The 118,102-nt window shown below is 37.9% G+C and overlaps 2 protein-coding genes and 1 long non-coding RNA gene across 3 annotated transcripts; 1 reads left to right on the forward strand and 2 right to left on the reverse strand.

Moving 5' to 3' along the window:
- Positions 1 to 4,002: 4,002 nt before the first annotated feature.
- Positions 4,003 to 42,092, reverse strand: CLCA1 (chloride channel accessory 1). Its single transcript, XM_061186373.1, has 14 exons — positions 41,931 to 42,092; positions 37,442 to 37,582; positions 37,124 to 37,271; positions 34,312 to 34,417; positions 30,126 to 30,303; positions 18,336 to 18,554; positions 17,548 to 17,775; positions 14,110 to 14,284; positions 12,180 to 12,286; positions 9,797 to 10,012; positions 8,976 to 9,237; positions 7,723 to 7,893; positions 5,229 to 5,468; positions 4,003 to 4,391 (listed from the first exon to the last, which is right to left on the reverse strand). Exons 1-14 carry the CDS (start codon positions 42,090 to 42,092, stop codon positions 4,003 to 4,005), a joined length of 2,742 nt encoding a protein of 913 aa, XP_061042356.1.
- LOC133088430 (uncharacterized) lies at positions 7,689 to 18,519 on the forward strand. Its single transcript, XR_009700518.1, has 3 exons — positions 7,689 to 7,740; positions 8,147 to 8,197; positions 18,255 to 18,519. It is a non-coding gene; the product is annotated as an uncharacterized LOC133088430 (long non-coding RNA).
- A 14,864-nt stretch (positions 42,093 to 56,956) lies between the features above and the next one.
- CLCA2 (chloride channel accessory 2) lies at positions 56,957 to 93,620 on the reverse strand. The gene is given in 14 exon segments (XM_061186374.1): positions 56,957 to 57,399; positions 65,349 to 65,582; positions 68,907 to 69,077; positions 72,173 to 72,443; positions 74,690 to 74,914; positions 76,905 to 77,011; positions 77,851 to 78,028; positions 79,126 to 79,356; positions 82,754 to 82,981; positions 85,458 to 85,617; positions 86,627 to 86,735; positions 89,406 to 89,556; positions 92,421 to 92,558; positions 93,435 to 93,620. Coding segments are annotated over 14 exon segments (2,832 nt in total).
- Positions 93,621 to 118,102: the final 24,482 nt, after the last annotated feature.

The following is a 118,102-nucleotide window of genomic DNA, read 5'->3' on the forward strand; positions in this document are numbered from 1 at the left end:
CCTCATTATTTAGTTCTTACCTGGATTGTCATCTTTGTTTCTGTGACATTTTATTATAAGCCTCCTTGAACACTGTTTTGTTGATTAATCTTCTCTTTCTTTGTTTTAATGAATCATTCTAACAAACACGCTTTGGAAAGCATATTATTTGGAAATATTTCGGCATTTCTTCAAAAGTCTAAAATGTAGAATTGTTTCGGGGCAGGTGGAATCCATTGAAGTCATATGTCAGGTAGTTTTTTTTAGGCATAATTTTTAAAAACATAGTGCTTATATTCTCCCTCTCTCTCTCATTGTTTTGCTGGTATTGATATCAACAGACTATCAATGAGTGAATGAAAAGAATTAGATCCCTAGAATCACCCCAGAGTTCATCTGGCAGCAGATTTTGCCCAACATGTAATATGTAGTAGTATTTGGAGAAACAGAGATTTGATTAAGGTCATTTTGTTTCTTTTCTTTTGCTTGGTTTTCCCTCTTTATTTTGTACTTATTGCCAGACATCATGAAAGTGGAAGCATCACGTCCTCTGGCAGACACTACATGTGGATTAGCTACAAAACCATGGATTCTTAAAATAGATGCTTCCCCTAAAATAGTGCCTACATACTGTGTATGTTAATTGTCTACTTGCTTGTTTACATGCTGACCAGCTATAAAATTCTTGAGAGCAAAAACCGTACCTGGCTTGCTTACCCATTTTATACTTGTCATCTAACGGAGTGCTTAGGATACAATGTAGGTACTTTAAAATATATGTTGAATGGATAAATGACAGTCTCAAGCACACAGACAATATGCTTAGTGCAAAACTAGGGATTTTCAGAGAAGGTGTGATGAGAAGATAATTCAATGAGGGAGTTGAAGGGGTTGTCAAGGGAGAACTTGAAGTGACACACCAAGACATTTAGGGGCCGAATAGAGAAGGAGATAATGGACTAGGTAAAAAGAGGCAATCAAATGATGAGAGGTCATCATAAAATTATAAAGCCAGTTCCATGGGGTAGTAAGTAAACAACTCAGAGGGTGTGTGACTAGAATAAGATATGAGATTTTAAGATTTCATAGGTAGAGTTGTTCTAGGTCATTACTATGTCTAGATTGTGTCCTTGGAAGTATTAGGTCAAACCATATGGAATTGCCAATATTCTCCCATTTTTTATTTATGATCTAGTCCAGTAGTTTGCTAGCATTTAATGGAGATGGGATGAAGATCAAGGAATTTTGAAGCTAATATATTGATTGACTCATTCATATAGATTCTGATAGCAGGCAGAGTGATTTTAGGAGGTAAGGGGGAAAGAGTGTTGTAACTCAAGGGCCTGTCTTGGGTGAGATTGGTAGATTACAGTGAAGACAAAGGATGAAGGATGCCATAGATCAATGATGAAGGATGGAGGCTTAAAAAATGATACAATAGGAGTAATGGCCTAGTTTGGAAGTTGCAAAGGGGAGCTTGGAGAATACTTCTCTCAATCAACCCCTGGTACTTGGGTATTGGGAGAAAGAGCAACCTCTTATAGAGAAAAGGGAGTCCTCCAATAAGAGTTCAGGCTCAGTTAAGTAAAGGAGGCAGAGAAGACATTCACAGGGGAAGCAGGATAAAGCTGTGGTTCCAGATGAGAAAGTCTAGGAAGGACACAGGCCTTTATTTGAAAATCCTAAGAGACCAATGCCTAGAATATATTCATCACATTTACCCACCTACTTAATTCACCGATCAGAAACTAAAAAAAAAAAAAAAAAAAACTAAGGTCATTGTAGGATAATGATGGCATAAAGCAAGATTTTGGTTTATTTTTATCACATATGACAATCCAGATCCATTTTGCAACAAGCTGCTTTATAATCCAGAACACATAAGAATGTTTTCCTCACTGTTCTTTATTTTGTCTTACCTACATGCTGACATTTACCTCTTTTCCTTGAAGTATCATCATACATTCCTATGCAGTTCCCCACTGTATCCCAAGGTGCATCCCATTAAATTCACCCAAATGGGAAATTACAGTCTCAATGAGTGACTTCTTAAAAATTTTCCAGGCTAAACTGATGGCAACCATATTCTATGGGGCTGAATTGGGGGCCTCAGACTCATTTTTCCACATGGGGCAGGTGAATGGCCCTCTAGTCAAGCATATGTCCTAGTTTCATTTCGTAACTTTAAGAGAAAGACTACAAGCTGATCCTCTGTCCATTTGGTTGACAAAGCACCTGGATGTGTCCTCAATAAACAATACTGAATTTTAGGACATCACTGTCTTCCTTGCCTCAGAACTCTCTGCTGTTCTATTATAACAAACATACATAAGAAAAACTAGTCTTTCTTAGACTAAAGGACATACAATCCATTCATTTCAAATTTTGTCTTTGGAGCAAACTCAAGAGCTATTTGCTAGTTTTATATTGTTTGGGCCCCTGTATAATAGTCTTTCCTGAACAATGCCAGAGTGTATTGTAACAGCACAGTGAAGTGTGATTACAGTGAAAGATGTGAACAGTGCTATATAAACTTGTTGTGATTATTATATGGGTGTTCCTGAGGCTACTGTCCTTAACAACACAGTACCCTAATTTATTGAGGATCTGTAGATGAAACTTCACATGGGTCTCAACTAGAAAAAGCCATGCTCCTCCTGACCCTATGGTTTGTTTTTCACTTTAGACTCTGTAAATCTTTGATGTGTGACCTGCCGATAGCAATTGAACAGGACATTATATTTGGCCTTGGATATGCTGAAGCTTCCTCTAGTTTTTATTATATATTTACTTCACTTCATTTCTTTATTTTCTTAGTTTTTAAACATGTTTGTTGTATGTATCTCTAAGATGCCTCAAATCTTATTTTGAAATCTTTGAATCTTCCTTTAAGGAAAATCTATAAATAAAGAAATAAATTTGGAGTCTATGTAGAAACAGTCTTCTAGATATTTTGTATTCAATCAGAGAGTCACCCACACTTTAAACTAATTGTGCTAATGAACTGAGAACTTGAAACAACTTTCACAAGAATACTTGCCGTTGGAGGCACTGGAATGTGTGATTAGTCCTTGATGGGAACTGCCGTACTGCTAAGTCTATTTGTCCTTTTTCCTTTTTCTTCTGCTTCCCCTTTCATCTGTCATGACCATAGCCTCTTCCACCTTTATTTAGTCCTTCATGTAGTCCTCAAAACCTCCCTCCTCCTGATACTTCTCAAGCATAGCACTGATTTATCCTCAAATGTTCTTTATTGCCTATAAGAAAAAGGCCAAATCTTGCTCATCTTTTTGTACTCAGGGTCTAGCGTAAGCCTGGAATATAGTAGTCATCTAATGAACATTTACTTAATGAACCGAATTGCATTACATAAGGTAATGCATATAAGGCATTAGTAGAGCACTTGGCACAAAGTACAAAATAAATGTTTATTTCTCAATCACTTTCCTTTACACCTGGCCTGAACCTACTTTCCTACTTCATGTCCCACCACTGTGGCTTTAGGCATCATCAACTCTTGTAATTGCATGCATATTACATACATTTCTATGCCTATGGAGCCCTTATCATGCTGTTATTTCTTTCTACAATGCAATCTCTTTCTTAAATGCATCATCCTTGCCCAAATCTAGTGCAAAGAAAACATAATTCTGGTGATGTTGGTCCAAATCTCCTCTATAACAAGCCATGCCTTTTATATTTAAATAGTTTGACCTGGTTGGGCCTTTCTGGCATCTTTCACATAGAATTACATGTTCTTTTATAACTGGCAAATCTCCTTAAATCAAATCAAAACATACTTCCATTTATTGATGCAAGCACCCCTACTTTCTACTACTCAAAATCATTAATAAATGAGCAATAATTAAACTTTTGGATTTGAATAAGTAGTTTTTATACATATGTATCTGGTTGTTTAGCATTTTATTTCATTAAATTGCCTCATACAGGAAGTCTAAAATACATTTTATAAATTTTTATAATCAAAAAAAAGATGGATGATTTGTTTATTTCAGGGAAAACTCAGCCCAAGGCTACTGATAGCTGTAATTCCCCTAGCCACTTCCACATAATTTTTAAAATGTGAATGCCAGGAATGGTGCTGTTGATATTAATATCAGGACAAGGAAGAGAAGGACTAGGTGTCTCTGGAGGATTCTCTGGGGGAATAAACAAAGATACTTGTGCAATGTTAGAGATTTCTGACTTCAGGTTGACCTTATCAACAGCCTGTACAGCAATGAAGAGATCTGTGCCATTTGTAAAAGTGATGTTTTCTGGTTTAAACACAAAGACTTCCTCTGAGTTGGCCTCCTTTGGGATGAGGTCAGTGGTGTTCACTTGAAGTGAATCATTGAACTTGTCTCTGAGATCAAGAATATTTGTGCTTATTCCAATGATGTACTTGTGAGCTTAAAAAAGAAAGAGAGAAAAAGGATGTGACTTGTAATTCTCAAGTCTTAAAGAAGTTTTTAAAAATCTGTTAGAAACAATATCACCATCCCATAAAATACCAATAAATAAATGTAATTGACGGTCCATATTTATAAGCATTAGTATCTTCTTTTACATTCTTATTTTTATATCCCGACAGAGTGATAAATATAAAATTGGATCAGGCTTGACTTAAAGCCTAGGTCAGTATTTCTGGCCATAGCACCTGACTGAGAGAGGAGGTTAATTACTGCTTATTATTTTATTATTTGTGCTTCTCAAACTTGACCATACATACACATCATCCAGGGATCTTAAAATGCAGATCCTGTTTCAGTAGGTCTGGGGTGGGGCCTAAGTTTCCACATTTCTAACAAGCATTCATGTGATGCCCATGCTGCAGTCCACAGACCATACTTTGAGAGGAAAAATCTGGTAGAACCTGCGATTTCTTCCAAAGGACAACTCTGCTCCATAGATACCTATGATCTTTTCCCAATTCTCTCCAGGAGTCATTACTAAAAATGAGGTTTATTAAAGCAGCAAGCAAGATTGGCAAGATTGCCAAGCAAACGGCTTGGCAAGATTTCAGAAAAAAACTGCGGGTTGCCTGTTCCTGGTTGAAACGTCTTACACCCCTTTGGGCCAGTTTTTCAGATTCTAAACTTCTCATGTTTAAAAATCTTAAGCTTTCATTTCAGAGGATGTTCAAGATCCCTCCACATGCATCACAACACGCCTGCCTGCCTCACGCCCTCTGCCCCTCTGCTTGGCTGCTAAACTCTTTTACAGGGCCCACACCACATTCAGCTTACCTCTTCCGTTATCATAATCATCCCCAGGAGCCGTCCAAGTCAGATTAATGAGACTGTCCCCTTGGATTTTTGCCTTCAGGTCAGTGATTTTACAAGGCGGAAAGAGATCAGGTATGGGAGCCTTTGGAACATTGGAGGCCACAAATGAACCTCCCGAGGACGTTCTGCTGAAACACTCTTGCTTGCCTTGAAGATCATCCTTATTAATTTCAGGTCTTGGTGGATTCCATTTTACTTGACCTGCATTAAAAAATTCCTCAGTGCAAGGTAAACAACACCATGAAATGGCTATACTTCCCTCTGTTTTTTATTGTATCACCCTCTTTCTACTCTTTCCTTCTTTCCTCCCACACACAAAACTTACTTTAACCATTTGTTGTAAAGCTCCCAAATCAGGGGAAAAAAGCAAAGAGAGAATCACAGTTCTTTATCTCACATATATTTATTTCCTGGATATTTAGTGGAATAGCTTTCATAATTTACTTTTTGTAAATATACTTGTCCTGGAATTGTTTCTTTTCCCACCTTTTTGCTATCCTACTCTTAACCTGCCACAGGGTCAGTTTAAATACTACCTCTGCTTTAAACCTTCTCAGACTTCCTCAAGCAATCTCTTCCACCTAGGTAATACTGGGGGTTTCATTGTCTTTCCTATTTATTTCTTAATCAATTATCTGGGCCTTCAAGAATTGCCTTGATTAATAATTCTGTGCATTTTTCTCTTTTTTCTCCATGTTTGTGTTTTGTCTTTCTTATTAGATTGTAGTTTCTCACAAAATGTTTTATGTTAGGGGTTCTAAAATTGTGTGCTTTTGAAAGACTTGATTTTCTCAATGAATGCATGGAAATCTAGTTCATGTAGCAATCCCAATTTGCTTCACATTCTTGTTGAAAGGTTGTATAAAAGTCATCCTGAAATTCTAAAAATACCCTGGCCTGCTCAATCAGTGGGGTTCTCAGACTCTCTTTTCAATAAAAATATGCTGGAATACCTTAACATGGCATTACTCTGGTTTTACTTTCTCATAAACTCTTCTTCTTTAGCCCTTATAATCTTTTATCTATAAAGACAGATTGATCTTTATACCCATTAATCTGGTCTTGGGCAAAGATGAAATGAATACTTTAGCAGGTTTAAGATTAATTCAATTCACAGTAGAGACTGTCTCTCTTGGTATCGAGGCTCATCAAGGAATAGGGGGAAGAGCATAGCTTCCCAGTGCCAAGTCAGGTGCTATCACTGTTAGTAATGTGGACCAATAACCTCTCTAGCCTCTGTTTCTCCATCTGTAAAATGGGATAATTAGGAGAATGAGCTATATTAATGTAAGTATAACACTGAGCATAATGCTAGATATAGCAACTATACCAGTCTTCTCCTGACTTCTCTCCCTAACTCAACAAAAAGGGCAAATGAGAATAAAATAAGCTGAAATATGTAAAAGAGCTTTGGAAGCAATGGTGTCTTTTAAAGCATTTTTTCCTATTATCACTTTTGCATGAGGACACACCACATGTCTCAGAATCCTCCCTTTACTGATCACACACTCAAGTAAAGAGGACAGTGTGAAGCTTCTTAGAAGAGCTTTTCTTACTACACACCAGCACTAGGACAAGACCTGTCCAGGACAGAATGGAGATTGATGGAAAACAAGTCCTGGAACCTATCAGACCTGATTCCAGCTCTAGTCCAGGACAAGTGTTCATAACTAAGATTGGTGTGGGACTGTCTGTTCCTTGGAGCGTAATTTTTCCACTTGCTTACATGTGGGCTCAGTATGCTATCTGTTATTAGGTTCGTCTACTATTCTCCCTAGTCTGAGCAGGAGAAGAGAGGAGGAAAAGGAGACAGTGGGCTTATGGTGATACTGATGCAGATAACAAGCCCCAAATTGTTATTTTTTGATTCTGTGGAAATGCCTATATCAGTAGAAAGAGCTTTATTATGAAATGTGTTAAGATTTATTTAAAATAATAACAAACATTTATTGAACACTTCTTATTTACCAGCAATAGCTTATTAGATGTATTTTCTTGTTTATTCCTCATAACCATCCCATGAGGTAGTTACCATTATTACCTATTTTACAAGTGAGGCAAATGAAGCACAAGAGATTACCTAAAATACTTTATTTGGTAGAAGCCTGGAATTTGAACCAGGGTGGTCAAAATCTACATTCAGTCTAGTGGTTTTCGACTGGGGGCTATGTTATTAACTAGAGGACAGTGAATGATGTCTGGAGACATTTTTAATTGTCATGACTGTGGGGGCCGCTTCTGATATCTAGTGAATAGAGGCCAGAAATGCTGCTAAACATCCTACAATGCACAGGACTGCCCTTCACAACAAAGAATTATGTGGCCAAAATGTCAATAGTTACCAAGGTTGAGAAACCCCGATTTAATTTTGTACCATTCTCTCCACAGGTTTAGTGGTTTTCACTTGATTCCAAGACTTTTACTCAAGCCAAGGGTGTTATTATAGATGACTTACCATTCTCGATCCAGCCAGGTATGTACATGGCTCCAGTCTGCTGGGGTATCCCCTTCTGAGTGTCTGTATTGACACCTCCCAGAGCCCACACTTTTACACTGTATCTACCATTTGTATCGTAAGCTGTAAAATACCTTGAATAGACACCATCATCCTTAGTAGCATCGGCACCTTGACAGGGAAATTAAGGAATTAATGAATATCCTAAAGGTAACTGGGCACTTGTACATTTCCAACTCATACGTGGATTAAATTTTTTTAAAGCAAAGATAATCCAGTGTTATCTCCAAGAGAGTTTAGGATTTGACTACGTTAAGGATGAGGTATACTTCTTTTCCGTGTGTGTGTGTGTGTGTGTGTGTGTGTGTAATTTCATATGTGTACATCTTGTCTTCCTGAATTGTTGTCTTTTTTTTGAACTCAGGATCAATCATGTGCCTCTGTTACATCCAACATAGCACAAGGTAACTACTCAGTAAGTATCTGTTGAACTGAATTCAATTACTATATGTTACTGGTGAGAAAAAAAAAGTTATATGATTTTTTTTTTAATCTATGGCTTTTCACCAGGGTAGATTTAGGTGGGAAATTCATTTACAGAATTTGTTTTAATAAGGTTACTTGTTTCACAGTAGTCAAGTTCCTTCTAAAAATAAATGTAGAATTTTCTTTTTCTCTCCCTGTTTGACTTCTTAAATATAAAAATAATAGGTAGAATTTTCCCTTTGGGTGCAGGATAATATAGAATCTACATAGATATGGGGGTCACATATAACTATACTTTAATCCAACTCTGCTGCTTTTTAAATGTGAAAGCCTGTTTCTTCATCTGTAATGTAGGGATAATATCTCCAAAGTGTGTGGTGAAGATAAAAAATGAAGATCTATCTATCTATCTATCTATCTATCTATCTATCTATCTATCTATCCATCTGTCTAATCTTCACGCAAACTCCTAACACAAAAAATCTATTAATTTTCCTTCTTCGCCTTTTGGGGGGTGTGGAATACCCACTGACAACTCCCTAGAGTCTGAGACTTCGGGGCTTTACAAAAGCTAAAGGTAGTCCCTTCCTCATGTTTTCCAACAATTTGAAATATAGGAATTGTGGGGTGGCAGAAAGCTCCCCCAACCAGAATCCCAGTGCTGGACTTCCTGCTTCTAACTGTCCTCACCACAACATGCCCTCCTGCTGTTCCCTGGTTGCTTCTTGGAAAAGAAAGATACGTTCTTCAATTTCTTGGGTGGTTACCTGCTCCGTTGTCCAGTAATTCCAAAGTAACTGTTTTTCCATTCACTGATTCTATCAGGGCTGTGACCTTCGCCCTGAGAATTGGCAAGGCTCCTTGGTGAATCTTTGCATAAACTACCATAGGGCTAGGGAATTTGCCTGTGTCTTTGTTCATTTTAGAGGTCACTGTAACTGGAGGCAAGGTACCACTTGATGCACGGGAGGTGACAGTCAAAGTCAGGGTTTGTGACCTTGCTTGTAGGCTGTATTTCCAAATGCCGACCTAGCCAAAAAAAAAAATGGAGACATTTCCACTTAATAACTTTAAGTGACACAGACCTGACTTCAATGCCACCTATAGGAAGAGCCCATCTAATACAAGTACATTACAAGTATATCTAAGAAGATTTTTGATACTCTCTCAGCCAAGGGAAACTTTGGTATGTTTGGACTAACTACATGGTTCTATTGCCAAGAAAATCCTAGCTGGGAAAAATGAGGTCTGAAAATTGTGTCCTTATTATAGCCTTGGTTTCTCAAGAGCAGGATCAAATCGATAGATTCCTGAGGTAGAGGAAATAGTTTTCATGATGCCAAAGCTCTAGCTGCTGTGTAATTTGAAGGTTCTCCTTTTAGTACCTGGAGAAAATATCACCAACTTCCTTTTTCTTGACTTGCTGTCATACTGAGTGATTTCCACTGGATGGAGATTTTTCCTTGTTCTCTCTTTCATTCAATACTGACTCTTTTTAGCAACCACCCTCATTTAAAAAGCTACAATTATTCTGTAAAAATTTTATATTCTTATCAAATTGTGAGAAGGAAAAAAGATGAGTCCATACCTTGGCAGTGCCTGGGATTTGGAGGTAGGCCATTTTGATGTGTGTGTCCACTAAAAAGCCATCTTGTTTCTTTCCGCTGGGATCCCAGAGAAGGATTTGGGGAGTGTCAGTTGTCCAGGTGATGAGAAACAAAGTGTCTTTCCCCACAGTACTGTCCACAATCACCGTGCCATTCAACCACTGACTGTTCTGGAGGGTTAATCCCCTGCTCTCAAGCTGTTAAGAAAAACAACTCTTTACTTTCTGGAGAATACAGCTCCCATCACATAGTCTGTTCCATTCTGTCTCCAACTCTCAGTTATCCCATTAAAAAGCCTTCAGTGATGCCTGAGTCCTTGGTTTGATATTTATGACCTATTATGATCCAATTCTAAATTACTTTTCCAGCCTTAGCTTCCATAATGTTGACTCCTACACCCAGATCAGACCACTTCCCCATGTGATGCTCATGAATCCCTGACTCTCTGACTATCATACTCACTGCTTTTCCTGGAAGTCTGTACATTCATGTCCATTTGTCTAAGCCTTACCTACCCTTCAAAATTCAATTCAAAAGTCACTTTCTCCATGAAGCTTTCTCTGATGTCCATCTCACTTACTGTGGAGAATAATCTCTCCCTCCTTTGATCTCCCATAGAATCTTATTTCTATCAATCCTTTGATGTCCTCACATTGTGTTTTGCTTTATACCTACTGGTGTACACAGCTCATCTCACTACTAGACTATAAACCCTTAAGGAGACTAACTAGGACTTATTTTCACCCACATATGGATTGTTTGAATTGCAAATAACTAATTCGTGGGTGAATTATTACTGCAGTCCTTGTGAAGATAAATGAAATAAATCAATGGCCAAGGCTGATTCGTTGTCTGAAGTAGAATGAAGGAGCTGTGGAGCAGGGGTTGAGGTAGGGTAGGGCTAACCAGACTTTGTCAAAATGTGATTTTTGAGGATTATCTCCTAGATAATTATTTATGGTCCTTAAATTGATATCCATTAGAAGATAGGGTGGCCTGGTCATGGAGCCAGACTTTCTAGTTTTGTATGTAGATTATGATCTGGGATGTGAAGAGAGCTAGGGACCCTTAGATATGATTTTTATGGCAGGTGGGTAAATGAGTCCTGCTCATGTCTCTATCTTTCTCCCTTTTAGGTTTCTTAAATATAAAAATAATGGGCAGAAACTGCCTGGCTGTAAACTTGCCCTTTCATCACTTTAATTACTTTTCTAAGACACATTCCTCCCACGTCCAAACCGGGCTCTTGGGTTTAATATTCTAAATCTGAACTAGGATAACCCAAATGAGTATAATTGCTATCTTCTTTGACTGAATAAATGCTACATCAATAGACTAGAAAGGCTATTGTTTTGAAATCTGTCATTATTTGGCTTTTTAAATTTTTTTTATTGGAGTATAGTTGATTTACAATGCTGTGTTAGTTTCAGGTGTACAGCAAAGTGAATCAGTTATACATATACATATATCCACTCTTTTTTAGATTCTTTTCCCATATAGGCCATTAAAGAGTACTGAGTAGAGTTCCCTGTGCTATATATTAGGTCATTATTTGGCTTTGACACTACATTATCCCTTTACTTTTATTCACAGTAAAAGTTACAACTCACACAAGTGTGGTGCTGATTGTTCACTCTCCCTAGTTTAAAGATTCATGTGAATAACTTTTACAACTATTAGATAAGAGCATTTAAAAATATATTTGTCCTTTTTTAAATTGTCCCAAGACTTTTGAAAGAAAATTTGGTTTTCTTGAAATTTTAGAAGCAGAAGGGCCCGTCGAAGTTTTCTGGTTCGTCTCTGGCTGAGAAGCTGAAGCTCAGAGAAGTAAAGTTCTTTGCCTGTGATCACAGTTAATGGCAGACCCATGAACAGGATCCAGGTGTCTGGACTGACAACATGGGCTTTTCACAGTACAAATCACTTTCCATCAATTATATGAAAATCTTGGCAAATATCAGGGATTTGAGGTAATGGAAAAATAGACCAAGTAATCCCTGAACAGTTGTCCCAGAAAATTTATACTGAGATGATCTACTCTGAAGAAAATTCTGAGCCAATTATATTGCTATGGGTGCTTATTAACAGATGTTAAAAAAGAATTCCTGGACCCACTATATTTTATGTTGATGGTTTCTAAGAGGAAGTCACTTAGTATTGTTTCCAAACAAGAAACAGTAATTGCCTTGTTTAAATGAATAGTGTTGCATTTTAGGAATAATGTCTAATATCAGGCTGAAACGTCTATTTTAATTTTAATTCATTACTAGAAGAATGTAGAACTTAAAACTTTTAACCATTAAACTCCCCATCTTGGCTATGGTTATTTATAAACATGAAAAACCAAGGAGGAAGAACTCTGACCTGGATGGAACGCTGGGAGACAGCTCCATTTCCTGATGAAAGGGCCCCAAAAGCATCCATGAGGCCATTGTTCTGAACCTGATCTGAAGCGTATGTCCGTAAACCTCCTAAAATGCAATTACATTATCAGAAGTTATTTTCTAGAAAGCAAGTATTTGCAACATTTTAGATATTGTTAAGATAACAAAATACATATTATATTGTGTTATTAAAGTACTAATAGATTAACATTAAACAGGTGTCCAGATTAACTCAGAAGCTGATACTAACTTTTTAATCCTATTAAATAATAGCTTCAGCAACATAGTCATTTGGCCACTTCAGCTCTCTGCAAAGCAGTCAAGAATCTCCGACAGACCAAAACTAGTAACATAAATCTCGTGTTTTAAAGGTCATGCACTTTCATATGTCATTAAGCCTTACTGCAAGTGTATATTGATTTATTCCTATTTAAGACATAATCTTAGCAAGCTTGACTTTCAAGTTTTCTCCTAAATCAGAAAGAGGAGTGTGTATGTTACAACAGTAAGAAATAACAACTGACAGGGGACAGTTATAGAAAAGTATTATGTGTAGTAAACAGGAGATGATATACCAGGCCATGTAGTCTTGAGCTACTTAGAATAGGTGTAACTGAGACAGTTGATGTGAAAGCACTTTTAAACTGTTAATGACATCCAAAATCTAAGGAGAGTATTTTGGTCATCCTACTGGTACTTCACCCAGATCCCCTTATCTAGGCTAGCACATCTCTCCCCAGCTGCTCTAAGTGTTAGATTAATGGCATATAGCTGCCTCCTATTCAAGAAAATTGCTTTACCTAATGGGGCCACCCTAGCCAAAGACATAATATGCCCCCTTACCCCTGCCCTGCCCTGACAGTCTATAACCACTGACTGATGGACACAGTGGTACAAAAGGTCAGCCTTCTCTTTCAATATTGTACCAAATCTGTGATGCAATTCCAGATCCAGAGCCCCCTGTGGCACCAGGCTTCAGCTGGCCTCTAATTTCACATCTGTGCTTAGCTTCTTCCCCTGCCTGATCTTACTCCCTACTCTCCCTTTCTCCTGAGAGCTCTCCCTCTATAAATCACATGCACTTAAATCCTTTTCTCAGGCTCTGCTTCTAGGAAACCCAGCCTAAGACAGGTAGTATTAGGAGCAAACAGTCCTGTCATTTTATCTGGCTTAGATGGCAACTCAGCATAGTAATTGATAGCCATAATGCTGGCTCTAAGTTAAAAAAAATTAAAAAAATAAAAACCTACTCTGCTGAAGAAGCCAGGTTCGGATGGGATAATTTTAACCATATGTGTATGGAAGGTAGAAGCACAATATATGAATGTTTTACAAAGAAACTGCATTATATTCTATATTTTCAGAGTGACCTTCTGTTTAGTTCAGCAGGCCCTTGGCCCTTCCCCTGCTATTTCCTGTTCAAGCCCCAATTCAGATGTCACCTTCCTGTACACTCCTTCTTCCCCAGATAAAGTCTAGGCTCCCTTCTTTGTGCTCATTGTACCCTCTATTACTAATAGAGCACTTGTATCATAGTATTTTATAGTTAGTGGCTTGTCGTCCGTGTCCCCTGGGTCTCTTGGCCAGCTGCCAACTGGAAGTGAGTGGTTCCTGGCTAACTGATTAGATTCTTTCCAGCCCTTATAAAGTGTCTGGGAAGAGAGTCCCAAGTTCTCCCTAGAGTGCTGTGCTGGTCCCATCTTCTCCAGACTGCCCTAATCCTAGAACCAAGGCTTTAAAATAAATGAGTGGAGTCAGTTCTAAAAGTCATTTGGGGGTAAAGGCAGCTAGTTAGTCAATAAGGTAACCCCATCTGTCCCTATCCCACCCTTCCCCTACTCCCCAGTGCACTGGAGCTCACAGTCCAGTGGAAGAGAAAATACAGTAGGACTCAGCAGGTCACCCTTCACCTGTCATTTTAGACAGCTCCTCTAGTTCCTGTGCTGCAGACGGCCCTAGGGCAACTGTATGGATGATGACTCCGCTTTGTTTCACCTCATTAAAGCATGAGCTTATAGTGTTGTCCTCCCCATCGGTCAGTAACACGATTTCAGATCCATCTGTTGGGTATTTCTTCCTAATCACCTAAGAATATAATTCAGGCATGAATTGTCATACTCAGGGTAGCCAAAGTGTTTGGGAAAACTGCAGTTAAAGGGAATGAGAAGAGAAATTCCAGAGGGAATAAACAAAAGTGTCTAAGAATGGTCAAATATCTCTCTGTCTTGCAATGATACAAGACCATGGAACTTGACAATGGTCTTTTCTCTGGGTTAGCCTGTTGCAGAGAAGACTCAATAAGGTGGGATGCAGGACAGTTCCAGGGATGGACAGCACTAAGCAGAAAAGAAGGTTTTTCTAGTTTCTTTCACATGATCTCTCCTTGACAGGCTTTCAGAGGTTCCCAGATGCCTTCAGAAACTACCCTCATTTAATGGGGATAATACTGAGGACTAATATATTACTATAATAATATTAGACTCGGGGCAGATTTTAGCTTGTATGATATTCACCAGTCTTACCTTAAGCTGTTTATGGCTGGCCTTGGTTCTGATTGGTCAGTCCCCAGGTCACATGAGTTATTAAAAATTTTAATATCCCCTATGATTAAAGCAAAACATTTTGTTCCTATTAATCCCCAGTTCCTAGTTGTCCTATGACACCTATGTCTCAACTATTCCTGGTAGACACAGGTTATAGCTTTTTACATGGTATAGAGAGCATATGCTTTATGCCAATGTTGGATAAGATTATGATAGAAGGAAAATTAGATAAAATAATAATGTTTATGAAGAGGAAGGCAAGAGTTCACTCTTCCCTTAAAAAGAGTGGAAGGGAGACCCAGAAGTAAAGGAAACAAGTAATCAAACCTAAGTAACTCCCCTCTCTGGACCAGACTCTCAGGAAGGGAAGGCTCTCTTAAGTAGGTTGAAAGGGAAGCTGAGATCAGAGGAGACTTCCACCCCACTTCTTTTGAGAGGGGGCTGCCCCACAAGGGAAGAGAGCAGAACTGTGATTGCTGCCATGTGAAGAATTCTGGAGCCCAGGAGCCTGTCAGCTGTGGCTGTAGCCTCAGTCTGACTAAGCTGCAGGGCCTGAGAGGCCAGAGAAAGGGCTCAATTTGGATTCCCTTGTCCCACTCCCCATCACTGCTATGTGTCATGGAAAACATGCAGAAGTCTCCATGTATCCATAGGGGAAACGGATGGCAGCTGACTTGAGAGTTGGCAGGCAAGAAGACAGTTTATCTTGGCATAGAGGCTGAGGGGTGTACAGCCTCCCAAGGGCTGGATGCAGGACATGGGGGTGCTCAGGGATCTGCTCCAACAGTGAGAGCCAGAGTGTGGTGAGTCAGCTGGGGAAGACCAATGGGCCCTGATCAAGCTAAGAAAACAAGCAAAGCCCAGTGGCCACAGCTCAACCGACACCACTGCCAGACCTGACCAGGGTCCTGCCCCAGGGACTAGTGGGGAAATTGAGACAGTGCAGGATCCAAGGCCCTTTACCTCATCACCCTGAAGTCACACACAAGCTCCTCCCACCCCATACCCGAGCTCTGTTGGGCATGAGGAGCATCTAAATTCCAATTGTGTTCCTCACATACTCTCTCACACCATCGGAGTGGAAAATACAGAACCAGAAGTTCCCTCTTCACCACCAGGCCATCTGGCATTAGTCATTTCCCCTCAGGTTTTGTATAGCAGGAGTTTAGTATGACATGTCAGTTTCCCTCCCTTACTTGCTTCTTTAATCAAAGCATGGGTGAGTGGCAGAAGCAAGAGAACCCAAGTGCACACAAGCATCTGGAGAAGGGTTTTGCAGCTGACTGCGTACACAATAAAAACCACTTGTAGGGAACTGACCTTCAAAGTGGAATAAAAGGGCCAGAGGGACAGACTGCATAAGGGAATGGTTGAGTCCGCTGTCAACATGAAACAGTGTGAGTTGAAAACTAAATGTTCCTGCTGCTGCTTGGAAATCAGGAACAGCCCCATTGATGTGTTACGCCCCAAGCAGGCAGAGGGCAGACTTTCCCAAGACACTGCCTAGATTCTGAGACCTTAGACCAGCCAGCTTCCTTCAGCCTCTTATTCTTTATTTCATGGACCTAAATAGCCTCTAAATAAATATAGAAGATTCTATTCTATATTTGGAGCATTTAAGCATCAGGTGTAATCAAATAACTCAATTTAATTTTTTTTATTGAGAACCTCCTATAGAAAAGATATTGTGCCAGCAGCCTGGGAAGTTAAAAGATAATTCCTATCTCTGAAGAAGTTTTGTTTGAGCAAAGAACATGACAGGAAATAAGACAGAAGAGTCAAAAGTCGTAAGAGATGTTTAAAAAAAAATAGAAAAAAGTTCATAGGATTCAGAAGGAGAAACTCTATACAGTTGAAACGATCAGGAAAGATGTCAAGAAGTAGTAGTGTCTATGACGATGTGTGAAGAATGAGTGTGATTTGAGGTACAAAGGACAGAGGAGAAATTACTCTAGATGGGGAGCTGGCCCAGCAAAGGTGTGGAAGCTGGCTGGCAAGGGCAGGTGATCTAATTTGCTTAAACATAGAATACCTGGGAGAGACTCCTGAGTACTTGAGCCTGGAAAGGTAGGTAGGGGCTATATTATAAAAGAACTTAAATATTAGTTAGAGAAATTTTACTTAGTTTTGTTGAAAATGGGGAGAGATTGATGTCTAAGTAGAGGGATGACATGATTGGATGATCAGATGGGATCTTTGGATACACCCCCAATACAATTAGAGTTACAGTTCCTAAGTCCTCCTATTTCAATAAATAAACCTTTTTTTTTTCCCAAAAAGGAGGTCTATATGCCCAGAAGTTTGGAATGTTAAGCTACCTCAATATTTAACCATAACTCAGAGTTGACTTTTTTCTTCATAGAAGATAACCTCTTAGATCCCTGTGTACCTTTCTTCATAGCAGTCATTAGTGTATGATTATACACTTATTTATGTGACTATGTAGTTAATGAATCTCCCCCCAATAAGATTATAAGCTCCACGACAGCAGGTGTGGTATGTTTGGCCCTCGTGGTATTCTTAATGCGTATCACAGTGCCTGGCATGTAGAAGTAACACCACGAATGTTTCAAATGCATGCAGAAAAGCATGAATGCACAGATGCAGAAAAACACAAAAGCATGAATGAATTAGTTAACAATAGCTTTGGGGGCCTATGTTGTTGCATCATTTGAACCATTGCTCTGCAATTGGTTGTCTAATTCAACTAGACACTAGGCATGCATGGAAACATTGGAAAGGGGAATTTCTTAGGAGACATAAATTGTAAACATTGGCAAACTATGATAGGGCAACTTGTCTCACCGTAAATGCTGATTGAATCCCAGAGCAGATGGACGTTCCTCCTGAGGCCGCTGTGGGTAAGCTTCTGGTAAGTGTGTCTCTTTCAGTGGCACTGTTTATCTGTACAAGTTCACTTTTTACATAGGCAGCACTGTCAAACGTCACCATCCCAACCCAGGACCCTTGCTCAACCGTCTGCAGAAGGAAAAGTTTGCCTGCTTGATTCAGTCGTTTAAGGCGGTCACCAATCTGAATGGAGAAGCAGAAGAAAAGCAGTCAGGTTGGGTTTAGATGGGCAGACTAAAAACAGAACAGGCTAGAGTGAATTTGGAAGTGGCTGCCTCAATGTAGAGTAAATGACAATAAGCTTACTCAAGGCATATCCTTCTATGGAGGAAAATTTCTCCTTTATATTTAGTAGTATCTTTGGATAGGATTATTTTGTATAAATAGCCCTAAAAGATAAAGCTGGATTTGGCTTTAGTTCAATCATTAGTTCAATACTCTAGTAATAGTTCTATAAACCTACATATGGTCAGTGAAACATAAAAAATGTTAATTCTATATAATTCATCAGATCTTTGCTCACAAATTGAAGGCTAATTTAATTTGGCAAATGAGACACTTGATGCTGAATTTTTATTGAATAAAGTTGAGGTGGTGGGCAATTCTGATGGAAATGTTATTCTTGTAACTGTTCTGACCCTTGGGGTTGTGTTTATTCCCAGCCAGCTCCAAGTTGTGGTCCAGATCATATCATATACAAATGTGAGACTACCATCCAGAAGACCAAGACTCACTGAACATACCGTCATGCTTCCAGACTTATCAAGGACTAAACACACAATTCTTTGTCCGATCTGCAACAGTGAGAAGGTGGGCTTGGGTGGCTGTGTTGTCATAGGAGTGGTTTTCTTAAAGTCCTCTGAATCTTGGATCACTTCCCATGTGCTTCGGAGATTGCATTTTCTGTTTTGCTGGTTTGGGGCTTCTTTATTGTGGTTTTTTTCTGTACAGAATTCAACCACCTGAAATTGTCAATAAAATGATATAGATAACAGTAAACTACTTGTTAAAATCTTTAATAATTGGATTAAAATATTTTAAATGTAGATTTACATTTATATGCCCTCCTCCCCAGACTGCCTTGTTACCCCGTAACCTTGGCTCAATCCCACAATCACTGCAGAGCACTGCTGGGGAAAATCATAGAGATAATTCAGAGTTTCTATCTCAAAACAAGTCTTTGACCTCAGTGGACTTTTAGTGCTCCTCAGCAATCATCTATTTATCTGCTCTTGGCTTCCCTCCTACTTCTCAAATTTGCCATTTCAAGCAATCGCCACTATCTTTAAGCCACCTACATCTCAACATTTCTCTCCTGGTACCATTTTCTCTCTCCATCCTTTTACTTCCTGCTCACTTCCTTACTTCCCACTGACTTACAAACACCTTGTGTTCCAACTTTCAACACCCAACATTCCAGGTCTCTCGAAAATCCACTTGGATGTCCCATAGGATCCTTAAACTTCAGGTTTTCATAATTGAACTCATCACCTTTCCTCTGACTCTGCTCCTCCCCATCACCAAGTATTTCCTAACTTGGTGTCACCACTATCTATTTATAGTCACCTAAATAGGGAACTGAGAGTTTTCCTACCTTCTTCCCTCTATGAAATAATAAGATCAATACATTTCTCTCTCTCTCTCCAGTTCATCATCTTTTCTCCTTTACCAATGGACTCTCCATCATTCAAGCCCTCATGGTCCCTCCCTCAGACTATCTGACTTTTCCATCTTGCTCCCTCTTTAATTGGTCCACTCCACAGCTGCCAGGTACATATTCCTTCTTATTCCTGTACTTAAGATCCTTCTGTGGCTCATCATTGCTCACACACTACAATCCAGACTACTTCACATAGCTAATAGCAATCTCCATGATTTGGATTTTCACTTTACTCACCATCTTTGCTCTGGCCATGCATTCCAAGTCTCTAATTTCCCCCACTGTAGGCTATAAGTGCTCAAACTTGCCAGACTGTTTTATATCTCTGTGTCTTTGCTCATGATTCCCACTTTGTCAAGGAGTTCTTCCACTTTCTTCTGCATTGTGAACTCTACCTTCATGTTTCAGCCAAAAGGTTATTTTCAAAATGTTTTTTCATTTCATACCCTTCCCCTAAAGAATTTCCACTCAACCTTGTGGCCTCAAAGTACCCTATAAGAAATTTCAGTAAGGCACCTTTAACATTGTAGTGCACTTATTGGGATGAAAATCCATCTATGACAGAACCCTGTCTCATTAAATTTGCTTCCTCAAAACTTAGCCCTATGTCTGATACACAAAAAAAGCTCAATATGTTTATTGTTTTTTTTAGTAACCTTTACCAACCTGTACGTCAGTGTTTCTTTAAATCTACAAAATGGCAGTAGTTGTTACACAAGAATTATATGAGAACGTATGCAATAAGGACAATACTAACACAGCCAATAAATGGTAGTGTCTTCCCCTTTCTTAAGCTTTATATCCCTAGCATTTGGGAGATTTAAAAAAGAGGCACAGTATACAAAGAAGGTATAACCTAGTTCCTCCTCTCAGTGATTTTACAGTATTATCATTCAATTAAAAATCCTAAATATCTGGGGTTCAAGTAGTTCAGAAAGTAATCATTAGCTGTAAAACACTTCTTTTTCTCTTTTTTTGCAGTTTTCAGATTGTTTTGGTAGTGTTTCCGTATTATCATTATAGCTACTTTTTAGGAAGGGAACCTGGAAAACTTTTGTGTAAACCCCAAGCAGAGGCTCCCAAACCTGACTGCGCATCAAATTTAACTGTGGTTAATTTAAAACAATCTCAGAGAGACCTTCAAGATGGCGGAGGAGTAAGACGTGGAGATCACCTTCCTCCCTACAAATACATCAGAACTACATCTACATGTGGAACAACTCCTACAGAACACCTACTGAACGCTGGCAGAAGACCTCAGACTTCCCAAAAGGCAAGAAACTCCTCACGTACCTGGGTAGGGCAAAAAACAAAAACAAAAAAACCCCAGAGATAACAGAATAGGGACAGGACCTACACCTCTGGGAGGGAGCTGTGAAGGAGGAAAAGTTTCCACACACTAGGAAGCCCCTTCACTGGTGGATATGGGGGGTGGCTGGGGGAAAGCTTCAGAGCCACAGAGGAGAGTGCAGCAACAGGGGTGCAGAGGGCAAAGTGGAGAGATTCCCACACAGAGGATCAGTGCCGACCACCACTCACCATCCTGAGAGGCTTGTTTGCTCACCCACCGGGGCAGGTGAGGGCTGGGAGCTGAGGCTCCAGCTTCAGCTAACCAGGAGGGAGTCGAGGAAAAACTTTGGACCTGCCTAAGAGGCAAGAGACCATTGTTTCAGGGTGTGCGAGGAGAGGGAATTCAGAGCACTGCCTAAACGAGGCAGTTTAGGCAGTGACGGGTGCAAGCCACGGCTATCAGCGCAGACCCCAGAGACAGGCATGAAATGCTAAGGCTGCTGCTACAGACACCAAGAAGCCTGTGTGCAAGCACAGGTCACTATCCACACCTCCCCTCCCAGGAGGCTGTGCAGCCTACCACTGCCAGGGTCCCATGATCCAGGAACAACTTCCCCAGGAGAACACATGGCGTGCCTCAGGCTGTTGCAACATCATGCTGGCCTCTGCCGCAGGCTCGCGCCGCATTCCATACCCCTCCCTCCCCCACGCCTGAGTGAGCCAGAGCCCCCTAATCAGCCACTACTTTAACCCTCTCCTATCTGGGTGAAGAACAGACGCCCTCCGGCAACTTACACACAGAGGTGGGGCCAAAACCAAAGCTGAACCCCAGGAGCTGTGCGAACAAAGAAGAGAAAGGGAAAATTCTCCCAGCAGCCTCAGGAGCAGCGGATTAAATCTCCACAATCAACTTGATGTACCCTGCATCTCTGGAATACCTGACTAGACAACAAATCATTCCAAAATTGAGGCAGTGGACTTTGGGAGCAACTGTACACTTGGGGTTTGCTTCTGCATCTAATTTGTTTCTGGTTTTATGTTTATCTTAGTTTAGTATTTATAGTTTATTATCATTGGTAGATTTGTTTATTGATTTGGTTGCTCTCTTCCTTTTATTTTTAAATATAGATTTTTTTTTCTTTTTCTCTTTTTCTGAGTGTGCATGTGTATGCTTCTTTGTGTGATTTTGTTTGTATAGCTTTGCTTTTACCATTTGTTCTAGGGTTCTCTCTGTCTGTTTTTTGTTTATTTGTTTGTTTTTGTATAGTTTTTAGCACTTGTTGTTATTGGTGGATTTGTTTTTTGGTTTGGTGGCTCGCTTCTTTCTTTCATTCTTTTTTTATATTTTTAATTTCTTTATTTTTCATAATTTCTTTAAATTTTTTATTTTAATAACTTTATTTTATTTTATTTCTTTTTTTTCTTTCTCTTTCTTTCTTTGTTTTTTTCTCCCTTTTCTTCTGAGCCATGTGGCTGACAGGGGCTTGGTGCTCCGGCTGGGTGTCAGGCATGTGTCTGTGAGGTGGGAGAGCCAAGTTCAGAACATTTGTCCACCAAAGACCTCCTGGTTCCACGTAACATCAAACAGCGAAAGCTCTCCCGGAGATCTCCATCTCAATGCTAAGACCCAGCTCCACTCAACGACCAGCAAACTACAGTGCTGGACACCCTATGCCAAACAACTAGCAAGACAGGAACACAACCCCACCCATTAGCAGAGAGGCTGCCTAAAATCATAATAAGGTCACAGACACCCCAAAACACACCACAGGATGTGGTCCTGCCCACCAGAAAGACAAGATCCAGCCTCATCCACCAGAACACAGGCACTAGTCCCCTCCACCAGGAAGCCTACACAACCCACTGAACCAACCTTAGCCACTGGGCAAACACCAAAAACACCAGGAACTACAAACCTGCAGCCTGAAAAAAGGAGAACCCAAACACAGCAAGTTAAGCAAAATAAGAAGACAGAGAAACACACAGCACATGAAGGAGCAAGGTAAAAATTCACCAGACCAAACAAATGAAGAGGAAATAGGCAGTCTACCTGAAAAAGAATTCAAAGTAACGATAGTAAAGATGATCCAAAATCTTGGAAATAGAATGGAGAAAATACAAGAAACATTTAACAAGGACCTAGAAGAACTAAAGAGCAAACAAACAATGATGAACAACACAATAAATGAAATTAAAAATTCTCTAGAAGGAATCAGTAGCAGAATAACTGAGGCAGAGGAACAGATAAGTGACCTGGAAGATAAAATAGAATAAAGAAAGAACAGAGCAGAAAAAAGAAAAAGGAATGAAAAGAATTGAGGACAGTCTCAGAGACCTCTGGGACAACATTAAACGCACCAACATTCGAATTATAGGGGTCCCAGAAGAAGAAGAGGAAAAGAAAGGGACTGAGAAAATATTTGAAGAGATTATAGTTGAAAACTTCCCTAATATGGGAAAGGAAATAATCAAGTCCAGGAAATGCAGAAAGTCCCATACAGGATAAATCCAAGGAGAAACACACCAAGACACATATTAATCAAACTACAAAAAATTAAATGCAAAGAAAAAATATTAAAAGTAGCAAGGGAAAAACAACAAATAACATACAAGGGAATCCCCATAAGGTTAACAGCTGATCTTTAGCAGAAACTCTGCAAGCCAGAAGGGAGTGGCAGGACCTATTTAAAGTGATGAAAGGGAAAATCCTACAACCAAGATTACTCTACCCAGCAAGGATCTCATTCAGATTTGACAGAGAAATTATAATCTTTACAGACAAGCAAAAGCTAAGAGAATTCAGCACCACCAAACCAGCATTACAGCAAATGCTAAAGGAACTTCTTTAGGCAGGAATCACAAGAGAAGGAAAAGACCTACAATAACAAACCAAAGCAATTAAGAAAATGGTAGTAGGAACATACATATCGATAACAACCTTAAATGTAAATGGATTAAATGCTCTAACTAAAAGACATAAACTGGCTGAATGGATACAAAAACAAATCCCGTATATATGCTGTCTACAAGAGACCCACTTCAGACCTAGGGACACATACAGACTGAAAGTGAGGGGATGGAAAAAGATATTCCATGCAAATGGAAGTCAAAAGAGAGCTGGAATAGCAATACTCATATCAGACAAAACAGACCTTAAAATAAAGACTATCACAAGAGACAAAGAAAGACACTACATAATGATCAAGGGATCAATCCAGGAAGAAGATATAACAATTGTAAATATTTATGCACCCAACATAGGAGCACCTCAATACATAAGGCAAATGCTAACAGCCATAAAAGGGAAATTGACAGTAACACAATCATAGTAGGGGACTTTAACACCCCACTTTCACCAATGGACAGATCATCCAAAATAAAAATAAATAAGGAAACACAATCTTTAAATGATACATTAAACAAGGTGGACTTAATTGATATTTATAGGATATACCATCCAAAAACAACAGAATACACTTTCTTCTCTTGTGCTCATGGAATATTCTCCAGGGTAGATCATACCTTAGGTCACAAATTAAGCCTTGGCAAATTTATTAATATTGAAATCATATCAAGTAACTTTTCCAGCCACAATGCTATGAGACTAGAGATCAATTGCAGGAAAAAATCTGTAAAATATACAGACACATGGAAGCTAAAAAATACACTACTAAATAACCAAGAGATCACTGAGTAAATCAAACAGGAAATCAAAAAATACCTAGAAACAAGTGACAATGAAAACACGACAACCCAAAACCTACGGGATGCAGCAAAAGCAGTTCTAAGAGGGAAGTTTATAGCAATACACTCCTACGTCAAGAAACAAGAAACATCTCAAATAAACAACCTAACCTTACACCTAAAGCAATTAGACAAAGAAGAACAAAAAAACCCCAAAGTTAGCAGAAGGAAAGAAATCATAAAGATCATGTCAGAAATAAATGAAAAAGAAATGAAGTAAATGATAGCAAAGATCAGTAAAACTATAAGCTGGTTCTTAGAGAAGATAAACAAAATTGATAAACCATTAGCCAGACTCATTGAGAAAAAAAAAGGGAGAAGACTCAAATTAATAGAATTAGAAATGAAAAAGGAGAAGTAACAACTGACACTGCAGAAATACAAAGGATCATGAGAGATTACTACAAGCAACTATATGCCAATAAAATGGACAACCTGTAAGAAATGGACAAATTCTTAGAAAAGCACAACCTTCTGAGACTGAACCAGGAAGAAATAGAAATATAAACAGTCCAATCACAAGCACTGAAATTGAGACTGTGATTAAAATCTTCCAACAAACAAAAGTCCAGGACCAGATGGCTTCACAGGAGAATTCTATCCAACATTTAGAGAAGAGCTAACACCTATCCTTCTCAAACTCTTCTAAACTATAGCAGAGGAAGGAACACTCCCAAACTCATTCTACGAGGCCACCATCACCCTGATACCAAAACCAGACAATGATGTCACAAAAGAAGAAAACTACAGGCCAATATCACTGATGAACATAGGTGCAAAAATCCTCAACAAAATACTAGCAAACAGAATCCAACAGCACATTAAAAGGATCATACACCATGATCAAGTGGGGTTTATCCCAGGAATGCAAGGATTCTTCAATATATGCAAATCAATCAATGTGATAAACCATATTAACAAACTGAAGGAGAAAAACCATCTGTTCATCTCAATAGATACGGAAAAAGCTTTCGACAAAATTCAACACCCATTTATGGTAAAAACCGTCCAGAAAGTAGGCATAGAGGGAACTTACCTCAACATAATAAAGGCCACATATGACAAACCCACAGCCAACATCGTTCTCAATGGTGAAAAACTGAAACCATTTCCTCTAAGATCAGGAACAAGACAAGGGTGCCCACTCTCACCACTATTGTTCAACATAGTTTTGGAAGTTTTAGCCTCAGCAAACAGAGAAGAAAAAGAAATAAAAGGAATCCAAATCGGAAAAGAAGAAGTAAAGCTGTCACTGTTTGCAGATGACATGATACTATACATAGAGAATCCTAAAGATGCTACCAGAAAACTACTAGTGCTAATCAATGAATTTGGTAAAGTAGCAGGATACAAAACTAATGCACAGAAATCTCTTGCATTTCTATACACTAATGATGAAAAATCTGAAAGAGAAATTAATGAAACACTCCCCTTTACCATTGCAACAAAAAGAGTAAAATACCTAGAAATAAACCTTCCTAAGGAGACAAAAGACCTGTATGCAGAAAACTATAAGACACTGATGAAAGAAATTAAAGATGATACAAACAGATGGAGAGATATACCATATTCTTGGATTGGAAGAATCAACATTGTGAAAATGACTCTACTACCCAAAGCAATCTACAGATTCAGTGCAATCCCTATCAAATTATCAATGGCATTTTTCACAGAATTAGAACAAAAAATTTTACAATTTGTATGGAAACACAAAAGACACCGAATAGCCAAAGCAATCTTGAGAAAGAAAAACGGAACTGGAGGAATCAGGCTCCCAGACCTCAGAGTATACTACAAAGCTACAGTAATCAAGACAGTATGGTACTGGCACAAAAACAGAAATATAGATCCATGGAACAGGATAGAAAGCCCAGAGATAAGCCCACGCACATATGGTCACCTTATTTTTGATAAAGGAGGCAAGAAGATACAATGGAGTAAAGACAGCCTCTTCAATAAGTGGTGCTGGGAAAACTGGACAGCTACATGTAAAAGAATGAAATTAGAACACTCCCTAACACCATACACAAAAATAAACTCAAAATGGATTAAAGACCTAAATGTACAGCCAGACACTATAAAACTCTTAGAGGAAAACATAGGCAGAACACTCTATGACATAAGTCACAGCAAGATCCTTTTTGACCCACCTCCTAGAGAAAGGGAAATAAAAACACAAATAAACAAATGGGACCTAATGAAACTTAAAAGCTTTTGCACAGCAAAGGAAACCATAAACAAGACCAAAAGACAACCCTCAGAATGGGAGAAAATACTTGTAAATGAAGCAACTGACAAAGGATTAATCTCCAAGATTTACAAGCAGCTCATGCAGCTCAATAACAAAAAAACGAACAACCCAATCCAAAAATGGGCAGATGACCTAAATAGACATTTCTCCAAAGAAGATATACAGATTGCCAACAGACACATGAAAGAATGCTCAACATCATTAATCATTAGAGAAATGCAAATCAAAACTACAATGAGATATCATCTCACACCGGTCAGATTGGCCATCATCAAAAAATCTAGAAACAATAAATCCTGGAGAGGGTGTGGAGGAAAGGGAACACTCTTGCACTGTTGGTGGGAATGTAAATTGATACAGCCACTATGGAGAACAGTATGGAGGTTCCTTAAAAAACTACAAATAGAGCTACCATACGACCCAGCAATCCCACTGCTGGGCATATACCCTGAGAAAACCATAGTTCAAAAAGAGTCATGTACCAAAATGTTCATTGCAGCTCTATTTACAATAGCCAGGACCTGGAAGCAACCTAAGTGTCCATCATCGGATGAATGGATAAAGAAGATGTGGCACATATATACAATGGAATATTACTCAGCCATAAAAAGAAATGAAATGGAGGTATTTGTAATGAGGTGGATGGAGTTAGAGTCTGCCATACAGAGTGAAGTAAGTCAGAAAGAGAAAAACAAATACAGTATGCTAACACATATATATGGAATCTAAGGAAAAAAAAAAAAAAAAGGCCATGAAGAACCTAGTGGCAAGACGGGAATAAAGACACAGACCTACTAGAGAATGGACTTGAGGATATGGGGAGGGGGAAGGGTGAGATGTGACAGGGTGAGAGAGTGTCATGGACATATATACACTACCAAATGTACAATAGATAGCTAGTGGGAAGCAGCCGCATAGCACAGGGAGATCAGCTCGGTGCTTTGTGACCACCTCGAGGGGTGGGATGGGGAGGGTGGGAGGGAGGGAGATGCAAGAGGGAAGAGATATGGGAACATATGTATATGTATAACTGATTCACTTTGTTATAAAGCAGAAACTAACACACCATTGTAAAGCAATTATACTTCAATAAAGATGTTTAAAAAAAACAAAAAACAAAAATAAACAAATGGGACCTAATGAAACTTCAAAGCTTTTGCACAGCAGAGGAAACCATAAACAAAACGAAAAGACAACCCTCAGAATGGGAGAAAATATTTGCAAACGAAGCAACTGACAAAGGACTAATCTCCAAAATTTACAAGCAGCTCATGCAGCTCAAAATAAAAAACAAAACAACCCAATCCAAAAATGGGCAGAAGACCTAAACAGACATTTCTCCAAAGAAGATTTCCAACAAACACATGAAAGAATGCTCAACATCACTAATTACTAGAGAAATGCAAGTCAAAACTACAATGAGGTATCACCTCACACCGGTCAGAATGGCCATCATCAAAAAGTCTACAAATAATAAATGCTGGAGAGGGTGTGGAGAAAAGGGAACCCTCTTGCACTGTTGGTGGGAATGCAAATTGATACAGCTGCTATGGAGAACAGTATGGAGGTTCCTTAAAAAACTGAAAATTGAACTACCATACGATCCAGCAATCCCACTACTGGGCATATACCCTGAGAAAACTGTAATTCAAAAAGAGTCATGTACCACAAAGTTCACTGCAGCTCTATTTACAATAGCCAGGACATGGAAGCAACCTAAGTGTCCATCAACAGATAAATGGATAAAGAAGATGTGGCACATATATACAATGGAATATTACTCAGCCATAAAAAGAAACGAAATTGAGTTATTTGTAGTGAGGTGGATGGACCTAGAGTCTGTAATACAGAGTGAAGTAAGTCAGAAGGAGAAAAACAAATACCGTATGCTAACACATATATATGGAATCTAAAAAAAAAAAAAAAAAATGGTTCTGAAGAACCTAGGGGCATGACAGGAATAAAGATGCAGACGTAGAGAATGGACTTGAGGACACGGGGAGGGGGAAGGGTAAGCTGGGACGAAGTGAGAGAGTGGCATGGACATATATATACTACCAAATCTAAAATAGATAGCTATGAGAAGCAGCCGCATAGCACAGGGAGATCAGCTCGGTGCTTTCTGACCACCCAGATGGGTGGGATAGGGAGGGTGGGAGGGAAATGCAAGAGGGAGGAGATATGGGGATATATGTATATGTATAGCTGATTCACTTTGTTATAAAGCAGAAACTAACACACCACTGTAAAGCAATTATACTCCAATAAAGATGTTAAAAAAAAAATCTGGTCCCCCTCTTGGAAGTTTCTGAATTATCCTGGAAATAGACTGCAAAGCCAGACTGAAGGATGGCCCTAGTGAACCATGGTGTATCACATTTTTTAAACTTATGCTATATTGTTATAGACAGACTCTTGCAAGTTACTTCACTCTTACACCAAAAGGAAAACATAATTTTATGAAAGAGACTGGAAGATAAGAGGCGCTCCCCACTAAAGTAAGTTAACTGATGCATTTGTCTTAGTTTGTGCAAATTTGCTGATGTATATGTTTGACATTAGTAAAGATAATTTGTCAAGTTTATTTTATCACCAGTTGGTCACATAAAAAATCATTGAGAAATGCAGTCTCCAACTTACAATGGTTCAACTTATGATTTTTTGACTTTATTGTGGTGCAAAAGCAATACACATTCAATAGAAACCATACCTCGAATTTTGAATTTTGATCTTTTCCTGCGCTAGTGGTATGCGGTATGATACTCTCTGGTGATGCTGGCTATTGGCAGCAAGCCGAACATAGCTTCTAGTCAACCATAGGATCATGAGGGTAAATAACCAATATACTTACAACCATTCTGTTTTTCACTTCTGTACAGTATTTAATAAATTACATGACATATTCAACACTTTATTATACAATAGACTCTGTGTTAGATGATTTTGCCCAACTAAAAACTAATGTAAGTGTTCTGAGCATGTGTAAGGCAGGCTAGGCTAAGCTATGATGTTTCGTAGGTGAGGTACAATAAATGCATTTTCAACTTGAGATATTTTCAACTTACAATGGGCTGGAGGAAGATCTGTATTTTAAAACTACTTACAGCTATTAAAACTATGTACAAGCTCCCTAAAGGCAACAACACTGCTAAAAAGATAGAAAATTTTAGTTAACAACCAAAAGCAAATATGCAGGCCGAAAAGAGATCTCTGAAAGTTAAATTAAAGGCTACTGATCATGTTCTTATTACTAATAACAGGAAGTGCCTGTTCCCCCTGGATAAATTTCTTGTTTAACTAATTCTTGTGTTTGTCTGCCTTTAAGGATATTTGAAGTAGTTCTAAGCCCTTAAACTAAAAGCTAGTGGGAGGGAGATGATGGAGAAGCAAAAAATGGACCTAAGGAAGGGGTCTGAGGAAGATAGGACTTTATCCCTGATTTTGTTCTCCCGGCTTGTTCCACAGAGATCAGCTGTTCTCTGATGACTTCCTAACATTTGACCTTTTCTTGCAGCATCTGGGATAAAAACCTCACTAAATTCATAAGTGTCAAGAAAAAAAGAAAAACAAAAGGAACAAAGCACTTACAGAACGAATATTTTGTGAATACATTATGGAAGCCTTCTCAGTCTGAACTTCATCAGGTATGAACTCACATCCTTTTTCGTACAGTCCTGTTACTCTGTCGGATTTGCATGTTTGGGTGACACAGCTTCCTCCTTGACACTTCTGTAGTACATTTTTACCAGTAATAGTTGCCGAACATCTGAAAATATATTAAGGTTAGATGTTTAGGTGATATAATTTAGAAGTGTTGGACTCTGTGGTCAGGTTCTACAGATGGCTTTGTCTACGATTTCCTTTCATAATTCAAGAAATAAATCCCTTAAATAGCAAAATTATTAAATTCTCATTAGAGTAATTTCTGTTTGCCAGAAAGTATCTGAGGGGTTCCCAAAATGATATCAGAATGTGTTTCTATGCAGCAGAAAAGCTAAGGCTGGCTTACAGCTACTGTTAAGAATGAATAAGGATCAAAGTCCTAAGGCACTTCCTAATCTAGTCCTCTTGTCCCTGGAAAATCAGGAGCCCTCTTTTGTTTACCTCAAAAATTTTGCTGACATTTTTTGTTTGTTTGTTTTGATCTAACTAGTTTACGTCATACAGTTTTTGCATAGTTCTTGTGTGTTCATAGGTATATTAGATTTTTCTTTACACGCTTATGACTTTTGTCACTATTATAAATGGAGTACTTTTCACCCACATCTTATTTTATGAGTATATAAATAATATATGAACACTATAGGAAATTTGGAAAATAGCAAAAAAGTATAAAGAAGAGAAGAAAAAAAAAATCATGTCCCACTGTCAGAGATAAACTACTGTTAGCATATTGAAGCATTTCCTTCTCTATGTATCAGCGTAACATTCTACGTATAGCTTTGCTTCTTGATCTTAAAAAACTTAGTATTTTAGTACATTTAAATTGTAATGTATTGTTATAATTCATAATATTCTTTCAAAATATGATTTTAATAATTTCATATTTTGATACTACAACATGAATTTAGCCTAATTTACTTCATTTTGTTCCCCCCCCCAAAATTTTTCAGTGCTAAAAATAAAACTTCCATGAATAAATAAAATGTCACATAAAATTTTGACTCTGTTTCCAAGTTTGCTACATGACTGACTCCCAGAATAAATGATCAGACCCAGAAGTTTGAACATTTCAAAGCCTGTTGATAGAGCTCATTCTATCATTTCCTTTAAAATGGATTGTGAAACATGAAATTACTGGAGCAAGAAATAGAAAACATTTTTAGAGATTTGATATGTGTCACCAAATTGCTTTCCAGAAACGTTATGCTGGTTTATTCCTCTAATAACCATCTATGGGAGCACTCATCCCACTGACAGTCACTTACTAGGTAATAAACGATTCTCATCTTTGTCAAATTTGCGCCTCTTTGATTACTAGTAAGTCTGAACAGTTTTACATTCTTACTGGCCATTTTTATTTCTTCCTTTGTAAATTATTCTTCTCCTGCGTCTATTTTTCTATTAGGGTGTTATTGTTTTCCTACTGGTTTTCAAAAGTTCTTTATGTGTTATAATACTAAGTTTTTAGAAGCCTGTTTTTTTTAATTTTTGCAAATATCTTTTTCTGTTTCTTATTTTTTAGTTTAGTTTATGTTTGACTTACATGCAACAAAATTTTTAATTTATATGTAGCCAAATTTATTATTCTTTTAGTTATGTCTTTTTCCAATTCTTGAATGTATAGAAAGACCTTCACCATATAGGAGTTTGATATGTATTAATGTTCTTCTAGTTTTCATTATGGTTTTATTTTTTATATTTAATGAGTCTATCCAATTGAAAGAGGGTCTGTTAATTTTTCCCTCCACATAGTTAAAAATTGTCCTGACATCTTAAGAAATATTGTCTTTCCTTGTAGATTTATAATTCTAGCTGTATTAAATAGTAAATTATTGTGTAAGTGTCTGTCAGTTCACATTGTTTTAATTAACATAGCTTTATTGTATATTTAAAATTCAATGAGAAAAATTTCCTTTATACCTATTCTTTTTCGAAAATGTTCTCAGGTACTATCTAATGAATAAACTCTGGGACTTTAAAATGAGGTAAAAATAGAAGTACTTTTGATTAGAGTTTTATAAAACCTATATATTAATTGGGGTTGGATTTACATATTCCATGAATTGAAAATCTCTCGTTTAATCTTGATTTTCTTTTAAATTCTTTAGAAGGATTTTATGCTATGGTTTTCTTCAAATACAACTTTCACGTTTCTTAGAGTTTTCTTCAAATATCTCTGGTTGCCTTATTGACTTCCCTTATCAATTTTAATTTCTATTTTTTCCCTCAGACTTTCTAAGTGGACCACATATCATCTGCCTAGAAGCAATTTTCTCTCTCCCTTTCTAGTAAGCCCCCCTCTTTTAACCTCCCCAACATATTATTGCATTGGCTACAACTTTCTAAACAAGATTGGATAACTGCTAACAGTGCCCACTCTTATCTTATTCCTGGGAACGTCTAGTGATTCCCTATTCAATATGAGGTAGGCAGTTGGCTTTCAATTGATGTTTTCTGCATCATATTAAGGAAGCCTTCTATTGTGGGCAGTACTGTCATTTTTGTAATTGTTTCTAGGCCTTAAAAGTAATTTAAAAATTTGGTAGATAAGCAATAAATGCTATTTGTATAATAAGATTTATCGTTAAGAGGACATGGTAATCATGTCAGTTTTGCAAATGTTATCTGTGGAAGGATGGACATGCTGTATATGTAGATATTTCTGGAATATCCCTAGGAAGGAATAGGTACTAACCAGCTTTTCTCTCAAGGGGATATACAGTGTCTGTCTGGAAGCTTAGCCAGGCGAAGTGGGAAAGGCAGATGTCAGGGTTGAATGGCATCCGTGGGCTGAGATTTGAGAGGTCCATCCAACATATGATCGCGTCAGGGGAGTGGCCCTGGGGAGTGGTGTCTGCGGTGCGGAGGGAACAAGCCAATCAGGTAGACTGTGTACGGCTCTGGGAAGCACTTAGTGTCTTTTTATACCTAAAGTGACATAAGAGTGAGGGAAAATATCATGGTAGTGGACCAAGCTGACAGAGTTTGAATGTAATAAAGAAAGGGGAAAATGGAGAGCAGTAATGCTCCTGTGGGAGAAAGGGGAAGCCAAGGCTGATCTCTGAGCCCAGTGCAGCTTCCCTTGGAAACTGTGCTGAATAAAGACAGTAACCAAACCAAAGCTGAGTGTGTCTCCTTAAACAGCCATCAGGGGAGTAGAACTGGAAGCAAAAGTGAAGAGGCGTGTTGTGCCAGCTCTAGTCTTTAAAAAGAGGTGGTTGTTTTTAACTGAGGCATAAATGTGCAAGCTTATCAAATTCCTTTTCAGAATCTGTTGGAATAATCATTTAATTTTCTTTTTTTACTTGATATACTATATTAATTACTTACCTAATATCATAGCATTTTCAGACTTCTGGAAGACATCCTTCTTGGCCTTAGTGTGTTTGTTATTCCCTTAATTATGCTAGGTGTAACTTACTATCCTTTTATTTAAAACCTTTTTAGAAAGCTTTATCTACAGAATTCTTTTTCATGCCATCTGTCAGGTTTTAGTATCTGAATTATGCTAGCTCTCCAAAATAAATTGGGGAGTTCCCTTTTACGTTTGTACTAAAGCAGTTTGTTCCCTGAAACTCTTGATTGCAAGAACTCACCCATAAAATCACAGCAGCAGAGGTACTTTCTAAGTGTTCATTTTGCTTCCTATTGACACCATACAAGGTTGTATTCAAATTGGGAGAAGTTTTCTGTTTTGTTTTAACATTTGGACTGTCTTCCAGCTAAATTCCACAGTCTCTCCCAGGCCCATTCAAACTGACATAGTTCACACAGATAGTATTCTACTCTCAATGCACTGAAGCTTTGTTTATGTCACTGATTATGATACAGGAAGATGGAGATACTGAACGTAGCACCTGTGGATTTCTTCTAGTTGTACACACACACACAAAGAGGCAAATGATTTGTAGCTGCAGAGTAGAGAATTCAACTAATTAAGACACTTGTAAAGTGAACAAAAGTAGTAGTTTTATGGGAATCTAAAAAAGACGGCACTAAGAGTGAGAGAGAGAAAATAAGACAAAAGACTGACATTTTTAAAGTAATAATTCAAGACAAAATTTTTTGCAATTTAAAATAGTTTGTGAAAAGTTAATCAAAGTATACATACATTACTGGTTTTTTTCTTCTATTGGATAAGTAGAATTTCTGGTCATTATCGTACTCATTAAATACTCCCCATCGTAGATGAGCCCATTCATGGACAAATACCCTTCCTGTGAAAAAGTATTTTAAACACCTGATTACAATAAGAATGGTAAAATTACCCTCTTAAACTGAGAGAAAGTAATTCCTCTGAATGTTATTATGCTTTGCTATGTTTTTTTTTTTTAATTAAAGTTTTGATTTCTTTAGAAGGAACAATCTGATACGACAATTGCACATTTCTGTAAAATATGACTATTTATTTTGGATTATCAAGTGTCAGTTAGGTACCTAGTAAGTGCAAGGCAGCTATTCATACAGTGATAAAACAATTGCCCTGTCCTCACATAGCTCATGGTCTAGCAGATGACACACATCATTTTAGATACCTATAATCCTTAGGGATGCAAGTGTAATGATGGAGGTCAGCACAGGCTGACCTATAGGGCAGCCAGGGCGGCATCCCCAATAGGTCCTTCTCCCTAATGACTCATATGTGGACAAACCTCAAGCCCTGCCTACTCCACATCTGCCTTTTTTTTTCTTTGACCTATTCTCATCTTTCCAGTCTCACTGCCAGTTACTTCTGAACTACTGCAACACTCACTCAACTGGCCTCCATGTCTCCAGTCTTCAATGACTCCACTATGGTGCGCAGGGTTAAGTCCAACTTTTCAACATGCGTACAAGGTCCCTGATGATTCAGGCCCTATTCCTCTCTGCAGCCATATTTCTTGCTCCTCTCCACCCACTTCCAAAACTCCATAATGACAATGGATTCTTGAACTCCTTTTACTTTCTAGAGCCGCATCATGCTCTTGCTCATCTCTGGTCATTTTTACATATTTTTCCTCGGCTTGGAATACTCTCTCCCTATCTCTGACTGAATAACTCCTACTCTTCTTTCAATATTAGGCTTATATCCACCTAGAAGCCTTCTCTGACATCCTCAAGCTAGTCCAGGTACCCCTCCTTATCACTTTCATTATATTCCATTATGGTGTTTATCATGTTATATTGTCATTGCTTCTTTTTTTAAAAAATTTTTATTTATTTATTTATTTATTTATTTATGGCTGTGTTGGGTCTTTGTTTCTGTGAGAGGGCTTTCTCCAGTTGCGGCAAGCGGGGGCCACTCTTCATCGCGGTGCGCGGGCCTCTCATTATCGTGGCCTCTCTTGTTGCGGAGCACAGGCTCCAGACGCGCAGGCTCAGTAATTGTGGCTCACGGGCCCAGTTGCTCTGCGGCATGTGGGATCTTCCCAGACCAGGGCTCGAACCCGTGTCCCCTGCATTGGCAGGCAGATTCTCAACCACTGCGCCACCAGGGAAGCCCCTGTCATTGCTTCTTACTTGCCATTCTCTCACTACAGACTCCTATCTCCATGAGAACAGGTACCATGACTTCTTCACTGTCATGTCTTGGCACATACTGTCTAGAACTTAATAGATACTCAGTGAGTATTTGTTAAATTTGGATGAATGTTAGTGACTTATGTACAGCTCAGTTTTTCTGGAATGTAAATTCCCAGGTAGGCTGAATTTGGAAGGTTAAGTGAGGAGGTGCATGTTAAGTAACCCTAGTATCTCACATTAAGGATTTTAGATTGTTCTCACTGCTAGGGAACAACTGATGGCCTCTTAAAGGTAAGGGAAGATTGTGAAGTAGCAGGCGTGGTGTCGTAGTACAGAAAGGAGAGAGTATAAAGGAATGACATTGTATATGGTGACCTTGATGGCTGGAGTGGGCCCAGGAGTGGGTTGGAGCAGCTAAGTAAATCAGTTCAACACATATTTATTGAGCTATACATTGGCAATTTTCTGTTCGTGTTATGGAGGTGTTGTAAAAGAACAACAAAGAGGTGTGTTTGTTGGACACTTCTTTCTGATAAGGTCTGTAAAAGTGCTCTAGGGTATTTGGGGGTGGGGCATGCAGGCACCAGCGCTATTTTGTTTGCTTGTTTGTTTTCTCTGCCTTGCCTATTTAAATGAAGAAAATCAAATTTGTTCTAATCTTTTCAAAGTGGTAAAGAAACCTAGTACAAGTTATTAGTTAACCTAATTAGTTAATACTAATCACACTTGATTATACTTGGAAAGTACATATTATATATACTCCATTGCTGGTTTCTTTTCATCTTTTCTCCAAAGATTGCTCTATTTGGTTCATATGGGAATGCTAAATGATATTTTGTGAAGGAAAATTTGATTTTTTCTTTAGTCACATAGTTTTGAGAGCTAAACAGCAAGGATATTCTGTCTGATACTCAAAGTGAGGTCCAAGATCAGGCAGTATCAGCATTACCTGGGAGCTTGTTAAAATGCAGATTCTTGAGTCCTACCCCACACCTACTGAATCAGAATCATTTTAACAATCCGTTTATAGTATGAACGCACATTGAAGTCTGAAAACGTTATGCATCTCTGCCATCTGGTGGCCACTACCTGAATTGCAGGCAGGAGGTTTAATTTGTTCAGGTGTCTCCCCACAGAGCAATAGAAACCCAACATTACATATTAAACTATTTTAGAGTTATTATCTGATACTAATCTGAAAATTAAAAATATACTTACACACATATATATGCAGAATATGAAGAAAATAAATTTCTAACAGAGAAATGCACTATTTGGAATCTGTTTTACATGAAAGAAACATACTATAATAGTCTATTTTATGTTCTTACTCAGAAAGATAATGCTATTGTTTATCCATTTGCAACATAAAATTATTAAATTATGAGAAATATAGCAGAATATTTCATCTCTACCCATACCTTGTGATCCATATTGAAGCAACTTTTTTCCTGCTAGGAACCCAGGAGTCAGATAAATTTTACTACCCTTTTCTCCACAGCCTCCCATATGCTCAGTATAGGGTCCATCGTTACCTGGTGGATTAGGTTCAGCAACCAGAACATCAGCCTGAAATTTAAGAAAAAGTTTTCGTCATTACAAAATTTCAGCAAATGAATTTACCTTACTTCACACCAGCATATTTTGAAACAATTTTATTTGATTCTAGAATATTTTGATGAAAAAAATCTGAGTCACAAAAGAAAACCAAATTTGAAAAAAGAACTTGATATTCTCACATTTTTGTAGGTCTCAAGTTTGGGTTTCACATATTCAGGTTTTGTGTTCCAATTTTGAGGAATCAAAATGGCAACATTTTTGAAATAGAATCTTTTTTCTGTAGCTTCAAACAGATATGGAGATGCCTCAGTCACCATATCCTGGTCAGGAGAGGGGGAACATAAACAAGAGCATTTAATGACAGAAAAAAAGATGAAATTACCAATTATTCAAATTTACATCTGTATCTCACATTTCCAAAAACTAGCTATTTATCAAGCTTGGAAGAGGAGATTATTTTGTTAATAATAATAGCTAGACTTTTTTGAGATTTTTTACCACATGCTCTGTGTCACAGTGTAATGGTTGACAGTGAAGACTCCAGAAGCAGACACTAATCCCAGCTGCACCACTTATGGTGGGACATCAGAAATTTCCTTGAGGGAGTTCCCTGGCAGTCCAGTGGTTAGGACTCGGCGCTTTCACTGCTGGGGCCTGGGTTCGATCCCTGGTTGGGGAACTAGAATCCCACAAGCCTCGTGGCGTGGCCAAAAAAAAAGAAAGGAAAGAAATTTCCTTGAGCCCTCCTGAGCCTCAGTTTCCCCATTTATAAAATGGAAAATATTACAGTGACCAGCTCATAAGGTTGTTGTGAGGATCAAATGAAGTCAAGAAAGCATTTGGAACCATGTTTACTTAGCACAAGTGCTTATCAAATATTAGCTCTTAGTTTCATTTTATATGATCCTTTGAGGGTCAGTGAACCTTTAAGGGAGAAACTGAGAACTAGAGAGTATTAGTCTCAATATCTCACACCAAGTAGTAGTGGAGAGAAACTCAAATTAAAATGAATACAACTTCAACACCTGCTGACTCCTGTAATAATTTGGGGGCTAACTAAATGTTATGATAGTATTTGTTTTTAGTATAGCACTAAGTGTTAGATATAAGGAAGTGGCATAAGTATATAATCTCTTTTCAAATTATGCCTAAATTTATTTCTCTAAAACAAAAGAGCTGTAGTGTTAAATTATAAATGCCTCTGCAGATTCCCTGAGATGCATCATGACAAGATAGTATTGATAGAAAGGGTATTACAAGATATTTATTATAGAAAGGGAAATTGGGTCTATTAGGGCTGAAAATCATTGAGAAACACAAAAGTGAGTGTAGACAGAGGGAAGAAGAGGACTGAAGACTGAGCTCCAGGAGCCCCAGTATTCAGAAGTGGGAAGAGGAAGAGCCAGCAAAGGAGACTCAGAAGGAGCAGCTGGTGCACGGGAAGGAAATCAGAAGGCAGAGGGTGCGAGTGTTTCAGGAAGGAGAGAGTGATCATCCGAGTTGAATGCTGCTGAGCAATCAAGGAAGATGAGGACTCAGAACTGAGCAATGAATTTGGCAACCTGAGTAAACCATTTTGTGGAATGGAGACAACAGCTCCATATGACTGAATTCAAGAGGGCGGGAGGTGAGGAAGCAGAGGCAGTGAAAACAGACAACGGGTCAAGAAGTTTTTCTACAAATTAAAAGGGAATTGAGAAATGAAGCAGTAGATGAAGGAAGACTACAGGGCAAGGGAGTTTGTTTGTTTTTTTAATGGGAACTATTATATGTATATGCTAATGGAAAAAAAAAACTGATAATACAAGAGAAAAAAGGGATCATTGCTGGAGGAAAGTCCTTGCTGGAATAGACCAGAGTGACTAGGCTCCGATGTCTAGGAGGTTGGCCTTAGGAGCAGAAACAATTCATCACTGTATGGGGAAATAGTACTTGGGTACTGATGCAGGGGTGAATCCTGCTCTGTTGCTTGCTAATGGGTTAAACTTGCGGAATTTATTTTGTCTCTCTGAGCTTCAGTTTCCAACCTTTCACATGGTGATAATAATGGTTACCTTGCTAGTTTTATAAAAGCTCTCCAAATGATTTGCATCTCCTTCCAAAAAAAGCCAGATTTTAAACAATTGCTAGGAGAATTTAACATTGTATAATTTTTTAAAATAAAAATACTGAGCCAATATCACCAGAAAGTTGAAAAGTAGGTATAAAACTTCCTATGTTAGAGTATTATATTACAATTTGACTTGTGAAATGTAAATTGTCAGTGTCTCCTAGGAAGACGACTAAGCAGCATGAAATGTCTTCTTTGTTTTAACAGAAACATTAATAACGAATCTTTGCTTTGGCATCTGTTCCATATTTTGAGAAAGTGACCTCATATCCAAAAAGACACTTAAGCTTTTGAGGTTTGAAGAATGTTGAGGATGAAGTTTATAGGATGGGCTGGTAATTCCTTAAGGATAGGGATAGTATATTGTTCACCACTGGATTCCTGGTACCTGACATAATGTAAATGCTCTGTAAATATTTCTTGGACTAAGGAACAAATGAATGAATGAAGAGGTTATAATGAGGGGCAAACTGTCCAGGAGCGCTAAGACCGAAGATGCCTGGGTTCCCATACATTGAGGAGGCCCCAAACGACTCCTGTTGTTTATCTTTCTTGTGTGGTGTGTGTGTGAGAGAGAGCGAGAGAGCGCTTCTCCCTGATTCTCACTCCCTCATCTTATGACCTGTGCTCCCACTGGTTATGCAATACTGATGAGAGGGTAGTCTCCATGGATGGAACTGCCGCAGCGCCACCCGCCGGTATTGTAGGTGGAGAGACGCTCGGACTGCTCTGCTGAAGCAAGTACGGTATTTAAGAGCTGACTTAGAGGCTTCTGCTCACACAAGGACACCCGGGGGAGAGTCTCCCCAGAAAGCAGAGACTGAGGGATGACCAGGAAAGTGGCAAAACCCACAGTGAGGTCCCTCGACTGCAGGTCTGGAATATCAAATAGGGACTCGCTTTTATTAGCTACTCAGTTAGGGACTCTGAGCACACTATTGCCCTTAAAAGTGCTCCTGTGACAAGGAAACGTGGAAACCAACCTCTCTCATACCCAACTCACTTAGGGCTCATACCAAAAAACCAATTTAATAATGTAGGGAGAAGTATATTTCTCAGGAGGAACCCCCCAAAGAGAGTGAGGTGAAAGTCCTTTTGCTTTTGCTCTAAAGCACCATACAAATACAAATTACCATTGTCTTTAGAGACGCTAATGTGCTCCTTCCCACATGTCCCTGAGCACCACTGACTGTCCAGCTGGAGACAGAAACATACTGGTCACACTTTCCTCCAACACTTTCCTGGTCTCTTGCTCCAAGTGGCTATTTCATTTTTTCTGATGCCATTCCTAAGTTTAGAAGCAATCAAAGACTCACCCAAGTTTTCTGATTGTTAAGAAATTTCAGAAGGCATGAATTTCCCTTTCACTGATGGCAGTAATATCTGATGGTCTTCTGGTTTAAGCAGGTGAACTTCCTCTCCCCCTCAACTGCTGTACTTCTCCAGCCCCAAACTCCTCTTGGTGGTAGAGATGGTTCTCTCCCCAAACTCCATCTTTCTGGGTTTGCTTCTGTTCAGAGCAAGGAACCTTTCGAGGAGACCCTTGGGAGCCCTTGCACTATTAACTTCTGAGCTCACACTCAGGAACTTTGCCCAGAAACAAGTCTCAGTCCCTTTGGCTTGGTGAGGAATGATGAGCCCTTTCTATCTAAGTTTTTGAGGTAATTTTAGACTTAACAGATAACATGCAAAAAATGTACAGAGTTCCCATATACCTTTCACCTAGCTTCCCTTTTATGCATGCATTGTTAATCCTCACAAAGCCCTGTGAGGAAGATACTTATTATTATCCCCATTTTATAGACCAGTACTTCTGTTCATTATGCAGTACCACCCCTGGGTGTGCTACAGCTGCTTTCCAGGGTGGTCTTTTATAAGACATTTCCCTCTTATTCTTTGCTGTTTGCTGTTGTACAAAACCTCTCTAATCCCTCTATCTTACAACAGTTAGATGCCTCTGCCTGGACAGGAAGAGTCCTCTTCCCTAATTTTTCCTTCCCCTACAGAAAAAGCAACAAGTGAAATGAGGCTGCTCAGCAGCCCCGAGAGGACACTTTGCATTGGGGCTGGGAAAATGCAGGGTTTCCTCACACTGTAAGGGTCAGCCTTGTTCTTAAGTCAGAGATTTGCATCTTGGACTCCTATATTAGAATTGCAGAGAAGCAGGTTACAATTAGGAGGATAAAAGGAGACTCTGATATGAGCCAGTGGTAAAATCAGGCAAAGGACTTACCCTCTGCGCATCTCACAATATCTGCCAAGTGTAGTTGGCTCTGCCTTGGTTGCAGAACTAAATAATTTTCAATGAAATCATTTATTAAGTGCCAACAATATATCAAGCTCTGAATTATGTGCATTGCATTTATTATCTCATCTCTCAGAAGAATCATAATGGTTGTGTTATTATTTCCATTTTATAGCTGAAGAAATGAAGACACAGGTATAAAAAAAACCTTGCCGGTGTCACGCAGCTGGAATTAGAGAACTCACGTTTCCTCTATCACAATATTATGCTTAATTTTTCAAAAAAGCATGGATAATTACCATTTAGGACTTACCTTTATTTGTTGAATGAGTGTTTCATCTTCTGGCACATTAGGGTCAACTGCAATGACAACGCCTTCATAGCCATTATTATTCAGCTGAATGAGTGAATCACTCAGGGCCCCTTCCAGAAGGTGAAGGACCAAGATGAAAACCGAATTCTTAAATGACCCCATTGCTGTACATCTCCCTTTGAGTTCTCTCTTTGGAAAATGTTAGTTATGGAGGCATCTTTCCTTACCCCTATATATATGGATATATAAACGCACATTTTTCCAAGTTATCAGAGGTGGTTTATCACAGGACTTTAACCCCTTGACCCCAAATTGTTTCACTATTGGATTTGTCACCACTATGAGGAATGGTAACTATAGCTATCATTATGATAACTATAATTTCATCTCAAATTTTGTGTACTTTTAAATATTTTACTTTGAAAGGAATATTAGCCTTGCCTTCACCATTGCCATTTCCTGGGAACAAGGGTGGGGAGCCACATCCGGTTCCCTGGAAGGACTCACAGCTGATAAGCAGCTTTGCCATTGAAAGATGTTTACTTCTTACAAATGTTTGTCCAGCCAGGGACACTAACCCACCCAACCCCACCCTCTAACTCCTGCCTGCCCAGTGGAGGCCTGACTGTTCTGAGTACTCAGTACACATTCATTAAGTATAAACTGTATATCCAGTTATCCCTCATGGTGGTGTTTATTTTTATCGTCTTCGATCTTTATGTAACCTCAGCACCTCTCGTTACTCCCTTAGACAATCTACTTGCACCAAAACATTAGCAAGCCACATTAGATATTATTGAATATTCTATAATGAAAAGATAAAATTTATATCTCACTGCGCAAGGGAAACTCCCTCAAGTTTCCTCATCAAACCTCTATTTCACTATTCCATATCTTCTACTGCCCAGTTAAATTCAAATTAGCATTCAATTATTTTACTGAAATTAAATGTCTCTCAGAATATGAATTGTGGACTGCCAGCTACTGCATAGATTCTTTTAAGTTTGCCAAATCTCACATGAAAACTCAAATTGGTCTACCAATTCAAACTGGTCCTATATTCAAATTTCTTGAAATATCCCTTCATCCCATAACTTCATTTGATCTTCACACAGTGGTAAGCATCAATTTCATCTTGTCTGTCTTTGACACTCACTCATAAAAATTAAATTGGTACTTGTTGCTAATAATTAGTACTTATTGCTTAAGCATGTAATCTTTAATCAATCAAAAGTGAAGCGTTGGAATAGAGTTGAAGTACTCAATAATAAAATAGTTGTCCAGATAATCTAAATATACTTTTATATAAAAATAATTTATTCAATTCTTATTGAATAAATGTATGCATTTATTATACATATGTCATAAAAAATTTTACATTTTAAAATATCTCATACCCCCCCCCCACTATATGTGTCTCTCCTGGGTTCCCTAGAAAAGAGAGCCTAAGACAAGCTTATGTGAAAATGATTTGCAAGCTTAATCCCAGAACAGTGAGAGTGAGAAAAAGGGGAAATGATTCAGGGAAACCTGGGAAGCAATGAAAGGTGCTTACTAAGCTGGCTCTGGAATAGTAAACAGACCCAGCAGGCCACCCTGCAGGTGCACCTGCCCTGCTTTCTGGGATGTCTCCTAATGGGCTATAGGAGGAAGGAAAAGTGTTTGGCTCCTTCTCATCTCCTACAGGTGATCTCCTGCAGGTGATCACCTTTCTGGCTGTGTCACCCAGCCCATTCAGCAGCTGCTTGGAAAGAAAATCCTATGCCCTGTGGTGTATAAAGAGCCAAAGATTCCAGGTGGTGCCTGTTGACCTCTGGCAGTAGAACCACTTGGGCCTACAAGGAGTAGGTAGTGACTGAGGAGGAGCAAGTGCCCATTGGGTCAGGTGGACAGGTGGGGCCAAACAACCCTAAGGAGCTTCAATAAGATGAGTCCAGTACAATTTACTTCTTGAACTGCTCAGATCCACTCACGTCCTTTCATCCTATCTAGCTCCAATATTATAAGTTAAGGCTGGAATTGGGGGGCAGGGGCACAAGCTGTCTCACTTTTTCCCTGAGAGATGGTACAAGCCCTCTCATAGAATCATTCATAGAATCTCCTTCGAAGTGCTGGCCAATTGCAATCTCCTAAAATACCCAAAGCGACAGAGTTATTGAAATAAATCACAGTGCCTGCTGCTATAGCTGGTCTCAAGGCCATTATAGATATGTATTATCTCCTTCCTTCATCACCAATTTCCCTCATTTTTAGCCAGCATTTTGACTGATCTGTGTTGTTTTTTTTTTTTTTTTTGCCTGTTGGTATAACCCAACCTTTCCTTACTGAGGGGTCTGAGCCTTTAGTTGCCTTGCCCTTGCCGGGCGGTGGCTGGTGCAGGTGCCTATGACAGGGGACACCGGTATGACAGATCCAGTTTAGGTGCCTCCTCATATTTTGCATGGTCTTCCCTGCTGGCTGGGCCTTGGCTGCTCCCTCAATGGAGAGTCCTTGCTGCTGCCTCGGTTGCCTCATCTCCTAACACCACTGGCTCTTTGCTTCCCCAGGGAGAGGGCGGAGTTTAGCATGGCCTCCACTGGACAGGGTGTGGTGGCAGCCCCACTCTCTCTGGTGCCCAAGTTCAGCCTAAACAGATTCACAGAGGCTTTGGCTCACATAAAGCATCACCCCATGGCACCTGGGATTTGACTTTGTCAGAGGCAGTGCAGATGGGCCAAATGACACAAACCAGAGGTGCAGGGAGTTAACACCCTGAGAGACAAACTTTCACCAAAGTTTGTATTTCCAGCATCCCAGAAGTCTTTATTGTGTTCCCTTCTACTCAAAAACCTCCAAATGGTAATTACGATACTGACCTCCATCGCCATGCTGATTAATTTTACCTGTTTGTGTACTTTATATAAACAGAAATATAAGTATGCCCTCTTGTGTTTGGCTACTTTCACATAACATTTTCTGCATGAAATTCAGCCATGTTGTTGTGTGTAGCAGTAATATGTTCTTTTTCCATTGTATTTCTTTGTAAAAATATACCACAATTTACTTACTGCTTTTGATGAACATTTGGATTATTTCCTGTTTGGGGCTATTTTAAATAACACTACCATAGACATAAGCATTGACTTCAGTTGGGTACATACCAAGAGTGGAATTGCTGGGTCACAGGGTATATGTATGTCTAGCCATAGTCGATCGGCCAAATACTTTTCAAAATTGTTGTATTGATCCACATTTCTACCAGTACAGGGTACTGCTGCTCTTTACAATTTTATCCACTCTGGGTGGGGTATAATCATATAGTACTGTGATTTTAATCTGCATTTTCCCTGATGACCAATTTTGTTATACACCTTTTCATATAATTACTGGTCATTTGGATATCCTCTGTTATGAAGTGCCTGTCCAAGTCTTTTTGCCCAATTTTTAATCAGGTTAGTATTTTCCTTGTTGATCTAGAGGAATTCTTTATATGTACTGGGTATTGAGTTCTTTATTGGATGTATGTATTGCAAATATCTTTTCCCAGTAGGTGGCTTGCCTTAATGGGTCTCTTGGATGAACAGAGGTTCTTAATTTTAATGGAATTCAATTTAATTTTTTATTTTATGGGTAATGTTTTTGGGGTCATATTTAAGACAGCTTTCCCAAGTTCGTGAAGATGTTATACAATATTCTATTCTAGAGTTTTATTGTCTTATCTTTCACAATTAGGTTTGTGATCTATCTCAGATTATTTTTGTGTGTATATTGTGAGGTAAAATTCAAGATTTTTGTTTTGTTTTCCTCTCTGGATAGCAATACATGCAGATCATTTATTGAAAGGACCATCATTTCCCCCCACTGAATTGCAGTTGTGCTTTTGTTGTGAATGAGGTGACTGCAAGTGTGCAAGTCTGTTTCTGGACTCTATTCTGTTCTATTGGTCTATATGACCAGGCTTACCTCAGTACCATATTGTCTTAGTTACTGCTGGTTTGTAAGTCTTGATATCTGGTAATGTAAACACTCCAGATTTGTTTTTCTTCAAGATTATTTTGGCTATTTTTGGTCCTTTGCATTTAAATATAAAATTTAGGATCAGCTTGGAAATTCTACCAGAAAAAAACTCCTGGATTTGACCGGATCGCATTAAATTTATACGCTCATTGTAATACATTAGCTAAATGACACACCCATCAGTGCCATGACAGTTCTAAGGCCAACCATAAAAGGCCAAAAAGTGGGCGGTGGCCCAGTTCCTGGAAATCTCCACCCCTTCTCCAAAATAGTTGGAATAATCCTCCACTCATTAGCCTACGAAATTACCCAGCCCGTAAAAACTAACCACCTCATATTTCGGGGCCTCTCGCCTTCTGAGATGGCCCAGACTCTGTCGGTAGAGTGTATTTATTTCTCCCAAGGTCATTCTTGCCTTTTTGAGATGGACTGCATTCTATGGAATGTGTATCTCTCTAAGTAAGTCCATTTCTTACCTAAAAAAAAAAAAAAATTTATACATCAGTTTGGAAAGAATCAACCTCTTTATAATATTGAGTCTTTCAATCCATGGACCTGGCATATCTCTTCATTTAAAGTTTATTTACTTGATCTCAACCATGTTTATAGTTTTAAGGGTAAAAGTCTTTTGCACCTTTCATTAAATTTATTTCCGTGGTTTTTAAAAGTTTGGGGGGTGCTATTATAAATGGTATTTTTATAAAATTTCATTTTCTGATTGTTTATTGCTGGTATATAGAAATATATTAGATTTTATGTACTGACCTTTCATCCATGGAGCTTGCTAAATTCATTTATTTCAGGTAGTTTGTAGATTCTTTTGGATTTTGTGTTTATAATTATGTGATCTGTGAATAATAACATGTTTATGTCTTCCTTTCCAATCTTATATCTTTTATTTTGTTTCCTTCTCTTATTACACTAGCTAGGACCCCCCAGTACAACGTTGAATACAGGTGGAAAGAATGGGTATCTTTTTTCTTGTTCCCAATCCCAAGTGAAAAAGCATCCTATATTTGGCCATTAAGTATGATATTATCTAGAGATATTTTGTAGATATCTTTATCAGACTAAGAAAGTCTCCTTGTATTCCTAGTTTGCTAAGAGTTTTCTTTTTAAAAATCATAAATAGGTTTTGAATTTTATCAAGTGCTTTTTATGCATCTATTGAGATTACCATGTGATTTTTTTCTTTATTCTGTTAATATGGGGAATTACATTGATTGAGTTTTCAATGTTAAATCCCCCTTACATTCCTAGAATAAATTCTTGAATTTATTTATTTATGGGCTATATAAAAAGAAGTGTGTTGCTTAATTTCCAGACACTTGGGGAGTCTCTAGTTAATCTATTACAGATTTCTAGTTTAATTCCACTAGAGTCAGAAAGCATACTCTAAGATTTAAATCATTTGAAATTGGTTGAGTCTTATTTTTTGCCTCAGTTTATGGTCTATTTTGGTAAAATGTTCCATGTGCTTTCAAGAAAAATATTTATTCTGTAGTTGTTGGGTTACAGTGTTTTATATATGTTAGGCCAAGTTAGTTAATCATGTTATTCAAATTGTCTCTTTTCTTACCAGTTTCTTGGCTGCTTGTTCTTTTAGTTGCTGAGAGAGGTGTGTTAAAATCTCCAATTATAATTGTGAATTTGTCTATTTCTTTTTCTTTTATTTAGTTCTATCAACTTCTGCTTTATATATTTTAAAGCTATGTTCTTGGTGCAGGCAAATTTAGGATTGTTATATAATTATCATCACAAAATTCCTTTTCTATCTCTAATAATACCTCTTGCATCAAATCTACTTTCATTGATATTAGCTATGGTATACTGGTATTTTGAATATTGAAAAATTAAAAAAAAACCAAATATAACACAGCACAGTGCCTGGCACATGGAATTTATTCAATAAAGTATCTTATCTTTACACTTCTTCTTCACTCCCACTTACCCAAACCTTAGCCTTGAAGGGAAAAATTGGAGAGGAGCCAACAAGATGGAGAAAGCCAGGGCTTTGCATTAGATGGCATCAAGTAAGAATGACCAAGGTATATTTGTAGGGTATTGATGTTTAAGAGGTAGTTTTAAGCTCTCTGCCATGTAATACTTCAATATGACTCCTGTTTCCACCCCCTAGTTCATTACCTCCTTTAGTAATGGTAATAAGGCCATAAGGAAACAGGTAGTCATACATTTTTGATGACAGAAAAATTGGTACAAATGTTTTGGAAGGAACTATGCATCAAAATTTAAGTGTGTGTATCTTTCAACATAACAATTCCATCCTAGGAATTTACCCTGCAGATAGATTCACACAGGTGCACTAGATTACATATACAAAGAACAACTCACACAGGTGCATAAGAGTATATGCACAAGGGTAATACAATTTGTCCCTCAAAACATACTTTATAATAGCAAGAAGTAGAACTACCCAAATGTCCATTAATAAAGGAATAAATAAGCTTATTTATTTAACATCTATTTTGTTTATCACTTCTTACTTAAACATCTGTAGTTTTAATAATAGCATGTATTACTTTTGTAATTGAAATAAATTTATACATAAAACTAAAATATTGGGCTAAAGACTATCATTTGGAAATCCTAACATGTCAGCATTGGAGTGGTAGTTCTGTCTTTTCTACTCTTAATTTCTAATCTAGTTTTTCTTTACTAGAAATGGAAGTTTTCTCTTCCATTTCACACTCTTCTTTTTCTTTTATCTTCTTCATGCTCTTGCTTCTTCTTTCCTATACTGGTGTGATGTAAGGTTATACCAATTTTTTAAATGTTCCTTTTGGATGTTTACTAATTTATATTGCTTCCGTTTCACAAGCCAAGGATATCTTTCTATCAAAAGCAATTGCCCACTGTACTGAATAGCTTCCTCCTTCTTGTGCCCTCGAGACAAGCGTTCTCAGAAAGCAGCTTTTTGATAAGACTTAGCAGCAGGTAGCTTAGAGGGAGTGGGAAATAAAATTGGCCACCATCTGGGTCACTCTCCACCCATCCAGGGTATCATCTTGCTGATAAGAGCTGTATAGTCTAAGCGCAGGAGGGATTTATGGAAGGATGCATTTCTTTTGACCTTTGGGGACAAGCTCTAATTACCTCCATGCATATGAGCTTCTGTTTCTGTGCCTCTGAGTACTTGTCTCTCTATCATCATGTACTCTATAATTGTATCCCTAACTTTCATATCTTATTTTGTCTCTCTCTTTGTGCCTGAGCTGTGCTTTTTCTACTTCCTATGGTACATGCAAACTAAATCAGATTCTCATTTCTTCAGAGCCCACTATTTATCTCACTTCCCCTCTGCTTCTATTCCCTGTTTCCCTGTATTTTACATTCACAGATCATAACACAGATCTTAACACATAATGCAGCATCCACCCAACTTTATATCCATTCCCCTTCTTTATTTTTCATCAGTTAGATTTTCTACCAGCCTTATGAATTCAATCCTCTAACATAGACCATCTTCACTTTATTTAAACTATTTTTTTCTATTCTTTTTGTCTTCTCTACTTCATTTAAATCTGGTTCAGTTTTGTTCCCCCTTTCCCCTTCACTAAGGCCACTTTTTCTTGTATTCAGGTGTCAAATGTCCTTATGAATGATGCCTTTCTCTTCCTCCCTATAAGGCAAGGTTTTCTCAATCTTGGCACTATTGACATTTTTGGCTAATTTTTTGTTGTGGGGGCTGTCTGGTGCCAGGTAGGATGTTTAGCAGCATCCCTGGCCTCTACCCACTAGATCATACCCCAAGCTATGATAATCAAAGTAGTCAGCGGACGTTGCCAAATGTCCCCTGGGAGAGTAAAATTACTCCTGGTCTAGAACCATTGCTTGCTAAAAGGGAAAGACACAATAAATTCATTCATAGTGTTTCTTTTGATGTAACATGTAAATGCAATAAAATGAACAGATCAAGTGCAAATAGGTAAATGAATTTTGACAAAGGTATACATACCCAGTCAACCACTATTCCAATCAATCCCTATAGCATTTTCATTGCTCCAGAAAGCTTTCCAGTGAATGCTCACACGTTTGCTCTGAGACAACCACTATTATGATTTCTATATCCAGAGATTAGTATTGTTCTTGAACTTTTAATAAATGGAATCATACAGTCTGTGCTCTTTTGAGTCTGACTTCTTTAGCTCTATATAATGCTTTTGAGATTCAGGTATGCTGTTGCATGTATCAGTTGTTCATTTCTTTTTGTTGCTGAGTGGTGTGCCATTGTGGATCCATACAAATAGCAAAATTTGTTTTATCCATTCTTTTAATGGAAACTTTTTTATTTACAGTTTGGGGCTATTATGAACAAAGTGGCTATAAAAATTTTTGAGCAAGCCTTTTGGTGGACATATCTTTTCATCTCTCTTGAAGTGGAATTGCTGGGTCGAGGTTTAGATATATGCATAACTTTTAAGAAACTGCCAGGCAGTATTCCAAAGTTGTGGCACACTCACCAATATAAAAAAATTACAGTTGCTTCACATCCTTGTCAACATTTCTTAGTACCAATATTTATAATTTAGTTGTTCTAGTGGGAATGAAGATGTATTTCATTTATAGGTATCATTTTCAATTTGTTGATAACTGATGGTGTTGATTGCTTTTTTATAAATTGAAGTATAGTTGATTTACAATATTAGTTTCAGGTGTTGATTGCCTTTGTATGTGCTTATTGGCTATTTATATATTCTCTTTTGTCAAGTGTCTAAGTCCTTTGTCCATTTTTATTGGGTTCTTTGTCTTTTTATTACTGATTTATAACATTTTTATATGTTCTGAATATAACTTCTTTGTTAGATATATTTGTTGTGAATATTTTCTTCCACTGTAGCTAAACTTTTTATTATTAATGGTGCCCTTTGATTAGCACAGATATTTAGTTTTGATGCAGTCCAAATTATTATTTTCTCTTATGCTTAGTGTTTTCTCTGTTCTAAGAAATCTTTCTACACTATAGTTGTAAATATATTTTCTTATATTTTTTCTAGAAGTTTATATCTTAACTCATATTTATATCTATGATCCATCATGAATTTATATTTTTACAAGGTAGGAGTAAAATTGCTTTCCCAAACATATGTCTAGTTGTTCCAACATCATTTATTAAAAAAAAAAAACTCTTCTTTACCCATTGACTTGCCTCTACCCATTGATTTGCACATGCCTATATGGAAAATCTACTGACCATATGTGTGTCAGTCTATTTCTGGACTCTGCACACTGGGATGTGTTTTATGCCTAGCATAAACATGAGCACTTAAAATTGATATGTATTCTGCACTAGTTGCTTGTAGTATTTTTAAATGTCAAGGTCAAATTGTTTGATAATGTTGTTCACATATTCTCCATTCTTACTGAATTTTTCTGTCTAGTTACTCTACAGTTGACAGTGGGAGATTTAAATCTCCAAGCTTGCTTGTTGATTTGTCTATTTCTCCCTTATTCTGGCAGTTTTTGTTTCTGGTATTTTGAAGCTCTATTAATAGGTACATGCACATTTAGGATTGCTATATCTTCTTGATGAAATTTTTTATTATGTTGAAATGATTCCTCTTTTTCTCTCCTTTTTCGAGGTCTATTCTGTCCTATAATAATATACTAACACCAGCTCTTTTATGCTTGGTGTTTGCATGATATACCACTTTCCTTTTTCCCACTTTCAATTTCTATGTGTTCATATTTAAAGTTCATCTGTTGTAAATTCCATATAGTTGGGTCTTGCTTTATTATCAAGTCTGAAAATCTCTTTTTAGTTGAAGACTTTAGTCCATTTATATTTAATATAATTATTAATTTAGCTGCTTTAAGTCTACCATCTTGCTATATGCTTTTTGTATTCCCCTCTGTTCTTTGTTCCTTGCTCTTTCCTTATCTTCTTTTGTATTAATTGGGTAGTCTTAATGTTCCATTTTATCACATTTATTAGCCTTTTAGATATACCCTTCTCTATTACTAATAGGTGCCAAAAGGGGTTATAATATGCATCCTTAATTTATGTCTACCTTGAATTAATATTGTATGTATGATGTAAGAACCTTTAAACAGGATAATTCCATTTGTCACCTTTCTTTCCATTCTGCTCTTATTGTCATATATCTTACTTCTTTATGTTATTTATACCATAATACATTGTTTTTATTTTTGCTTTAAATAATTTATTGTCTTTTAAAGGCATTAAGTAAAGAAAACCAATAATGTATTATATTTACCTACATATTTATCATTTCCAGTGATCTTCCTTTCATGCTGTAGATCTGTATTTACACCAGACATCATTTTCCTTCAGCTTAAAGACATTTCTTTTGTACTTCTTGCTGGTGAAAATTATTTCAGCTTTTATTTATCTGCCTACATTTTTAAAGATATCTTTGCTCAATATAGAGTTCTGTGTTGGTTTCTTTTAGCACTCTAAGATGTCATTTTATTGTTTTCTGGCCTCAATTGTTTCTGATGAGTAGTTAGTCATCTTTCCTATGGTATACCTAGGTGTTATTTTCTTTGTATAGATCCTATTTTAGGTTCACTGAGCATTTTAGACCTGTGGGTTGGTAGTTTAAATCAAATTTGGAAATATTTCATCCAATATTTCTTCGAATATTTTTATGCCTTATCGTCCCTCCCTCTACTTCTGGGAATCATTTACATGTAATGTCATACAGGTCATTTGGGCTTTTTCTTTTCTTTTCATGAAATGCTTCAGTTTAGATGCTTTCTATTTTCATATCTTCAAGTCATATGATCCTTTCTTCTGTAGTGCCAGTCTGTTGTTATTAATCCATTACAAATTTTTTTACATACATTGTATTTTTCAGTTTTTAGGATTCTCACTTGCTTCTTTTTAAAGACTTTCACATCTCTCCTGAACTTCTTCCTCTATTCATCACTTATATTTATCTTTTCCTGTAATTTCTTTATCTTATTTATAATGTTATTGTAAACTAATTATCTGCTAATTCCAAATATGGATCATTTTTGGATCATCTTTTATTGACAGATTTTTATTCTTATTAATGATGGGACACATTTCCTGCTTGTCAGCATGTCTATTAATGTTTTATTATATAGTGTATGATATGTTGTAGAGGCTTTGTATTATGTTATCTTTCTCTGAGTTATGTTCTAGCAATAGTTTAATTATTGGTGAATATAATCTTGGTTCTCTAGAGACTTGGTTTTAGACTTTTTCAGAGCAGATCTTTTTCAGTTTTGCCCTTGGTTCTAGGGCATAACGCTTAGTCTGTGGGTATGATACTTACCCCTGATCTGGAGTTTCAATGGAAACACAAACACCCCCTCTAACTTGGGTGAGGTTGTATTTTGGTGCAACCAATTTTAATGTTTGATTTAGAAAATGAAATCACAATACCAATAGATATGTAACAAAATGTTCACAGGAAAATTATTCATTATATCCCAAATTGGCTATTACTCAAAAGCCTATCAATAGTAGAAAGGATGAATATATTGGTATAACCAAGCAATGGAATATTATACAGCAATAAAAAAATAAGATCTACTGGTATACAAAATGTGGATGAATATCATTAATGTAATGTTGAATGAAAGGAGCCAGACACAAAACAATACATACCAAATGATTGAATTTATCTGAAGTTCAAAACAGGCAAAAACTAAGCCATGGTGCTAGAAAGTCATTCTGTGGTAAACACTGGGGAGGAGGTAGTTGCAGGAAGAGGTTAAGATATAAGTTTCTGAGATTCTGGCAATATTCTATTTCTTGATTTTGGTGTAATTACCAGAGAATGTTCACTTGTGATAATTTATTGATCTGTACACTTACAGTTTGTGCACGTCTGTATATATGTTATACTTCAATAAAAAATTTTAAAACCAAAAAAAAAAAAACTTGGGTGAGGTTGAACCTTAAATTTTCTCTCCTCAGGACTGGGCAGTTGCTGAACTCTGTTCAGCTCTTTTAGCTGCTAAGCTCTTATTTTCCATTAAATTCCTTTGCAGTTTAGGACTCATCTAAGGATTGAGAGGATGCAGATTTGGGAACTTCCCTCTTGTAGTTGCTTCCTTCCTCGGATTTCCTCCCTCAATTTTCCACTGCTTTAGCAACCCAGAACTCTTACTTCTGGCTTTTCAACCCAGTAAGACTGCTGCTTTCTGCTTGAGCTCTTTCCAGATGCTCTGAGCAAACTGGGAATGCCTTCTGGGGGAAAAGCTGGTTAAATGTGGATCTCACCTAGATTGCTTTCCTTTTTTCAAGGGTCATAACTCCTCCAGGTTCTACCTGCTTTTCTTGGTGTCCAGTGCCTTCAAAGAGCTGTGTTTTATATTTTTTCCAGAGTTTTTACTGTTATCAGCAAGAAGATTAGTTTGATATGAGCAACTCTGCCATTAGTGCAATTGGATTGATCACATTGTTTTAAATAAATGATATAGTTAGGGACCAACTCTTCCAAAATAATTACGTTATAGCAGAAGGCAAAGCCTAAAGCAAATAAAATAATTTTTTGTAGACTTTCTAGTACTAACATGCAGGTGCAAACATACTTTTGGAGCAGTCAGCATTGCACACATAAACAGCAATCTGCTCAGTGAATTCATCTCCTAAAAATCTTCTCTCTCCCACTGAGATTTAACTTTCTTTTACTATCCATAAAAATAGGGTAAAAATGGAAGGGATATTGTCCTCAATTTTCAGAACAAATTTCTATGTACTGCTAACAACAACCATCCTGGCATATGAAGATAATAATAATACTTGCCTGTGTCACCTTCAATCCCTAGGCTTCTCTTTCCTTTCCCAGATAACTGAGCATCTGTCTCATATTTTTTCCTCCTCTTGCAATCTTGGATCAAATCTTCAGTGATGTCACTATTCATGTGGTATTCCACTAGTGACCAATGCTTCACAGTTCCTCGTTCTCTTTGACCCAACTCTTGTCTATTTCTATTCCTTATCATTTGTTCAGGATCAATGTCACCTCCTTTCCAGTGGCTCTGTTCTATTGATGATTTCTGGGGTCTCGAAATCAGTTATCTTCCCACATTTACCACATGTTTCTTGTTGTCTAATGCTTCAATCACTCACAATCACTGAAGCTTGTTTACCCTTTTCACTTGATGAGATCACCCTTTCAACTCTGCTATAATATATTTTAGTTTATCACTTTAACATCCTTAATCTCAGTCTTGCCTCTTCCAATTTACTGATTTCTGGACTTAAAGCCATTTGTTCATTTCTATACTGACAAAATTGGAGGAAAAGAAAAAAAAAATCCCTGTTCCTTCAGCCTAGACCTGTTCTCCTGCTTATTAACCTTGAAGATTTAAATATTTGTAGGCATAATCCCTGGCATCTTTCCACACCTTCTTAAATAGACAGGAGTGAAGGAGCATTATGACAACCTGACTCTACTCCTATATACTCTGCCTTTAGCCAGCACAACGCTTTAGATTACTCCGTTAATCCTCCATTTTCCTGTCTATAAAATGAGGAAAACTTAAAGACTTAAGACTTAAAACACACCACACCCCATCTCAGTATTTTACCAGCCCATTGAAGCTACAGAGAAGCAGATCCCACGCTACCAGGCTCAGTGGCAATAGAGGGAGGAGGGACTGACTGCCAAGTGGGGACTTGAAGTTCCAATCTGTGAAGATTTAGGCACTACCAGACTCAGCATGTGACAGGCCAGACCTGGGATGTAGTATGAACAGCAAGGAGGCAGCCTAAGTAGAGGTATTTGCTGGTCATTTTACTCCCCAGCACTGCTCTGAGTCTCTTCCTCAAGGTTTCATGCTCTCTTTTCATTCTTGTTCCAACTCCCCACAATTCCCTCCCCACCCCCCAAAACTTAATCTAATTGTCATTCTTAGTTGGTCCTAGTTATAAAGCAATTCTATTCCACTTTGTTGTTTGTATTTATCCAATAAAGTTTTAAGTTCTGTAATATGCAAAGCATGTGATTTTATTCCTCAGTAATCTTTAAAAAATAGGAGCAAAATTAAATAAAGGATAATTTTTATTTCCTTGTGACGTGTGCTTGCCTCTCTCTAGTCACCCTCCACCCCTGTAGGTTAATACCTGTAGGTAAATCACCCTTTGTGGGAAAAGGATTCCTGGAGTCTTATTTAAACAAAAAAAACAGAATCAGTTAATAATTTCCAAAGGTCAGTCTCTCCCTGTGACCTCTTCCTTGTTTGAAATTGAATAAAATTATATAACCTATGTATTGATATGTGTTAAAATAAGCTCAGAACTATGTCTTTCATTCTTTACCTAAAGTCTTATGAGAACTATAACCATTTTCCTTGAATACCACCCAAGGCAAATAACTTGGAAAGCTGCTTTGATGAGAGTAGAAAGTTATAAACAATAAATTCAATAGGCCTCTGTTATAAAACCAGTGTCAGGGGACAAGGATAATACCTACATTTTAAGGTTAACTCTCATAGTGAACCAACATCTCTTTGAGCATTATCAGTGGGATCTATCTGTAGCATAGTTAACCAAATGGAAAGAGGTAAAGAACTTTACAATAGGCACTTCATATGTAAAATACAGCTTGATCTTTAGTCATTAACAAGTAACCTGTTCTGAACAGATAAAGGGGAATTAAAAATTAATCATAGCAACTAAACAATTGCTTCACATAGATAGTTATACTATATCATTCAGGCCTAACATCCTTTTCTCTACTTGGGCTATTTTTCGTCTTCAATAAGACAAGCTTTTATTGACTCTGATTCAATTTTGCCATTGCCTTTGCGTTTAAACACATTACCTTAGAGAATAACTTTTATTTTTTTGTCCATAGCCAAAGCTTAAAAGTTTTCTAATTCCCTTCTGCCTCCATTAGTATTATAAAAGTTTTTTTGTCTATTTACCATGTAAAAATCTGATCTATACTACACAAAAACTCAAAGCATTTTTAATAATCTGATGTTAATTTGACTTTATTGGCTTGTTTTTGTAAAGTGCAAAAGCCATGGGTCTTATATTTAAGAAGGAAAGTACCCTGCACATTTGTTCATAATAATTTTGTTTCATTCTCTTTCTTGTCTGCTCTCTTTTTCCTGTTTAAAACACAGTGTGTTACAACTATGGTGAGGCAAATGATTCCTGTAAAACCCATTGCTGTCAAAACTCCTTTCAATATAAGATAATCTCTGGCAAATACAGGAGTAGAATTTGGGGGAATCAACAGAGATGCCTGAGCAACATTAGATACAGCAGACTTTAAGGAGTTCCTATCTACTGCTTGTATTGCCACATAAATTCTGTGGCTTTTTTGTGTCTCTCCATCAGGTTGATGTTCAGGTCCATTTGTGAAAAGCTCTGATGAGAATGTAAATATCTCCTTGGTACCAGCTTGCTGAGGATTTAACTTTGATGTATTCACTAAAATGGCATTGTTAAAGTCATCTTGAATATTCTGTAGACTTTTACTCACTCTTATTTCATAGCTGTTGGCTGAAATTAAAAAATACAAATGGGAAGTTAAGCGATTTTGAGTAAGCTTTCTAGTTTATTAGAAATGGCTTAATGACAATAGCAACAAAAAAGTCAAAATACCTATGAATAAACAAAGCAAGAAATATGAATGTGAACGAAACTTTAAGACACTACATAAGAACTCATACTAAAACCTGAATAAGAGGAAAGTTTTATTATGTTTTTGAATAGCAAGATTCAACACAATAAAGATGTTATTTTTCCCTAAGTTATTTTGTAAATTTTACATGGTTTATTAAAAGTGCCTCTAGTTTCTATTTTAACAAGCTTATTGTAAAGTTTAAACAGAAAATAAATAATCAAGATTAGCCATATAAGGTTAAAAAATAACACATTTTTAGTGGACGGACTGACTTTATCAGATGTAAAAACACTGTAATGCTTCAATAACTGAAAAACTGCAGTACTGGTGCACAAATAGATTCATGTATAAAAGTAGACCAAAATACATTTAGGAATTTAGTATATGATAGAGGTAGAACCCAAATTAATAGGGGAAAGTACAAATTTCTTGATAATGGTGTTATGACAATTGGGTAAAAAGCTGGAAAAAATAGGATCCATACTACAAACCTTTATTCTTCAGGATAAACTCCAAAGTAAATAAAAAGTTTGATGTAAAAACAACTATTAAGTAGTAGGAAACAATGAATGAATTTCTTTATAAACTTGAAGTGGAAAAGGACCCTCTAATTAAGACTCAAAATTCACAAGCCATAAACATAAAAATCCATAAATTTATATACATAAAATGAAAATTTTCTACATGGGAAAAATCTCCTAAGCAAAATATAAACATATATGTTAAGTGACAAAAATATTTGTAACTTAAGTCAAAGATAAAGTTTAGTTCTGGTAATGGTTGAGTGGCTTCTATTGGACTAATTCACCAGCAGGTAACAAGTATAAGCTCTGAAGAAAGAAAGGGGAATAAAAACAAACAGGAACCAGAGGAGTTACAACTCATAAAAGAAGAGAACCAGGCTGGGACTGATTCATGTTTATACAGTTTTTCCTCTGAGGGCACTTTCCACTTCAGTGCAGATAGCTGGAACTGATACAGAAAGCCACTATCTTCTTGGTTTTAAAAATCAGAGGACTGAGTGTGGGATTGCTGAGTGGCTGAAAATTGAGGGAGCCAGAGAGGGATGAGCCCCAACTCTGTGTATTAACTTCTCTCAAATCATTGGAAGACCTCTGAATTGTACATGAGTGGGTGAAAAATCAAGGGCTCAAGGGAAAAACAATAGCTAGACAGCTGAAAAATGGAGCAGAGTTTTATGCTAGTGCCCACCACAGGGGAGATATAGAGTTTGGAGTGTGAGTCTTGCCACATCAGAGGAGCTTGGTAAATATCTTGAGATGTCCATTAAACACTAGAAAAGCTGTGCCTTAGGAAAAAAGATTGTGTCCCAGAATTAAGGGATATGCCCTAGGATTAAGAGCAAAACTGAAATAGACAAACCCTAGACAAAAGTAAAACAAAGCCTCCTCAAATTCCATGTGATCCAAGGTATCTACTAGAAAATTTCAAAACTCTTCAGGGGAATATAACAAAGTCCAGAGTCTATAATTTACTACCACATGTCCAATATACAATAAAAAGTTACTAGACAGGCAAAGAAACAGAAAATGTGATATATAGTCAAGAAAAATATCAGCAAATAAAAACAGTCACAAATGACTGAGATTTGAAATTAATAGACAAGGACCTTAAAATAACCATGATGAGTATGTTAATGGTCTACACACAAGACAAGCTGGATATAGTGAATGAAGAGATGGAAAGTTTGAGGAGAGATATGGAAACTTTAAAAAGGAAGCAAACGGAAATCCTAAAATTGAAAAAAAGAAATGCAATGAAAAAATTCATTTGAAAGGATTAATAGCAGATTGGACACAATGGAAGAAAGAATTTGTAACCTTGAAGACAGGTCCATTAAAATCATCCAAACGTGAACTTCCTTGGTGACTCAGTGGTTAAGAATCTACCTGCCAATTCTGGGGACACGGGTTTGAGCCCTTGTCTGGGAATTTCCCACATGCCACAGAGCAAATGGGCCCATGCACCACAACTACTGAGCCTGCGCTCTAGAGCCCGTGAGCCACAACTCCTGAAGCCCACATGCCACAACTACTGAAGCCCGTGTACCTGGAGCCCATGCTCCGTAACAAGAGAGGCGACCACAATGAGAAGCCCGCGCACCACAATGAAGAGTAGCCCCTGCTCGCTGCAACTAGAGAGAGCCTGCGTGCAGCAACGAAGACCCAATGCAGCCAAAAATCAATAAATTAATTTTTTAAAAATTAAAAAAAATCATCCAAACTGAAGGGCTAAAAAATAGGTAGAAAAATTGAACAGAATCTCAATGACCCTTAAGATCCACTGATATATCCACTTAGTGTGGGTGTATGATGATATGATATGATATGATATACTATACTATACTGTACTATAATATTATATAATATAAATATTACCCAGGAAGAAAAGAAGAATAAAACTAGAGCAGACATTTTTTGAAGATGTATCAGCTGAAAATATAAATTTGATTAAAAGAACACTCCACGGACTCAGAGAGTTCAGTGATCCCCAACAGAATAAGTATCAGAAAAGCACACTGAGTCACATCATGGTCAATCTGCTAAACACCAAAGATAAAGAAAAATAATTTAAAGCAGCCAGAAAGGAAAAAAGACACTTTATATTCAGAAAAACAACAGTAAGAATGATAGCTAACTTATCAGAAAAAAATTGGGGCCAGAGGACAATGAAATGATATATTTAAAGTGCTGAAAGAAACACTTGTTGCCCTAGAATTCTACATCTAGTGAAACTGTGTTTTAAAAATTAAGGGACATGTTTCAGAAAAATTAATATTGAGAGAATTTGTTACTCAAAGACCTCAACTACAAAGGAAATGATGCTAGATAAAAATTCTGATCTCCAGGAAGAAAAGAAGAGGACTAGATATGGTGACTATACTATACAGGTAACTAAAAAGGATAATTTTTTTCCTCTTTAAAATTTCTTTAAAAGACAATTGATTGTTTAAAACAAAAGCCATAACAATGCAATGTGGGGCTTATAATAAATGTAGAAGTAAAATATGTGACAGCAAGACCACAAAGGATGGCAGAAGGGTAAATGGAATTATACTTTTGAAAGATTCTCACATTATATGTGAAGTGGTATAACATTAATTCAAGGCAGATTGTGATAAATTAAGAAAAATGCATGTTACAGAGCTGCACAATTTGGAGTAGATGAGGGCAGAATTTTGTTTTGATTTTCCTTATATTGTTTTGAACCTTTAAAATTATGGCAAAATACGTATAACATAAAATTTACCATCTTTACCATTTTTTAAAGTGTGTAGTTCAGCAGTGTTAAGTACATTCATATTGCTGTGCTGCTGTGAGCTTTCAAACTGTATTAATGTATTATCAACTCAAAAACAAAATTATTGGTAACAAATAATTGCTAGATGCAAAAAGAAAGCCACCTGTAGTACTAACCCACTCTAATAATATCATAATTCTTATCTAAAATGGCTAAAAATAGATTCAACAATGAATGGAGCAGCTCCAAAGGAGGATTTTGTTCTCAGGAATAAAAACCACGAGACATTCTGAGTTTTAATTAAAAAATGAAAATATTCTAGTAACTATGTTTTGAGCATTTTCCAAGTCTATAGTAAGTTTTAATAATGAGACTATTTCTATTCCTGAGTAGTAATTAGAGTAAAGCACCCTTAAAGAAGGTTGTCAAAACAAAATAACCTTCATATTCAAATTTATCAATCAGCCAATTTCCTCTGAGTGAACCCACTTGAGTTGCTTTCTACTGTGGTTCAAATACGATGGGACAGATATGGATGAGAAGCTAGGCTGACCATCTGCTGTACACTCACAATGGAACATGTTCACTGTTCCTATGTCCCTTGTTCTCTATGGAGGAAGCCCTCCCCACGGGGCTCTCCCAGAGTCGTCTCCTGGATAATGAAACGATATTCCATAAGCCTTAGCATTTACAAAGATTTTCTACATACATAGCTCTCCCTCTGTGAAGTTGACCATCCCATTTTAAAATAAAAGAGACTGGGACTCAGGAGGTTAAATGTGATGTCCATGGTCAAGTTAGGAAGCTGTAGTGCGGGAAATGAACTCATTTCTTCTAACTCCAAATGTCATGTACTTTCTACTGTGAACAACTATTAAAAATGATGCAGGACAACTGTGTAACTACAAAAACTCCAAACTAATTCAGCTCATACATTCATGAAGGGTTTCCTTCCATTTACAATAGTTGTGGTCTTCCCTTTCTCCCTGTGAAAAAGAAAATGGGCTGGTTCTGCATCTTTGACCTCTTAGCTATATCTCTAGTTTTGACCTCTACCTCTATACTCCCAGTATATTCCAGCCATGAAAGTAGCTCTAAGGCCATGGGCAAGACACTTAACCTCTTAGGGCCATTCCCTTACATTTAAAACAAGGGAGTCAGACTAGTGTATCTTTAAGACCCCTTCAGGCTCCAAAATGTTATAAATGCTGATATTTACTGAGCACTTAGTATGGACCAGACACTGTTTTAATCCCTCTCTGTGCCTTTTCTCATTCAATTCTCTCAACAACCCTCTGAGATTGGTACTCTTACTATCTGCTTTTGCAGATTAGAAACCAGAAGTTTAGAGAAATTAAGTAACTTGCCTCAGTTACATAGATAAAATGTGATCTGTCTGATTCCAGAGCTCAATACCCTAACACTATGCTCTACAGCCTTCTACTAGGCTACACTGTCTCCTATTTCCTATTTCCCAATAATTGCTACTTTTCCAGTTACCAAGGTTTACACTTTCCTTAGCATCTTTACCAATAAATTTCTAGTATGGAAAGCCCTGGGCCTGGATTGAGGACATGCAGAGGGAATCAAAGACTTGACCCCATCTTTACCAGTGGGAACAGTTCCCACTTCCTCTCTTCATTTGAAATCCAAACCATCCCCTAAGGATTATTATAGATTTCTCCTACATTGAGCCTTCTTCCATCCAAGAAGCATAACTGAGGGTTGGGGGTGGGGGAAGTGGGAAAAAATTGCTGTCATTTAACAGCTTTTTCAGAAGCAGCAAATTTTCAACAATTTGTAAAGATAATATGTTCAATGACAGTTGTATAACATGATGAAAAAATATCAGAGGAAACAGTATGAAAGTCAGGCTGTTAGACACGTAGGGAAGCTACTCAGTGCAAGGAAGGAGGCCCAAGATTGGTGCTTTTTGTGGTCTGTCACTACTCCAAAGGCTCTGCCCAGGCCCCTGGCATTAGAAACTGGCCTTTGCTCTGCTTCCAGCCACTCTACAACCTTTTAATACCTGTAGCTCCCAAAGTCTGAATTATACAAATGGCACTGTGTAATACATAAAATAGTTTTTTGACCATTTTATGCCTTTTCTCTCTTAGCCTAGGATTATAAGTTCTTGGAGTGTGATACCATCTTAAATTACTTTTATATAATGTTTAGCACCCTGCTGGGCACATAATAGTTCCTTAGTAAATAATATATTTTCACTTTAATTTCTGGAGAAAACACAAAGGAAATTAACTTTATAGCAGAAATACAGATCATGCCTGGTACTCAGTTTTAACAGTTATTTTACCCACAGTCTTAATGAAAACCTAAAGAAATAACCCATTTCCATAATGCCTTGTCTAAATACATTCCCAAACATAATAATAATCTGGTAATATTTTGCTTATTCCATGTACTTTGTCATCTTTTACAGTATATTGTGTATGGTGAAGAGTTGGTACTGGATATACATTGATATGCTTGTGCATATATGAGATGATCATTTATTGCTAATAAGGTTTTTAAGAATAGTCAAATTTTTCATAATTGTAAAGCCAGAGACATACCCTTATTGTTTCTAACTCTGGCCATAGAGGAGAGTATAACACCTTCCTAGACAACAATTTGTAAAAAAAAGAGGTGATGAAAGCACATGTTTATGAGTTAAACAGACACCTACTTGCTAGTTGGTATACTCATAGCTAATTGGTCAATTTTGCCATTGCTGGGTCATCAAGTCAATTATGACTGAGTGATGTCAGCAACTTAATACACATCCAGCCATTCCCCACCTCCCAATCTTTTGTCACTTGAGGTTTCACATTATAACAAGCTTGATCTGCTTCAGTCATCCTGCTCATCAGGGCCGTTTATGTGAAGGTATGAAATCCTCTCTTCCCTTCTAAAACCCTTTGTAATACCAATTCTAAACTAAAGTCCCATTTGGTTGTATTTCTTCTTTTCAAGCCATTCATAACCACTGATACTGCACATTCACTTTCTTTCTACTCTTCATTCAGTGGTGTAGTTGAAACCACCAGAGCTCTTGAAAAAAACAGTTCCCAGTAGTAATGGGAGTCTGAGCTTGTGTTTGTCTCTTTTAACACACAACTGTGCTTCTAAGGCAGTGAGGAAAGAGGAAAAATACTGGGTGGCAGGCACCATGCTTACTTTTACATAAAGATGGGAATGTGAGTATTGGTGGCTCCTTACTTCAAATAAGAAGCTAGAGAACTCTCTAGCAATGCAAACCAGGAGCCCCGAAAACTTACTGGGCCCACTTTCTCTTCCATTTTTTATTTTATATGTCATCTCAGTTCATCTTTACAGTACTTTATGAAATAGATAGTTTTAGTCCTATTTTCCACATATGCAACTGAGGGTAATAGAGTTTAAGCAACCTGCCAAAGATTAAACAGCTGGACTTATAGCCAGAGTGGGAACTACATTTTTTCTAAAGTTAAGTTACAGCTGTTTCCATTATACAAGTGATATGCCTATCCCACAGTTTCAATCATTTCACATCTCCAAACTTTAACTTAGGAAAATCCTTAATTTAGAATGTAAAATGTTTCACTTCCTTCCTATCTGGCAAGAAGAGATAGATTGTGATAACAGAATTTCAAGACAAAACTACAATATTGACTGTTTCTCAGCAGTGCCTAATTATTTGTAATTAAGATATCTTCTGGAGAGAGTAATAAACAGGATTATAAGCCAAAAAAAGATGATCCAAGTTGAAAGCAAGACTGGGAAAGGCCCAAGGTGGTCACTGTTATTGACCAATATTGATGAATGAGCTCTCAATAGAGAAGGTTGGTTCCTACAGAAATCTCAATCAGACGCATCAGGAAATAAACCATTTAATGTGTAATCAATGATAATCATGTTCTGGTAATGGCAAAGACGTTGGAAAGGTTATTCTTTTAGAAAACTTTTTCTGTTGAGTTGCTGTGGGGATCAAGAGATAAGGTAGGTGGAAGCCTGAAGGCTGGCATAAAAGCATTAGAAAAAGGAAAGTAGCGAAGGAACTCATCAATGCCCAAGCAAGGGTTAGAAAGCTTCAAATCAGGGAACTGGTCCCAGCTTCCCTAACAAAAATGATGACCAGAAGTAGGAGAGGACAATGCACCAAGTATTTCATGACTTATGGGAATTATTCCCTTAAACTTGACTTGTAAGCCCTTGAATAAACACCATCTAATCTTCAGAAAACTAATCAATCACCTTCAGTATTTGAAAGTCCATGCTCTGTAAAGCAGAACCCATTTCTTCTGACTAGACCACTGTTACATGTGGTATTTATGTTTCCAACAAAGGTTTCTGTATTAGTGTCAGTCAGTTTACCAGGGCCTCGTCAATCCTGGGGGAGCTGATACATTCTCTTCCTAGACTCCAGGATACATGGCCTTATCAGCAACTCAAAGCTTTCCATGCAATCCTCTACAGCTTTGTCATCTGTAAGCCCCCAAAGCTATTTTTTACCCAACTAACCCCTGATATAGTTATTGGAAATGCCACCTTGTAGAAAAATAGGTAATGAAAGCAAGAAACCTACCCTGGCCCTGATCAAAGTCTTCTCCAGGTGCTGTCCAAGATAAAGTCACCTCTTCTTCTACTTTTACAGCTTCCAGGTCAATAATTTTGCATGGCGGAAACACATCAGGATGTGGGTCAGCTGGAACGCCCAGCACAAAAAAAGAACCCCCTGAGCTTACTCAGCTAAAGCCCCACTTTTGCTCTTCCTCTCTCCTGCCCACCGATTTTCTTGGGGCATTCATCTGAATATTACCTGTGACACCAAAGAAAAGAATAGCCAAAACAACAAATTACCGTCTCCTGAATAGCTTGTTTTTGCAGATTATTGAGAGACATTTTAAGACTTTTTTTCCTTTGCTACATCCTTAGAATAACAGTTTGTTTATTCAACAATTCATTCATCCATTCATTCATTCAATAAATATTTTTAGGGCATATGCTATGCCAGCAATCACAGACAAAACAGTATTGCTCATGGAATTTACAGTCATATTTATAAACATATATTTATAAATTGTAATAAATGTAAGAAGGAAAAAAGGAAGGGTACTATGAAAGTAAATAACACAGGAATATAATTTAGAGTGGTATCAAGGAAGTAACATTTAACAATTTCCTAAAGGATGAATAGAAGTCAGCCAGATAAAGAGTGGAGGTTAAGAATATCCCTGGCAGAGGGAACAGGTTGTGTAAAAACTTCTGAAGTGTGGAGAAGAGCTTTGCAAATTAGAAAAATTTAATTAAAGCAAGGAGGAGAATAGTTTGAGATGAGACAGGAGAGAGAAGTTCAAGTAGGACCTCGTGGGCCATTGTAGTGGTTTTAGAGTTTAATCTTAAACGTGCTGTGGGGAAGCAGGGCAGTGATATGATCACATTTGCTCTCTGACAGGTCACTCTGGCTGCTCTCAGTGGAGAATGGATTCTAGCACAGGAAGCAATGAGGCCACTGCAACAGTCCAGATAGGAGAAGATGGTAGCTTGGGTTGGGTGATAGCAGTGGAGAGGAGGCTAGTAGGCATTTCGAGATGCATTTTGGAGAGAAAATCAGCAAAAGCTGGTGATGGATTTGAATATGGAATGATGAAGAAGGGAAAGTTGGTGAACAAAAAGAATAGCTCCCAGGTTCCTAAAATGAGCAAATGGGAAGAGAAACAGGCTATGGGGAGGAGACTAACTGTTTAAGTTACAAGGTTTGTGATTCCTGTAAAACATCTAATTGACGATGTCAAGGAGCCAGTTAGATACGGATTTTAAGCTCAAAGAAGATGTTTTAGCTAGATTTAATAATTTTGAACCTATGAATTAGGAAGTTATAGGCATATAGATGTTATTAAAGCCATATAGGTTAATGAGATTACCTAATAAGAATTTCAGCTATAAAAATAAAAACTATTTACTAAGTGCTTGCTATGTGTCAGGCACTTTTTAAAGTACCCTATATTATCAACTATTTAATTTTTCAGCAATGCTATGAGGAGAGTACAATTATTGCCCCCATTTTTACAGATGATGAAACTGAAGCACACAGAGGCTAAGTAACTTGCCCAAAGTCACACAGCTAGTAAATGGAGGAACTAGGTTTCAAACCCAGGTAACGTGGCTCCAGATAGAAGAGTGAGAAGAGAAGGTTAAGACTAAGCTTTGATAATTGCCAACACTTAGAGGCTTGGTAGAAAAAGAGAAGCTGGAAAAAGAGCCTGAGAATAAAAATTCCAGAGAATAAGAGGTAAGCAGGAGAGTGTGGTATCATAGAAACCAGGAAATGGCAAAGGAGAAATCAATCAGCTGTGTCAGGTACTGCTGAGGTCAGGTAAAATGAGGACTGAAATGTGTCCTTTGGATATAAGAGCAGGTAGTCATTGGTGACTAAGGCCAGAGCAATTCCAGTGGAGTGAGGTGAGTGGAGGTCTGATTGCAGTGAGCAGAGTAGTAAACTGGAGGTGAGAAGGTACAGTCGGCAGATTTAGATTTAATTTCAAGGAACTGGATGACAGGGAGTAGACAGGTGGACAGTAGCTTAAGGGGGAACCACCAAAATTTTTTTCATATGGGAAGTAATAAATCATGCTTGAATGCTCTTCAGAGGACATGCAAGGGAGAGCTCTCAAGGACCCTTGATGAGCAGGCTGGGTGGAATCCGGAGCAGATCCAACAGAGGCACTAGGGAGGAGAGGAAGGAAGTAGATGCTGCTGTGCCCGGAGATTTGGTGGTGTGAAAACGGAGCAGCTCACATTTTTCAATGCAGTGTACTCTCAAGGTCATCACATGAAAATGAGCTGATAAATGAATGTTATGTGAGGTAGGCATGCCTAGGGAAATCTAAATTTTTCTTTCTGTGCTATCTAGGGCCTATATGAAGTACACAGATAAAAGCAGAGTTGAATATGACTTTTCTATTCTCAGTGTACACTAGATGTTGATATTTGCATCCTTTAAATTCATGGCTTTAAAAAAGACCAGTCAGTAGCCTGCAAGCTCCTTGATAGGAATCAAGTCTTATTCTACCTGGTATCCCAAGCTCTTAGGACTAAGCCTGTCACCTAGGAGGCCTTCAAAAATGTTTGATGTATAAATGAAAGAAGGAATATCTACTTAGAAATGAAGTATTCTTTCTAGAATGAAATGAATATCTACTAGAAATGAAGAAATCTAGTACATCTAGATACAAAATCGTATCTTTGTAGTAAAACTGTGTTACCTTGCAAATTGATTTACATTGGTTTTGAAATAATCCAAATTATTTTAAATATAGGTGAGAGTAAATTGTGTTCTAGGCAACACTAAAAATATCAGGAGATGCAAATCCACTGTAGCATCTTAATTGTTTTCTACTGAAAAGTACATATAGTACAAAAATATAGAATCATGTTATGGTATGGTCCAAATGATTAGTTATAGCTGCTAAAATACATGAAAAGTATTCGTAAAGATTCTGCAGTTTTGCAAATAAGAATGATTCGAAACATTTTTTGAGATTATATTTAAAGACTACAGCATATTTCTGTTTGTTATACTTTAACCACTGCTTCCCATCAGGAACTATTATAATAATGGTGTTTAAAAAATATGTGTATCTTCTATGTATTTGGCACTTTTATCTTGAAGGAAGACAGAACATCTTCAGGAAACCCTCAGTTTCCTGTAATATCCACACTCATATTTTTTCGGGAACCCATTTCCTGTGTGGATTGTTTGGGCTATTTGCTTCCTTCTTTAAACTGCTAACAACTTTTTGCCTCTTCCTCTTTCCTCTGTAGAGGAAGTACAGGAGCTGGAACTAAGAAAACTCAATAAATCTCTTTGCCTGGTAGTAATTCTGATGAAACAGTCACAAGAAAGAAGTCAAAATAATGACTAAAACGAAGGTAGGAGAAATCTGTGGGAATTACCTACTGCCTTCCTGTTATCTACTATCATGAATCACTGAGGATTAAAGAGATAATCAACAAATTATGCATTGACTTATATAAAAGAGTTTTGAAATTCACCTCTCTCTCTAATACATACACATACACACTCATCAGAAATATACACATTAAATGATGTTATTCAAATAACAGTGCTAATGATTCTTACCATTTGTTATGTAACCTGGTACGTACATAGCATGACTTCCTGGAATAGAGTGGACTAAGGCACTTATGCTGGGAGAATGATTGACACGCACTTTCAAGCTATATCTACCATTTACAGCAAAGGAGAAAAAATACCTCGAGTAAATTCCATCATTTTTTATAACATCAGCACCTGTTAATATAAAAAAAACTCAATGTCAATACTTATCACAGTTGATTACTAATATTTAATTAAATCATTAAAAATAAGATTTATTCCCCTTGTTCTTCTAATTTTAGCATATGCTGTCATACTCATAGCTACTTTTGATATTATCAGGTGACTAAAATTCCAATGGCTCCATAATTTCTCCTTGTGATTCCTTAACCTCTGAAAAATTATTTTCTAAAGGTGAATGAGTTGTACCTGCTTCAGTGCTATGAAAGCATTTAATAATCACCTTTAGTGCTCTCCTTCCTATCACTGAAAATAATACTAGGTTTTCATAGAAACCAAGCACATTCTCAAGCCTATTTATAGTCACACACCCTTTTGAGATAAAAGCTACTCTGCTCCCTGTGAATAAATACATATGTACATATACATACTTTCATGCAATTTCAAGGGGTTTATGAACACCCTGAAGCCCTGATGAAAAAAAAAGCTTTGGTAGTTGATATAATAGTGTGAAATTAATTTCCTCATTAGAGGATACGTGGATTGTTCTAGATTCGAAGGTGCTCACTGACTTGGAGTTTGACAGGCTTTGGTTCTGTCCACTTCAAGAGGATGTGCCTTGCTTCAGGAGGCATTCTAAAAGCTTGCCCAGTGCTAGACTTCTTTCCTTTTGCATTGGTCCTCAGAGAGTCATTCAGTTCCAAACCAAGCCCATGACTGAATGGCAGCAAGGCCTAGATTCCAGGGCAGCCATGGGAGGTGCAGCTTAGCCCAAGTGCAGATCACATTCACTGTTCAAGTGCAGGTGGCCACACGGGGCAAGCAGCTTGTCCTATTCTAGGGTCAGTTCACTTCTCACACCTCACACCCAGCCCTGTTCTCTAGCATTGCATCATCACTAAAGTGCTCTAGAATCCTCACTAGAGAGGCAGGTCTGCTCCTTAACATGAGAAAAATAGGAGTATATTTTATTAAAATAAAAAATGCTAAGCACCTTATGATCACAGTAGTTTTAGAAACCTTTTTTATCTACTGGAAAGAAATCAGATCTTGATATTTAGTGGTTTAATGATTAATAAGGTCTATCTTTGTTGAGAAATGATAAAGGAAAATCTCTTCCTGCCACAGTTACCACTGCCACCTCTTTTAATCGTTGAGTCAGAAAGAAATGGGAAAGAACACTGGCTTGGGTGTCAGGGGACTTGTTTTAAGGTCTGGATCTGCCACTTAGTAGCTGTGAAACGATCCCTCTGAGCCTCAGTTTTCTCATCTATAAAATGGGGATAACATTTCACAGGGTGGTTGTGATGATTATTTGAGAGTGTGCATGAGAAAGTATATTTAAAATTATAAAACATTTTACAAGTGTAAATTTTATTGTTCATTAATTTTATTAGCAGATAAATACTATTATTTCCATTATAAACATAAGTATTAGACAACTATGTCCATATGTGTTAAGTACGGGGGAAACATCTAAATTTACACTTTGATGTTTAAACAACCTTTTCATTGTTTCTTCCATCAGGGTATAAATTTTGACATCAAACAAACGGAATGGTTCCAGGGAATAAATATAAAAGCCTATTGAGGTGCTCTTTCCTAAGACAGCAGGATCTGTTCCCAGGCCAGCCCACAGGCTGGGGCTAGGGAGGAACATTCTGCAAAGTGTATTTTTGGACTATATACAAAAAGTGAAAGGTGTGGCCAGGGATAAGCAATCAGAGTCTGAGAAGTTTGTTTGGATCCATTCCAGTAGGCAAAATAAGAGGACTTCTCTAGTATCCTCTGAGGTGGACTTGAACTAAAATCCTTTAAATGAACCTTTGTTTCATAAATGTCATACAAGATTGCCATGGCAAGATACTAATGGATTGCCAAACATAAGACTCTTTTTTTTTTAACTTTTAATTGGTTTATTATTATAATTGCTTATACTTAACTGGTATATATATTTATTTCTTTAATCCATTTATTATTCTCTACAAACAATGCATTGCCTCATAGCCTACACGTAGGGCAGACCACATTAAAGCACCGCAGAACAAAATTCTGCCTGAAGTTATGAGCTCAGGAGAATCACAGCAAAATAACCTACAGAGATTTTTCACATAAATTGTCTTGTTTTAAACAAACATAAGACTCTTAAAAATTTTTTATCTTTGAAACAACAAAGGGAAGGAATATGATTTTACTGGTAGATCAAACATTGGGGCTGCCAACATAAACTTTGAGGTCTATTGTCATTCTGAGAATTTAGTTTAGGAAAAGAACAGAACAGAAAGGATAAAACAATAAAGGAGTTTGTTTTTAAAAGTTAAAACAAGTCAGAAAGAGTCCAAGTGCCGCTCTTTGCCCAGATTGATGCTGCGGTGTCTGCGAGGTATGATGATGAAGTTCTGAGCTCTCTCTGTGCAGAATGAGCGCTTTGAAGTAGGGTTTTATTTTGCTTTACTTTGTTTTCCCAGTGGTAGGGAAATCTCTATCCTGATTCCACTAAGCTTGCTGGCCTGGTCTTCTTGTGACCAAATAACACATGTAAAAGGCCATGGCTCTGCTCTCTCATCAACCCAGCTACTTGGCTAAAGAACAGTCTATGGTCATCTCAGTTTCCAATTTTCTCTTTAACAGCCAGGCAAAAGAAGAAGAAATGGATTAACTGTCATTGCATCTCCCTTTTTGGGTTTTCATTTGCTATTTTAATTGTCCAACATGATTATTTCAGTGAATAGGAAAGCTGGTGAATCCTAAAGGAAGGTGGGCATGCCTGTTCCCAAGTGGCCTTACTGAGTGTGGTCAGTGTCACTGGACAAGTGGAAGCCAAGACCTAGGTGTGGGGCGACTTCCTCCCTCCATTCTGCTCACGCACAGCCACTCTGAGGAGCCTCAAGGAGATTCTCTTTTCCCAAGTTCACATTTGCTTTCCCTGTGCAGATGGAGACCTGTAGCTACTTAGTATGTCAGTGAGTCCATGAGAATTTGAGAATCTCATAAGATTGGGTGAGAAAAATAATTGAATTGGAAGAATTTTAAAGATAAACTTAATATTGATACTGCAGCATCAGAACAGCTCTTGAGAACATGAAAAATTACATGATATTCCTTGTTACCTGCTCCATCATCAAAAAGTTTCAGCGTAACAGGATCTGCAGTCTCTGACTCAATTGTAGCAGTTACAGTGGCATTGAGAATGGGATAAAACCCCTTTCTCACAATTGCATAAATTGTCACAGGATGGGGAAAATGGGTGCTGTCTCTTTCCACAAAGGCTTCCACAGTGGCAGGGAGCACGGCTGAGTGGGAGGCGCCAGAGGTCACTGTCACTTTCAAGGCTTGAGGAGAATGATGGGTATTGTTCAGTGTGTAAGTCCATAGCCCGGGCTGCAAAACAAAGGCTTCGTTTGTCAAGTGTGAAGAAAAAAATCAACCCTCATTTTAAAGTGTAAACTTAACCTCGTAGGGTTTTTTGTTCTTGTTTTGTTGATATTGCATTTTCTAAAATACTACAAAAGAATGTCAGGAAGAGTAATGTTGGTTAAGAGATAACTAAATTCAGTATTTACATGGCTTTCACTGTACAACCCACTTTCATTGTTAGGTAACTCTTTAGGGAATTAGACCCTGAATTTATTTTTGGGGAAGGACACATCTTGATTCACATTTTTAGAGGATAACGATGTGTCCAGCTTCAAAGTACTTGGCAAATATTAATCTGAGCCCCTTCACCCTACAGGAGGTTCAACGTTTTTATTCCTTTTATATAATGGAGAAAATTACAGCAAATTAAGTGGACAATTATGATTTATGTGGATAACCTGGAATAAAAGGCAACAGTATCCTTCCTTCCCTCCACTTCCTTCAATACTCCCATGCCCAGAAATCTCAAGCAACAAAACCCATATACACTATTAGGGACCAAGAAAAGGAACACTATTTTTAATAGATCAGGATTGCACAATGTCTATGTTGAGTAATTTACAGAAGTATTGCTGAATGCCATTCTCCTTATCTGTCTGGGCTGCCTGGGGGAAACCTGCAAAAGAATGTCTGAAAGAAAAAAGCTTAAACTACAATGTAGCAGAAATGTGTTCTTTTGATAAAATTGTACATAAGTATTCCTTTTCTCCTAATTCCTGCTGCTGCTCCTTCTTAGATCCTGGAAGTAGCAGGAGGAACACTGTCAAGCAGGATGAAGAAGAGAGAAATCAGTGGGTTAAGGTTTGACTCTGGAAAGTTAAGATGCCACACCCTATCCAGTCTTCTTCTTGGGAGTCATGTGCTTTACCATTTTCCAGTGAAGTCACAATTCAAGCATCAAGATTATCTATCTATCTGGGTTTTTTCTGTTTTGTTTTGTTTTTTTCTTTTTTTATAATCATAACATGAGTAACAGACACGTGGTGGAAACCTCCACATGAAAACTTCTCTGTGGGTGTAAGAAGTGTTTTGATACAGGGCACCTAATCCAGACAAAGAGGTCAGGCAAAAGCAGCAAGAAGTAGGTAAAGTGTTCCTGGTCCTTGTGCACAGGTGTGAAAAGAACATGATGCGTTCGGAGAAAAGTTAAGTAGGGGCAGAGCACAGGGTGTTTGGGAGAAGGGTTAGGAGATAAGTTTGGGGTTGGGGAGTGGGAGGTACGAACTAGGGTGTAAGATAGGCTTAAGGATGTATTTGTACAACATGGGGAATGTAGCCAATCTTTTGTAAAAAATATAAACGGAAAGTAACCTTTAAAAATTACATAAAAATAAAGCTTTTCTAAATTAAAAAATAATTTTTAAAAAGAGCTAAGTTTGGGCAGAAGTCAGAATGTGAAGGGCTTAGTATATATTAATAACCACATGGATTTTATCCTGAGACCATCAAAGAGTTTTGAGTAGGAGACAGGTTTGATCAGATTTGTGCTTCAGAAGGATCACTCTGATAAAGGTGTTTGAAGAGAAGGATGCTAGGCCAGAGGAAGGAAGGCCAAGCAGAGGCTATCAACAGTGGTCCGGGGCGGGGGGGGGGGCAACAGACCTGAAGAGGGATTGCATTCAGGCAATAAAGCCCAGCCTTCCTATGTGCTGTTTCTTCTGTCCAGAATGTTATTCACACCTCTGGTCCCTTAGGCCTCCACATTTCCATTTTGATGTCTTCACTTCCAGGAAGCATTCTCCTTCCGCCACTGCCTGCACACGCCTCCTGTGTGCTCTTAGTGCCCTGTTCTTATTCTTATTATGGCACTTTATTGTAAAGCACCTAGAACAAGACCCTGCACATAGTAGGTGCTCAAAAACATATGTATTGCATGTATTTATAAGTTCTAAGTAGAGAGTTTTTTCTAAGTATTCTATACAGATTTTGTAAAGAAGGAAGTAACCAAAAAGAAATTATTTGTACTACATAAATACTAATTTCCACTGTTGAAGTGAGAAGCCTTTGGTGTCCATTATTTAAAGTTTTGAACATACCTTAGTAGTTCCTCTTAAATTTTGAACATTCAAAAAATCCCTCATAAATTTAAAGTAAAATTTTGATATATCAGAATAGGATTTCCTTTACACAATGCATTTAATTCTGTGATCCATTTGAAAGTCACGTAGTTGACTAAACATTGTCATTACGAACAAGCTTACAATACCTACCTTAGCAGTTCCTGGAATCCAGAGGCGAGCAGTCCGAAAAGCTAGATTGGTGGTAAAATCATCTGTGTAGTATTTTCTTCCATTAGGATCAAATAATACAATCTCAGGGGGACCACTGGTCTGCCATGTGACTAGAAAGGTAGTGTCATTGCCCACACTGTGATCCACAGTCACAGTGTTTTTCAATTGATGGTGAGGTTTAACATATTCACCTATACTTTCAAGCTGTTCGAGAGAATATACATGTGAAAGTTTCTAGCATATGCATAATCATTCCATTTTTCCTTTATTTTTATGACAAATAAAAATGAATTGGCAAAAATAAAAAACTGTTTAACTTGGACATGTCCTATATTTACATGAATTATTTTTCATGTAAAAATACTTTGCTTAAGCAAAGTGTTATAAGTACAGTAGATATAAAATATTTTGTTATAGCTAGTACATGTGTCACTTCATTAATCTTTATCAAGAGATTTTAGCTGTTCTCATACTTCTCTCTTATCCAAATCAACATTAGCCTCAGAGCATCAATTAAAACAAGCTTTTTTTTTTTGAATGTGCTCTAATTAATTTGTGTATAATCTGTCCAGATACCTTTATATATTTTAATAAGAAATCAGACATTGGGTTTCAGCGGGGTTTGGTACATTTAAAAAAATCATTTAGTCATGATTTAAGCTGTGTGCACTTAAATAAGCTGTGTGTGCACTTGTGTGTGTGTGTGTGTGTGTGTGTGTGTGTAACACGCACAGAGCACATACAGATGCCAGGCACTGTGCTAAATGCTTTACATGTATTATCTAATCCAATCCTTATGAAAACCCTCTGAGATAAGTGCTATTGTTACCTACATTTCCCAGATGAAATGACAGGCTTAGGGAAGTAAGCTGTCCAAGGTCACATAGTAAGGAGGTGAAACAGGCATAGAGCCCAGGCTGGCTGACACCAGAAACCCTGCGTTTAATCGCTGTGTATTCACAAAGAATACCAGTCTATAAATAACTTTGAAAAATTATATTTATTAAATAAAGACATTAGCAACACTGTAAAATTGCCCAGACTTGTAAAGAATGTAAAATTCTGTTGGTGGATGACAGCAAAGACATTGCGGATTATTTGTTCAACTCAGTTGAACAAGTGTCCGTGGACTGCTGATTACTGTACCACGTTCCATGCTGGGCTCTGAGCTGTTGAAGGGGATTAGATGTAGCTTTTGCCCACAGTCTAGAGGGGCTAATGACATGCAAATAACTGGGGAGAGGTGGCCAAGTCTGGGAACCAATTTGAGTCATATGAATAATGTTTTGCTAAATTTGTTTTACTTTTTTAAACATTTCTTTTTATTTCATATTATTAAAGAGAAAATCAAGGGTAGAAAGATTATTCAGAAGAGCCAATGGTAGTCTAATCTAAAATATACATTATCATTTAAAATTCACCTTTTTCCACTTCTAGTGACAGAATTGTGGTTATTGCCTTTACTCTGTACATATAATCTTCATGTTAAATATTTTCTAAGAATAATTTACTGATTTCATTGCTCCTATCAAGCCATTAACTTGGCAGGTTCACTTACCATCTGTGAGGAAACAGCAGGTGAAATTTTATTCAAAACATTATTCAGTTATGTTCAAAATATCTTTAAAGTACTTTGAAAGAAAAAAAAAATTGGCCCTTTGAAAAAATTGGCTTGATTAAAGGAAGATTTTGTGAGCAAAATCAAATAAATTGTGGTAGTTGGAGAGATCTTTAGGAATTTCTAGAATTGAACGAAATAGTTGATACTTTTTATATGAGGGAGGAGCTTCAAGGAAGTTTTTAAAGAAGCAAAGTAAAATAGATTCTGATTGATGGCAAGTTTGAACTAAAACTAAAGCCACTGATTCTTATTTTAATTCTGGGCCTTACCTCTACCCCATGTCCCACCCCCAACCCCATTTTGAGCCACAAGGAAGGAGCAAACTCTGCTATAGACCTTGAAAAGCTGAAGTAACAATTACAGAAAATGACTCCTAGGGCTGAGAAGTAGACATCAGGTAAAGATGAAGCCTGCTTCTGGTGATGTCAAGAAGCTCATTAAAAGCCTTCTTTTAATGTAACAAGGACTGTTACATATTCAAATAAGGTTAATGAGACAGCACAATTCAACTATTTTCCTTGCTCCCTCTCCCCTCTCCCCTATCTGTAAATATAATATTGAGGAAATTCTGACCTGAATATGTTGTTGAAAAATGTCTCCAGTTCCAGAGGAAATTCTACTGAAAGCATCAAGCATGCTATTGGAGTTGGATTTATCTGGAACAAAGAACTTTGAACCTCCTGAAATACACAATTGGGATGTTAGCTATTAAAATGTATAAAGTAAAACAAAAGATAAAATAATAGGCCTTTTCTAACAAACTTCGTTTGCTTAAGAGGGTGAGTTTGGGGAAAGCAGGAGCTGTGCTTGACCTGCTTTGCACAGCATCCTATACGACCACATGGTGAGCACACACCCCAAGACAGGTGGTTTTGTTTGTTCTATTCACAGCTGTAATTGTAGGGTCTAGAGCTCTACCCAGTATGCGATAAAAACTCAATAAATATTTATTGAAAATAAATATTTATTGAAATCAATAAATATTTAATTAAGGTAATTCCAAGACAATCTAGGTTAATTGCTACCCATTTATATTGCTATATGTTTACATTACATTCTGAAAACATTATTTTCAAACATAATTCAATAAAACCTAGCTTTCAGTTTTCAAGTTAGCATATGCATTTTTTATTCAATGTGAGGAATATAAGATAAAATTATTAGAGCAAAAAAAGATATGTGTGTAATATTGTATGTCTCCTTATCATAGAAGTTAGTGCATTTAAACATACTTTTAGCTCCATGATTATACATGCTCAGGCTGGTTTAACAAAGAAGTAATAATAATATTTTCATTAGATGTATATAATTGGCACTTTCTAAGGAAAGTATAAAAAAGTCAGCAAATTTTTGACAGAATTTAGCAATGATTTTTGTGTGTGTGTTTTCTTAAGAAAACTTTATTGTTTTTTCAATTAAGCCATGTATTCTGTTGACATAATCTGAGTTTCATGGTGGTTCTTTGAATATTCAAGTGGAAAGGAAATGCTCTAAAATATGTTGCTAGAAATTTACCCACCTGTAAGATGTGATAATTCCTCCAGGTTTTTGACCGCAGATGAACCCAGGGCAATGGTATGAATAGTTGAACCACTGCTGAGCACAGTGAGGAAGCAGTTGGTGATGTGCTCGTCATCTCCACTGGTCACTAGTATCATCACAGAGCCGAAGGCTTTCCCATTCAGTTTTTCAACCATCTGAACACAGGGTATCATTCATTTGGAAGGAAATGTGATTCAGATTGCCTTATTGAGCAGGAGAATTCACTCTCATTCCAAATGCCCTACCAGGGGGGCATATTCCTCTTCCAGGTCCTTTGTAACTTCCCACACTCTCCATGCCCATCTCCACTCAGTCCTCACCTCACCCCATCACAGCACTTGTCACCCTACATGCCATTGCCTGCTTACTCATGGATAGGGCTTCTTCCTGTTCAAATCACTATGAGATACCCCTAGTTTAGAATAGTGTCTGTCATAGAGGATGTGGGAGAACGTTATTAGGTGAGATCCTTGCTTCTGAGATCCAATAAGTGGCCAATAAAAGGACCTAGAGCAGTGGTTCTCAACCTTGGCTATACATTGGAATTGGATGAGAACTTTAAAATTTTTTAATAATGACCAGCTCACACCCAAGATGAATTAAATCAGAATCTCTGTGGGTGATATCCAGGCATCGGAATTTTTGAATCCCCAGCTGATTTCAATGGGCAGCCAATGTTGAGAAACTCTTGGCTGTAGGCAGTAACAATTGCAATTGTGTTCTGCCTGCTACCAGATGTTTAACACATGGCTGTATCCTCAATGTCAAATCCAAACTTATGCTGATTTAGATGAACTCCGTTATTCTTGAAACATACCTCTGACCTTAACTGATATTCATATGCTTGAGGTCTAGTATGACTATAGGCAGGAGGCCAGACATGCTGATTTTGATTGGAAAACTCAAGGGTAACAACGGCCACAGATGCAACAGTCCCAGATGAATAGGGACAGTGTTTGTTAGAAATTTTTCTAATGATGCTGAAGTCCCCCAGCCTCGATCATTGTATTCATTTATTTACTCATTCCTTCAACAAATTTTTCTTAAGCAACTATTACATGCCCTTTACTAGGCACAGGGGATTCAGTGGTGAGAAAGTTGTGGTCCCTGACCTTAAAGATAATCCATCATTACTTTCCTATACTTGAGACTCATGACCATATTGTAACAGATTGCCCCAAATCAGAAGCAACCTCAGATACAAAGTGAGGGAAAAGAAAGTGATGGTAAGGCTTGGGGTGCTCTACTGTACCTCAAATCCCTTCTTCAGCCCTGAGCAGATGCTGGTTTCTGCTTCAGCTGACACAGTGGCAGGCAGATACGAAACCAACAGCTTTCGGTCATCGTCTTTGTTAATTTGGTGTAGCTGGGCTCTGATCGTCCCTTTGCTATTAAAACTAGCAATGCCCACAAAGGTATGAATTTCAACAATCTGCATCAAGTAAAATTCTGCTGCTTGTTGCAGTTGAAGGAGTCTGTCAGCCTATGTTGCAGAAAGGAAAAAGAAAAGGTAACAACATTTGGTTGGTAGAAAAAAGTATAACTAAGTAACTCAATTAGCAAATATCTCTGCTAATTCTTTAGAGATGTCAGACTGTGATTTTTTGAGTTGTAAAGATTGACACTATGCTAGAATATTGTTTGATTAATTGCAGACTCAAAAATGAATGCTTTTCGGGGTGGGGGGTGTGGTTTGGAACTCTGCCCCTAAGATGCTGTTCATGATTTACCATTCTGTAAGAACACATACATCCACCATTTCTCTCCTACTCGATTCAAAGATCTGTAGAACCAATAGAGACTTGGTTTGTAATTGCTTCTTTTAAAATTCATGCTGGGTAAGAGGAAACATTGCAAAGATCTTATGGTAGAGAGGAACAGCAGTCAGGCATCTATCCTGGCACTACTCTCTGTTATCATGTTTATCTTAGGCTGGGCATTCCATCTGTAAAGTGAGGGTAATAATAATCTTTCTTACTTGCTAAAATAGAATTACCGTGAGGATCAACTGAGATATGTATATGACAATAGTTACACCTTGAGTAAGTATAAAATAATGTTAGTGACCACGTTTGGGCAGGTGATACTAGTGATGAATTCATTAGGGTCACTTGTTTTGAAGGCTGTGGGAGCAGCAAGCTGAGCTTCAATGACCACCTGTTCAGTGATGATTGTGGTCTCTATCTCCAACCCAGACATCTCCCTTAACATCTGGACCTGCATTTCACACTGCTTAGGAAACGCCACCAATTTAACCTCTCACAGGTATCTCAAACTCTATACACTTTGAATTCATTGCCCCCCTTCCCAAATATTGTTTCTCTTACAATATTGAGAGGTAAATTGGTAGAGTGGATAAAACAAGGACTTTGAATCCTGCCTTCAACTTTTACTAGTAATGTGACCATAGAGAAATTACTTATCTCTTTTAGCTTCAGTTTTCTCATCTGCAAAATGGGTACATAGTAAGTACTTAGTAAATACTAAGTATTGCTAACATCATGGTCATGACCTCTACTCCTAACTAGTGAAGCCAGAAACCTGGAACTCTCTTTTATTACTCCTGTCTTACCAGCCTCCGTATCCTTGAACAGGTCATATCAATACGTCTTAAATTTCTCTCAAATTCATACCATCATTCATTTCATCATTCATTTTCATCTTATCTGTCATTTTTCTAGCCCAAGCCAGTGTTAGTTATATCCATACCAATTGATGTACTTCCCCTGAAAAAATTCTACTAATTTTGCCTCTCAGCCACCTGCATACACTATTCTCTTCACTGGAATGCCTCCCCTCACCTCACCCAACTGGCAAATATCTATTTATGCTTCAAGACTCAACTCCAAGTTCATCCTCTCAGTGAAGTCTTCCTCAATCACTCTCCTATAACCCAGATGCTGCCAATGCCTCCACAGCAATTCATACCTCTGTGGAGCCTTGTCACATTGTATTGTGTTTATTCACATGTGTGTGTTGTCTCCCTCATCAGATTGTGAGCATTTCAAAGCAGACTCTATTCTGTCATCTCTGTATCCCCCAAGCCAGCACGGTATAGGCACCTGATAAATGAATGGATGGTCGTGATGGTTCAGTGACACTATTGGCAGGAAAAGGGAGAGAAGTTTTCTTTGCCATGAGCTTGCTACTTTAGGCTTATTTCTCTTCTACTTCTCTCAGGTCTTCTTTCAAGTACAACTATCTTTCCCTTTCACTCCATCTGTTCTTTCTCAACAGAGGCAGATAGTCAATATAAATTGCTCTGAGATCATATTTGAAGATCATACCCTAGTCAACTGCAGGTAGGCAAGATTACAAAATTATCTAGATGCTGAATGTATTAGTGGTATTCCTCATATTTTAGAGACAAGCCAAAAAAGGCAAATTTTCCAGGACTACTGATCCAGAGAATACAAGAGGATAAACTCTCCCTTAGGACAAGTACTATAATAAAATAACAGTTGCCACTTATAAACCAAAAACTTCATATTCAGTATCTCATTTTCCCTTTCAACAACACTGTGAAGTAGTTAGTGGTCCCCTGGTAAAAGTTTAAAAACTGGCTTTCTGGTAAAAAGAGAGAGAGGGAGAACCCTGGATTTGTTGCAATTTCTATGGGGTAAATATTCTCACTGTGGCTGATTTAAGCTGTCAACCTGACATCGCTGAGTGCAAAGTTGGGAAGAGAGATGTAGGAGCAGACTCATAGAGATGATAGACCAGAAATAACCTCAGGAGCCTCGATCTGGGATCAGAAGACATTTTCTATAAAGGATCTGATAGTAAATATTTTAGGCTTGGTGGGACATATATTTTGTCTTTTGCAACTACTCAGCTCTGCCATTTTAGTACTGAAGCAGCCATAGATAATATGTAAACAAATGAGCGTTGCTCTCTCCCAATAAAATTTCACTTATGGATGCTAAAATTTGAATTTCATATAATTTTCATGTGTCCTGAAATTTTATTATTCTCTTGATTTTTTTTCTAAACCCATTCTTAATTTGCAGGCTATGCAAAAGCAGGTAGTTACTGACTCTGGGCATAGATAATAGTAAGAATAGTAGAAAAATAATTAGGAAGTAATGAGTTTTGAGCATTTATTATGCTTATTTCAATATATTTTATTTAATTATAACTCTACATAGTTTATTTTTTAATAATGGCTATATTTACAACTGGCTTGCAAATTTCCTGAAAATTTAACAATTGACTCCTGTGAGCCAGTATGAACTGGCTCTGTCACAACAATGAAATAGGTATTGTTATCTCTGTTTTACAGATGAGAAAACTGAGCTTCAGAGAGGTTATTTGCTCTTGATTACACAGACAGTAAATGAAGGAGCCAGGACTTAAAGCACATCTGCCTGATTCCAAAGACTAAACCTCTAATTACTGTCTAAGAATTCTGGAGCTTTGGAGAATGGGTTTCTGGAAGGCTGCCAGATTGCCAGATGAGTGAGATATGTTTCTCTGTACACAATGACATAGAAAATACACACATAATGGATATGCACACTCACTGAAAACTCAGTCTATTGCCTGGGCCATGGTTGTTTACCAGTGAGTGTAATGTGGTCAGAAAGGAGCCTTCCGCTACATGTCAGAGTTTTGGAAAGGGTTTTGGTTGGAAAAGGTTGCAATTAGTAGCAATAATGAGGGCTGGGAATTACCTGTGGATTTCATTTATCTGCATTATCTCAATTTCTGGGCCACATTCTAAATTTGTTTCTCTCATCCCCAAGAAGAGATGATGCCCATGACTATTCCAAACGTTTGGCCTCACCCTTCCCTTCCCTTACCCTCTGAAAAGAAAAAGAATTAAAAACTGATAGAAAAAAGTGATGAATGGTTTACAACTATTTTGGTTCAAATGTTACCTTTGCCATCTTGCTGGACACATCCAGCACTAAACAGACCACTTTGTCCCCAGCCTGTACAAGAGAGAACGTGGGAGGAGGCGGAAGCTCAGTCCCTTTCATGGGAAAACTGTTATTAAAGTCGTCAGAGTCTGTGATTACATCCCACGTACTTCTGAGGCTGCACATTTGGTTCTGCAGGTTTGGAGCCTCTTGGGTGTGGGTACTTGCATTGCAGAATTCAACCACCTCGAAAAAGAATAAAATAAAAATACTCAGAAAATAATCAGAAAATAAAAGTACTCCTCTCATACTAGACATACTTCTCATTCTCAAACAACTAAAGGTAAGAGGAAAGGTGAGCTGAAACATGAGAAATCAGAAGTGCTACAGCTATGTCCTTCTTTACTTCAAGAATGCCATTGAATTTACAGATAAACCTTGGCACCCTTTGCTTGAAACTCTGGCACCCATGTGGTAACTGAGGTCAACCTCTATTAAAGTTTATTTGCGCTTAGGTAAGAGAGAGTAGACCGTGTATAAATATCTTAGGCTTTAAAAAAATAAAACAAACTCTCACCTTCCTTAGCATGACAATGTGTTAAAGAAAACACCCCAGGAGATGTTATCTTGATCAGTCTACTCCTTGGAATAATATTTAATAACCACTGCACCTTTATCTATTGATTAACCTATAATAAACCTATATTGAGCTAGTTCAAATATTGACCTCTGTAAGACTAGGATAAGGAGAAAAACAACTTAAATCTACTTCCTCATCTTTCTCCCCATTTGGAGATATAGCCATAATTCATACAATAATACTAAACCTAGGCAACACCTCTTTTAAAGGCATGATTTGCATTGCAAAGTAATGTGTTAGATATCTACTTCCCAGTGGCTATATTCCTACGAACAGTAGATGCTTCCTGCTAACAGAGCTATGGAAGCTTAGAGGTAAAAGAAATCTTACAGATTCTCTAGCCCCAACTCTAATTTCTTAGAAAAGGAAGCTGAAGCTTCAAAAAGTTAATAATAGCATAAGAACATGAGTTTCTTAGTAGGATGGGGAGACATGATAGAACCTGTTTTGTTGTTGTTTGTATGTTTGTTTTTAACTCTTTTCTTTATATTTCATGACTATGGTTAGGAGATGGTAAAAGTTTGCTGACTGGATATTAATGAGTAGGTGTTTCAAATGACCACAAAGATTGTACCTAGCCACAAACAATGTGGATGAAATAACATGGAATTAGCTTGGCTTCAGATATTAAAGCTGTAAATTAAATTAAAACCATAATGAATTGGACAAGAAATATGAAAAAGCACCTTAAAGTTACAGAATGACTCTTAGCCTTGACTAAAACCAGACTGAAGGAAAAAAATTATCTAAAAAAAGAATGTGTCAATCCAAGGAACATTGGGTTAGTCATAGAAACAGAAAACTTCACAGAGACACTGCCCACAGTGTTCCCAGCTCAATGGAGAGGACGTGACCCACAGATGTGATGAAGTTGGAAAAATGTATCAGGTTATGAAGGCTGATGTGACTAAATCTCTGCATCTCCTAACTCCCTCCTTTCTGATTCCACACTCTCAAAATAGGCCTCTGGGTAGAATTTGGCTGTTCCATGCTGCTTCTGTCAGAGAGAAAATGAACTGGCTAGAGAACGCGGTGTCAGATCTCCATGACAGAGTACTCTTTTTAAATAATTTTAAAAATGTGTTCTGGATTCCTACACAAGTCTCTTGTCAGTTAGCGTGGAATACTGACAAGATTGAGTTTCTGAACCTGCAAAGCTAAGGGTTAGTTGACTTCCCTTGGTAACACCTGACTTTTCTTTTTAAGTTCTAGAATATGCAAAACAAGGGAAAGAGAATTAGGGAATTCCATTAAAATAAGAGTGGTTTGCTACCTTAAATGAAGAAATATAATCATACGTTACATCCCTGTCATTAACCTGGTACACTTTCCTGTGAAAGGATATAGGAGCACTACCATATAAGCAATTTATTTTGAAGACTCCAGGTTTCCCCTCGTTAAATCACCTTCCCTGGAGAGCAAATAATCACTTTTCTAAAGGAAACAATTTTTACTGATCAGCTTTGACTGTCGAGGGGGGGGCGCTGAGTTTTTTTTTTTTAATCTGTAAAGTAAAAACTAGATGAACTCTAAGGTTCCCCAAGCTCTAAAACGTAGTGAATCTTTTTTCTTTTCTTTTTTTTTTGTTTTTTGACTGCATCGGGTCTTAGTTGTGGCCCGCGGGATCTTTCACTGCAGCACACAGGCTTCTCTTTCTCTAGTTGTGGCATGCAGGTTTTCTCTCTCTAGTTGTGGTGCGCGAGCTCCAGTGCACATGGGCTCTGTAGTTTGCAGCACATGGGCTCTCTAGTTGAGGCACGCGGGCTCAGTAGTTGTGGCACGCAGCCTTCTCATTGCGGTGGCTTCTCTTGTTGCGGAGCACGGACTCTAGGAGCGTGGGCTTCAGTAGTTGTGGCGCACAGGCTTAGTTGCCCCTCGGCATGTGGGATCTTAGTTCCCCTACCAGGGATTGAACCCTCCTCTCCTGCATTGGAAGGTGGATTCTTTACCACTGGACCACCAGGGAAGTCCCAAATGTAGTGAATCTTAATTGTCTTTTTGTTTAAATACTTAAAACATATCAGTCTATCTTGGGAAAAGATGGAATCTTGTAAGAGTTTGTTATTCTAAGGCCATACTTACAGAAGATAAACTTTGCATGAACATTATCGATGCAGTTGCATTTTGGGTGCTATTGTATATAAACATGCATCCTTCTTTGAAAATCTTGCTAATAACACAGTTTTCTTGGGGGCAAGGGCCTCTTTCACACAAGAAAATGCCTGTGATGTCAGATGAACACCTAAAATAGGAAGAGACATTGTGTCTGTTTTAGAAATACTTATGTTTCTTTCTTATTGACTCATAAAATAATTTGTTTCTAGGATCGTAGATTGCTAGATACACAGAAGACATTTTAAAAACTATTAAGAAAGGTCATTAATTTACAAATGCACTCCACTTGATTTTAAAGCATTTGATTTTGATAAGAGGCTCTGTATTGCCAAGGGCTTTACCAGCTAAACAGGGTCAAAGCAAAAGTCACCGAGAAATCAACATGAACTTTTGGAGGCCCGAGGAAGGGCATGAGTGGTGGTATCCTGAATCAGGGCTCCTTTGAGTTCATTGCCATTGGACATCAGAGGAAGAAGAGAATGAACATCTAATGATAATATTTAAAAGGATTCCTTCCTATATAAGCAGTCTCAAATGCTGTCAATGGGATAAAAAACCATCTAAATTTCGGGAGAAGAATCAGTCAATATCTACCAAAATTACAGCTAAAATTACCCTATGACCTGGTAATTCTTGGAAGCTATTCCATAGATATACAGATCTGCCTGCATATAATGGAAATAACTTATTTATAGCATTATGACTTGTAGTAATAACAAAATATGGTGAACAACTCATTTGTTCAACAATAAGGGACTGGTTGAAAAATTATGGTATATCCATACAATGGAACACTATTCAATTAAAAGAAAAAAGAGTGAGGAAAAATATATATTCATATTTATTTGAATTTTCCTGAAGAAACACAGAAAAAATAAATGAGAAACTAATAAAAATGGTGATCAGAGGGGGTGAAAGGGAACAGGGTGAAGACAGTGGTAGGAGTATGCTATATAAGAGTATAACTTTTTATATTGTTTTGGCATTTGACCACCTAAATATTAACCAATTTTTTTAAAAATCCAATAAAATTTTAAAACTGACAATTGTCAGTTAAGTTTTGCTGCCATTATAAACTCTATTTTAGAGTAAAAAAAATAAACAGTGAATTTTAAACATGCAAAAAACCCACTAACCTTGTTACTTCAATTTGATTTTGCCCATTTATGTAGAAAGGTTTCTCATTGTTATATTCATCAAACACACCCCAACGGAGATGAGCCCATTCATGAACAAACACTCTGCCTGTGGAAGAGAGAGTTTTTGTTTTGAGTTCCTAAAATTTCAGCAACAGACCTTGCTAATCAGTGAATACGTAACATCACCTGACTATATATACTCATTCCGAAGGGTTGACGTGCAATTCTTCCTTCCACTTTCCTCTTCCCCATCCCATTCCCATCTCCTTCTGCTTTACCCCCATCATCATAAAAGAGGCAGTGTGAAAATATGTTTAGTCCTGGAAGTGCAAACCAGTGATTCACCTGTTGCATATCTGTTTGAAATTAGTGAGGAGTCTCACATTCTCTCATTTCCCTAAGGAAGCTGCCTAAGGGTTTCTATTTAGTCTTATACATGCCTATAAGTTCAGGATTCTGGGAAAGGAAAAGAAGCATATGGACTGAATGTTCAATTCAATGGACTGAATGTGTATGTCCCCCCCAAATTCATATGTTGAAATCCTGACCCACAATGTGAAGGTGTTAGGAGGTGAGGCCTTGGGGAGTGATTATTAGATCATGAGGGTAGAGCCTTCATAAATGGCATGAGTGCCCTTATAAAAAGACCCCAGAGAGTTTCCTTCTTTCTGTCATGTGAGGACACAGTGAGAAGATGGCTGTCTATGAACCAGGAAGTGGGCCTTCACAGACACCAATTTGGCTGGTGCCTTGACCTTGGACTTCCAGTCCCCAGAACTGTGAGAAAGTTCTGTTGTACATAAGCCTCCCAGTCTACGATATTTTGTTATAGTAACCCAAATGGACTAAGACACCAAACCAGCAAATAAAGCTTTCCTATTCTTCAGTTTGTGTTATCCAGGCATGCCTGCCACTTTTTTTCCTGTAGATAATTCTCCTGTCTAGAGCAATGATTGAAACCCTGGGGCCAGGGAGGGAAGAAGGAGCAAAAAGGATCATAGAACCTCCTCACCAGCTTGGGTGATCCTTTCTCTTTCATTTTATTCCGGATTCTCCATGTTTATCTTCAACTCTTAGCTCATGAAAATCCTCATTGTCAGCATCAAATCCTTTATAAGGTTATCTCTACCTCTCTAAATCTTGTATTTTCTTCAATGTTCAGCTAAAAACTGACTTCTCCCCAATAGAAATTTTCCAGATTAACTCCCCTCCCCAAGTACACTTTTCTTTCCGAATTCTTTTAAGATCTGGGAACCCAGGAAATGTTTGCTGAGTTGACTCAGGCTGTGGCATATTATGCAAGTTTTGGACCTTGGAACATAGGAAGGGAGGGGAACAGTCTAAGCTGAAAGTGCTAAGGAAAAGTTTCTGCCTACTCTTGGAATTTAGAAGTGCTGGTGAAGTCATATATTTGTGCAGAGATTATCAGCACCTCAGAGTTACCAGGAAAAAAAGCCATTTCTATAAAGTTTTATAAAGTGTTTTATAAAGTGTGTTTTATAGAGTGTGTGGCTCCACTTCCTGCTAGTTATTCAGAGGATAATAAAATCTATTTAGATTTAAATGGGGGTAAAAGTGAAAACATCATTTGAAAGGCACTGCTGTACGTTAAAATCAAAAACAAAAAATTAAGAATTGGATAGTTAGCCATTGACCTACTCATTTTTTCTCACCACAGTTTCTTTCTCAGATCTCATCCACTAAATGCCAATCTCCAAACCTATGACGCTGGCTTCACTGTCAAACTCTAGTCATCCTTCTCCGGCCACAGGCTGGGTCTTTCCACCAGCATAGTCCACTTTCCTCACAGTCACTTGCCTAAATCCAGACTTGTGGATTTCCCCTTTAAACTGGTCCCTTCTATTTCTGCCAAAAACCTGGTGTGTTCCTTAATGCTGCCCACACACACACTCCTTGCCTTTCACTCTGAAGCAGTTCTGACCTCTGTTTCATACTTTTTCCCCTCTGGAATATCTCTCATTACTTCGAGTTGTTAGGATTAAACAAGATAACATTTGAAAAGCAAATAGCACAGCACTTGGCACATAGAAAATTCTCTTGTTCTTGTTACTCTCTTTCTTGTCCTTCCCATCTCACTGCCTTCAATCTTACTCAAGCCTCATGGCCTCATACCTGGACTTCTAGTTATTCTCCTGATATCCAGTTTCTCCCTCATTGATCTGAGGGAGTCAGATTATCCACACAGCCAGATTCAGCTTCTGAAAACCCTGCTTGGATGGTTTCACTCCTATGTTTATAAACCTTAAGTTGTGACTTGCTAATTTGGGCATTTGAGGCTCTCCATCACCTACCCTGTGTGCATTTCAGCATTTTCTCCTGCTACTCACTGCCCACAGTCTTTCTGCACCATAAGTGGGGTCTACTGTTCCCATCTCTCAAATATGCCCTGAATTCTTCTGCTGCCACGGTTTTATTCATACTCTTCCCACTCTTCTCTCCCTTCTTTCCATTTATCAAAATTATATTCAACCTTAAGATCCTCTTCTTTGTGAGGCCTTTTCTGACCACCTTTAGCTCAAAATGCTCTCCCTCTTCACTGAATTCTTATAGCATGCCCTGTCTGGGCCACTAATCTGGTGCTTAACCCTTTCTGGCTCACTTTGTCCCTAATCTTTTCATGGGCACGTGGCCTATCTCCTCGTCCCAATGGTAAGTCCTTGGCAAGTTTCAGGTTCTCTGAGTCCCTTTTAGCATTAAGCACAGAATACTGTAAATAGTGCTGTCCATTGTCTATTTCTTGATTGGTCAAACTTACCTCGTGATCCATAGCCAGCTGTTAAGTCATCATTTAGTAGAAAGTCAGGTGTGAAATGAATGTGTTTTCCCTCTTTTCCACACCCTCTGTATTGCAAGGTGTATGGATCATCTCCATGTGCCCCATACCAGTCAGTCACTATGACATTTGCCTAAATTAAAAGAAATGCCTTGTAATACTCTACATCTCGACTGTAATGTTGGTGACATAAATATCTACATTTGTTAAAACACTTTGAAGTGTACATTTAAGATATGTGTCCATTTTTCTGTATGGATTGTATCCCAATTTAAAAACAGATTAAAAAAATAAATGCCTTTAGATGGAGTTTAAAATGCATTCACAACTAAATATCAACAAAACTATCTGTCACTTTCAAAAGCGTATATATTTTAAAAGCTTATCAAATTTCCATGGAGCTTTATTACTTTCATTTGACCTTCCCATTTTCCAGATTAAAATTTTCTCAAAAGTCAACACTGTAAAATTCTGACATTATAAATCACGATAAAATGTAATTAAAAAGTTTGAAGAAATTTTAAGAGCATTTACACATCATTCAGAGCTGTACTGTAAAATGTTACAGCCTTTTGTGAACAACTTTCTGTGGGTTCTTTCATCAGTGCAAGACAATAGGATATGTTTCTTTTAAGCCTTGTCCTTTTATTCCCATAACCAATCAGATCAGCAAAACAATTATTCTACTGAAGTTATATTTCATACTGTACCCTGACCATTTCAATTACTATTTATAAAAGACAATATTTTAAGTCAGAAGCTAAAGTAAATATCTATTCAAATAACCATCTAGAGAACACAGTTTTATATACAACATTGTTCCTTTTATTTTGAGGAAGAAAGATAATATGTTGTCTCGAGACTTGCCCTTAGAAGTTAAGTATGTTGTTAATTTTTTTTTTAAAGTTGATTATGGAACAATAGATCTAATATGATCTTATAAATATATATATAACGATCACTATATGTACTACATGTGTACTGGTGTGTGTGTGTGTGTGTGTGGGTGGGTGGGTGTACACACCGCTGAGGAATAGTGGAAGGTAATATTTTCTTTTTATTGTCCATATTTCTACAGTCTTTTTGCAACAAGCATGAATTATTTTTATAATAATTAACATTTTTTTTAGAAAGATAAGAATTCAAGCCAAGGGCTTTGCAAGGCAACACCTGTGAAAAGGGCTACAGACATCATGCCCTTGAATATTCTTCACTTGGACAAAACCTCATTTCTATGTCTGGAAAGTTGTCCTTAAACAAAAAGGAAAGAGTACACTGCATAGGACAGAATACTCAGGCTGTTTGGGGTTATACACTACCTTACGGACCATAGTAATACAACTCTTATGTACTTTTTTCCTACCCCTCCCCCCCTCCCCTGCGTCCCACCTACATTAGACTGTAGATTCACAAGGAGGGGAACTATCTTGCTTTTCCTTGTGTCCTCTGCCATGCCTAGCATGGTTCCTGTATGTAATGATCATTTGCTAAGTGTTTGCTTGATTGACATTATGAGGTTAAAAGAATTGGTATCTAGCAGATATATGAACAGCCTTCAGTGACTCCCTTAATCTTTCTGTTCAGTCATTTTTTGCTTTAGTTATTTATTTCTCTCTTCTCCATTAGGATGAGGAGTAGCACCTGGTTTTGGTGTTGGTTATCTCCAAGACTTTTTGTCCCACTAAAGGCCAGATTGATTAATGACAACTATGTAAGGTAGCTAGAGACAGTATAGCTTAGAGCAAAGAGCATAGGTTTTGGAATCAAACAGGCATGAATTCAAATTGCTCTTTAACTTACCAGCTGTTTGACTTGGGATAAAATCCTTACCATATTTGAGCCTCAGTTTCCTAATTTGCGATAACAGCAACTAATTTTAGGTGTCTGAGAATTAAGCAATATATACAGAATGCCTAGCATTTAGTTGAAGTCTAATAAACAATAGCTCTGTTCCCAATTTATCCCTTCGTCTATCGCTCCTATCTCCATGCCCAAGCATCAAATGCTTTCACCTGGTCATGAATCAGATAGTTTTAAGGACCCCTTTAACTTCTTCAGGACACTGGGGTGCCTTCGAGATTGCTATATCATTCAATAACTTCAAAGGAGATCTAAGAATTAAAACAATCTTAGGAAAATTCATACCAAGTGACACAAATAAGGAACAGGGGAAACTACCACAGTCCCAGCCCTTCTACTTGAGCTGTAATTACAGATCTTGAACCCACTCCATTGCTGAAGCCCTGAGCTATATTCTCAGTGCCTCTGCTCCTGCCCTTTCTGGTAGCTGCTAGGACTCTTGCTCACAGTCATTTCAAACAGTCATTTGCCAAATTTATTTAACATTTATTTATAGCATGCATACCAGTATGTGCCAGACATTATCATGGGTGAGTAATTATAATCTACAGCTTATGAGAGTCCTTTGAAGGTTCTTTTTTTGGTTGGAAAAAAAAAGGTAGCCATGCCTCTCTTCCCTGCTTTCTGCCTTGCTTCTTATCAACATGCTCCTCAAACACAGTGTCCTGGACTGGGGCTAATGTGAAATTCTGCTAATCTGCACTCTTGCAGGACAAGAAAGTCATATTTTTATATGCATGGGTGGCTTAGGTTTCTGTCTGTACATGTATATTTACTGTCTCTGACAGGGTGGGAAATGAGGATAGTCATAACTGAAATTATTCCCTTTACAGCTCATACTCAGTAGAATAAAACTAGTTCTTGGTCCTTAACCAAAAATTTCAGAAAGGACTCTGTAAGTTACATAGTAAAGAGATCTTCTGAGAGGCCGCTTGGGCAATGGCATTTTGCTTATTTTTTACTCCATAATTTTCACTCATTTATTACATTTCCATACATTTTGCGCATAACAGTCTTTTCAATAATATTGTTTGTGTATTAATATTAATTTGTTTTTGTCTAAGTTCTCACTTTCAAAGTTTGAACACATTATATTTTTTTCTTGAGTTAAGCTCATTTAATGAAATCTTGAATTACCTTTTCATAAGATTCTTGTTTTACTTTGCTGTAATTATTAGCTTTCCATGTGGCAGGTATTAAAATCTTTATATTTCTGAAAAACACTCTTCTCTTGGTAGCATTGAATAGGTAATAAGAAGCTTCAGTTATCATTTCCTGTAACCAAGTAAAAGAAAAACTTATTTTATCACTTTTAAATTCTTAATATTTTGGTTTTCTGGTTATACTTGAATAAGCAGTAATAAAAATAATGAAGATATTTTGAAGGAGCCCATTTCTTTTAGAGACAGTATTAGATTTTTGGGAAAACCTAGGAGCAAAATAAATAAACTTCAAACGGTTATCTGGAAGAGATTTTAGGACACTAATTGTGCGTCTGGGTTTGCCTATATAATTTTCCAGATTTTGTGAAAGACTTTTAAGCTTTTACCGAACAAATCCTTTTCACATCACACCTTTCCAAGACCACACCTTATGACAATACTGATTTCACTAAAGCAATACCAAAGGGAGACTCAAGTAATGGAGCTATGGGCCTGCCTTACCATATCAAGGTGAAAATAGTCAACTGCTTTACAGAACATTCAGGTGAAAAGAAAGAATGTTGCTCTTTGGCACTCCATTCAAACTCTCTCTCTGTCTGAGAATTCCCATCCTCACGATGGAATCCAACAACATAATTTTAATAGGCACAATCATGCTTATTCATCAGTCAAACATCTGGTCTCTGTTGCCACAATGGATTATTTTTTAAGTTGCTACCCCAAAAACAGCGATGTAGTTAAACACAAAAGCTAAAATTAGTAGTAACCAACAACAACAAATAAAAGAGGGCTACATCAACAGTCTGTGAGCTGAGACTACACAGAATTAGGTGAACAAACTGGCTTGGCTGTTAATTATAATTTTTGTTGCTATTTTTGAGAAACATCGCTTTCCTTACTGCTCAAATACAAACCAGGCAACTCCTTAAAGAAGGCTACAGGTCTGTTCGAATAGGATAATGGTTTTGACTTCATACTTGCCACTTACCTTAATGTTTGGGATGAGGTTCTGATCCTCGGATACCTGAGGATTGATTGCAACAAGTAATCCATTATACCCATTTTCTTGAAGCTGCACTCCGGCTCCCAGGAATAGGAGCTCCGGACCTAGGACCACCAGGAGAGTCACAAACTTCAGGCTGCAAACAGGACCTGCACTGTCCCCATGGGTCATGTTGCAGAAAACCCTCTGGTTTACTCACACTGGTCCTGCTGGGGACATTGTGCCAAGCTGTCAATGGCGGAGCAGGTAGTTTCTTCCTGAACTTGGAAGGGCTTAGAGCTTGTGATGAAGGAGGTGCCTTCTTTGCAAAATCTGGGGTGGATCTATCGGAGACCTGTCTCTATAAGTCTTTTTTCTCTGGGCAATGCCACACTTGCCTGTTCTGTGGCTGAGCTTCCTCCTGAATCATGGTTGGGCAAGAAATCTTCCACCCCTTACTCATTTTATGTCTTCTCAAATGGAAATAAGACAAAAGGAGCTTAAAAGAGGGAAGCCTGGCTGGCTGGGCTGAAAATCAGAGAATCTGGGTTTTTCCATCCACTTTCAGTAGAAGCACAGAAATCTAGAAATCCTTGACAACCTCTTCCATCATTCAGAGCAATTCCTTCCCTACTCCACTCAAGTCATTTTTTGTTTGATGTAAGATTCCTTTGTCTGCTTATTTTGAAGATTTGGAAATCCATCCTGCAGCCCTGTCCCTGGGGCCTTGCATCAGGTAGTCTGGGAGAGCTCTCAGCTGATGGCTGGTGGGGGGAAGGGATCAGATATCCCCCAGGAAGGGCCAAGTGCCAGGAACTTGGATGCCTGTGCAGGCCACAGAGGCCTTTCCCTCTGTCCTTGCTGCCTTTTCTCTCTTGATCAAGGAAAAGGATGAATTTCTCTTTCAGCACCTCTCTCCTGAGAGCAAGGCTATGCCTCCGTCAATCTTCCACTTCCGGGCTTCCCTGGTGGTGCAGGGCCTGCCAGTGCAGGGGACACGTGTTCGATCCCTGGTCTGGGAAGATCCCACATGCCGCGGAGCAGCTAAGTCCGTGCGCCACAACTACTGAGCCTGCACTCTAGAGCCCATGAGCCACAACTACTGAAGCCCGCATGCCTAGAGTCCGTGCTCCGCAACAAGAGAAGCCACTGCAGTGAGAAGCCTGTGCACCGCAACGAAGAGTAGCCCTCGCTCACCACAATTAGAGAAAGCCCGCGTGCAGCAATGAAGACCCAATACAGCCAAAGATTAAAAAAAAAAAAAAAAGAAAAAAAACTTCCATTTCTCCAGTAACATCACAGGATCTGGAATATAGTCGGCCTCACAAATATTTTATGAGTGACTAATAATATTACCCAATAATTATATAATGCTTTAGAGCTTACAAATTAACCCACCTAAATGTCAATTCCCAGATACAGGTATAATTTTTTTATTTCTATTTTTCAATGAAGACACTGAGTCTGAGAAAGATTATGAAAATTAGCCAGTGGGGGAAAGTGCTAACTTTTATTGTGTGCTGGGTTTTATCCTTCCTATCTTATGGGTGACAAAACTAAGACTCAGAAAATATAAGTAACTTGTTCAAGGCTGTGTGTGTATTGTCACAGGGCTAGAATGAAACCAACTGATTCCAAGTTCCATTGTTTTTCAATGTATCGTGTCTCTCATGTTCTCAAGAAACTAGAAATGAAGTGTTAAGAGCTGAAATGTTGAGGGATATTGAAGGGAATTTTCCTCTTACTGTCCTTCTGTTTGGAACCTTTTCTCCCACTGCTTCTCACCTGTTTTCCTTCAAATTCCTGTTCTGTCCTGGAAGCCTGAGCTGAGCTCCCTACCTAGCTCAAATCCCTTCTTTCATGCTTTCAGTTCATCAGATACCTCTCCTTTGAAGCATGATCATGCCTACAATGTCACATTCATGTTGTGTAATTGGTTGTCTCCTTCACGCTGAAGGGCTTATGCGAGAAGGACCCTGTCTGTTTTTATCACTACCTCCTCAGCACCTAGATCAGTAAACACTCAATAAATATTTGTTGAATGAATGAATGAACAGAGTCAGAGAAGTAAATTAAAGGAGATTACGAAGAAGCCCTGGATTATAGTGTGAAAATGATCTCCCCATCTTTGAAAGTATCAGTTCTAGAAGGTATCTCTTCTGCTCTGGAGCAGTTTCCCTCTTGATCCCTCTTGAAGGAAGTTGCTTGGGTTTTGGTGTTCCCCTGGGGGTGTTGGAGAATAGAATATCGCTGGTCACCACGTGACTGCCAGAGTTGCTCATGCTACAGCTCAGAGGTCAACTTAGCTGTCTTGTCTTCTCGGGCTGATTCCCAGCCGTGGGTTTTTTCCCCTCGCTCATGCTGTGTCTACTGAGTGGAAGCTCCAAGGCGTGGCAACTCCAAAGGCTTTGCCTGGAACTGTGACTCATTGGACAGAACAATGCACTTTATTTTCAGCTGTCTTTGGCAGTTTATTTTCTTACGCTAATCTCTTGTGCTTTTAAGAAAAACATTCCCATCAGCAAAGCAATATACTAAAACATTAAACTCATAAGCCACACCAGGAGGGTAGCTTTTCACCACAATCAGGGATGTTTCTTCTTGCCACCGTGCACACTTATATAAGTTAACTGGCTGAGGGGGCCACTGAGGACTGACATCCAGCTCTCTCTCTACTTGTTCTTGTCAACAGTTACAATGGCTCCCTTAGAATGTGGGGTACAGAGTGCATGCAGCTTTATAAAGAACAGCCATAAGTGAACAATCTTGTCCAACTTCACTTGGGTTAAAACCTGAACAGGCACAGTCGGGCTTTGCTCACCCTGGGCTGAGAGTCCAGGCGTGACATCCATTCCTGTCTATCTACTTTTTGGTTCCTTGGTTCTGGAACCTAATCCCTGGGTCTGGCCACTTGGCTGGACTCCACCTGTCTCTACAGATTCCCGGTCACTGACCCATTTTTTCACTATGTCTTGGGAGTCATATTCACTCCTGAAAGCCCTTTCCTACCACCTCTGTTCTGACCTACCCTGAGAACCCTTTCTGCTCGCAGTAACCAGGCCTGGGGTCAGGCTAGCTGAGGATCTCTTCTTCCTGCCTTCTCTTCTGATCAGGCTGACCCTACAGGAGACAAAACTAAAAAGCTGACGAAAACTGACTTAACTAAATAACTTAAAGGCATTCCTGAGCAGAGTGTCCACTTCTGATAAAGTGTGAGACTTTGTCAAAAAACCCACCTTATCCTTTCGCTCAAAAAAACTCACTGCTTCTGTCTATAGATTTTATGATATCTGAGAAATGAAACATACGTAAAGTGAAGAAATATGGGAATACAATGTTCAAGCATTTATTTCAGTATTATATAAATTCTAGGAATCTGGTCTGTTTTTATCTGCTTTCAAGAAAATAAGAATTAATTCAATTTCAGTAATTGAAGAATGTAAAGCACATCTTTGTTCATTGTCTGAATCTGCAGTTCAACCTGAACCCAGAAGGCCTCTCTATTTTTTTTTTTCATGGAGTCTGTAGGTAGAGACCCAAAATCAAAGTGAGTTAAACATGCAGTTGGTGTCAGAGAATCAGGAGATTTGACATCTTGAGGAGTCCAAGAAAGTTTTGGATTATTTTCTTTCAGGCTTTTGTTTCAATTCATCAGCAAACCCATTTAGAAGAGGAAAGTATAATCCAGTGTGTGGCTTGGCTGCAAAGCTGATGGGCCACTTTAGTTTTGCAATGTTTATGAAATAAATCAAAATAGAAGGTGAAAAAGAATTGTAAAGACTAAGAATTTGAAAAGAACACGGAGCTTGCTAAGGACCCAGATGGCACATTTTATACCTCTCATCCCATTTTCTTTGTAGTTATACTCATTTTCAAGGCAAAGGAGTGAAGTAGATGGTGCAGATAGGGTCTGGGAAGTCATTTGTGTTTGGTGAGCCACCACCATGCCAAAGCATTGAGCGCTTACACTTCATTTCTAGTTTCTAGAATTCTCCCTCTGCAGTCTTTCACCTCCGGGATTTTGCTAATAAGCCTCCTCTCCACCCTCATGGTGGCAATAACAAAGATGACTTTGTGCACCAGAGAAACCTCCAAAACTTGCCAAAATGAATGGAAACAAGAACTACTTTGAATGATAAGCCAATAAAGAAAATGTGAGAAAGTTATGGAATATTCCTCATTTGCAAAAAATTCTATAAAATTGCATTCTATAAAATATTGTTCTATCTGTTATGAACCAGATAGTGTATAGTATCATGGTATGTATAAGGTATTATCATTATTACTATCATTATTTTTCCAGAGAAGAAAAAAAGAGAAAGCAGAAATGTAGGGGAAATGTTGTAAAGAGATGAAAATAACCAGAGAGACTCAGAGAACAAGAAACAGAATTAGAAGTATAAAATCTTGACTCTGTTTCCCTTTCTGTTTTCTTCCTGCTCTGATTCTGTCCTCAGTACCTCTCTGAGGCCCAGGGCTCTGCCAGATTCCCTGGCTTCCTCCATTCCCACAAACAGGGGGCAGCAGGTTTTTTGGTTTTCCTTCTCTCCTTATGCCGCTTCTCCTAGCCCCTTTAACCCCGCCAGCCCTGCAAAGAACAGGAAGCAACTCCAATTAGATCTGGCAACTGGGGGGATTAGGGCTCCCCCTTCTGTTTTTGGAGTGTAGGTACATGGGGCTCTGAATTCCCAGACAAAACTCTCAGCAAACAGAATTAGCCTGCACGGACCTCCTTCTAGACTACAGTAAAAGCTACTTAGAGTAGTGCTTTTCAAACTTAAATATCCCTAAGAATCACCTGTTCAAATGCAGATTCCGACTCTAGAGGTCAAGGTAAGGCCCATATTCTGCGCTCTTATCAAGCTCGCACGTGATGCTGAGGCTGCTGGTCTTTGAGCCACGCTTGGAGCAGTCTTTGTATCAGAAGAGCTCCGGAGGAATATCCGCGGATTTACTTCATGATTACAGCCTTCGCACTAGAAAAAGGCAGTCTATGTAGTCTTTAAATATATTTTTAAATTTTCTTATGGGAAAGGCCTGTGTTTTCTTCAGAACTCAGGAAAAAAAATATTGCATTAATTATGGATTTTATGGTGACACCATTGTTTATTCTTTGGAAAGAAACAACTACAGAGTACAGAGTTAAAAACAACAACAACAACACAGATAAGTGGGTTTTAGATTCTCGAAAGCCATAATCATCTCTCTATTATTAAAGCCCTTGCCTCAAATTCAATCTGTTTTCTTTTTGATCATTATGTGAGTCATGATAAGATTGTTTTAATGACCTCCGATAGATATCTAGCCTCAAGCAGTAACTCCCAAGAAGGTACCTTATTTAAACAAGGAACTGCTTCCTTAACTTTTATTTCTCTCTTTTTTCCCTTGCTCATTTATTCATTCATTCATTTATTCACTCAAAAATAAGATAGTATCACATATATCTCAATAAGCCTGTTGAAAACATAAAACTGTGTTTCTACTAGATGTCAGGCACTGTTCTAAGTGCTGGATGTAAAATGAATGAAATGGACCAAGTCCCTGTCTGCAGGGAGTTTACACTAGAGGAGAGAGAGAGACAACAAACAAATATAATGGGATATCTAGTGAAAGTGTTATGAAGAATAAGAAATCAGGTAAAGGGGAAGAGGCAATGAGAGAGGTTTGTTATTTTGTATCAGGTGGTGGGGAAAAGCCTCACAGGTAATATTGTCAGGAGTGAGGGAAGGAACCATTCGGCCACTTGAGAGAAGTAGTGCAGGCCGACAGATGGGCCAGTGGGAAGGCCCTGAGGCTGGAGGGCGCTTGGAGTGAAATGAACACAGGAGAGAGCAGTGAGAGATGCCGTGGACTGCAGGGAGCTGCGTCTAGAGCACAGATCACATAAGGCTTGCAACTGTAAAATTTAAGAAACAGAAACCTCAATTAAATAAAGTTTGGAGACCAGAAGGGGGAGTTCTCATGTCCTGAGATGATAGCTGAGCCCAACAGGAAAAAGAAAGACTGCTCTTCTTTTTATGAGGACTCAGCCAATGAAAAGCCATGGATTCTGGGTTTACTCTAACTTTCCCAACTTCCCTTTCCTCTCTACAAAGTCTCTCCTTCCCTTACTGTGGGGGACTTGCACATGACTCACCATGGTTGGAGATCCCAAGTTGTAATTCTCTGCCAATCCCAAATCAACCCATCTTTTTTGGAGAAATACCTGGCAGTCTATTTGGTGAACCAGAGCTCGTGGGAAAACTGGAGTTTACCCATGAACGGGGAAATCAGTGGTGGATGTGGAGGAGTGACGTGATCTGACTTTCACACGTTTTGTGAGGAGGCCAAAGGTGGAAGCAGCAGCCAGCAAGGGGGTTATTGCTGAATGCAGGTGAGATGGACAGAGCCCAGACAACAATTTTGGTTGTCTTCTTTTAGCCTTCCTTCAGCTTTCTAGGAGTCTCCTTTTCCCTCTTCATTGAATATTTTTGCTATGAAGGTAAAATAAAAGCCCTTCAGCTTATAAGCTTATCAAGAGAGGAATCAAGGAATACTTCATTGCCCAGAAGTGACGAGCATGATGCTAACTGCCAACAGAAGAGATAAAATGAGAAACAATGACATGAAAACAATCTGAGATCTGTAGTTACCTGTAGTTAAATGACATAAAAATATACTCCAAGTTTATAACATAAGGCTATGGTTCTTGATGCTTTGTCCATAAGTGCTCTGTAAATGGTAGCTATAGTTATTATTATCAATATAATTCTCAGTTACTATCAGCTGGAGTCCCCTTACTCCTCAGAGACCTACATGTAATTGGTTTTATCTATGTCAATTCCATGCCTTGTGGAAGATCAAGTCCACCTCCTAGACTTCTGCAACTGCTTGGACACTTGACTTTTTTTTTTAACATCTTTATTGGAGTATAATTGATTTACAATGCTGTGTTAGTTTCTGCTGTATAACAAAGTGAATCAGCTATACATATAAATACATCCCCACATCTCCTCCCTCTTGCATCTCCCTCCCACCGTCCCTATCCCACCCCTCTAGGAGGACACAAAGCACTGAGCTGATCTCCCTGTGCTATGCGGCTGCTTCCCACTAGCTATCTATTTTACGTTTGGTAGTGTATATATGTCCATGCCACTCTCTCACTTCGTCCCAGCTTACCCTTCCCCTCCCCGTGTCCTCAAGTCCATTCTCTACATCGACGTCTTTATTCCTGTCCTGCCCCTAGGTTCTTCAGAACCATTCTTTTTTTTTTTTTTAGATTCCGTATCTATGTGTTAGCATATGGTATTTGTTTTTCTCTTTCTGACTTACTTCACTCTGTAGGACAGACTCTAGGTCCATCCACATAACTACGAATAACTCAATTTCGTTTCTTTTTATGGCTGAGTAATATTCCATTGTATATATGTGCTACATCTTCTTTATCCATTCATCTGTCAATGGACACTTAGGTTGCTTCCATGTCCTGGCTATTGTAAATAGTGCTGCAGTGAACATTGTGGTACATGTCTTTTTTTTTTTTTTGGCTGTGTTGGGTCTTCGTTTCTGTGCGAGGGCTTTCTCTAGTTGCGGCAAGCGGGGCCACTCTTCATCGCGGTGCACGGGCCTCTCACTATCATGGCCTCTCTTGTTGTGGAGCACAGGCTCCAGACGCGCAGGCTCAGTAGTTGTGGCTCACAGGCCTAGTTGCTCCGCGGCATGTGGGATCTTCCCAGACCAGGGCTCGAACCCGTGTCCCCTGCATTGGCAGGCAGAGTCTCAACCACTGCGCCACCAGGGAAGCCCCCATGTCTCTTTTTGAATTATGGTTTTCTCTGGGTATATGCCCAATAGTGGGATTGCAGGGTCATATGATAGTTCTATTTTTAGTTTTTTAAGGAACCTCCATACTGTTCTCCAAAGTGGCTGTATCAATATACATTCCCACCAACAGTGCAAGAGGGTTCCCTTTTCTCCACACCCTCTCCAGCATTTGTTGTTTGTAGATTTTTTGATGATGGCCATTCTGACTGGTGTGAGGTGATACCTCATTGTAGTTTTGATTTGCATTTCTCTAATGATTAGTGATGTTGAGCATCCTTTCATGTGTTTGTTGGCAATCTGTATATTTCTTTGGAGAAGGGTCTATTTAGGTCTTCTGCCCATTTTTGGATTGGGTTGTTTGTTTTTTTGATATTGAGCTGCATGAGCTGCTTGTAAATTTGGAGATTAATCCTTTGTCAGTTGCTTTGTTTGCAAATATTTTCTCCCATTCAGAGGGTTGTCTTTTCATCTTGTTAATGGTTTCCTTTGCTGTGCAAAAGCTTTGAAGTTACATTAGGTCCCATTTGTTTATTTTTGTTTTTATTTCTATTTCTCCAGGAGGTGGGTCAAAAAGGATCTTGCTGTGATTTATGTCATAGAGTGTTCTGCCTATGTTTTCCTCTAAGAGTTTTATAGTGTCTGGCTGTACATTTAGGTCTTTAATCCATTTTGAGTTTATTTTTGTGTATGGTGTTAAGGAGTGTTCTAATTTCATTCTTTTACATTTAGCTGTCCAGTTTTCCCAGCACCACTTATTGAAGAGGCTGTCTTTTCTCCATTGTATGTTCTTGCCTCCTTTATGAAAAATAAGGTGACCGTATGTGCATGGGTTTATCTCTGGCCTTTCTATCCTGTTCCATTGATCTATATTTCTGTTTTTGTGCCAGTACCATACTGTCTTGATTACAGTAGCTTTGTAGTATAGTCTGAAGTCTGGGAGCCTGATTCCTCCAGCTCCGTTTTTCTTTCTCAAGATTGCTTTGGCTATTTGGGGTCTTTTGTGTTTCCATACAAATGGTGAAATTTTTTGTTCTAGTTCTGTGAAAAATGCCATTGTGGTTTGATAGGGATTGCATTGAATCTAGCTTGCTTTGGGTAACATAGTCATTTTCACAATGTTGATTCTTCCAATCCAAGAACATGGTATAGCTCTCCATCTGTTTGTATCATCTTTAATTTCTTTCATCAGTGTCTTATAGTTTTCTGCATACAGGTCTTTTGTCTCCTTAGGTAGGTTTATTCCTAGGTATTTTATGCTTTTTGTTGCAATGGTAAATGGGAGTGTTTTATTGATTTCTCTTTCAGATTTTTCATCATTAGTGTATAGAAATGCAAGAGATTTCTGTGCATTAATTTTGTATCCTGCTACTTTACCAAATTCATTGATTAGCTCTACTAGATTTCTGGTAGCATCTTTAGGACTCTGTATGTATAGTATCATGTCATCGGCAAACAGGGACAGCTATACTTCTTCTTTTCCAATTTGGATTCCTTTTATTTCTTTTTCTTTTCTGATTGCTGTGGCTAAAACTTCCAAAACTATGTTGAATAATAGTGGTGAGAGTGGGCAACCTAGTCTTGTTCCTGATCTTAGTGGAAATGGTTTCAGTTTTTCACCATTGAGAATGATGTTGGCTGTGGGTTTGTCATACATGGCCTTTATTATGTTGAGGTAAGTTCCCTCTATGCCTACTTTCTGGAGGGTTTTTATCATAAATGGTGTTGAATTTTTGTCAAAAGCTTTTTCCGCATCTATTGAGATGATCATATGGCTTTTTTCCTTCAATTTGTTAATATGGTTTATCACATTGATTGATTTACGTATATTGAAGAATCCTTGCATTCCTGGGGTAAACCCCACTTGATTATGGTGTATGATCCTTTTAATGTGTTGTTGGATTCTGTTTGCTAGTATTTTGTTGAGAATTTTTGCGTCTATGTTCATCAGTGATATTGGCCAGTAGTTTTCTTTCTTTGTGACATCTTTGTCTGGTTTTGGTATCAGGGTGATGGTGGCTCGTAGAATGAGTTTGGGAGTGTTCCTCCCTGTGCTATATTTTGGAAGAGTTTGAGAAGGATAGATGTTAGCTCTTCTCTAAATGTTTGATAGAATTCGCCTGTGAAGCCATCTGGTCCTGAGCTTTTGTTTGTTGGAAGATTTTTAATCACAGTCTCAATCTCAGTGCTTGTGATTGGTCTGTTTATATTTTCTATTTCTTCCTTGTTCAGTCTCGGAAGGTTGTGCATTTTAAGAATTTGTCCATTTCTTACAGGTTGTCCATTTTATTGGCATATAGTTGCTTGTAGTAATCTCTCATGATCCTTTGTATTTCTGCAGTGTCAGTTGTTACTTCTCCTTTTTCATGTCTAATTCTGTTGATTTGCATCTTCTTGCTTTTTTTCTTGATGCGTCTGGCTAATGGTTTACCAATTTTGTTTATCTTCTCAAAGAACCAGCTTTTAGTTTTATTGATCTTTGTTATTGTTTCCTTCATTTCTTTTTCATTTATTTCTGATCGGATCTTTATGATTTCTTTCCTTCTGCTAACATTGGGTTATTTTTGTTCTTCTTTCTCTAATTGCTTTAGGTGTAAGTTTAGGTTGTTTATTTGAGATGTTTCTTGTTTCTTGAGGTAGGATTGTATTGCTGTAAACTTCCCTGTTAGAACTGCTTTTGCTGTGTCCCATAGGTTTTGTGTCATCGTGTTTTTGTTGTCATTTGTTTCTAGGTATTTTTTGTTTTCCTCTTTGATTTCCTCAGTGATCTCTTGGTTATTTGGTAGTGTATTGTTTAGCCTCCAGGTGTTTGTATTTTTAACAGTTTTTTTCCTATAATTGATATCTAGACTTAGAGCGTTGTGGTCAGAAAGGATACTTGATACAATTGCAATTTTCTTAAATTTACCAAGGCTTGATTTGTGACCCAAGATATGATCTATCCTGGAGAATGTTCCATGAGCACTTGAGAAGAAAGTGTATTCTGTTGTTTTTGGATGGAATGTCCTATAAATATCAATTAAGTCCATCTTGTTTAATGTATCATTTAAAGCTTGTGTTTCCTTATTTATTTTCATTTTGGATGATCTGTCCATTGGTGAAAGTGGGGTGTTAAAGTCTCCTACAATGATTGTGTTACTGTCAATTTCCCTTTTATGGCTGTTAGCATTTGCCTTATGTATTGAGGTGCTCCTATGTTGGGTGCATAAATATTTACCATTGTTATATCTTCTTCTGGATTGATCCCTTGATCATTATGTAGTGTCCTTCTTTGTCTCTTGTAATAGTCTTTATTTTAAAGTCTATTTTGTCTGATATGAGAATTGCTACCCCAGCTCTCTTTTGATTTCCATTTGCATGGAATATCTTTTTCCATCCCCTCACTTTCAGTCTGTATGTGTCCCTAGGTCTGAAGTGGGTCTCTTGTAGACAGCATGTATACGGGATTTGTTTTTGTATCCATTCAGCCAGTTTATGGCTTTTGGTTGGAGCATTTAATCCATTTACATTTAAGGTAGTTATCGATATGTATGTTTCTATTACCATTTTCTTAATTGTTTTGAGTTTGTTACTGTATGTCTTTTCCTTCTTTTGTGTTTCCTGCCTAGAGAAGTTCCTTTAGCATTTGTTGTAAAGCTGGTTTGGTGGTGCTGAATTCTCTTAGCTTTTGCTTGTCTGTAAAGGCTTTAATTTCTCTATCAAATCTGAATGAGATCCTTGCTGGGTAGAGTAATCTTGGTTGTAGGTTTTTCCCTTTCATCACTTTAAATATGTCCTGCCACTCCCTCTGGCTTGCAGAGTTTCTGCTGAAAGATCAGCTGTTAACCTTATAGGGATTCCCTTGTGTGTTATTTGTTGATTTTCCTTTGTTGCTTTTAATATTTTTTCTTTGTATTTAATTTATGATAGTTTGATTAATATGTGTCTTGGTGTGTTTCACCTTGGATTTATCCTATATGGGACTCTCTGCACTTCCTGGACTTGCTTGACTATTTCCTTTCCCATATTAGGGAAGATTTCAACTATAATCTCTTCAAATATTTTCTCAGTCCCTTTCTTTTTCTCTTCTACTTCTGGGACCCCTATAATTCAAATGTTGGTGCATTTAATGTTGTCCCAGAGGTCTCTGAGACTGTCCTCAATTCTTTTCATTCTTTTTTCTTTATTCTGCTCTGTGGTAGTTATTTCCACTATGTTTTCTTCCAGGTCACTTATATGTTCTTCTGCCTCAGTTATTCTGCTATTGATTCCTTCTAGAGAATTTTTCATTTCATTTATTGTGTTGTTCATCATTGTTTGTTTGCTCTTTAGTTCTTCTAGGTCCTTTTTGAATGTTTGTTGTATTTTCTCCATTCTATTTCCAAGATTTTGGATCATCTTTGCTATCATTACTCTGAATTCTTTTTCAGGGAGACTGCCTACTTCCTCTTCATTTGTTTTGTCTGGTGGGTTTTTACCTTAATCCTTCATCTTCTGCATATCTCTCTGTCCTCTCATTTTGTTTAACTTAGTGTGTTTGGCATCTCCTTTTCACAGGCTGCAGGTTCATAGTTCCCATTGTTTATGGTGTCTGCCCCTAGTGGCTAAGGTTGGTTCAGTGGGTTGTGTAGCCTTCTTGGTGGAGGGGACTGGTCCCTCTGTTCTGGTGGATGAGCCTGGATCTGTTTTTCTGGTGGACAGGACCATGTCCAGTCGTGTGTTTTGGGTTGTCTGTGACCTTATTATGATTTTAGGCAACCTCTCTGCTAATGGGTGGGGTTGTGTTCCTGTCTTGCTAGTTGTTTGGCATAGGGTGTCCAGCACTGTAGCTTGCTGTTTGTTGAGTGGAGCTGGGTCTTCGCATTGAAATGGAGATCTCTGGGAGAGCTTTCGCCATTTGATATTATGTGGAGCCAGGAGGTCTCTGGTGGACCAATATCCTGAACTTGGCTCCCCCACCTCAGAGGCTCAGGCCTGACACCTGGCCAGAGCACCAAGACCCTGTCAGCCACATGGCTTCCCCGGCTCCTATCCACCTAATAGGATACATAGAGGACTCACAAGGCTGTGGATCCTCATGCATCAGCTGCTCGTTTTGTTCTCTGCTGACCAGGGGAATTTCCAGTTCAGGAGTCTGGTGATCATGATGTCCCTTTAAAAATAATGGAAAGAAATTTGTTGGCAGTGCATGTAAGGGCAAGCTGAAGCTGCTCTGGCTTGAGACGATCGGAAATTGCACCAAGATGGAGACAACTCTTGACTTCTTAAAACTCCTTTTTCCTAGATCCACACATGTTGCTTCTGTGCTTCACATTGTTCAAATGTAGTGTTTCTGACTTTTCCAAAGAAATATGTATGTGTTGTGTTTGGAGCAATTTAAATTTTATTGAAGAGTTCATGGGGAAGCTAAGGAAACTATTTATGTCACAGAAAAAATAAAACAAAGCTTTTACATCACTGAAGGCATCAGCATTTTTAAAATAATTTTCTACAACTATGGAGCAACCTGGTGCCCAAGTTGCCTCAGCCTCTTTCTATTATGAGGGATCTTCATCTCTCTTCCTTTCTCTCTTTTTCTTACTTTCAAAAGGAAAACCAACTAATCAGTAGAAACAAAATCCCTGCCTGGCCTCATACAGAGCCATTGCCCTGCTCCTCTGAATCCTCGGGACCATCCAGAAACCAGGTACAGTGGGAAGATTAGAAGGGCTCCCCTTCAACCACAGACATTTATAGTGTTCTCCCCATGAGGGATTCAGGGCAATAATAATTTTTAAACACAATTATGGCTTAGGCACTTGTCTTTCTGGATGGCTTCAAAAACCACTCCAGATTGTCTCTACTTCTTCTCTAAATTCAAAATCAAAGCATTCTTTGGTATTCTTATACCATTACTTTCCCTGTGACATGTTATTTCTATTCCCTAAAGTTGCTCTTTTCTCTTTAACTAGCTGGGCATAGCTAAGGTCTCAGAGTTCATCTCATATCCCACAATTCCTAGCAACCTACCTTGATCCACGTTTTCTTGAATAACCTCCCATTGTAATTATTTCAAGAGTTTTGGCTATGGCTTGCTTGAAAATTCCAGTGAAGGCCCTGCTTAAACTGAGATCTCCTTTCTTTATTTCTTATTGCTTACCAATTCTTTTTGTGTCTCCCATATGACTACTGTCTTCTCTGCCTTTTTCTATTCTTCTCCAAAAAGGCTAGGGATTAACTTTTTTAAAAAATTAGTAGTATGTATCTTTTACTACATAGCCGTTTTAATTTTTTTTCTCTATTAGAAAATAATGGGGTCTTTTTGACTAGGGATTCTTTAGAGTCATATAACTAGGAAAACAGGAAAAATCAATCAATTCTTTAATATAATCCTATAATTGATCACTAAAATACAGTCATTTTAAGAACAAAATGTACAATAGATGATACATTTTTAGCTAAGATCAAATGCTCATATTATAAAAATATTAAGAGTATTTTTCAAGCAATAGTTATAAGAAACACAAATGTTTTAAAAGAAACTTTTCAGGAAGGATTTCATCTGTTTTAACCAAGCATAAAAGAATTTCTCTGGTGTCATTGTTTATCTTAAATGTCATTATATCACATACACGTTTTATCTCCATGTGGATGAGTTATCACGATATAGATTATAGCAATGAGTCACACATTGTAGATTGCTTATTAAGCAGGGGATCAAGCCAAAATATTAAAATTCCAGAGTCTAAGAATATGTTAAAATTTTCTCTTACTTCTGTTTTCAATTATAAATTTTTATTGGCATTCTCCTTTAATCCTGTATTGCAATAATTATGTAGAAGCAGTGGTTAAATGGTTAAGTGATTGGGCTTTGAAGTTAGGCTTCCTGAATTCCAGTAAAAAGCTTTGCTTTTTACTGGCTGCATGGCCTTAGGTAAGTTATTAAACATCTCCGTGCCTCAGTTTCTACATCCGTAAAATTTGAATAGTACATGTAGTGATTAAAACTGTGTCTAGGTCAGAGTAAGAGTTTAATAAATATTAATCCATATTAATTATGGCCTTTCTCTGGTGTGTGGCACCTGCTTGGGCACTGTTAGTTGCCTACCCAATAGTCAGCCTCCTTCTCTTTCTTGCTGGCCGAACCTGTCTTCCACCCACGACAGAGGTCGGAAATGTCTGATGCTCATTTTTCCAAGCCTCCCTCAGACTGGGGCACTATGTAACCCGACCCCAGCCGATAATCTAAGGAGTAGTATCCTAGCAGGAGAGAGATGAAGGAGAAGGAGGTGGTGGTGTGCGAATCGTTCACAGAAAAGATTTTCCTCCCTGAAGAAAAGAGAAATGTCTAAGAAAAGCCTACCCCTCTTTCCTATAAGGGTGCCAGAGGCTGAGGGAGCCTCTGTGGCCATTAGAGGGAAGGTGAGGAGGTCAGCCAAAAAGTGCAGGGTAGTGGAGCTGAAAGGTAGAAAGAGCCTGTGTCGCCGATGACACTGGTGACAGCTGAGCCACCGGGGGAGTACCAAACTCCAGCTTTCTTACTGTGTAAAGTAAACTCTGATTCTTTAAGCAACCATTAGTTAGGTATCCAGTTACTTCCCACCAAAACTCTTGCAAGTGCTAAATGTACTTTAGAAAATAGCACTGGCATTTCTAAAAAGTGCCAGTCAATGTTTGAAAACATGTACAGTAAGTGGTTTAGTATATAAATGTATGATATTTTGATGAACGAAGTAATATTATTTTCATTTCCTTGGCAAAATTTTGACCAAGCAATTTTCTTTTCTGTACAAAAGGATCATGCTTAGTTTCAATAAGCTAACAGTGGGAAGACCTATTAAAAAATGCCCATCCAAAGCAGATAAGCCTAAAATAAAATAATTTTTTAAAAAGCAAACAGCAAAGCTAGTCCTTTAGCTTTCTTAAGCTTTTCTTAAAGTGTATACTAACCATAATATGCTAACTATGCCAATTTCATATTTGTATCCCTGAATTATTAATCTTTTGTCTCCACATTCTATCATCTTATGAATATTTTTCTTCATATTTGACACCTGGGGATCCTTTATTTTCTGAGTGTCCTTGAAATAGTTAACTAACTCTCTCATTTGTAATTGTATTAGTAGATTTTGAAATGATACAAAAATAATAAAATAGTGTCTGTACTCTCTATGACCACATCTTTATGCCATAAGACTTCAATTGCTTACATTTATTCTTAAAGCCTTTAATACCTAATCAGAGCCAAACAATAATATATTTTAAAAAGGAAATTTCATGCTTTTGCATCATTTTCCCTTGGTCAGCCAAAGAAATGCTGATGTTCAGAGGATAGAATATTGAGCTTAAAATGTAAGAATAAGCAGTATTATTTTCTGAATGATATCAAAATAAACTTCTGATTTAAAAATTGGCTATGGAATACAATATATTAAATGTTCCATACATGAACTAATTTTCTGTAATGTATGCTGAAACTTGGGCTAAATTTGACAGTGTTAACTGGTCAAACATTCTGGATTTTTGCAGGTTATGGTAATTACTGGAGTCATTCATAGCTTAGATGGAAAAGTAGATTAACATATGCTATTACCTTTTTTTAAAGGAAAGTTCATGTTTGAAGTCTCCAACTTCTGTGGACAATATCTGGATGAAAAGCGATAATCAGATCCAGTAAACTCACTCCTTGGTATTTACCCAAAGGAGTTGAAAACTTATGTTCACATAAAAACCTGCACGTGGAAGTTTAGAGCAGCTTTATTCCTAACTGGCAAAACTTGGAAGCAACTGAGATGTTCTTCAGTAGGTGAATGTATAAATAATCTATGGTACATTCAGACAATGGAAAATTATTCAACACTAAAAAGAAATGAGCTATCAAGCCATGAAAAAACGTGGAGGAAACTTAAAGGCATATTACAAAATGAAAGAAACCAATCTGAAAAGGCCACATACTGTATGATTCCAAATATATAAAAAGGCAAAACTGTGGAGACAGTAAAAAGATCAGTGGTTGCTAAGGGTTTGGAGGTGGGGATGAATAGGCAGAGTACAGGGGATTTTTAGGGCAGTGAAAATACTCTGTATGGTACTATAATGGTGAGTACATGTCATATATTTGTCCAAACCCATAGAATGCACAACACCAAGAGTGAAACCTAATATAAGCTATGGACTCTGGGTGATAATGATGTGTCAATCTAGGTTCATCAGTTGTCACAAATGTTTCATCTGGTAGGAGATGTTGCTGATGGAAGAGTCTATGCATGTGTGGGGCAGAAAGTATATAGTATATCTCTGTTCCTTCCTCTTAATTTTACTGTGAACCTAAAAATGCTTTAAAAAAATAAAACCTTTTTAAAAAAAGAGAGAGATAATCATTCTAATTTTATATCATGTGCTTTGCACCTTAAAATAATCATCGTTTACTAATACTTACCAATTATAGGACACTTAACGATTTATCAGAGACAGGGCTATGTGTTCTACAAATATGACCTCAATCATCATAACAATCCTATCAGATAAGTAGAATTACTCTTTACGGTTTTTTAAAGGAAAACAAGGCTTAGAGAAGTAAAGTAATTTACCCAAGACTCGTAGCTAGAAAACATGAATACAGATTGGTATGATTCCAAAGCCCTTGCTGCTAACCACTATGTTACTGTAACAACCCATTTCAACTTCACCTCATGCTTATTCCCAGCCTGATCTCCAATGGTTTAGTTAGTGCAGAACTGGGGTAGCTGCCTTTCTAAATGGTTTCTGGTAAGGACCTCCTTTCAACAACAGGTACCATGTTGCCCAAAACTACAGACTAAATAATTGTGTTCTCCCCAAGTTCATATTTAAGAACCTTAATCCTCAATGTGATGGTATTTGGAGATGGAGCCTTTGGGATGTAATTAGGTCATGAGGGTGGACCCCTTATTATGGGATTAGTGCCCTCATAAAAAGAGATGAGAGAGCTTGCTTCCTCCTTCTCTCTCTTGTATGTGAGGATATAGCAAAAAGGTATCCATCTGGAAACTAAGAAGAGGGCCCTCATGAGGAATCGAATCAGCTGGCATCTTGATCTTGGACTTCCCAGCCTCCAGATCTGTGGGTAATAACTTTCTGTTGTTTAAATCACCCAGTCTATGGTATTTTTGTTATAGCAGCCCAAACTGATGAAGATGCCAATTAGATACAACTGGATAACTGTATATGACAAAGTTAACCTTGACTCCTACTTCATTCCTTACAAAAAAGTGAATTCAAGATGGATCATGTATTTAAATATAAAAGCTTAGAATCATAAAGCTTTTAGAAGAAAACATATAATATCTTCACAAATGTGGAGTTGTAAAGTACAAAACCATAAAAGGAAAAATATTGATAACTTAGGTGGTATCAAAATTTTTAAAATTCTGCTCATCAAAAGATACCATTAAGAAAATGAATAGCCAAGATACAGACTGGGAGGAAATATTCATATTATATTTTATAAAAATAGAAAAATAAAGAACTCCTACAAATCAATAATAAAAAGATAACCCAATACAAATATGGGCAAAAGACTTGAATAACACTTCATAAAAGATATACATATGGCCCATAACTATTAAAAAGATGCTCAACAAAATCGTTAGTTATCAGGGAAATGCAAATTAAAATTACAGTGAGATGCCACTTCACACCCACTAAAACAGTTAAAATAAAAAGGTTGCCATAATAAATTGTTGGCAAGGATGTGAGGCAATTGGAACCCTAATACATTGCTGGTACAAGCACTTTGAAGATGGATATGGCATTTTCTTATAAACTTAAAGATATATATATCCCATGACCCAGCAATTCCACTTCTAGGTAAACAAAATGAAAAAATATGTTTATAAAATGCCTTTTACAGAATGTTTGTATCAGCATCATTCATAATAACCAAAAAATGCAAACTACCAAAATATCAACAGGAGACTTGATAAATTGTGATATATTCATATAACTGAATACTACTCAGGAATAAAAGGGAACAAAGTACTAAAATATGGAACAACATGACTGAATCTAAAAGACATATATATATTGAGTGAAAGAAGCTAGACCCAAAATTAATTAGAATGTATGATTGCATTTATATGAAGATCAAGAATAGGCAAATTAACCTCTAGTGACAGAAAATAGAAAGTGGTTATCTCGGTGTGTGCGTATGTGCGTGAGAGGGGGTAAAGGTAATTTTGGTTGATGGGCTGGAAAGGAATACAAATAAACTTTCTAGGTTGATGTAAATGTTCTATTCTTTGTTTTAGGTAGTGGCTTCATGGGTGAATATAACTGTCAAAACTCATATTCTAAACATTTAATATTTATGCACTTTATTGAATGTAAATTATAACAATTTAAAAGCAGCCTGTAGTGATCAGGAAATAAGTAGTTATTGAAGGCAAGCCTTTGATGAGAATGGCAGAAATGAAGAATACAAAGCTCGTGGGGTGGGTTTGCTCTTTACTACTGTATTAAGAGGTTCAAAGAAAAATGTGATGAGCTCAGAGGTCAGGAGAGCTTCTATGATTGCCTTAAAAACATACCTCTATAGGTTGCTAGGATGACACATCTAAATCAAATATTAATGCTGTGAAGAGCTGACTTACAAGGTAAGTTGAATAAACAGACTGACTAGGTGAAAAGGTAAGGCAATGACTGAGAGGAGTTGGATCTTGAGAATTGTCGTGAAGCTGTTTGAGTAGACTTAGATAATTCTATCATCTTGATAGACCCTAGAGAGCTTTTTCCTTTCTGAAAAACTCCTCCTTACCTGTCTTATAAGGCTGGTCTTGTCTTCTTTGAAGATTCTGAAATAACTTCATCTGAGGAATTTACCTTCTCATAACTCACTGTTATCATTTCTTTATACCTCTAGACCAGCACCATCCAGTAGAAATATAATGTGAGCCACATATGTAATTTTAAATTTTCTAGTAGCCACATTAAAGATAGTAAAAAAAATAGTTAAAATTAAATTTTAATAATATATCGTATTTAACTCAATATATTCAAAATACTATCATTTCAACATGTAATCAATATAAAAATTATTAATGTATTCTACATTCCTTTTTCGTATGCAATATCAGTGTGTATTTTGCACTTAAAGTATATCTCAGTTTGAAGTAGTCACATTTTAAATGTTCAATAGCCATAGGTGGCTAGTGACCTCTGTATTCTTCATATCGGACCAGGGTTTCTTAATATCATCACTATCGAGATTTAGACTGAATAATTCTTTTTATGTGCGGGCTGTCCTGTGCATTGTAGGCTGTTTAGCAGCATCCTTGGCCTCTACCCACTAGATGCTGGTAGTACCCCCCCACACACACACACACCTCCAGTTCTGACTCCAAAAAAGAATGTCAAGAACCACTGGTATAGATCTACAGAGATGGTAGATGTTCCTACCCAGTATATTATGCCCCAGTATATTCCAGGGCATAAGTAAAAAGTCTGGCCTAGGAAAAAGCTTTCACACTAAAAAATAGGCAAGATTTTGCTTATTCATATTGGCAGAAACCTATGGAATATGATAATGAATTCCAAGGGTGTTAGAACAGGCATGAAAGAATATAATTTTTGATGAGACAAAAATTTTTAATATGAATATATTTATCAGAGGCCATGGATTCATCATGCTTGCCTGAGCATCTGGGATTTGTTCTAAAGGTTTTCTTAGTTGGTTGGTTGAAACCTGGACTCAGTGGTGGCCTGCACTAAATAAAGCTGAGATGCTAGAAATCTCTCAATACATTTTAGAGGATTGATTTAAATGACTTAGGGAGATAGGATACTTGGAATGGATTTATCATTCCAATCACCTATTCATTATTCATCATGACCCAGTCACCTATCTCTAAATATGTCCTAAGAAGGCCCAGAAGACCTTCTCTTCACTAATGCACTGAGAAAATAGTGAGGAGGAGAATGCCAAAATCCTTTGAAAGTACTGTAGCTTCTGTCCTCTAAGCACAGGGATGAAATTAGGAGATTATGCCATTGAATGGGATCCCCAATTCCCTAGTGGACATAATAGGATCCAAAAGTGGCAGAGACCAAATGACTGCACTTAACCATCAGAGATGAGGTAGTTGTGGTTACCATAATGGGCAGGAGCGCCAAAGTAGTAATCATAGTCATTTGACTAAGAGGGATCTGTAACAGTGGATAATTGATCATGATATCCCTACAATAAAATGGATGGACAATCTGCTAGGATCCTAACTGATCTGTATAATGAAAAGTTGATAGATCTGATAAAGAGGGACCTGAACTTCATTACCTTAGTGGAGACCTACCATATCTTGTCATTGGCTTCTTAACTCACGGCTATTAAAATAGGAACACCAGTTGGTAGCCCCTAGAACTGTCTTTTCTACAGAAATAGTAAGCCAAAGCAATACCATATACCTGGGGAAATTCTAGTGATTTGTGCCACCATCAATGACTCGAAAAATGCAGGGTGATGATTCTCATCACACTAGCATTTAACCTGCCATTTGGCCTGTGTAGAAGATGAATGGGTTGCCTAAGATGAATGGGTCTACATCCAGATGTAGTCTTTTTATTAGGTGAATAAGCACAATTTTAACACCTAACATTCAGATATCACTCTAAAAAATGTCTTTTATTTATCCTAATATGCGTGAAACAACTGAAGTTACTCACTTTCATTTGGAAGTGAGAGAATGGGGGAGAATTTATTGCTTTATGTAAGGACTTTGTTAATTCTTTAGCTCCCTGTCATAATTTAGTGTGCAGGAACAGTGATGATTTCCTCACCTTATGGGACATCACTTTTGTCTACTACATTTATGATATTGTGCTGATAGGACCTAATGATCAGGAAATAGCACATACCATAGATGCCTTGTGTAGTAAATTGTCTTTCCCATAGATGCTATGGACCTTGACATTATCCCATTCAGAGGTGGAATGTTTTACTCTTTCCCTCAGATTTGGGCTGACTCTCTATTTTATTTTAGATAACAAAATGCAGCATAAGTGATTCTGTGTAACTTCTGTGGCCATAGAGCTGCAGCTTCTGCATTTGTTGCTTGGAACACTTACTCTTGGGATGCAGCTGCCATGAAAAAAGCTCAGTTCGGTCACATGGAGAGCCACATAGATAGAATGGAAGAGGTCCTGGCCTCCTGAGTGAACCCACCAAGTCACCAGACATAAATAAAGTCATCTTGGTTAGTCCAGCTTCAGCAGCAATCTGGTTTCAACTTGGTGAGAGACCCCAGCTATTGCCACATGAACCAAAAAAACCACCCAGCTGAACCCTGCCTGAACTTCTGAAAGAAGTTCAGAACAAATAAAACAGTTTTTGTTTCAATCCACTAAGTTCGATAAAATAACAAAAGGAAACCAAAACATACTGGAAAGAACACATGCAATTCAGAGTGGGGAAATGACAATTCAGGGTTCTACTACCTCACTAAAATTTCTTGGGTCCAGTAGTCTGGGATATATTAGGTTACCCCCTCAATATTAAAGTTGTTTCAACTTGCATCGCCTTGGATCACGATGTTGGCTAGGGTCACTTATACAGCTGCATTCAGGGAACAAGGCTGTGCCTTGAAAGTCAACTGGCTCACAGGTCTAGCACCTCAGCTGGGACCTGGATGGGTTTCCCTCTACAGCAGGGTAATTGGATTTCTTATATGGTACCTGGTTTCCAAGAGAGGAAAGCAGAACCTGCTAGGTCTCTCAACGCCTAGGTCTGGAACTGGTCTAGGATCACTTTCATTACATTCTATTGTTCAAATTCAAGAGGAGGGGAAACAGACTCCACTTGTGATGTGTGTACAGGGATGAGAAGAATTGTTTGTATGCCATTTTGGAAACAGTTTATTACACCACCAAACTTTTTTAAATTGCTTTTTTATTTTGCTAAGTATTGCTATTCATCTTGTATCTTTTTTGTATCATTGTTTGCAATTTTTACATTATAACATACATTTGTTGTCATGAAGAAGAAAAACACAATTTTCATGCAACACTGCATTGTTGCATCTTACATGCAAATGCCCCACTAATGAGTTTAATGATTATTAGGCACTTGATATTTTAAATGCTTTATATCAGAAGTTTGCACACCATGTCCTGTGGGCCAAATCTATCCTGGTACTTATTTTTGTATATGAAGTTTTACTGGAACACAGGGACTTCCCTGGTGGCGCAGTGGTTAAGAATCTGCCTGCCAATGCAGGGGACATGGGTTTGAGCCCTGGTCTGGGAAGATCCCACACGCCGTGGAGCAACTAAGCCCGTGTGCCACAACTATTGAGCCTGTGCTCTAGAGCCTGTGAGCCACAACTACTGAGGCAGCATGCCCTAAGTACTGAAGACCACACGCCTACAGCCCATGCTCCGCAACAAGAGAAGCCACTGCAATGAGAAGCCCACGCACTGCAACAGAGTAGCCCCTGCTCACGGCAACTAGAGAAAGCCCACACGCAGCAACGAAGACCCAATGCAGCCAAAAATAAATAAACAAATTTATTTAAAAAAAAAGTTTTATTGGAGCACAGCCAAGCCATGTATTTATGTATCCTCTATGGCATCTTTTAAGCAACAGTGGCAAAGTTAAGTATGACAGAGGCTGTATAACCCACAGAATTTAAAATACTTACTGTGTGACCCTCTATAGAAAAAGTATGCTGGTCTCTGCTTTAAGTTATGCAGAAATCCTTGGTGGAATGTTTCACAGGTGGTCAAGTGTTTAATGATATTTGGGGAAATTGGGGGTTTTGAATGGGCTGGAATGAACTGTTATTTTCCCATTTATGTAAAAATGCAATAAGGGATCTTTCTATCCAAAAGTTCACTATCCAACAAGATTTCAGCAACAGATTAGATTTAGAGGATGAGGGATGCCATATTTACTTTACCTGGACAATTCAGTTAAATAAGTCAATTTGAGAATCTTATGTAATCATTTTGAGATTTTGTGAATGTTTCCTCTTGAATGTCTTACACAGGTGGTAACTTATAATACCAATGCAATTTAATTAAAATAAGTATTTTTCTTAACAGGAGCCTAACTTCTGTGTACAATTATTTTTCTAATTATGGCAAGTTAGCAAGGTTAGCTAGAATCCTAGCTTAGTGCTAGAAAAATCCCAAGTATTATGTTCCTTGCCCCCAACTCTACCTGTCCTCTTCCTCTTTTCTTTTTTTTTTTTGCAGATGAGAGGACTAGCCCAGAGAAGCTAGTTGACTTGCCGAAGGTTATGATCCATCAGTGAGAGAGTAGGTACGTAAATCCGCAGTTCCCAGTGCTTATTAACATTTGAATATATGGAAGCTAATGTGTTGGGGAACTTCTTTTTTTTTTTTTTCACACACACACACTGTATTTTATTTTTACAAGAGATAAATAAACTGATTGGGGAACTTTTTGCTGGACAATCATAGCGCTGGGGGGGGGCGGCGGGGGGGAAAGCATTGCTGGAATCATCAGTGGAAAATATTCTTCAGTGAAACCAATAAGACGTATGCCATGGTTAAACTGCTCAGTTGATAGTTGCTCTATTTGCGAACCTAATGTGATAGCCTACGATTTTGAACGTTAGGTTGAGGCGTTGGATAACTTTTTTTTTTTTACTTTTCCAAATAGAATCTGGCCTTGTTCAGTTTATAAACCACACCAGCTGGCTGTAGCACAGATACAAATAATTTGTGACCTGAAAGATGCCTTCGAGATCACCGTCCGGCTCCCTCATTTAACAGGAGAAAATAGGCCCAGGGAAGGATCGCAGATAAACAGATTTTAGCTGTTTACATTTATAACGAGCTTTCTTCCAGTCGCGGTTGTCTTGGGTTTTTCAAATCTCCTCCTTTAAAAAGCAAAAGGACACTTGCAGGCCAAGTGTCAGAAA

The sequence above is a fragment of the Eubalaena glacialis genome, chromosome 3 (genome assembly GCF_028564815.1).
Source record: "Eubalaena glacialis isolate mEubGla1 chromosome 3, mEubGla1.1.hap2.+ XY, whole genome shotgun sequence".
NCBI classification, from domain to species: Eukaryota; Metazoa; Chordata; class Mammalia; order Artiodactyla; family Balaenidae; genus Eubalaena; species Eubalaena glacialis.

What these genes read in the sequence shown, in the direction of transcription:
- CLCA1 (XM_061186373.1), bottom strand. Translation starts at nt 42,092, where the DNA reads ATGGGGTCATTTAAGAATTCGGTTTTCATCTTGGTCCTTCACCTTCTG. An exon ending in GGATTCAATCAGCATTTACG is followed by an intron (nt 14,285 to 17,547) that starts GTGAGACAAGTT and finishes TTATATTCTTAG; the next exon opens with GTGATTAGGAAGAAATACCC. An exon ending in AAATCCCAGGCACTGCCAAG is followed by an intron (nt 9,238 to 9,796) that starts GTATGGACTCAT and finishes TTTTTTGGCTAG; the next exon opens with GTCGGCATTTGGAAATACAG.